Genomic DNA, 144,179 nt, shown 5'->3' with positions numbered 1-144,179 from the left:
TACTATTTTCATTTATCCTACACCAGCTTTTGACCAATTTACTGACTTTCTCTTGCAGTAACGTAGTGTATAACACGTAAGAGTAATTTGGAAAAAATACAAACATGTCCTTTAAATAATAATTTTAATAAATCTTTTTTATTGAATAATCGGATCAGTTATTTTCTGTGGAAACCTGCACGGAGAATCTCTTAATCACAGCCATTAATTATAAAAATTTACTATTAACGAACTTCAATTAGTGCAGATACAAAAAATAATTTAGATAAACTGTATAAAGAAGGCGTGGATGATATACACTGAAAATTACTCTTTCCTTGAAATAATTAAAATATTACATCCATTTTGCCAGAAATTCAAATAAATCACGATATAACTCTAGTATATATGAGTTATTTACATAAACAACAAAAATATTTCATGATAACCATGAATCGGTTCATACAGTACCATTAATTTAATATTTTAAATTACCTTTTATTTAAATCAAACTGAATTACTCAGGTAGTATCCAGTTAAAAACCAGGGTAAGGGTTAATCTTCTATATTATCCAGAAGGGAGCTCTCACCCGAAATTCTAAAGCAAGGTTTTTTTGTTTAAGAAGTATCCCTAAAAAATCTTTCAATAAAGTTTAGAATGTCTGAGAAGTCCCCGTTCCCATGAAAAAATATACGTTGTGGACTTAGCACATATTTTAAGTTTTTATATATATTTGCACTTACGAATAATTTATTCGGTGGATCTGTGTGCATACCATCGTGCTAAATGCAAAGCGCTATGCGTCTCCATTTTCTACTTGACATGTTGCAAAGCATCTCCGGAGTTATCGTTTGAAAGGGTTCCTTCACACTTTTACTCCATTAACTATCTTTCCAACATTTGCAAATAACAATAATCATCCCGGTCTGTATCACGACCGTGTAATGGATACCTTTACAAATTACACACAATATGAGTCATCTTAGCAGATAAAACCACGTTTCTAGCTGATGAACTATGATAAATTGCACATCCATCAAAAAATAACACTGTACGGGACATCCTATTTGGAAATCGTGTAAAGAAAGTACAACCGGCTACTACGTGCTGTTCCATGTTTTAACCCGATAATTAATTCACAAAAGTTGATCGAATGGTTGCTTTCATATTCAAGACCTTTTTAACGTGATCATATTTGACCGCAGTAGATTAAATTCAACCGCTTGTTTACGAATAGATTTTTTGGAGACTGCTTAATTGAATTGGTGAAGGCGACACATGTTTCGCATAATTTTTCGACCTGTCTTTAACACTGCCGGAAGGAAGAGCACATTTCTCTCGGTCAAGCACTGTAGCTTTCACGAATTGTATTCATTATTTGTGACATTGTTTGCCCGGTGCGTTACCGTTGGTGCAATCAAACACATATCACCAACCACTCCTCAATAAAGTAACTGTGTTTGTTTACATGTTCGCGACTGAAACATGATAACGAATGCATGCTCTTTGTGAACTTGAGAGCAAGAATTCTAACCGTAGTTACTGAATACCTTGAAGCAGTTAACATTAGCATGTTAGTTACAGGAAGTGGTACGGAAACTCCTTGGAAGTTTTGTTGAAGGCAGTGAGTAAATCAAAAGCGGAAAAATTTGTTTTTGTTATTCGTGCAAGAACGGGAAGGAATTACAAATTAGAGAAAAGTGGTTTTTTTGTAGTTAAAAATTTTATTTGCTTCAGTGCTTTAACACAATTGAAATAAATATTTAACATGATAACAGCAAAAATTTCGTTATTCTAAGAAACGCAAAGATAAAATTGAAATACGAAAAGCATAGCAATTTAAATTAGTTAAAAATTTAATGATATATAATTACAGTACATATAAAGCACTCGCTACAAAAACTTACGTCCGTCACTCACTTATTTACAAAAATGATGAAATCTTTAAAGAGTTTCATTGAAAAAACTACTGATAAATCGTTTTCAAAGTAATCTAAAAACTTTTTTTTAAACATTACTACAGTTTTATTCCGTAAATTGTTTTCGCCAATGTAATTTTTAACATAGTTACATTTTTATTAAATTTCTGATATCTAAAACAGTCAAGGTTACCAGATTTTGTTAAATAAAACACCAAAATTCGGATAATTCTATAAATCTTGTTTCCCAGATCATTTCTTAGTCACTTAGTCAACCAATCAAAATATCCCCATACCTAAAATAAAAACACGATCTTTTCTCAAAATTCAATAAATACAATATTAAAATAATTATTCGGATCGCCGAAATAATGAACAAGTTTTTAATAAACACCGGAACAAACAAATAAATATACAGTAATTCAGGTTTAAATTAAAAAAAAAAAATGTATCACATCAAAATCACGGGTAAACAAATATTAAAAAAGAATATTAAAATAACAAACAGTTATTGTTTTTATTTTTCAAGATAAAATTATAAGTTTGTCTAATATATTTTTTAATTTATATTAAAAAAAATTTGAAAAGCCTATTTTTGAAATATCCGTTAGGAGAATGTTGTACTAATTTCTAATAGAAGTTCTCCAGAACTTCTGGAACAAAGCTTCATTTTTAAAGAATTTACAATTTTAGATAATTCCCATTTTCGGATCACCACATTTAATTAGTATTTTAAAATACTACTTTTGTATCAAAGTTTTACCCATTTGGGCAAAGGGCTAGTGTATCTGTGACTGATGCAGCTGCTACAAATTAAATTATAGACAGGGTTAATTGTTTTTATTATTTAAAGACGACTTGAGATTAAATTGATTTGCCAAAAGCAAATTAATATCTAGTAATGTAGTCCAGACACATCTGGACTACATTATTAATACGGTTTCTGCATTACACATTGAAAAATATGTAATATTTGTTTCAAATGAAACGTTATCACTAAACGCATATATTGATAACAATTGTTAGAAATAGTGAAATCAAACATTAGTGGAGGAGGCAGTTTTTTAAATACTTCAACAATCGTGAATTTAAGAACGGAAATGTTCAATAGTATTTAAACAGATTATAGCCTAACATTAATAATTTCATTTACGTGTTAACATATAACGTTAAATAGTAAATCGAATATTAATCGAATACATGCGGATATAATACGTTAATCGTTTGCCCTTTTCGCGATCATTTTTCTATAGTTAAGGGAATAAGGAACGAGGCGGATGTAACGCTAGTAAAACGCTAAATGTTTTCTGTGCAAAGTTAACATCTATATAAATCATTCCTAATGTTTTCCATAATATTATTATATTTTGCCATCTTTCACTTTTGCCATTTATTCTTAGGCTGTGCTATATCGTAAAAATGAAACGGTCTTTTAAAATCCCGCCCTAAAACAATAAATTTATCCGAATACATTCGTATGATGTTTTTCTGCGTTTTTATGATTTACAGCGTTTTGTTGAAACGGGTCCATAATGATCAACGAATGGCAGAAATTATTTAACCCCCAATGACAACAGAGGTCGCGTATGCGGTAATAATATCGTTCTTTTGTAGTCACTGAGCATCGCCTATATTTTCTGAAACAATTATTTTTGTTTCCGGAAAAAATTTATTTAGAGAAAAAAATAGAGGTAGAGAGTGAGAGAAATTGCTTGTCTAATCTTTATTTTTATCATCACTTCTTTGATAATGCAGATTTGTCTTCTGAATATGCTACCTTTGATATAACAAAACTATAATAAAAAAATAAAGATGAAATTAAACACCAGAATACAAAAAGATTTCTTTATATGCAATTCTTCACATACAAGGATAACTTGTAAGCCGGTGTTAAAAATAATATGTTATAATTTTCCTAAAACAGTATACTAAAATACAAATTATAATTAGAGTACAATTTAATCTGCACTATTCAAAAATTGTTGTGTGCTAATTTTGAATTTATTTGAATTTTTTAATAAATCTTATTTTAAATAATTTATTAGATTGAATTTAATTTTATATTACTTTATTTTATTTTGATTTATTTATTTTTTATTTTACAAAGGCTTGGATTCAACAAGATCACGCATACAGCCAGGCAGTCCGTGAAGATTACTACTAGAAGTTTCCGGAGATGGAGTCATTTCTAAGGGTTTGTGGCCACCTCGTATTCATTAAAGAAAAGCGATTAATCCTTTTATTATGACTGAGTATTTTTTCTTTTATGAATATCTGTAAAATATTTAATATTTAACAACCATGAAGATAACGAACGGGTCGATGGTCCGGGGGGTGGAATCCCCTAGGTAGACGGTTGGGTAAGCGAAGCGAGACCTGACCGGATAATATTTAAATATAAAATGAAGATAAAAAAACAATACGAATTTAGCGATAACGTTTTTGGTTGAAGAACACACTTAAATACAACTAAAAGCACGAACTTTATTGTATGGTTGTATTCCAAAGGCCCGCATTCTAATCCGGATTATTCTCTAAGCCTCCCCCTAATAAAAACAGAGAGAACCTCAATGTGATCAGCTAGCGTTGGTACTGGCACTTGATGGACTGTATGTATGAACATACCTGTATACCTATAGTTAGCATATTTTTTTTGGACTCCAGTTAAAAATATGAACGACCAAAAAAAAAAAAAAATGAGTACAATGAGATATTCATATTTGATTTTTACTTTAATATTAAAAACAAATGTAGTTTTTGAACGGGATGACAAAATGACTAGCATATTAATAATATAAAATGGTCAGTTTCAAATTAACAAATCTTTTTCCCAACGCCTTCCCAAAGCAAATTCCGGCTTCTTTTTATATTTGTGTGATGTATCCGGAAGCAATTAAATTAAGAACCCTGTAAGACATCATATTATGAAGTGTAGTATATAATGTTAGTAATGTTAGAACGTACAAATTAAATTACTGAGACAGCACTAACGTTTACTTCGGACAGACCAGGAGTATATTCACTCACAGGTACAATTCAGACACACACACACACACACACACACACACACACACACACACACACAGGCGAGCGAGCATGCTCTAACGAACAAGAATCAAAGTTTGCATATCGTTTCATATAAAAAGGACAGACATAAAACGTGCATGTTTCAGACATATCACGTAATGACGAAGATTCCCAGAAGGGAAATCTTGATCTTGATCAATAAGAAATTTACATACTACATCTGACAAAAAATAAAAAAATAAACGAACAAACATAACATTGATCGAACATATTATTTTTATAACTAGTTAAATAATTTTCTAAGCTTACTGAAAAGGGCGAGCGAGCGCGTGCGCATACACACCGACTCTACCAAGAGCACAAAAAAGGATGTTCTTGATTACTCAGAACTACTGTTTTCAGTTTAATACGGTTGCTTCAAAAAGGTTTTCACAATTTAAATAGTACATCAAAATTTGAGATAAATTACACATTTGGTTGTCTCATTTCATAGAAAACTCACACAACATTCACTTTGGTTCGATATGGCTTCAATTTATAATGTGACCTACATCCCTCCTTAAGTCGAATTCATTCCAGAATGTAGCCAGCAAGTCGGGTGTTACCTTTGCAACTGCGGCGTTAATTCAATTCTTAGTTCAACAAAATTATCAGAAAAATGTAGTGCATAAACCTGATCTTTAATGAAATACCACAAGAAAAAAAATCAAAAATTACATTGTCTAAAAATGTATCGTTGTCTACAATTCTATCCATCATTTCCAGACAAAACTGCAGCTTAGCAAATTTTTCGACTTCTGTAATGTATTGAATCGTGGTTAGTTTGTATGACTTTACGTGCAATCGTTTACGTAATACGCATCAAATAGTATTTTATGTGGAATACCAGTCGAGTCGATTTCTTAGGTCTGTGTGCAAACCTTTCGCTGAGTTGTTCCACAGCAGCTTCAGGGACGCGTGGGTGTCATGGTGATTTTGTATGCTTAACAGAACAACCTGTCTCGACGAAGGTTTGGCGACAAGAATAAATTGTACGCCTACTGGGAGGCTCCCTACCGTACTCTACGCAAATTACGTTGAACTGCAATTGCTTTCTACAAATCGTGAAACCAAAAAACACAGCGAGCACGTTCCGCACCACTAAATTTATCCACTTTAACAACATTAGTGACAGCGCTGGTGGCCGATTTCGGTAATACATGAGTCAAAACCTGATTCATTTTGTTATGAAATGATATCTCAACCGAATTTGTAAGTTATTTAAATAAATTTTTATATTCTTTTAAATTTGTGAAGTCCTTTTTGAATCATCCGGTATTGAGAACTATGAAGAAAGTTTCACTTTTTGCTGCTCTCAAGATAACAAGGGATCTTAGTGTTAAAAACCATATAATATATTAATCTATATCAGTTCTGGAATTATTTTTAATTTATTTCACTGGAATACTTTCCTCTTTTACAGAAAACGCTGAACGTCGGGAAATTTTTTCGGTTTATTCTACTTGAATCCAAATGATGTTTAGCAAAATTTCTGTAAAAATTTCTTCTTCGTCGAAGAATTTCTGTTATTTGATCTGTTATGACCTGTTTAACCGTATGTATTCTCAATGTTTTAATCATAGGTGGATTTAAATGTAATTTTACGATCCGAACTTGATGTCAAGATACATAGAAATGATATATATCTGTGGAGAAATTTGGGGATAGATTATTTTTTAGTACAAGAGTTTTTTCTGTTAATAATGAAGGGAGGAGGTATTTAAAGTTAAAACGCTAGTATTATCAAGGCTCAAGAGCTAAAGATTCTTGATAACAAAATGTACTCTAGTTAGAAAAGCTTGTTGGTAAACATTATGATATTTTTTTGTCTATTTTGGTAAAAGACAACGATCTACGGATGGATGCTTGTTGACTCTGGTTTTTGCATAGAAATTGCATTTTAAAATTCTGCTTTAAAGTAGTGTAATCATTTTTTCTTACCTTTTTTCTGTTCTTCCTATCCTAAAAGACAAATCTTACAGTACTATTTTGTAAGATTATCTTAACACTGTGTACTATTAATTCTGTTACGTATTTTTATTCTAAATTGTAGAACACAATTTGAGTGTCGTACCAAAGTTTCTAATAAACATTTTTTACATCTTTTTCAGTACTTTTTAATTTGCGAACGACGGATACTACGAATTGGCCGCTGTCCTAGGAAAAGCAAAAAAAGCATTCCTTTATAAATAGATTTTTAAACAAAATAGGGTAAACCAAAAGAAATGACTTAAATTAGAATAAAGGTGCATTTGTCTCATTATAAATATAGGAAAACTTTGCTCATTATAAATATAGGAGATCAGTAAGTCGGCTGTAACCTAGAAGTTCCTGGAAACTGCTAAAAACTTAGTTATAAAAAAAAGAATTAATTTTATTATTAGAAATGATGTTTTTTAAAAAGTACGTAATAAACGAAAATTGTTGGGAACTTACTTTGTCAACGACGAAGAAGAAACTTCAGTGTTGAACAATGATAGGGGACCGATATCCAATAGATTGTTTGAAGTTTAATTAATTGTAAAAGTTTTCAATCATAAGAGATTAAAATGTTATCCGCTCCTTTAAAATTTTACTCATAGCCGTCGGATATGTTTTGATTAGTTTAAAGTTCACACCGTCTTTATCTTTCTTAAAATAATTTTATCTACTCAAACTACAAAAGAGGCGAGAACTCATTTATTGTGGGCAGTCTAGATTAAGATTTAAATGATATGGAATTTTTTACGACATTTAATTTTTCTACTGGGACAAAACGACAACAGTTACCGTATTTTTTTTCATAAGTATTTTTATTTATCAGTTAATATTGCTTATTCCTCCTCTATGAATCATGAGACCTTGCCGTTGGTGAGGGGGCTTGAGTGCTCAGGGATACAGAGTAGCTGGACCGAAGGTGCAACCATATCGGAGAGGTATCTGTTGAGAGCCAGACTAAGGAATGATTCCTGAAAGAGGGCAGCAGCTCTTTCAGTAGTTGTTAGGGGCGTGAGTCACAATGACTTAAACGGCCGTATCAACATCACTCAGTCCTCTGAGTACTGCGCAGCTGAAAGCAATGGAAAACTACAGCTGCTTTTTTTCCATGAAAATGTGGCTCTCTGCATTTTCACATAGCAATAATGGAGGCGCCTTCCTTGGTAAAATATTCCGGAGGTAAAATAGTCCCCCGTTCGGATCTCCGGGTGGGGACTACTAAGGAAGGGGTCACCAGAAAATTAAAAAATAACATTCTACGAGTCGGAGCGTGGAATGTTAGAAGCTTAAAAAAGGTTGGTAGGCTAGAAAATTTAAAAAGGGAAATGGGTAGGACAAATGTGGATATAGTAGGAATTAGTGAGGCTCGGTGGGAAGAGGAAGGCGACTTTTGGTCGGGTGATTTTAGAGTAATTAACTCAGCGTCAAATAATGGGCAGGCAGGAGTAGGTTTCGTGATGAACAAGAAGATAGGGAGGAGAGTGGAGTATTTCAAAACGCATAGCGATAGAATCATTGTAATAAGGATAAAATCAAAACCTAAACCGACAACGATTGTTAACGTCTATATGCCTACAAGCGCCCATGATGATTATGAGGTAGAGTGTGTATACGAAGAGATTGATGAAGCAATTAAACACGTAAAAGGAGATGAAAATTTAATAATAGTTGGAGATTGAATGCAAGCATTGGAAAAGGCAAGGAAGGAAATATAGTGGATGAATACGGGCTGGGCAAAAGGAATGAAAGAGGGGACCGACTTATGGAGTTTTGCACGAAGTATAATTTAGTAATTGCCAACACCCAATTTAAAAATCATAATAGAAGAATATACACTTGGAAAAAGCCAGGCGATACTGCAAGGTATCAGATAGATTATATCATGGTTAAGCAAAGATTTAGAAATCAACTCGTTGACTGCAAAACTTACCCTGGAGCAGACATTGATAGCGACCATAATTTGGTGATAATGAAATGTAGATTGGGGTTTAAAAACCTGAAGAAAAGTTGTCAGATGAATCGGTGGAATTTAGAGAAGCTTGAGGAAGAGGAGGTAAAGAAGATTTTTGAGGAGGACATCGTAAGAGGTCTGAGTAAAAAAGATAAGGTAGAAAATGTAGAAGAAGAATGGGAGAATGTTAAAAAGGAAATTCTTAAATCAGCAGAAGCAAACTTAGGCGGAATAAAGAGAACTGGTAGAAAACCTTGGGTTTCAGACAATATATTGCAGCTGATGGATGAACGTAGAAAATATAAGAATGCTAAAGATGATGAAAGTAAAAGGAACTATCGGAAAATAAGAAATGCTATAAACAGGAAGTGCAAACTGGCGAAAGAAGAGTGGATTAAAGAAAAGTGTTCAGAAGTGGAAAGAGAAATGAACATTGGTAAAATAGACGGAGCATACAGGAAAGTTAAGGAAAATTTTGGGGTACATAAATTAAAATCTAATAATGTGTTAAACAAAGATGGTACACCGATATATAATACGAAAGGTAAAGTCGATAGATGGGTGGAATATATTGAAGAGTTATACGGAGGAAATGAATTAGAAAATGGTGTTATAGAGGAAGAAGAGGAAGGTGAGGAGGATGAAATGAGAGAAACAATACTGAGATCTGAATTTAAGAGAGCATTTGAATGGCAGAAAGGCTCCTGGAATAGACGGAATACCTGTAGAATTACTGCGCAGTGCAGGTGAGGAAGCGATTGATAGATTATACAAACTGGTGTGTAATATTTATGAAAAAGGGGAATTTCCGTCAGATTTCAAAAAAAGTGTTATTGTTATGATACCAAAGAAAGCAGGGGCAAATAAATGTGAAGAATACAGAACAATTCGCTTAACTAGCCATGCATCAAAAATGTTAACTAGAATTCTGTACAGAAGAATTGAGAGGAGAGTGGAAGAACTGTTAGGAAAAGACCAATTTGGTTTCAGGAAAAGTATAGGGACAAGGGAAGCAATCGTAGGCCTCAGATTAATAGTAGAAGGAAGATTAAAGAAAAACAAACCAACATACTTGGTGTTTATAGACCTAGAAAAGGCTTTCGATAACGTAGACTGGAATAAAATGTTCAGCATTTTAAAAAAATTAGGGTTCAAATACAGAGATAGGAGAACAGTTGCTAACATTTACAGGAACCAAACAGCAATGATAAAAATTGAAGAACATAAGAAAGAAGCCCTAATAAGAAAGGGAGTCCGACAAGGATGTTCCCTATCTCCGTCACTTTTTAATCTTTACATGGAACTAGCAGTTAATGATGTTAAAGAACAATTTAGATTCGGAGTAACAGTACAAGGTGAAAAGATAAATATGCTACGATTTGCTGATGACATAGTAATTCTAGCCGAGTAAAAAGGATTTAGAAGAAACAATGAACGGCATAGATGAAGTCCTACGCAAGAACTATCGCATGAAAATAAACAAAAACAAAACAAAAGTAATGAAATGTAGTAGAAATAACAAAGATGGATCACTGAATGTGAAAATAGGAGGAGAAAAGATTATGGAGGTAGAAGAATTTTTTTATTTGGGAAGTAGAATTACTAAAGATGGACGAAGCAGGAGCGATATAAAATGCTGAATATCACAAGCTAAACGAGCCTTCAGTAAGAAATATAATTTGTTTACATCAAAAATTAATTTAAATGTCAGGAAAAGATTTTTGAAAGTGTATGTTTGGAGTGTCGCTTTATATGGAAGTGAAACTTGGACAATCGGAGTATCTGAGAAGAAAATATTAGAAGCTTTTGAAATGCGGTGCTATAGGAGAATGTTAAAAATCAGATGGGTGGATAAAGTGACAAATGAAGACGTATTGCGGCAAATAGATGAAGAAAGAAGCATTTGGAAAAAATATAGTTAAAAGAAGAGACAGACTTATAGGCCACATACTAAGGCATCCTGGAATAGTCGCTTTAATATTGGAAAGACAGGTAGAAGGGAAAAATTGTGTAGGCAGGCCACGTTTGGTGTATGTAAAACAAATTGTTGGGGATGTAGGATGTAGAGGGTATACTGAAATGAAACGACTAGCACTAGATAGGGAATCTTGGAGAGCTGCATCAAACCAGTCAAATGACTGAAGACAAAAAAAAAATTGCTTATTATTTATTTCCTTCATTATATTTAGTTTAGTCTTTATATATCTTATTAAATATACATTTTCCGCAGTGTATTTATGATGATCATTTAACGACTGAAATTACACTTTGGATTTAAGTTTTAAGTAATATTTTTTGTAAACGGTTTTCTGAGCGTAACTTTGTTTTACAATTTAATAAATATTAAATTACAATCTGATAGTTTATAAACTGATTTGATTAAATCTTCTTTTCTCAATAGTTCATAATTTGTCTGCATCTTCTGCACTCAGTACTGGTATTGTTATACGAGCTTTATTTCTAATAACACTATTTTCAATATCCTGTATATTCTTTAATGTTTTTCTTTTGAGATTAATAGAAAAACAAACAACTGAAAACAATCTGCTTACAAGGATTAAAAACCAATCTTCATAAATGAACTTTATCTTATTTATAGTATCGAGCTGTTTTTAAATCGACTATAGTACATTATAATTTATGGTGAAAGTTATAAAAAAAATTAATCTAAACCAGAATTAGCTATCGCTATAAATCAGCGAAGGTGTAATTTCTGAGATTGAAGCTCTGAGCTCCGGGTGTTACCGTGAAGTTAGATGTCGTATCGCGATGATACAAAGAGCATACAAAAGGAGCGAATCCACTTATCCAAACCACACTATGCCAAAACACATTGAAAAAGGGAATCGTTTAAAAAATGAAAAAATTAAAAGCGATGAAGATCCTTCGAAATCTCAACTAAAAACCAGTGTCACATAAAATCATAAGATAACATTCAGCGGTAACCTCTAAGGAAACCTGATGTAATGCGATAGCTAGCTCAGATTCAGATAAAGTTTTTTACAGCTTTCTGCATTAATTAAAGTCTGGAATAACCGATTTAAAAATGTTGTACTATTTTTCATTTCTGAATATGACGGTTACCAACATTTAAAAGTCGGTTCAATAAGTTCAGTCGTTCAGAAAAATCTTTATATAATCTTAACGAATGAAAATTTTCGACTGTTTACTTGCTTTCAACGACGGCATCCCTAGGTGGATTTGATTCTCGTACAAAGGTGCGAGAAAAGTGTTGTTGGAAGTATAACACTTCTATTCAACAGTTACTCCATTAAATGGATTCAACTGTACTTTAAAATATATTTTGTATATGATGCTGTTTGTCTTTCGGGCAAAAACCGTATTATTTTTAACAAAGCACAAGAAACTAGAAAGGAACGCGGTTTTACACATGTAAAAAGTCAACTAACAAAATACAAAATGTATTCTAAAATAATTTTACAATGTAGGGTAGAGGAAAGAGTGGGTTAGGCCGTAGAGGTTGTAAGCCGCATAACAAGTAGGTTAGGTTAGCGATGTAGCGTTGTTATCTAACGTCCCTATGCCCCCTACGAAGGCGACTTCTCTGGTTACTATCGCGCTCTCTTTTCTTCTATCTCTTTCTAGCTTCCACTGTAGTTAATTTGTATTCCTCACTCGGTTTATTGTAATAACTAATTAGATAGGAGGCATACACATAGCACAACATGAAAAATTCATAATCCTGTCATAATGTTTTTTTTTGTTATTTTTTTATATTTTCATATGCCAGTTTATAATTTAGGTATGAAAACATTATCTGTATCGTTACAGGAACGGAATAATTATTTAATTAAACTTTCAGTTCTTTGAACAGTTCGTTACGTGTCACGCGCAGATAATGCATAAGAAATAAATAAATAAAATATAATAAAAATTCATAAACGGTGTATTAAATCAGATACATTACGTAATCATATTAATTCTGTAACAAACTATTTAATTTACTGTAAATATTTTTAATAATAAGCAATCTGATAATAATAATGTGATAAAATTTTCCATGTACCGATATGAAAAATCTAAATACACAAACTGTATGAAAACAGGGTACGTAAATCTATCTTAAGTAAAATTTTATTTTTTGTATAGAATATTAAACTAAAATTTAGGCATCAAGAGATTTTTTATAAAGTGGCTTTAATAATGTTTCGGCTTAGCGCAGACGTTTAAAGTATTTTGCCTCTAAACCTAGTTTTTCTTTATAAAGGTCAATAGGTCCAGCAATAACCGTTCTAATTAAGGTTCTAATACTAACCTTTTCCTTCTTTCTATCTCCCAGCTACCCACCGTTCATTGTACAGCGTTGCCGGAGGTTTTCCCGAAAGCCATTTCCCGAATGATTATTTTTCCGGATAGATATTCTCACGATGATCTTTTTCCCGAAGATAAATTCTCGAATGTGCTTTATCCCAAATAAACATTTTTCCTCATATACTAGAATATACTGTTTCCCGAATCATTCAAATTATACAAATAATTGTGTTCGATCTAATTTCTACGGTTACCATTCAGATTTGTACTGACACTACTGTTTATTTACAATGAATTTGCAAATAAACAGTATATAAAATTTCTAGTATCTTTTGTAACTACATTTTTTCGCTTTTTCAAGTAAATTTATAGTATTTATAATGGTTCAAGCTCAAATAACAGTGGCTCAACCAAGAGTTGTGGGTGAAGTAGAATTAGTTATCGACGGATACGTCTACTTGCGGTGAAAAAGGAACAAGTACAACACAAACTGAGATTGTAAGCGTTTGCGAATGGAAAAATGTACCGCTCGTGCTATCACTAATATGAATGGAGTCGTTTTAAAAACCCCTTATCAATCACCATACCAGCATCCACCCAGTCAGGACGAAGATGAGGCTGAAGTTACGAGATACGCATTGAAACGTCGAGCTGAGAAGCATCCAGAACAGTATCTGCGCAGATCTTTGAATTTAGCTGCAATGTCTAGTGGAGTTTTGAGACAGTTACCAGGGCGAGAGAATTAAAAAAATCTTTAAGAAGAGTTCGATGACGGGTAATGTCAAGTAATCCCACTTCCATAGACGACTTACAAAAGGTCCCTTTTAGGAAAACATTAACTGGCTATAAATTACATCTCTGTACGAAGTAAAGGAAGTATTGCAACAACGAAAAAATTTCAGTTTTCAGATTTCAACAAAATATCCATTTTTACCATCCCTGAATCCATTTTGACTAGTTTCAGCGTGACGTCTGTACGTACGTATGTATCTCGTATAACTCAAAAACGATTAGCCATAAAATGTTGAAATTTTGTACTTAGGATTGTTGTAACATCTAGTTGTGTACCTCCCCTTTCGATTGCAATAGACTGGGCCAAAAATGTGTATAAAGTCGGACCTCTAAATAAAGCGGGGTTTCAAATTTGAAACATTTGGATTTTGGACTTTTTAAGCCCTCGTTGAGAGCTTTTCAGCGATATGTGGTACTTATTTTCATTGGTTCCAGAGTTACAGCCAAATAAAATTTTAATTAATGAAATATTTGGATCTTACAAGGGGAAGGCATATCGGTTCGAATCCGACTTCATTTCCTTTTTTTTTTAATTTAAATATATTGATTTAATAATAATTATAAACTTCTGATTGTAAAAAAAAAAATTAACAATAAATAATAATCCAACAAATAACATTAAAAAAAAATATGAAAAAAATCAAGTTATTGTAAAATAAAATTTTATGCACTTTTCATTTTAATTCAAACATACTTACAATCAGAGGTTAATAATTATTAATAAATCAATATATTTAAATTAAACAAATATATCTACATGAAGTCGGTTTCGAACCGGTGTGTGCATGGTTACGGATCTGACACGTTCTCACTTACACCACATAGCTACTTGAGCGACGTGAAACAAAATTAATACACAAACTAATACAAAATGCTAAAGAAATTTAAACATTAAACATGATCTTAGTATGTTAGAATAATTTTATTTCCAGTACCTATCTTGTTTTACATTTGACACATTCTCAAAGCGATTATCCGTAGAATACTGAAATCATGTATTTAGGACTGTTGTAACATCTAGTTGTGCACCTCCCTGTTTGACTGCTATCGACATTTAGAATAATTGAATGTTATGTTGGAAATAACTATGTAGGTTATATCCGATTATTTAATAATTGAAAATTATAATTTAGAATCGTATTCAATTAAGTGTAATAGAATTAATAAATAATACTCCGAACTTCGGGAAATAATGCGCATACAAAGGGAACTGCAATTGCAGCTTCAAAAGATATTTATGTTTATGAAGAAGTAAAAAGTGACGACATGAATAAAAGAAAGATTTTAAGAGAATTACAAGATAGATGTGATTCAGGGCTATTGAATAAAAATAATTTTTTGTTTACAAAAAACAATGACTATGATTCAGTGTCTTTAAAGCCTATACCCATACTATATACTGAAGGTGGAACAAACACTGCTCATTATTCTGCAATTTTACCTAAAAGTTTGAATGTCATTCTTTTGAAACCAAAGTATAGACGAGATGTGAGACCTACTGAAAATTCACAAACTGTAGTAACAAGTATTATAAATTCAGAATAAATATACGAAGACCAAAAACCGAACACCATTCTCGCTTTAAACCCAATAAAAACATGTTAAAAATAAAAACAATTTAGTAACCATTTCAAGTTTTGTTTCTTTTTTCATTAAATTTAATGAAAAAAAAAAAAAATATATATATATATACAACATAATTTATAATGATGATGAAAATATGATATGCGTGAATAGGTAACACTTAGGTCGCTCTCCATTTCTCCTGTATAAATACATAATTTTTTTTATTTATGCATTTACTTTTAGTCTACTTGATAATAATATATCGGTATAAAATTTAGTAACCTTGTCCTTTTACATTTTTGTTTTCATTTTGTTGATGGTTACATCATAATAATTTTAAAATAATTTTAAAAAACACTGCATTTGATAGATATAAGACTTACATTTTACATTTGTTTAAAGAGTAATAAAGGTCTTTTACTCTATCCTAATATTTCAGGTAAGATATATGAATTAATAACTGTATAAATATATTATGTTAATAAAAACCAATGTTTTAGCAGTTGTGCCATTTTATTAAAGAACTGGAGGATCGTATATCGCTTTCAAATGAAATTAGTTTAAATGAAGTGCAGAAAAAATATATGTAATTTAATAGGCGTACAAGGAAGTCATGTTTTGCCCACATCAGATTTTTTTTTAATTTACGATTCGAAAGAGCATGGAGACGGTGATCATGGAAGAGTTCTGGTCTTCACAACACACTGAAATTTGGAGTTACTTGCTAAAAATGAAGTGAGGTATGCCGACGGAATATTCAAGATAAATGTTTCAAATAAGTAATACTATTCCTCTATAAGAAAAATCCATTGACTTACGTATGTTTATCGTGTTTAATCCTCGGTGGTAAGTTTTATTGTAACTTATAAATATTACAGGTAGCATCTGCAAGTTTTATTCAAGTGTTCCACTATATTGGGTTCACTCACAAGAAATCGAAGATCACCAGAAGGTCAACCAGAAGTCGTATCACTTCCATTAGTTTACTCTCTCTTGACCTTAAAAGTAATAATCAGCCGTACTTCACGCTATCGTATCTGTAGCTGATTTACTGATTTTTATAAACAATTTTTATAAATATTAGGTTTTTCCATGTAAATATCACGAAATTTCATTTACAATTGAGCTTATTTTTTAAAAATATATTCTTTTATTTTCGGGAATAATACCTTCGGGAAAAGGGTACTCGGAATTTTTTTTATTTGGCAATTTGATCGTTTCAGAAATGTCATTCGGGAAAACATCCGGAAATCATTGTAGAGTTCAAATCAATAGTACTCCTACCCCTTCCTTCTTCCTGTTCAGCCTCCGGGAATTACCGTTCAGGTATTACTTCAGAGGATGAATGAGGATGATATGTATGAGTGTAAGTGAACTGTAGTCTTGTACATTTTCAGATGGACCATTTATGACCATTTATGATTAGTTAATTGAAACCCGACCACCAAAGAACCACCGGTATCCACGATCTAGTACTCAAATCCGTATAAAAGTAATTCCCTTTACTAGGACTTGAACAATGGAACTCTCGACTTCCAAATCAGCTGATTTGCGAAGGCGCGTTCACCACTAGACCAACCCGGTGGGTTAGTACTTCTAACCAAAAAATGTATAAAATTACGGATAGGTGGTTTTTTGAGGAATAATCGACGCAGCTATCTCCAGGCCCCGAATGAATAAAATTTTACCAAATTATTCGAGGAGTTCTAGTATATCCATTAATTGTACTCGATCCCATCAAACTAAGAGTTAAGAAAATCTCAGCAAAGAAAATAAAATAAATCGGTAAATTTAAAATAAAGAGGAATCTTTGTTATTAGAATCATCTTAAACGAAGACCTTGGTCGGTCGACCGTATTTTGAGGCATCAAGGGTAAGTTAATTTAGCGTTATCGGTACAAGGAAAGCAGTAATAAATATGAATGAAAATAATACGTCTGAACCCCAATAACTTCATTGATTCGAGGTAAATTTTCCATTTTAGCAATACTAATTTTGGGAATTGACAATAAATCGCACTTTAGCGATATACCATAGGAAATCTGAAAAAGTTTAACGAATCTCTTAAAGAATTCTTTAAAGAGATCGAGTGCAAAAATATACATTGGCTTCACGTAAATTTTGTAAAGACCAATATTTTTGATTTTGTATGTAGTAATTCATTAAATTTTATAAAAAAATAACAAACGACTTTCTTGTAGACCAGTTTACAAGCAATTTATCTATGTACATTTTTTAAAGATTTTTATTTTATTTACGGATTAAAAAATAAGAATTAAATTTTTTAGGATTTCGTTGCAGGAATCGGTAGTTTTTGTCGTGATGTCAAGTTATCAAGGAGAACATTTACCATGATAAATTTAAAGTGATTTGTGAGTAGAAGATTAAGTGATAAACTTCATATAAATTTGAGATCTGTACAGGATCCGGTTGCCAATATAGTTCATTAGAAGAATTCAGCGGTTTCATTTAAACAACGAAATATCTGAAATGTAATGTAAATATAATAAAACCAACTAGAAGAAATTTATGTCGCAAACTGAAAAAAAAAATTATCAAATTGTCGATAACTTTTGCGGTAATACTAAATGCGCCCTTGATAAAATTAAGAGAAAGCGTAGACTATTAATTATGCCACTCGATACTGTGTAAGCGACAGCTCTGGAATTGTTTTTTAAGAGAATGAAGTGCAGTAGACCTACTTAAACCTATTAAAAATATACCGTCATCCCTAAATGGGATAGTGCTCTCACCAAAATCATCCAAGCACAATTTCCACCGGAGCTGGTAACTTGCTAAACAAGAAGGTACGGTTCGTTCAGAGTTGTAAGTGGTAGAAATTAACAAACAAATCTCCGTTTCATGTCGTAACTTTACATTGTTCTCAGTTATTGTACATTGTTTGACAAACTGCAAAGTTTGGAAAAATTCGTCGCAATTTAACGGTTGACGAAGATGTTTGGTTAAGACAACATCTTGCTGAAAAAAGGTAAGAGAATTCTTTTTTGTAATTCATGGCATAAATACACAAATATTAATACACTGAAGTAATTTTGATTTATTTCCAGTTTTTTTTTTTTAAGTACTTATTAAACTTACCTATCTCTTTACGTAACAAAAAGATCATCGACGTAAATGTCTCTCGAATAAGCCTTCTGTCAAATTTTTTTATTATATAATTACCAAGTATTTCAGTTTTTCACTTATTCATTTTAAGTGAAGTTTTCAGTAAAGTTTCGCAATAAGCTAAAATACAGGAAATTTTAACATTATTTAAGCCTTGTAGTTTAAAAAAGTTCATAGATATAAAATGTAATGTAAAATGTTAAAATACCGTATATACTCATATAATACTTTCATTGTACATTAAATTTGTATTAAATTATATTTTATAATCATTATATAATATGCTATGTAATACAATGAAGGGCGTCCCGCGCTTTTATTATTCGTGATATAAAATGTAAAGGAATTTTGTTAATAAATCCATTCCATATACATTTTTATAATTAAATGTAGCTGAGAAACGTAATAAATAAATGTTCACGTAAAAGTATATTCCCTACCTTTAATGTAAAACAGATTTATGGATCATCACTTTCAACGTAAAATGTTATTTGAATTTAATCAGAGTTTATTATAAACATTTATTCTTGATTTAATACGAAAGCGAAATTATTTTTATTTTTTTACTGCATCTTTAAATATATTTGTATTGGAAAATTTTTCCAAACAGTTTAGTCAATTTACTGATTTCCAAATAGTGAAATTTCGATACTTTTTTAATTTTTTCATTAGTTAAATAAAAGCGTATTTTTAATTTGTTTTATATCATATTTTTTATTCTAAACAAGACTAAAAAAAAATGACTGTCACAATTAGACTGCGAGTAATTATTAAACTTCTCGGACACAATCTCAGGGAAATTAATTAATTTATCACTTTTAAACATATTATATAAATGATTACGTAATTCTACACAATCGTAGATGGATTCTTTCAAAGTACTTATAATGATGCAGAAAAATGAATAATCAACTGGAACACATTTGTGCATTAATCTATGAGCAGTGATTCACTGATACTAGTTTACAGCTGTCCATATATTCTCGTAACCCATCTTCACATTATAGGCTATTTATTTTCTTGCGTAGCAGAAAGCGTAGCTTATTGGCACTCTGCGTCGACGTCTTTCGTACTCATGCGCGGTTGTTTGAATTTCCGTTATTTGTAAACAACAAATTTTCTACGAAAATAAATTTTTTTCATAGAATTTTTTGTTATCACAATGCATTGTTAACGACAAAAAGCATGCGTGCAAAGTTTTAGTTTTCTACCTCATATGGAATTTTAGTTTTTCTAACAAAATTCTGACCATCCGACGTGTGATGTAGTGTACAGTGCAAGTTAAATAAAAGCGTATGAAAAACTCTGCTATGAGTAATTACCGGTATTAGAAGATTAAACTCTTTTCTATGACGTGGCTCAAACTTATCCGAAGCTGTCCTTTGCTTTTTTTCTTACATAGGCTATTCTTATTTCATACGAAAACATTTTTATCGATCATTCTGTAGTAATTTTATGATGAGTTTTTATTATCACAGCGACCAATAGTAGTTCTGCTGTAGATGAAAAGTTTCATCTACAGCAGAACTACAGAATGAGTGAACAAAAGATACTGCATTCATTTACTGTTGCAGAAAAGTTACATACTATTGCTTACGCAAATGAGCACCGCTACAGGCAGAAAATATCGTGTAGCAGAGTCCTGCATTCGTGAGCGATGAAAAAATGAAAATTAATCTTTACAGCCATTAAAAAAATACCGCAATTTGGCAGAAAAATGGAAAATATCTGGAAATAGAAGAAAAACTTGCAGCGCATTTACGAAATGTATGTCGGTTTGGATACGTGATTTCTACACAAATGTGTCAGATGAAAGCTCTGGAAATTCTCGATGAGTTAATTATTGGTAGAGATGAACGGTATTCTTATCCGGGTACGCCAATTTCTTTGCTGAAATAATTTTTCTATTCGATGAAGGATGACAATAGCACAGCGGTTACCAGAAGCATACGAAGATAATCTAACAAGATGTCACAACTTAACAAAAAAGAAATAATTATCCTAGATGAAATTAAAAATGCAGACCAAACACCGAGGAGTTTCAAAATTCCTTCAACGATTGAACGTGTAGTAAAGAACGTTCATATACAAACTGCCGGTTACAAAAAACAACGTTGCTCGGTGATGCTGACAATAATTTCGAACTCGAAAAAATTACCCCCATATTTTTTCGAAGAAAACATTTACAGAAAGGTAAAAAATTTCCACCCATTACTGTCGTACGAGCAAAAGAAAAGGATGAATGAATAATAAATTAGTTCCTGACTGGTTTAAATGCGTCTAGTAGCGTCGATCAGCCGCTTTGTTTTGAAAAACTAAATATTGTAATGGACAATTTTAAGAATCATATGACTGATGAGATGTAAATGGAAGACTGGCCTTTGGATACTGTGATCAGTTTATTATTTCTGATGGAATGAAATCAGGTTTTCAACTTCTATATATCTGCGTAAACCAACCATTTAAAACCAAACTCCATAAAAAATGCACAAACTGAATGGGCAACACGAGACTATATCATCAGGTGAAATTAAGAAACCGTCTTTGATACAGACTTCCGAGTAGATTATTGTTGAAATACCAGATGATTACATTAAAATATCATTCAAGAAATGTATTTTTAACCTTCTCAAAGTAAAAGAGAACAATTATTTGTGGTTAACTGTTTACGATGATAATTGAAATTCTACGAATGATGGGAAACTGGAGAACTGAAGACAGTAATTAAGGTAAATTACCTTCTATAATTTCTATTCTTTTAATGAAATATTTACAATATAAACTGATTAACTGATATCAAAATAAGAAATACTCTTTTACATTCAATCTTCTAAGGTGATTTTGTTAATAAAATGCCAAAAAGTAAAATTATTTATTTTACTTATTTCAATTTTCCAAACCTGGATGCGCGTCGTACGTGGGTGTTTAAGGTATACTGATATTTTACTTTAATAGTTGAACTGTTTTATAACAAGATAATCCTTTTATAAATAAATTATCTCACATTACTCATAAAATAATAATGTTAAACGATGTTATTATAAAACTGAAATTGATCGCTCAGAAAATATGACTTCATAAATATTAATTAGCCCTAAATTGTGTACGTAATTGACTCATAACGAAGACTAAATTCTACCCTCGTATACAATATTTCGACATTTATGAAATACAAACGTCGCGTTTTATCAAATTATATTAGGCCTTAATCATCTATGTATTAAAAACCAAAATTATTTCAAAATGAAATGTAACGAGAAATTCCGTTGAATTTAATTTCTGGTCATCGGAATGAAAATAAAATAATTGAATAAAATTCTTTTACACAGTAAAGCTAGTTTAATTGAAAATTAAACCCTTTTTATTCAAAGTTTAATTTAGTTGTTTCCTGAATAACCGCTGATGAACAATGACTTTTAATTATTTACAAAAACCAAATAATTAAATAATACCTTTTATTGTGTTACTTTTAAAACTTAATATATACTGTACAAAAAGAAAACCTATCCTACTTTTCTTTTTAATGATTAAATTTGAAAACAAGGAAAATTAAAATAAATGTAATGGTAAATAATTATATATATTTAAAATAAACTCAGTTACTTACGGTTTTAAATAAACTGCTTCTTGTAAAGTGTCATCCAAAAACAAAATTAATAAATATTTCGTAATAATAAATAGATATATAGCAATTTATTGAAAATAATATGTTAATTCATTTTTTCGTTTTGGTCAAACATTGACCACGTTTAATAGTTTTTATAACATCGTTCCCCTTAACTTCTTGCCAGTAGTTTTTAAGTCTCTCACTAGATTTTACATCAATTTTTCTGTTATTACTCTTTTTTTCTTGTTTTGGGGTTTCTTTTCAGTAGAAAATTCTCCTTTTTTGAAATTTCTTTTAATTTTTTCTCAATTAACTCGCGATTTTGTAAGTTCGAAATTTTTAATCCTGCTTTCATTAAGTCTTTCTTAATTTTAAATACACTTTTATTAGTTTTTCTTTTTAGATTAAAGTAGAAGATTTTATTGAGAATTTTATTATCAATTACCTTTAAAATATGGCCAATAACAGCATGAGATGTGCTTATGACATTATTTCTTTAAATTTCTGATGTTTCATTTTGGAAGCGGAGTTTACGTATATTCCTTTAAAGGACCATTTGGTTCTAAATATTTTAATAACAAAAAATAAATACTTTTTTATTTAATAAAATAATTTAGAATTTACTTTTAAAAGTTTTTCCTATGTGTACACAAAAAAATTCGTTTTAAGGAACCACGTTTGCTGCGCGATACAATAAAACAATTCGTTGCTATTTGAAATGTTTCTTAATAAAAAATATTGGGACGAATCTGATATAAAATTTACGAAAACGTTTTCTCTTTAATCGGTAAACTCTGTTGTAAAAATACCTGTTTCATGTTTAAACAAATTTAAAAGCTTGCCCAACCTGGTTAAGTAATTAATAAAAAATATATTGTAAATGTAAATTCAATTCACATTGAAAATTCAATGAGAATATTGAAATACATAAATAAAGTAAAATATTATCTGTTACAAAATAACAAAAACGTACAAAAATGAATAAATGAAATAATACTTTTCATAATGTTATAATATTTAATTAGATATTTAGATAATATATAAATATTATCGAAACATGTAAAGTATAAAAACTATATCGCATTATAAAATAAACATTATTATCAAAAAACATGTTTTTATTTGTTAAGTTTTAATATTAAAATAACATTTAACCGTTTTACTGCTAGACTTATAACGAACGAATTATAAAAATATGTTTTAATTTGTTAGAACTCAATTCTTAGTTTATTTTAAAAACTGACGACGACGTAGCGTGGGAAACTAGTTATTTAATATTTTTTTAAACATTTTTTAAAAATTTAGTGTTTCTACATTATGAATGCAATTTAAAAAAATATATATATATGATAGGTAACAAAAAAAAAATGTTTAGGCGTCCAGATATATGGCAAGATTCACTCCCGAATCAGTACTGTATTTCTCAAGAATAACAACCCTCATACGCCGCGATTTCTAGGAAGTTTGACGTATGAAATAAATTTCCCATTGCCTTCTTCACCGAACACAGTATATCCTTTGGCATGATAATGGCAACAGCATCGAAACGCAGGAGGTATTCCGTTCTAAAGCCAACTTTATTTACAGTTGGAAACGGCTATATAAACTTGGAGAAGTCCATTCTGAATAGAGCCACTAGTATGTCACATATTTTACAAGCGTTTTTCAAGTATAAAAAATCGGGATGGATACTGTGAGTTAATAAATTAATATACCTCTACCTGAAAAGAAACAATCGATTTTATTGTATTATCATATAGCTTCTGTTACGGAGATAACAGTATCATAGAAAATATTCATTTCAGCCTTATCTGCATTATAACATTTTAAATATACCAAAACCTAACCTACACATCGAATTTTTTTTTTTTTAGAACAACAATGAAATAATTTTATCTTTCTAAATGATTTTTCAGAACGGAAGAATTCATTAATGAATCAATATTACTTTGATTATTCTCTATTTTTTATGAAATTTTTATTTATAATATTTATTGCTAGGTCATTAATAAATTAATTACATTTAAATTATAGAATCAGGATTGAAGCAAGTTTAAGGGAAGCAAAGAATATAATTAATTGATTATTAATTTTATTGCTTTCCTTTCTCATATTATACGAGTATATATTCACTCTAAATATATATATATATTATATATACATCTTAACTAAAATTAAAAAAAAAAGTTTTATTTTCTAAACTTACTATATAAATATATATATGCATATATTTGTGTGTGCGTGCGCGCGCATATGTATATATAATTCATTTTAATTAAATTGTTAGTTTGAACTTATTGAACAAAATACGAGGTCACATAGCAAAATAAAAAAAGTAATAAAAATGATCATTGTTGATTAGCCGATAGTGTATTGTCAACCTATACAATACTTTTAAAAAAAATATTTATAAAGTAAAATAAATTTCAATTTAGTTTTTTTCGTAATTATTTCGTTTTACCTGTGTAAATGATTGAATATAAATAGCTAAAATGTTGTTTTATAAATATTGTATTTCTTGTAAAATTATTTCTAATAACACTGACATACATAATTTTTGTTTCCTATCATGCGATACATGATTTTAATCTGTTTTTTTTATGCTGAAAACAAATATGAACTCGAATCTTTCTATCAACCACCGTTTTTGAAAAGAATTAAAATTTTAATTAAAGGATTTTTTCATTTTTTAACGCATAATTAGCATTTGAAGCTCCTACATCGTATTTTTTTAGCTCATTTTTTATTAACTTTGTTAACATAATTTGTAAGCTATATATAAACAATAATAGACAAAGAATTAAATCATATCATAGTCACATATTATGACACCATATCTAATACTGAAGAGTGAGCCTTCATGGACAAGATCAATCATATCTGTGCAGGTCAAAACATGTAGCCGTAAACACAGCTGTGTTGTTTGTATTAAGCGCTAGATTTAGGAATGAATTAATTTTGTTCAGTCTTATTGCTGTCTTAAGTATGTTAACAGTGCAGTGTCATAATGCCTCGAAATTATGTAAAGATGTGGATGCCATTTGTTATGTATGTGGTGAGTTTACCGTAAAATCAAACAGAAAAAACAAAACACATTTAATTAAAAAAGCTTATCATTTGTATTTTCAATGTAAAACTGGTGATCAGGATAAGGCGTGGGCTTCTCATATAGTGTGCACTAATTGTTCTGTATATTTAAGAGGATGGCAGAAAGGTATACGGAACGCTTTGCCATTTGGTGTACCTATGGTTTAGCGAGAACTAAAGGATCATGTAGCCGATTGTTGCTTTTGTTTAACAAGTGTGTCTGGAATTTCTAAAAAATCTAAAAATACTGTAAAATATCCTTCATTGCAATCCGCAATCAGGCCTGTACCTCACAGTGAAATTATTCCAGTTCCTGAGTCACCTGTGAATGTGTTTCGAAAGTAGCGATGAAGAATCAGGCAGTACTGAAGAAGACAACAACGATTTTGATTTTGAATTATTTTCCATTAAGCCGCATCTTATATGAGTTTGTTACGGATTTAAATTTATCAAAAAATCAAGCTCAGCTGTTAGGATAAAGACTGCAACATTGGAATTTACTTCAAAAAAAAAAAAAAAAATACAAAAATTTCGGGCTTTCGAAGTCGACAAAAAGAACTTCCTCAGTACGATATTGAAGAAAATAATTTGGTTTATTACACAAATATTGATGAGATTATGTTGCGATTAGGACAAATTCATAAGCCTAAGAACTGGCGCCTTTTCATAGATTCGTCCAAGTATCGTTTTAAAGTGGTTCTACTACACAACGGTAATAAATATCCTTCGATACCAATCGCTTATGGTATTAATTTGAAACAGACATACGATGTGATGAAAGACGTCCTTGAAAAAAGACGTTGTTTTCTTTGAGAATGGCACAGCCAAACTAGGGATAAACATTATGTTACCAAAGAGTGGAAGAAACGAGACAACTTAACTCTAAATGGGAAAAATATTATTCATGAGCCCTTAGTTGAACCCAAAAAAAATATTTTTACCCCCTTTCCATATCAAGCTAGGACTAATGAAAAGTTTTGTAAAACTAATGAAGAAGGATAGTCCCAGAATTTTTGTACATCAGATAGAAATTTCCGTATGTAAGTGAAGGAAAAATTAAAGAAGGAATATTTTTTGATCCTCAAATAAAAATCTCTTATTTGTCAAAGATGATGTTTTAACTCTATGTTAAATAATGTAGAAAGTGCAACTTGGGCTTCATTTAAAGACGTTTGCAAATGTTTTCTCGGCAAACAAAAATCCGACAATTACCAGGATATTGTCAATCAACTTCATACATAATGTGTCTTTGAAAATATATTTCCTCCACACATATATAGATTTTTTCCCGGACAACCTGGGAGACATAAGTGACGTACACGGTGAACGTTTTCAACCATGATATTTCGGTGATGGGAAGCCTCTATAAAGGGAAATGGAATACTAACATATTGGTAGATTACTGTTGGATGTGCCTGAAGCTATTTATAATAGAAAACCATCAGCGAAATCATTGTAACACAGGTATGACCATGCAAAATTATAAATTTTACAGATTTTAAATATATTTTCCTTAATTTTTTTTAATGCGCAATTTATTTAAAACTAGGAGTGATAGGAAAATTATATTTACAGATCTGTAATGTACGTAAAAACGCAATTCAAGAAATGGTATCAACTTAGAAAAACTAATTTTTTTTTGTCTATTAATGTAATTAGCGTTTTTGTTTTTAAAAACAATTTTTATTAAGTTCAAAAAGAATGATACGATTTTCTATGTATTTTTATTCTGCTTTGCTTCAATAAAAAAACGATTTTTAAACGTTTTAATTTACTTTTTACTGGCTGTATTTACATTAAAAGTTTCTAAAAATTAAATTTTCCACAAGTTTTACTACTAAATCTTCCGCATTTATTTGTTATTTAACAAAGATATTAAACCATACACCTTAAAAACTTGTTTTTCGACACCGAATTTTGTATTTTACGTCTGATATCTTAAATACTACTGGAGTAACAATTCGAGGACCTGTTTTATCCTATTTTCTTCCTCAAATTACATAAGAAACCATCAATTCTACTCATTAATTTGGGTCAAAAAATTACAGTTGGACTCCTTTTTATTAGAAGACTGAATACGGACGAAATCTTTCGCTAGCTGTAACTCCAAAACAAAGCGTTTTCAGACCTATTTTTATATGAACATTTTCCATTATTTTCACTAGTAGAACATGTCCTGAAAGTTTCTCCCTTTCTTCGTGGGACACTCTGTATAAATGTAACAGATAGATTAGAATAAACTTCACTTATCACCATTACTGAATTCTTTTCAAGCCTACTCACCACGTAAACACATTTAAATTAATTCATTCTCAACGAATTGTGCTAAAGATTGTTCATAAAACCTAGTCGGTGTTTTAAGAGGTTTTGGAGGTTTCGTAATCCGATTAGTATTCACCAACTTTGGTTACAATACTAAAATACTCGAAACTTAATGAAAAAGGTAAAAAAAAAGTATTCATATGAAAATATGCCATGAAAATAAATGAGAAAGGCAATATTCTATCATTATCGGTAGGTAAATTTTTGCGAAGATTAATCAGGTGGAGAGCTACAATAGTTGATTTTTAGCTCGTCACAACTACTGCAAAAGGATGGTAACAAAAGTAGTATTTCACGGTAAGAGTGTCGACTTCCTTTACAGTCTCTTTCATTTAAAAATTAAATTCTGGTCTACAACGTAACTAGGATATACTCGTATAAATTACATTTCAATAAAGTTTTTGTAATTTGCTTGCCGCTTCTAAAAATAATCGTAAAAATATAATAATAACAAAAATTATTACAATCTCCCTATATGTAATTTGCTAAGTAAAGACAACGGGTTTTACCATTTGTAAGACGCGATCAACATAAACCACTATAAATATGGTATTTCTGGATAGGGAATAACTCCTCGAGTGCGCATCAAACAAAGTTAAGGCTAAAAAGCAAATGAAAAAGTTCAAAAAGGTTAGTTAAAATTCAAATCTGTTCCACTGGACAATGATGCGTCCTATCGCCACCGACGCTCCACCGTCCGGTGGCGGTGATACAACCAGGATCAGTACTAATGTTTTGTACAGTTTTTTACTGTAAAATTTCGATCCTTGTATTTCCTTTTTCTCTGTTTAAAAATAAATTGTTACTGCAATTAACATGAAATATTTCTATTTTTATAAAATTTAAACTGCAAAATTTCCAACGAATCCGCTTGTTTTATTAATATTTCAAAAATCGTTTTCACCAAGTTTGAAATATGACAAAATAATAGTCGTGCCGATGAAGTAAGAGCAGAATTACTCGTCAAAGTTTATAGAGCGTACATATGCATCAGTAGTAATAACTGGGTTCTCTGAGGTACAGTTGGTTTTGCTAATCGTACAATGAAGGGGATAACGCGTTATCCCCTTACGACAGGATATCGTAGGTATCAAGAAATCAATTACCGATCCAGCAATCCATCCCAACTTTCGCGAAAACTTAGCTTTCTAAACTTTGAGGAATAATAAATTACTCTTATTCATAAGTTTGTAGAGCCATTTCAATTTTTTTTTTTTTTTTGGCTGGCGTGTCACGGAGAGATATATTTTCATGATATTAATAAATCATTGAATTATAAAGTACTGTTTAAAAAAAAAAAAACGATTTCATTAACTAGCAGTATACTAATACTAAAGATATATAATAAACAGAAGAATACATACGTGTATGAAAGTAAAAAGTTTATTGCTTCAAATGCTGTGAACACTTACCTGGAAAAAAAATCATAATGATAATTTCATAATAAAAACATACATTCAGATTAATAAACTTTTGTTAATATTATTATTGCTATTATTAATAACTGTGTATGATAAAATAGTTACTTAAACACAAATAATAAACTCATGAAGATGAAATCGCATGCACATGCACACTCGTCCCCCATGTAATCATATTGCAGGTAGTCAACTAGCATAAGTTAATTAACTTACAGGACATTATTTTTTTTTTAAATGTTATTTTTATTTTTTATAACTGCTGAAGAGCATAAGTTATTTTTTTTATCATGTATTTTTTGTTATTTACACTTTCTTAGGTTTTATGGTTTCTTTAATTACATTTTTATTTTTTATTATTACAAGGTATATTTACAATTATAGATTATAATAACTTTTGTTAATCGTTTAAAATATTATGATTTTTAAAAATGTTTTAATTGTTTAAATTTATACAGATTACAAAATAATTAAATTATTTTAATTTCGAGTAAGGTAACACGTAAGAGGATTAATAGTTTATTACGTGGTTGAGCGAAGCAGATGCTTATACAAAATAGATGCTACGAAAAACGTTTTGGTAAATTGGAATTTCTTAATTATTTGTCTACGGCAGTGATTCTCAACCTCTTTAGCTCCACGATCCACAAAAAGTAGAAAAAGATTGATAATGAATATTTCGCCCCCCCCCCCCAACCAGATCCCAATGAAACCGAGTTAAAACTGTATACATGCGTTGATGGCGACGGGAATGAACATGCGTATATGAGGTGTACAACCGCGACCGATTTACAGTTTCCAACTTGATGTGTACGCGCTCCTTGTAATTTGGTCTAAACTTTAAGATTCGCTGTGAGAGCGTCATGTTCGAAAGTAAAAAAAGATTTAATTAACCGAGTATATCCCGGAAGAGAAAAATGATTTTTGGAAGAGATAGGTACTGAAACGATTTAGTGAAAACGTTGTTGCAGCTGCTACGTTACCGGTTGAGATTCACGACCACCATCTCATCGAATAGTCTGCCGATAAAAGGTTACAACTACAATTCGCATCTGAACATTTTTTGGTTTACTCGTCGAAATGATTATGGAAATTTAGTCACAGAAGCGTTGAAAATATTAATCCCTTTTGCCAGGTCTTACTTCTGTGAAAAGGGTGTTTCGTCTATGGTTGCGCTATACACTAAATATAGGAATTGTCTTTTATCACTTGAAAACAATTTGCTTTTGTGTGTTTCCAACAAAGATCCACGTATGGAGAAACTATTAAATGAAAAACAAACGCAACCATCTCATTCATTTCTTTACACGTGTACTTATAAATATAAGTAAAATTATTATAATAAATGATTTTTTCTCAAAAAATGATCTTTAATATTGTTTACGTTTAAATTGGAGGCTAATTTCGCGACCCACCCTTTCATATCACCGCGACCCTCATGTTGAGAAACACTGGTCAACGGTTACGTATAACATTCTGTATTGCAAACGTTACATCATAAGTAAAATTTTAAAAGTTTTACTTTGTTACTATTAAAATATATAATTTGTGTGCTACACCCACAATGCGTAAATTGCGTGCATCAGAAGCATTATGTTAATGGCTTACATGCGCTCGACATGTAAAACACATACACAAACACAATACTCACACGCACGCGCGCACACATACATACAAATTTTGTATATAAATAAATGAATGCTCAGGTCTTTGCTCGCTAGTTTGTCACTGCAAACATTCGCTTTAAACTGTAAACACTGGATCAATTTGAATAATATTTTTATCATCGTATTTATTAAACTTCGAGGAACGTCTTAGATGTAAATTCATCCAGGTATAATTCCATTATTGGGTGTGCTGTAATGCTGAAATCTAGGGCATTTCATACTTTACTCAGTTTTTTCTTGTAATAATATTCGACTACATATTTGATTAAATTATATTTTTAAGAAATCGGTAAGTAGTAGTAAAAATTAATATCAAAATCTATAAAATAGACTGGTTTACAAAGAAAATAGGGTTAACTCTTTTGAGATATCAGTGATTAAATGGAAAATGTTATTCTTTGACAATTTTTCTGTGTGAGAAACATCAATTTTTGTAACAAGGGCTTATTTAATTACTACATTTTTAAGAAAAAATGACTTGCTACGAATGTATTTTGTTCACTATTATCAATCATCTTGAATTATCGTAAGTGGAATTTACACGGGTTCGTGCATTAAAGTAAAAAAATGTTTCAACGAAACTTACAGAGCAGTGAAAAATATTTAACAGGCGTTGTAATTTACGCAATTGAAATCTTAACAAACATTTACCTTTTAATTTAAATTCATTATCACGGAAACAAATTTTTCTCACCACCGATTTCCGATTCTCTTTTAATAGAAAAACAAATTTGGAATTTACTCATTGAGGATTAACTTTACAAAAAAAGGAGAAATATTCTTCGTGGTGAAATACATTTTTTACAATTTACGCGTAGAGGATGAATCAATCGTAAATGAAAAATACAATCTTATTTTTTAAATTCTAACAAAACGTTTAAATAAAATAGCAGCAGTTGGACCATTCATAAAATAAAACTTCAATTTGCTAATAAACATATTTATGTATTAAAAGCAAACATAAAATTTAAACGTAAATTTTAACAGTACTATGTAATTTAAAAGACAAAGTTATGTCAAACAGAAAAATATTACAGAATATTCAGAGCTTATTTGAATTTAGCCGGATTGTGGTTTTGATGTAAGAGTCGTGAAGTGGGAGGGAGACCTTATCGAATTCGAACAGCTTCTGCAAAGAGAATATAGGTCACCTACCCGTCTTAATTCGTAACAATTCGGCCTGTAAACAATTCGGCAATATTTCTTTATAAACCTGCATATTTTTCCCTATAATGGTAAAGGGCGAACAGGAAAAATCGGGAGAACATTAAGGGATAAAATCACGTTTAAAAAAAACCAGCTACTTGTTTTTACGTACAGACGTTAATTCGCATTATTATTATTACTAAGGAAATAAATATTTCAAACCGAATTAATAATACAAACATTAAAATCGCTGTTAACCTTTAACAGAAAATAAAAATTAGTTAAAGAGCAAAATATTAGGTATGTTAGATTAATCGTAACACAAATTAAGTTTAAAATAAATAAAAGTAAATCAAAATAAGGTAAAAGAAATGAAGAAAAAATATCGCGCCATATAAAAAGATAATAATAATATAACTATGTCAACAGAAACTAATCATAACCTCGAAAACATTCACTACACCAAATAAATTATTAAAATGGGTTTGGAAAAGTATGTAGAAGAAAAGTATGCCCTAGCGGACAAGAGCGAATAACTATTTAATCTGTTAATTAACAAATTAAGGAAAAGTTTTATTTTTTCGCCAATAGCGGCTTTATTTTTTATTGTATGTAAAAATAAAAAAAAAAAAAACAATATAGCTGAGGAAATTTTGCATAAAAACGTCCCGCGTACTTTTTTCTACTAAGGGCGCTTGAAAAGCAACAAAATCGCTCCTATTATATAGAGTAGCTTGGAAACAGGGTACATTCTTGTATACAGTACGACTAAGCGGATAAATTAATAATCTATCCATAATTTCTTAATTTTTCTATAGAAAAAAGTATTCGGGAGGTTCTTTTAAACAAAATTGTCTTAGTTTTTTACTGGTGGTTTTTACTTTTTCATAAGATTAAAAATAAGCAAAATACTGTCGAAAAATAAGATATTTTTTCAAAATACCATGTTTTTCCACAAACGGCAAAAAATTTGTAAAATTTTGCAAAATCAATCAAATCTTAGGTTAAATATTAATAAATTACTTACATAAATCTTCGAAGCTGCGTAAAAATATCTGTTTTCATTAATTTTTTATAACAATTTGTTTATAACGTCATTTTCATGTTTACGAAGTATACTAACATTTACTTCCTTAAACTTATTGAAAAATTAAAGCTTTTGTAAAAATCATTTTTGCCGTCTTAAATAACACACGTTTTAACTTCCAAATAACAAAATACGTTTATATTTGAAGAAACAGAATTAATAATTATCGGTTTTGAGCGCGTTAGCCGAGGTACCAAAACACGCCTTTTCTAAAAAATGCAATTTTCAAATGTTGATAAATAAACAATTAAATAAGGTATACAAATATCCCTTATGAAACGAGTAGGTAGTAAGCGCAAGAACAGAATGTTGTATTGACCTTCTCATTTTTGCAATTTGTTTATTGTTGTGGGCGTTTTAATAAGTACTTGCAAATTTTAACAGTATATCTGCATTAAGGCAAATCAGAAATTAAACATTCTTCAAAAATTGACTAATTTATAACTTTGGGTCTTATGAATCCGTATTTTTTTGAAGTTTTTAATTATTTTAAGTAGGAACAGAGTTATGGAAGTTCATTTATTACGTGTCCTCGAGTTACGCTACCTTTGTACGATAGCTATAGGGTGATTTTGGTGCTTATTGTAAAATTCGCTAACGCCCGTAATTTTGCTCGTAGAAAAAAATTACACGGGAGGATTTTTATGCAAAATTCCTCAGCTATCTATTAGTTGTTTTTGTTTTTACATGCAATTATAAATAAAGCCGCTATTGACGAAAAACTAAAAAACTATTTCCTTCATTTGTTAAAAATAAATTAAACAGTTAATCGCTCAAGTCCTCTAGGGCACACTTTTATTCTACATATTTTTCCAAACCCATTTCAATAATTTATTTGCTGTAGTAAATTGTTTCGAGGATGTAATCTCATCTGACTCTGCCAATAATTTATTAGAAACAGAGGCTACTAACCAGAAGAGGTTATTAGGTGCTCGATGGTCGTTGTAACAATTTAAAATCGGGTAAACTTCGAAATATGGGTTAACGCTTAAAGAAAAAAAAAAGTATAATCTATTTTTTTATGTGCTTCGAAGTTAAATGTTTCCTTACTTCTTATTAAAATAAATTTCATTTTTTTGTATATACAAACAACTTACAGGCAAACTGAAAAAAATTTCAAATTTATAAAAAAAAGAACTAAAGATTTTCTCAATAAGGTTTCTTTACGAAAACATAATTTTGTGTAAAAAAAAAAATTATATAATTACAGTTATCAGAAATTATTATTAACAAAAAATACTTTTTTACGTCTTTTAAAATATTTCAATTGCTAAAACTGGTTTCATTATAACTGCCTTCTGCAATTTTATCAGTTAATTTTATAAAATAAACTACAACTTCCCACAATATCCCTACACAAAAATGAACTTGTATTCATATAAGCTTTTATATTCAACAAGTGTTTTAGACAATTAAAAACATAACACTGGCTGAATGAAGTACCAAAAATAAATAAAAAAATGGATTGGCCATTTTTCATTAACTTTATAATTTATATATTTGAATTGCTGTGCCGCATAAAATCTAGGATATAGCAAATGAGCAGTGGTTTTCACCGCAAAAGTTCAAGCAAGGCTGCGCTCAATTTTAACCACGTTTCTACGTTGTTAAATGTTAACATCGAAAAGGATGTTTGAAACATAGCCTCCGAAAACAAAACTTTCCATAACATCTAGTATATTAATTTTAAGCTTTGTAGTAGACCTTTTCCATATAAAATAGATTAAAATCGGACAACTGAACACACATTCAGACGCACTACTGATATTTTAAAATGCGGAATAAATATTTTCAAAACCACTACGTTAAAAAAAAAAATAAAAGAATAAATTTCACAATGATAAAAATATAAAAACTCAGATTTTATTATTATTATTTCTTGTCATTGTTTCAATCAGATCATGTCAAATAATAATCATATAAAATTCAATTTATGTATAAAGTAGATTTTCTTTTTTGTTAAATGACAAACAATAAAAGAAAACTAGAAAAATGTAATAAAAAAAAAATTATATGAGGCATACAATGAGAAATCATTATCTAAATTCGATGTTGTTTTTAACGATAAAAGAATATCAGATTTAAAATGTTAAACATCGTTGAACGTAAATAAAATCTGAATCATTTTATATTCACTCTTTTTCTCTCTATACACACACACACACACACACACACACACACACACACACACACACACACACACACACACACACACACACACACACACACACACACACACACAGAGAGAGAGAGAGAGAGAGAGAGAGAGAGAGAGAGAGAGAGAGAGAGAGAGAGAGAGAGAGAGAGAGAGAGAGAGAGAGAGAGAGAGAGTGAGAGTGAGAGAGAGTCTGAGTGAGATGACGACTAAGTACTGCAGAAAATAAGAAAAATCTTTCCTAAGGTAAGAAACAACTAGTTTCTCCCACATTAAGAATTCAGTTAAAGGTATAATTTACCCGTTCACAAACTTTACCGATGATACTTACTGGTTTTCTTTTATCGACTGTACGTAATACGGGTAATATATTCTTTTATTTCTCGATAGTTTAAAAGCGATAAACAAGTACAAAAATAGGGTACATACTAATTATTAAGTTTATGCTGACGAGCGTTCGTATCGATATTTTTCAAGCAATTACTAACCGACTTCTCGTTTTTTTAATTTGACTCTTCATCACTCTTACTCTCTCCCTTAGTCTCTTTTCTGTCTATTCTTTTAATCCCACTCTACCCTTGACCTCTCTCAATGGTAATCATATCTTTCTATCTTACTAGCCTTACCGCGACATTTTTAATTCTTTATACCGCAACAATCTTAAAAAATACTTAATTCTTTATTTTATGCTTTAATCATAAGTAATATTAAAAATACCTTAACATTATCTAATTTTTAAAATCGTTTTAGAAAATTAAAAATCCAAACTTAATCTTATTTTTAATTCATATTTTAAATAAAATTTATCTCTAGATTTTTATTGCATAATGTGATCAGATTTAGTTGTATATTTTTCACCGACTATCGTAATTATATAAAAAATACAAATTAAACGAAGTATTTGCCGTAACCACGTAATCGTGAAGGGTTGACATGGGTTACGCCACAAAATCTGCCATGGGTTAATGCTTAAATTCTGTCCCGTTTAACGGAAGTGTATTTCGTAATAATTGATTATCCTCCTTCCAGCCTCCATAAATTCTTTGAAAAATTATGTACCTTTACATAATTTTTTATTTCATTATAATAATAATAATTATTTTTTTAAAACTTTACTCAGTTATATTATAATAAAACATAATCTATATAGATATATATATATATACTTTTTATTGTTATGCATGAGGAGGGAGATCTGAGTAATCATAAAAAAATTAACTTTAATAAACGGTAACTTCAGTAAGAAATATAATTTGTTTACATCAGAAATTAATTTAAACGTCAGGAAAAGATTTTTGAAAGTGTATGTTTGGAGCGTCGCTTTATATGGAAGTGAAACTTGGACGATCGGAGTATCTGAGAAGAAAATATTAGAAGCTTTTGAAATGCGGTGCTATAGGAGAATGTTAAAAATCAGATAGGTGGATGAAGTGACAAATGAAGAGATGTTGCGGCAAATTGATGAAGAAAGAAGCATTTGGAAAAATATAGTTAAAAGAAGAGACAGACTTATAGGCCACATACTAAGGCATCCTGGAATAGTCGCTTTAATATTGGAAGGACAGGTAGAAGGGGAAAATTGTGTAGGCAGGCCACGTTTGGAGTATGTAAAACAAATTGTTAGGGATGTAGGATGTAGAGGGTATACTAAAATGAAATGACTAGCACTAGATAGGGAATCTTGGAGAGTTGCATCAAACCAGTCAAATGACTGAAGACAAAAAAAAACGGCAACTGAAGTTATAATGAATAAACAAAACGCTCAAGAAGCGTACATAACAAAATGAAAATCTAAATATAAATGAGTATTTCGAGCGCTAAACTATCATCTTTCAATAGATACACGGGAATTAGAAAACATAGAAATAAAACGATAGAAACTTATCATTTTTAATTCAATATATTTTAACAAATTAAAAAAACATTATTGTTTTTTAACTAATTCATTAAGTGTTAAGCCTACATATCCGTTAACACTTTTATTGAATACAAGGTATGGTGATAATTTATTATTGTACATCCACTTCTAACAGCTGATACCGCATTCGGTATTTTCTCGTCAAAATTTATGGATCTCCAACTCTAATCATCTACAAAAGAAAAAGTAATTAACCTCACACTAGGTAGCCCTTTTTGCCCCTCTCAAATCGTGTCATTCTATCCTGCTAGCGTTATGACATGGTTGTTGCTAACTGTTAAAAATTATGTTAATTCTTTATGTAGTGCGTTAATTGTAACGCGTTAATTCTACTTTTGTCATACGTTACACTGGTATCTTATTACTCTTGCTACTAACGGCTTATTAAGCTTTGATTATGCGTATTAATTAATTAAAAACACTGTATAATAATAACAATTGTAATGTTTTTATATATTATTACCAAAATTAGTTCGTATAGTTTTCTAATCCTACTTACCAGTTTTAATCAATTTTTTTTTATACAACGGATTAATTACTTTTATTTCTTAATCGCCTGAAAATACTAGATTTAAAATAGATAGATTAATCTAACTCTTAGTGCGTAATACTGGAGCGTCACGCGCACACACACAGAGAGAGAGAGAGAGATGAAGAGCGAGGGGGAGACAGTTATTACTTCCTTCTACGAAGTATAGGAAGTGTTGCGATCGCGAAAAATTTCGGTTTTCAGATCAACGGAAGTATATATTTTGATCATCCCTTAATCAATTTTTTGACTAGTTCGGCGTGACGTCTGTACGTACGTATGTGCGTATCTCGCATATCTCAAAAACGATTAGACGTAGTATGTTGACATTTTGGATTTAGGACTGTTGTAACATCTAGTTTTGCACCTTCCCGTTTGATTGCAATCGACTGAACCAAAAAGTCCACCAAAAAAATTGGATTTGGACTTTTTCTTAACTGCAGTAATACGCCCTCATTGAGAACTTTTTTCAACGATATCATAATTGGTACTTATTTTCATTGGTTCCAGAGTTATACTTAAATTAAATTTTAATTAATGAAATATTTAGAAGAAATGAAATTTCTCTATAGTTATTCATATTTTCTTTTGAGTCTTTTTTATGTAGATGATGGATTAAAGCAGATTGCCAATTTTCTGGTATGACTTAATCTTTTCAAATTTTTTCAAAAAATTTAGATATACCAGTTATAAATTTATCATTTATATACTTCAATAATTCTACAGTAACTCCATCCTTGTTTGCAGTTATTATCTTTCTTAGTTTAATGATTTATGTATATTTAATTTCTTCCTTGGTTGGAGGTTTAAGATTTGGATTCTCGCGGATTTTTAATGAAAGCTAATTTTTATTTAAGAGTTTGACAATTTAAAAGGTTATCACATATAATTCATTATTATTAGTTTTATTCTTACTAAAACATATGTTTTGCTTATAACGAGGTATTTCATATGTATTTTTTTATAAGTTAAGTCAATAATAATGCTAAAATTATTATTTTTTTCATAAAACGTAACTTGGATTACATCGTTTAGTATGAAATTAAAAAATAATATTCGAGTAAAATTTTATTAAAATCTTTTAGACTTACTCATGTTACCTTGATATACAAAGAACGATCGAAATAAAATATCGGTAATTAAAAGTAATTGCGTTTTAACTAAAGCATGTTAATTGTTATAGCCGAAATATAAGCTGCTATAAAACAACCTTTCGCTGTTATTTACAAAATTTTCTACAATGTTCTAAAGTTTTTAAAAATAATCGAAAACGTCCAATATCTTTTATCACCTCATCTTTTATCATTATATGAGGGTATTTTATATAATGTCCTCATATTTATATATCTTTTTCTTTTTCAATTTGGCAATATTATGAAATATCGCGATATTTCGTAATATTGCAATTATCTGTAATTGCTCACAAATTAGAAGCAATTCTAATCAGTACTTAACATAAAGTCAGTCGTGTGTATTTGCTTTTCAGCTTTTAAGACAAGGGATATAATCTTAATTCAATCACAATAATCAAACTCTAAAACTAATTGTTGAAGGATTTCAAAAAAAAGAAATATTTTACTAGAAATAATAATATTTGGTCTGCGAAAAGGATACAGATGTTGAAGTTAACTGAATGGTACGTATCATAGCTAACCATTTATTCAGACGCCAGAGTAACAAAACTGATAATTACTTTTATTGCATGAATAAGATTTGACGGTTTGTTAAATGTTAAATATTAAACAACTGCGAGAAGGTATTGTTTTAACTTGACATTTTGACATTTCGTCTGTTTGTTTGTGACGCGGTGATGGCTAACCCTATTTTTCAACTTCTATTGAATTTTACAATTGCCTTCCTATTAGATGAAAAAATATGTGTGTAATAATGTTTATAAAATTCTTGTTTCAAAATGACAGCCAAAAAATAACAGTTGGTACAGTTTTATTCCTTACCCTTTTAAAAATAATGGTTTAAAGAGTTTAAAGTTTACCTGTACAAAAAAAATTAAATTTTACAGAAATCTTTACGTGATATTTCTGTAAGTCTAATGGTCAGCCATTTTTCTCAGAAAATATGTAACAATTAAAGGTATACGCATTGAACACAAATCTATTTCAAAGAAATTTAATTTATATTAAATATAACGTTAAATACTTTACTGTGTCAGTTGTTTGGCTATAAATCTAAGAGTGTCCGCGAGGAGCGGTGGAGCAAAGTTTCCTTCGCCAAGTGACCGCTGCCGACCGATAAACACGAGGCTTCTCCTTCATTCACTTCGCAACCTTAGCTACTGCGTACCCTTCCTGGAGCACTAAGGACACTGTTCTATGCTTGCATTTCAACTGACAAGGCAGCGTTGTTTCTAGGTTCGATCAACGTGTTGTGGTGTTGATATGCTTGCATATGTCCACTGCCAATCCTTCCGGCGCTCGCATTTTCACATACCTACGTGTAACATGTTCTCCTTTTAAATATATTTCATTTTGTTAAACTCAATACAAAATTTAAAAAATCGTACTGTTCAAAGAAGAATAACTGCAAGTTATTAGACACCACGTACAAGAAAAATTATCGCAATAAATATAATTTTGTTTTGCGTTAACAATTACATTTTTATACAGAAAATTATTTTTATTTCGTTTACTGGTCATACATAAATTTCAATTCATATTATTTTATAGAAATAGAACTGTTTTAAATGGTAATAATTTTTTTTATTTTAAAAACATAATAAATATAATATTACTAAAGTATCATTTCTAAACGGGAGGTCATTTCTAAAAATAACAATAAATATTGCATATCAAAACATATCGCACACAAAACATTTTTTAGTGAACTATTTATCACGTAAAGATATTGCTTTTGGACCGAAATAATCAAATTTCAGTTTTCCAAACTGCCAGTTTATCAGAATACTGCCACGCAAAACCGGTCGACAAGTAGCAGAGTAATTAACCGGCCTAATGACGTTAGTCTCAACAATTGCGGTATTTGGGTTTTTACTAATTTATTCTATTTTTTAAAAGACGATTTTTAATTTTGATTGCACACGGTAACGATATGATCAGCTATTAACAAAAATATGTCAAGCTCAAACAAGAAATCAGACGGGTGGAACCTTAAGTCGGTTAATCTACTAATCACGGTTATGAAGATATTTTATACTGAAAAGGAATAAATATATGCGTTGTACATAACGTAATTTATAAAATACATATATACTTGTATTTAAATGCAAACCGAATTAAAAATCGGACACGATTTTAAAATCGGAAACAAACGAAGAAAAAATAGAGGTCTGTTGTTCGTTTTACTCCGCTTCGTATCACTTGATAAATTATAAGATTTTAATGAGTAACTTCCAAATAATTGTTTAAGTAAAATTCAGTAATAATTAAATAAACTATATATGTACGCGAAATAGACTACCTTTTATAAAATCAATTTTGCTTAATTTCATTTTATGTTCGTTTCATTTAATAACCTTAAAATTTTTAAATGATCTCTCATTCATTTTAGTAAAAATAAAAAATAATAATTTTAAAAGCTTTGTCTAACTCCTAAAAAAAAGTAATTATTAAAAAAAATTAATTTGACAAACAATTTAGACATTAAAACCTGAAAAGTGGACAACTTGTACTCCATCCAAAAATTTGGTACGCAATTAATATCTTTAAAATGATACAATGCTACTTTTTCTATGGAGATTGTAAGGAATCGTTGTAGTCATTTCTTTATGTTGTGGATATTGATTCACAACAGAAAGAAATAATATATATATATTTAATTACTACCTTTTCTTTTTCCTGTTTAGCCTCCGGTAATTACCTTTCAGATAATACTTCAGAGGATGAAAGAGGGTGATATGTACGAGTGTAAATGAAGAGTAGTCTTGTACAGTCTCCGTTCGACCATTCATGAGATGTGATGTTAATTGAAACCCAGCCGTCAAAGAACACCGGTATCTTCAATCTGGCATTAAAATCCGTGTAAAAATAACTGACTCTACTAGGACGTGAACGCTGGAACTCTCGACTTCCGAATCAGCTGACTTGGGAAGACGCGTTCACCACCAGACCAACCCGGTGAGTTTTATATATTTACTACCTTCTTTTTTTTTAACCTTGTTAAACACCCCCAACATCCCCGGCCTCTGCCGTTAGGCTACGCGCAGCAATGTCGGAGTGTCGTGGCAGTCGACTGCCCCCCTGTCTTGCCTTATCCTTGGCTTCCCAACGGGGTCCTCCCAGTTTTATCGAGATACAGCAGCCCTCCCTTCTGGACGACCACTACACCCCTCCGCTGAGAGGCTACCCTTCCCGTCTCTAGACTAGGTTGCCGGCTACGCCTTGCGCGCAGCTGGCAAACCGCCGCGTCCCCCCTCTCATACCTGAGGGTCCCAAATGCCATCATCGGAAGTACCCTGATCCGTCCACTCTTGCGTGTGTACGGACCAAAGCATCCTAGGCATCCAGGCTGCCTCCCTGGCCCTAAACGGCAACCACGATGCGCCCCCTCTTTTTGAACATTCCGGCGACCCCGTAGGCTGCTTCGTCCGTACCAATCGCGGCCAGCTTGCAGTCACGCAGGCCGTATTCATCTTGGTATATGAGCAAAACACAGAACACTTTGAGAGCACGATAAGGATCCAGAATAACACAACATTATCTGAAGAATAGCAACAACTAACACAGTTACGGCGGGAAAGTAGTGTCACCATGTTGAAACTGCTACTTAGTACGATGAAATAGTACACCATGGAAATAATCAACACAGCGCAGACATCCCTAGCCCTGTTCTCGCGATGCTAGTCTTCTACATCCACTGGTACAGAGAGGATCGCAGAATACCACAAAAACTTAATACTTATCATAATGAACAACTTGAAAATTAATGACCTATGGCTACACATACAAACATATATACACAACCTCACAAGGGACATTGCCGCCCGCTTCTAGAAGTCCTCGCCCCTCTCTCTTCCAGCCTGCTCCTTTACTTTCAGGATGCTAGCCACCGTTCTCCTGACGGCTTCCCATTCTCTGTCCCCCTTAAGCATGTAGGCCACCGTTGACTCCGGGGTGAGGCCCTCCGTCCTGTTCCGACGCCGCACCTCAGCCCACCTTTCACAGACGTAAAAGGTGTGCTCTGGCGTGTCCTCTTTACCACAATAGAGGCACCTCGGTGTACGCCTCTTCTTAAAGCCGTGAAGATAAGTCCCGAAATCCCCGTACCCAGACAGAAACTGCGTGAGGAAGTACTCCACTTCGCCATGTTTCCGCCTGACCCACGGACCCAAGTCCGTGGGTCAGCCTCCTGGTCCATTCCCCGGTTGCAGCCGTTCTCCATGCCTCCTGCCAGCTGGCCGTTCAATTGCAGTTTAGCTTCCGCGTTTGGTGTTCCTTCGTACGTGGAGACCAGCTGGGACCAATGGGGGGGGGGGGCACTCCTGCTATCACCGCCGCCACACACCCTGATACGGTGCGGTACGCCGACGTTATCCTCAGCGCTGCCCTTATGTGAAGGGAGGCTAGCATCCTGACGTTCCTCTTCTTCTTTGTGAGGGCTTCCTTCCACGCCAGGACTGCATATAGTAAGACGGAGGATACAACCGAGAGGATCAGCCGTCGCTTGGTCGCTCTTAGGCCGCTCTTGTTGATCATCAGCTTCGCCAAGCTGTCATGGACCTGCTCGGCCCTCTTTACTACGTTCTTGATATGGGTGTTGAATAGCCCAGATCTGTCAATCCACACGCCCAGGTATTTAGCACTCCCAGACGTGTGGACCCTGACATCGTCCACCATGAACGACATCCCCCTCAAGCGACGTCTTCCAGTGATCTGGACGGCCGCCGTCTTATGCGGTGCCAGCCGTAGCCCTCTCTCTCCAAGCCACCTGCTGACGACTGTCACCGCCCTGTTAGCCTTGTCCTCAGTTTCCTCTTCCGTCCGTCCCGAAACCATCAGTGCAAGATCATCCGCGTACGTGACCGCCTGGCAATCTTCAGGGAGTTCTTCCCGCAGGAGGCCGTCGTACGCGATGTTCCACAGTAGAGGATCGAGCACCGACCCCTGCGGTACACCTCCATACATGTTGAAACACTCCTCTCCGCTCTCTGTACGTACCCGCAGAGGCCTGTCATGTAGGTAGTTGTTCACCACCGCGAGCAAGTAATCGCTGATACCTCGTTCCCGCAGAATCCCCATGATCACCCTCCATGATACACTGTTGAAGGCGTTCTTGATGTCCAGAAGGATGATCAGGGGGATCCTCCTGCGACGCCATGTGCCTGCCGCCTGGTCTCTGGCCCAATCCAACATTCGTTTAATAGGGTCGACGGTTGACCTTCCCCTGACGAAGCCATACTGATCTGGGGAAAGGCCCCCGCCCACCACAATCTCCGACCGCAACCTCTCAGCGATCAGTTTCTCGTACAGCTTACCCACTGTATTTATAAGGCAGATCGGCCTAAACTTCTTTATTTCCTACCAGTCCGTAAGTTGACTTGATTCTTCATTGCATGTTTAGAATTATTACAGATGAAAGTTTTTGTGTAATACCACAAATATCGTTATAATGATGCAAAAGTACAATTAATGCATTAATCTACGTATAGTTAGCGGCCGGGGAAGTTATTTTCTTAATTGTATTAAAAAAGTATTACTATTTGGGTTGCTAAAATATCGCTATTTGGGTCGCTATCAATAAATTATTTATTACACATAAATTTTCCTATTACCATTTTGCACTTACCAGACTTATGAATTTGACAAAAACAGACGGATTTAATAATTTTCTAAACCCCAAACCTTTTTTTTATTTCTGATTGATAATAACTGGTTGAATTATTTATAAAAAAGTAAAAATAAAAAATCGATGAAAAAAAAGCATCGGTTGGAACTCTTTTTGGGTGGTGATTGATTTAGTTATTTTTCTGTCGACTAATTAATCGGAATTAAACACTCACGTACAAGATATTACTTATAAATTCAAAATTATATGAAGACGTTTCTTAAAAACTGCTGCACAGGTATCATTTTTACGTATTATGATCCACTTAAAACAAAACTGCATCGGTTCTATTTGAACCGTATATTATAAATTATTTCTTCTCATTTCTAAATACAATCCAGAAATTTTTTGTATATTATGTTCGACCTTACCCAACTAAAAGGAAAAAAGGATTTGTATTGATTATACTTCCAATAATTTCGTGAAATAGATTATATAAAATTAAATATATAAGATGAAAGATGATATGTTCTGTTCTAGATATTTGGGTTGTATTAATATCATACAAAACCATCCTCAGGTATGTGGATAACTTCTCGGTAACTGCCAGCAAATACTGTACTGAAAGTTATATCTGCAGATGATAGCTGCAGAAATACTATAACTGTGACTATAACAATAACTTAGAGTAGAAATACTGATTTTGCAAATGCAGTAATACTATACTATCATTGAAACAAGTTAAACAAAACAAGAGTCTGGTATCAAAATTTGCTATAAATTCAGCAATTTTATTTAATTATAAATATACATTTTATCTCACTTTTGTTATTCCCGCTTTTTTTAAGAAATCTAATTTAATTTTAATCAGTTAAAAAGTATTTTATTTACAAAGAAGATATCATAAACTGATGAAAATAATTATACAGTGATAACTCTACTAGTTTTTAATTAATACTGCAACGACAATAACAAATTTTATAATCACGTACTTCATTACTGCCAATTCGTAAAAAAGAAATCGTCTTTTTGTTCTGTTTTTAATAGTTCAACAGTACGGTTCATGAAAATTATTGTAGAAAGTTATTAATAATAAAAAGCGCTAATCAAATATTTTACAATTAACGATTTAATTAACCAAATAATATCTAAAATCATAACATTAAAAACGCTTGACATAGTCTTGCGTATTTTTTAGCGAACGTGATGAAATTTTTCGTTTTCAAGAGTTCCATCAATTTAAGAAATAATCAGTATTTTCGTTTCCAAAATAAAATGAAATGATTCAAACGCAGACTTTCTCATAAAAATAAGGCATTAAAGGAATCGTTATTCTTTGTTTATTTTCGAAGACAATATCCCCTTTAACGGGCAACTTTAAATGTAATAAACATGAGATAATTTGCCTTTAAGAAAAGACCTATATGAAAAATTTGGATAAAATTGGGACACATTTTCATTTATTAATAGCTGTAATAAGTTTTAGCACCGTTATACGTTTTAGGGAATTACACACGTTTATATTTAGAAAACCTTAAGAACCAGCTTACAGTCAATTTTTTAAAGATTATCTCATGGATGTGGTATGTGGTTTTTAAACGCATGTTTCATTTTTTCTTCTCTGTATTTTCGTTTCATAACTGTTATTCTCTAATCAGTATTTAAATAAAATTAAATAAAACAGAACTAATAAATAGTTGAGTTTTTAATTAGTTTTTATTAAATAGTTTAAATATGATAAAAAACAAAATAAAAGAAATTGAATACAATCAGCCTATTGAAATATAGACAAGGGATGTTTTTAAAGTAAGATCCGCTTTAAAATGAAATTTTAAAAAAACTGAAAAATATAAACAAACTTTATTAGTTACGCATAAAAACTATATTTATTTACTATTTTTCTTCGTAGCTGCCTTCAACTTCAACACGTTATCACAGCGCTTTACTAGCTTCTTCAATCTCTCTTCTAGAAAGTCCTCTTCCAGCGATTTAAACCACGGAGTAATAACATTTTTCAGTTTGTCGTCATCGTCAAAATTTATAATGCACGCCACTGTTTAAGTCGAAGGAAAATAAAAATATTGCTTGGGAACAAAATCAGTAATATAGGATGGATGACTGAAGATTTTCCAACGAAATTTTTCCATTCCCTCAGTGTCTTATTTGCCGTGTGTGGCCGGGTGTTGGCATGCAAAAACCCGCTGGATAGCATTCCATGTCAAACGACATGGGTTCATGTAGTTTCGGGGTTAACAGTAGTACCGCGATTATCTAATTCCACAAGTAAGACACCCTTTTTATCCAAAAAAAACCATAAGCTTCTTTACCGTACGTTTTTAATTGAACTTCTTCTTCAAAATAGGAGCCGATGAAAGCCACCATCGCATTGACTGCTGCTTTGTATCGATGTCCCAATCAGAAATCGATGTTTCATCTCCGTTAACAACAAAACGATCCATCACCTACATTTTTGTAACGCCGCAAAAATTAATGCGCTTCAGTAGGACGTTCTTTCTTGTGTATATCGGCACACAATTCTTCGGCACCCATTTTGTACTTAATTTTTTATAGCCAAATTTTTCCTTCAAAACCTAAAAAAAACTCAAATTAAACATCGTAAAACATCAGAAAATACCAAAGACGAATTATGATACGGTAAAGTACAGGTTTTCTCGATTTTCCAGTTAACTTTCTCAATAATCTCATCCTTTATCACCAACGGCCGGCCGCTACGTTCTTCATAACGAATGTTCGTTCGCCTTTCTAGAAATGAACATCACCTGTCTAACTTTAGCGTTACTCATAATATTAGGCCATAAACCTCACATATTTGCGTGTAAATTTTATCTTGAGAATTATTTTTTACTATCAAAAATCGGATAGCTCCTCGTACTTCACACTTGGCGGTATCAAAAATTTTAGCACTCATTACATATGGACGAATACAAACGACATCAAAAATGAATAAACTATAACTGTTAACAGCTGACTACTGATTGAAATAACTGATCTACTTAAGCGCCATATATTTACATCGCGCATGTAGACGGCAAATTCGAAACACAATATGTAAAAAAATATAAACATATGTAGGCGACATATATACATATATATATTTTTTTCGAATACTTATAGTTTCGTCACGAAGGAGACCATTGTGGTTGAGCTGTTATTGACAGATATTTCCGATAATTTAATATGCAATGTTTATTTATTTATCTTTGAAACATTTAATATCCTTTGTCTGCCGATAAGTTGTCGGATAACTTTTTAGTTAAATTTTTTTTATATACATATAATTATGGATATCAAATGAATCCAAAATCAAATTAGCTTAACAACTTAGATTAGGAATATTTTGAATGAAGACATCCGATTTCAGTTGATTTTATCGTCGAAGTATTTCAACAATTATAAAATAATTCTGAATACATCGTTGAAGTTTTCTATGGCGTAGAATTTATGCAATAAAATATACCCAAATTCTAATATTTGAGATCGCCAAATAATCGTTAAATTTTCTTAACAAAGAAGTTAAAAAAATTTTTTATTTGATTTCACAAAACTGTTTAAAAAATCACAACAGCTGTCAAGGTACACAGTACTTCTCTTGTAACACCTAGGAAAGGTATTGTGTTCGGAAACAGCTGTTGTGATTTTTTAAATAATTTTGTGAAAATCAAATAACATATTTTGTTTATTTTCTTTTGTTATCATGGATTTTCATCAAATAACGACTTCATCCATTGATGTTAAGTGTAATTATATTGATGTTTTGTAAAGCTTCTTAAAAATATTTCGACCGTTATCGATAAATTATCTTTGCTAATTTATCTTTATAGAAATAAAATCTGTAAGTTCTAACTGTTGAACATTACTCTAATAACTCTTTTGTTAATATTCAGCGGCGAAAGTGTGTAAGTAACTTCTTTACGTAATAAAAAAAATATAGATATTAGTTAACTTCAGAGTTAGAAAACAGAAGAGTGCTGGAAAAAAGAGTCAAAATATTAAACTTGTTCCTTGTGTTTCGATTGAAAGATGAAGAATGCTTCAAGCATACTTTTACGTCGTGCAAGTTTTCTGGTCGATACAATGAAAGTTTCTCCGTCATAGAATACAAGAATTATTATCTAGCAGTCAAACTATTCCATTCAGCTTAAAAACGGAAGCTCTTTCAAAGAAAATTAATATAAAGAAATTTAATAACATCCCTCTAATACTAACAACTGCATTAAAACCGTAAGTATTAAATTATATACAAATATATATGTAATCTTTTATATATATATATATTAAAGATTAACTTTTATAAAAGAAAATATAAACTACAAACTAGCAAACAAACAAACATAGAAATTATTTCATACAAACGCGTATACACACGCAAATATACACATACACCATCACAGGGGATACACAGTATGTATAATTTTTTTTCTTAAAGACGCTTATTTCTAAATTACAACAACGTATATATATATATATATATATATATATATATATATATATATATACGATAATGTATTTGTTAAAATCCAAAACTAAGCGTCTTCAAGAAAAAAATTTAAACATACTGTACAACAATATATACTTTACACAATTGTATACATATATATACATACACGATAATGTATTTGTTGTAATCCAGAAACAAGCGTCTTTAAGAAAAAAAATTAACATACTGTGTATTCTCTGTGAATAGACAGAGAAATACAATACATATATATATATATATATATATATAAAGGACAGCTTTAAATCAAATTAAGACAAATAAAGGACAACTTTTAATCATATTTCTATATATATCTCTTATATATAAAGAGAATCTCCTGACTGATTCACCGACTCATAATCAACGTACAACCAAAAAAATTATAGGTAGAGACTTGAAATTTTCAGGGTCCCTTTGTATCTTTCAGTATACGTGCACTAAGAAAGGATTTTGCGAAATTTTTATTTTAAGGGGTTCAAATCGATAAAAAACTAAATTTTGTGTTAACAGCGCTATCTGTTGGACGTAAAAGCAACATACGCTATACTAAATATTTTCCAAAAATAAAATAAACTGAAAAACTACTGGATCGATTTACGCGCGGGGAAGAAGGGAGAAAGGGATAAATCGGAAAAGGGAAATAGGGAAAAATTTACAAAGGTAAAAGGGAAGAAAGGGGAAATGGAAGAAGGAGAAAATGGAAAAAAAGAAATAAGGGGAAAACGGGAAAAGGAAATGGAAAGATAAAAAAATAGGAAGGAGGAAGGGGGAAAGGGTAGGTGGTGGTGAGGAAGGGGATAAAATAAATTTAATTAAAATTAAAAATTAAAACTAATAAAAATAATATTATATTAAATTTAAAATAATTCAATTAAATGGAGTTAAAAAATTAGAATATGTAAAGAAAATAATTGAAAATGTCAGATGCAAAAAAATTGGTTGAGATTAAAAGCGTAGGTAAAGCATGAAAATGAAGTAATTCATTACATCTGTCAAATAAGTAATATTAATACATTGTGGCGGCGCGCAGAGCGACAGAATGAGTGTGTGAGTGCTCCAGAAGAATGCCGTTAAATTTTACAGCTGTATTTCTCTGTTTAAAATAATGAATAAAGTTCATAATAAACATGTGTCCGGAAAAGGCTTTGTTTTTAAATTAGGAATAACAAAAAATTTTACCATGATTTCTGCTTAGCGGCAAAATGAACCTATACCGAAATTCTATATATATATATATATATATATATATATATATATATATATGAAAGAAATAACAGAATTACTAACAAAGAAAAATAACAATTTTCTCCCTGAAATGAATTTGGTGATTTCATATATTTGCATTGAGGATCTGGACGAACTGTTTATAAATAAGCTGACATTTAAACACGCCACCCAATTAGGGATTGTCCCTTAAGGAAGCAGAACCTTTTTCCTCAGGTAGAACAAATTTTTACAGAAAGAACAATTCTTGCGATATAAATTATAGGTGATAAACGCCAAATAGTTTATTAATTATATACCACTCTTATCTGAGATAAAAACTTTCTTACGTGCCTATAAATTGAAATTTTTGCTTGGAGGGTTTTTAGAGACAAAACTGTTTGTTTCGAACTGTAATTTTCCACCAGGTAAATTTTTTATCAATTATCTCTTTTTCTTTTAATTTAAGCTTGGATATTTTTGTTTTCTAGAATATTCTAGAAAATATGGAATACTCCATAAATCAGAATATTCTGGAAAACATGAAAATATTCAAGCTGAAATTGAAAGGACAAGACCTATTTAATGAACGAATAAACACTCAATCTGGTGTAATGTTTAAAAAATTTAAGTTGTTAAAATAGTCAGAATGATTAGTTTCAAGAACTTTTATAACCGTTAGGACAAAGCAGAAAAGACAATCACGGTAGGGATGTGGAGTGGGAAGAGCTTAATATCGCTATTAATTCGACGATCCCAACTCAGGAAGACTCTGTTAAAAGTAATTTTGAGAATGATGGTACTTCGATACGCGTCAACTACGAATGTTAGAGTGATAATCCTACGAAGGGCAGAAAATAACACTCTAATCACAATGGATACTTAAATCCAGGGGAAAAGGGTAAGATATAAAAGGGCAGATTTCAAGCAAAAATAATCAATATATATATATATATATATATATCATTGATATACACAAAAATTAGAAAAGTTTTCTCTTAAAATATATTTATCGTTTGTAATGAGAGTTTTATAACCCTTCAAAACAGTGAAAATACTAAAGGAGATAATATATATAGTATAAGATGCTTTTGAAATTTAATACAAGAAAATATCATCGACAATTGACGATAAAATAAGTTTACAGAAAATGTTCACTAAGAAAGATTTATTATAGTTCACTGAGGTATATATAAATTACGCATCGTCTGGCTTGGACCAGACACCTAATACATAGGGTGGAGTCGTGGATCCGGAGGGGACATGGCGAGGTGGATTTCTACCTCGCTCAGTTCCTTTCCAGACATGGAGCATTTACAGCAAATCTACATCGGTTCCACAGGAGGGGATCTACCCAATGCTTCTACTGCAGTGACACCGATATCGTGGAGCACAGATTTTTTTAGTTGTTATAGGTGGATACATGTCAGGATGCGATTCAATCTGGAGGGGTTGACTCCAGATAACAGTATTAGTTACATGCTTAAAGATTCTACGGAGCGGAATACAGTGGCAAAGTTTGTAGCGGAGGTATTAAAAAGTAAGAAATCTGAATTTAGACAGTGAAAATCACCATCGGTAGGCAAGGATGAAAGGACAGTCCCCTGCGGAGCCGTCGTTCGTCCGCGGTTGCGGAGATGGGACGGTGATGATGCACGGGGACTCTGGATCCCCAAGCCTGCAAACACCCCCTAGAGCTGAGGTGCATAATTTTTAACTACGGTCCCGGTCCTGGAAAGGGAAGTACAGTGAGTAAGAGTTTTTAGTCGGTACGGTGCGGAAATACGCAGGCTCTTAACATCGTCTAGCCGATGACGTGCGATTCCGACACTGTCTGGGCCTTCCCAAGCGTGCGTAAATGGTAATTTTTTTATCTGTTTAAGTACAAAAAAAAAAACTGAAAAAATACTTGGAAAACATCAAAACCAAAACGCCAAGTGAAGTTGTAATATGGTCTATAGAAGACCGCAATTTCCGTAGAAGAGAATTTTGCATGTTTCCCATTAAAATCTGAGTATTACATTCATTTGAAAAACTAAAAATGAGCAATAGCTTTTTCTGTTTTTACTTTTTAATAATACTTCTTAAAACTTTTGCCAACTAATATTTATATTATTTCTTTGTTTATTTATTATTTACTTTGTTTTAATTTGCTAATATATAAATAGTCTTTGTCAGTAACTAGTAACGATGATTGTTTTATGATCTAAATGACCATCTAGTTTTAGATTTTAAGAAAACAAATTCAGTAACCGGTTTTAAGCGCTTTTCTTTCCAATTTATTAACTTCAGAACAAATTCGGTTCATCCTAGAATTTTTTACCCGATACTAAAGAAATTATAGAATTTCATAACACCTGGTGAAACTGGTCAGAAATGATCGAATAGTTGTATATAAGGATGGGAATTTTTACAGTAAAATAGTAAAACCAACAGTGAAAATAGTAATACCAACAGATTTTGGTGTGTGGAATGTGAATACGAAACGAAATACCCCACAATAAAATGCTTTCCCCTCTCGAGTTTCTTCTGTATTCCAAAATATGAGAGGTGCAGGTACACTTACAGAAAAAATATTTAAAAAAAGTCTTACCAACGTAAAATAATAATGTATGCAATAATGTATTGCTTAAATTGACTAATAAAAGACTTAAATTAATTTGCATTACCTTAAATTAAGAAATTATTAAAAAACAAACAAAAAAAAAACAAGGAATATATCCTATATTTTATTTATTCTTTTTATATAGTATTTTATATTTTTCTATTTATATGTCACAAACTGCACACCTGTTAAAAGTTTTTTTTTTGTTTTTGAGTTTTATGTAAATGTCAGGGCCATTTTAGTCCTGTAAGTGTTAGATGTGTGCATTTTGTTTAAATTGTTATCATGTTAGGTTTATTATTGCGTATTATTAAAACGTAAGGACCGTATAAACCCTAAGTCTAATTATTCTGCTGATGATATTCTTTTTTTTTAAATTTGATGAGTGTTAGTGGTCTTGGAAGTCGATGACATTTAAAGCAAGAGAAGAATAATTTCACGGGGACAGTAAAGATGAAACGTTATTAGTATCAATTGTAAAATTACAGGTAAAAAAGTAAAATTTTTATGAAAAATGTACTATCATAAAAACACTTTTATATTTTCTTAATTTTAGATGAAAGAAATATTTTTAATTAATCATTCTGAAGTCTAATAAATATATACAAATGGTTCTTATATACACTGTATAATATTTTTACACGTTTTTCAGAAGCGGTATTTTACAAAGTTATAGATTGCGGTTAAAAAAAGAAGCAATTAAACTTTTGGGTACGAGTTGATTAGCATTTAAGGGGGAGTTATGAAGTAATACAATCAACAGGTTTTTTATCAAAGCGGAAAAGTGTACATTTATAATCAAGAATTCCGTACAGTACTTTAAAGAATCTATTTCAAAGGAATTAGTTATTTTTCAACAGAATTCTTTTTTATTAAGTAGTCCATTATGTATAAAAGCAAAATTATTTATTTCAAAGATGAAATTATTTTGCAGACGAGTAATCATTATATTCTATCGTTCAAAAATAAATAACATTTTCAAAAAAAATATATAAATATTTTCGAGTACCATATTGCATAAACCTTTTTCCCGTTTTGATTTTTGTGTAAAAAATAAGCTTCGCTCGTTGTTAGATTTATCCGTAAAGGAAAACGGAAAGAGTATACTAAGCATTTTTGAGATTCAGTTTATCGAACTATTCTGTAAATCTGTTCAGTTGCAACGGACGAACAATTTAGAAACAGCTTTCAGTAATCGACTTCACATCTCAAGAAACATATCAAATATTATATAGTCTATTAATTTTGTTTCCCATCTTAAATCGACCATATTTAACGTCAACAACAGTGCGTTTACATTACATCATAATGTATTTAATCATCTAACGATATTATTGAAATAACAGTTAATAATCACGGTTACTATACTGGAATAACAGGTTTGATTTATTCATTGGAATTTAAATTTTCATATTTAATAAATAATCAAATAATTATAATCTAATAGAAAACATATACCTGACAATGTTCTGTAGAGTACTGTTAATACTAATAAAAATACAGTTGTAATCATTATCTTTGAGTAATATAAAAAAGGACTACATTGAAAAAATTGGAAAACAAGAAAGATAGCGCTCAAAAACCGTTTAAAAATTTTTTCATTTAAATCTGAAATTATAGATGCCCATTTTGATTGTTAAACAATCATTATTAATTGGTATTGTGGAAATACTGTAAAAAGGTATATAAATAAATAATTAAATAAAAATGAATTAGAATAAATATCTATTAAGAACTAAAAAAATATTAAACACTATAAATCGAGTATTTCTATTATGTTTTCAGAATAAATTAATAAATTATAGAACCAAATTATATTGTTTAGGAGATCTCAGTCAAAAACGTAAAGTTAACTTAAAACTCAGATTTTCTCTTTATAAATATCTTTGTTGGCGTCAGAAATGTTTTATTAGGTTTCGCATTTTCATAATTTATTTATTTTTAAAATTATAATTTATAATTCGTTTATTTACTTTTAATGCAATGTTTCCTCAGCAGCCACTGAAAATGATTATTGAAAAAAGGAATTAATAGAGAGAAGAGCATATTATACGATATCCAGGGTTATTTAGGTCAATAATAGAGATATAAAACAAATGCTAAATAATTAGGATGAAAGGTAAATTATCTATATTAATCCTAATGCAGTTTTTACTGTTCTGATCCAGAAAGGGAAAGTGGTAAACATAATAATTTCTTTAACGAAAATGAGTTCTTGTATTCTTTGATGATTCGATAAAAAAATTGGTTTCAAAAAATTTTAATCTTTAAATCAGGAGCTCCTGTTGTATTCTAAAAGACTAAATGTTTATTTATTGATGGCAATTTAGTTTTATTTCGAAAATAAAATACTTAACCACACTCAATATAAAAAAATGGATGAAACTTAAAAAAAATTGGAGATTTGCAAATTAAAAAAAATCGTTATTTTATATTCTACATAAACCTATAGTTGAAGTCTCTTATATTCAACTCATTGTAACCGTTAATTAAAAACAGTAAGACATTAAATTTATGAAACAATAAATTTAAAAGGAAAAAATACCAAGTGATAAGCGTTTCTTTATAGTTATTTCCGGATAGTTTTTCAGTGGTGATATCGTAGAAGTCATATAATTAGAAAACTACTAAGAATATCTGATATAAAAATAAAAAAAAACAAAAAATAAATTACTGTTGTATTAGGCAAATTAAATCGTCTGATGGAAAAAAAATCTTTGATATAAAAAATGCTAGTAAATGTGTATGTTATAAAACAATAACATTTAATACCTATTTATCAACAAAAAAAAAAAAATTGTTTGAAGGTTATAGTTTGGGGTATCAAATAAAAATACTTTATAATACAATTTAATCCCTCCAAACGTAGAATTTCGAAGCAATTTTTACGCATTCGGAATGTATTTAAATGTTAAAAAACCGAAAATAATAATAAAACTAATTAAAATAAATTAGTTAATAAGAAAATGTTTCAAAGAATAAAGTTATGATTAAAATGTACAAAAAAAAAATTAAAAAAAGTTATGAATAAAACATAGAATGAAGTTTAGAAAATTAAAGAAAAACAATACAGAAAAAGGAAATGGGGGTACAATACGTAAGTTGAAAGTTTGCTCCTCGCCAATTGCTGTGTCTAGTGTACTAGGCATTGTATTGAAGTAGTCTGTTGTGTTTACATTTTGTTTACAAATGTGTCATGTTATCAGTAATCGGATGATGTCATCTGATTAGACAGTACAACAAACCCCGCTCGCCCACCCGTTAAAGCCAGCCGACAGTTCGGTTGGCAAAGACATGGTTAAAAGTTCAGCACACTTAGTGTATAAACAATTTAAAAGAATAATTCGAAGTTGAAATTAAAAAAAAAATCATTAAAGAGAATTTATTCATCGATGAGGTATGAACCCATCAGCTTAAATATAGCTTATCTTTTTTTTTTATGAAAAAATGTATGATGCATAAAGAATCTTGATTAGTAAAAGTCTAAAAACTACTGGTAAAGTAGACCGGTTAAAAAATATTTAAAAAGGAGAATGATTAATGATTAAAAATTGACTTAGTTTGAAAGGCAATGGTATTGCTAAAAAGGAACAGATAATATAAAAATACTTTATAATTTACAAATTAGGGTAGAAAGTAAAATAACTTTAATGATTATGAAATTAGAAGACTGTATAGGCGCTTTAAAAATAAAATTAAAAGAAAGAACAAAACAGTGAGGAAAATTGATAAATGCAGGTATAGTGCAGTTATAAAAAAAAGAATGATTCCTGGAAAGATGGATGTCAAGTAAACAAAAAGAAACACAGTTTGAAAAAATGAAGTCGAAATGTATTAAAAATATATTTCTGAAAAACCATTGCTAGGGAGATTTAACAGTCAACAAGAATATACATATATAGAGAAACTACTCAGAGGAGAAATGATCGCTTGAGGTTTCAGAGAAAGAAAAAGACCGATGACACAGGAAACTACAGTTTGAAAGCAGAATTGGATACAATTCTTAATGACTTAAAGAAAAGTAAAACAGTAAGGATGATATATCATTAGAATTATTGCCATATTTAGAAGAATCAAAACCGGATCGACTATCAATATTCGAATATAAAATTTATGTGTTCACAGATGTGGATACTACTTAATTTGTACACCGACTAGCAGTGTCCAGAGATTAGGAAACAAGAATTATTTTTGCTATACAAAAAAATGAGATGTAGAGAGCGCAAGAACCCATCTCCCACTGAATGTACGTGTAAGGTGTGCCAGGTAATGTAAGTGTAAGAGTATCAGTTTAATGTGATGGGTTTGTTAATGCATATTGAAAAAATTAGAACGAATCTAAATAAATTAAGGAAAGTATCGCCAAACAAACTTGCAATCACGCTTTACAAGAATCATGTAATAACAGAGCGTGAGGGTGAAAATTTTGTTATACTATTTGTGTATAGTAATTTTTTTTTAAATTTATTAAAAAACACACACACACACACACACATATATATATATATATATTATACCCATTATATAACCTATGACACTCCCGGTAACGTAAGGATATCAACGCGGGGTCTTATATCTAAATCGGTTCAGCCGTTGAGATCTACGGTGGAAAAAACATACATACATATATCCTAAATACATTACTCCTTTTTGGACAATCGTGTAAACAGCAAGCTCTGACTCAGAAAGAAGTGATACAAGAGTAATTCCGTTCCGTTAAAAGCAATACAGGAGATGAGGATAAATTTGAGTATGGAAAACTGCCCCTAGAGAAAAATAGAAGTTATAAAATTCGCCGATGATATCAATTTTTCACCAGAAACCAAGAACGAGTTAGAAGAAATACTGACGTTATGGATTTACCTCCAGGAGAAAAGTTTAGTTTTAAAATAAATAAAAGTAAAACAAAGACGATGAAATGTAATAAAAAGGAGAATAATGAAGAAATAAATACTAATGAAATAAAATCTAATATATTAAAGACTGCAGAGTTTTATAATCTAGGTAGTAAATTATAAAGGATGAAGTAAGAGCGAACAAACGCAGATCGGTAAATCTCAGGAGAGCTCTTGTGTAAAATAAATTTTGTCGATATCAAATACGGATCTAAGAATTAAAAGAATAAATTTAAAAATATGTGGTTGCTAGCAGTTTATGGTAGTAGAACATCTACAGTAGGAAAAATAGAATAAAGCCCATTGAGATATGATTGCACAAGGGGGGTGTTGTAAATAAACAGGTCGATAAAGTACGACATAAAGAGGACTTAATATGTACAGGTGAGGTGATTAATTTTAGGCAAACATCGTGTAAAGAGACAGAAGTGTCGGAGGCCATTTATTCTGACATTAAGGTTTAGTTAATAGGTTGTAGTTATTAGGTTCAGTAAGTAATAGAGCGATATGTATAGAAGTGAAAACTGGAGGAAGAGAAAGTTTAAAATATATAAAGCAGGTATCTGAGGGTGCAAGAGTAAGGAATGGAGAACATCAATCGAGTCAAATGACTAAAAAAATACAGCCGAATTTAAATTAAAACATTAAAATTGCTTTTTTAAAAAAATACTATTATTTTAATACTTTATTTTTCTTTTGTTCATATTGTGCGTTATTGCAATATGCATAAAAGTTACACAGTGCTAATACTTTAGTGTCCGGAGTAACCATTAGAAAAAGATTCAAGTTAATGAAAAAAAAAAAAATTTATCGTTAATCAAGCTAGTATTTGCTGGTTAAGGTGTTAAATACTCCCTTTGTTTAATTTTTCTTATTCAAGATAGTAATTATATTGGGGGTTTGTTTTTAAATTCAACCCAAGCAAAATACATTTTAGAAATTTAATACAATAATTCCGAATGAAGAGGTTGACAGCACTACGTAATTTTTGTTGTTTTATAATCCGCTTATACAATTTTGTATTTTTGAACATTTAGCTATTTTTGATTATCTATTTAGCTATATTTGATTATCAGGAAACTAGAGTTTGAAAGCAGAATTGGATACAATTCTTAATGACTTAAAGAAAAGTAAAAGAGTAAGGATCATATATCATCAGAATTATTGTCATATTTAGAAGAATCAAAAGAGGATCGACTATCAGTATTCGAATATAACATTTATATGTTCACAGATGTGGATACTATTTAATTTATACACCGACTAGCAGTGTCCGGAGATTAGGATACAAAAAATGAGACGCAGAAAGTGAAAGAATTTATCTCCCACTGAATGTACACAGATCTAAGGTGTACCAGATAAAGAGTATCAGTTTCATCTGTAGGGTTTGTTAATGCATATTGAAAAATAGAACGAATCCAAATAAATTAAGGAAAGTATCGGCAAACAAACTTGCAATCACGCTTTACAAGAATCATGTAATAACAGAGCATGAGGGTGACAATTTTGTATGTAGAATTTGTGTATAGTAAATTTTTTTTAATCTATTTAAACATTACATATATATAATATCCATATTTATATAACCTATGACACTCACGGTAACGTAAGGATTTCAACGCGGGGTCATATATCTAAATCGGTTTTTAAAATATTAAAAATTATTTTTTAAAAAATACTATTATTTTAATACTTTTTTCATTTGTTCTGATTGTGTGTTATTCCAATATGCATAAAAGTTACACAGTACTAATAATTTAGTCTGCGGCGTAACTATTAAAAAAAAGACTCAAGTTAATGAAAAAAAAAACTATCGTTAATCAAGCTAGTATTTGCTGGTTAAGGTGTTGAATATTCCCTTTTTTAATTTTTCTAATTTATCTTTATTGTGGAAAATTATTTAACAACTAAATCTTTTGTTTTATGCCAAGTAGCTTTTCAATTGCAGTTGCAGAGTAAGAATGTACCAAATAAATCTTCAATTAATCGTTTGGTAAAGAAATAAAGAGGGACTGGTTTTGTTTGCAATCAGAGACATAGCCGGAAACGTTCAGTGTTTAATGACGAAACATTGGAAGATGTTAGGGTAAGCTTTTAAACTTGCTCAACAAATCATTACGAAAACTTGCGCAAAAAAGCAATATCTCTGTATAGAGCCTTTAAAGCTACCCGGCTACTTAATTTAAAGCCATACCGAATTCAGGTGTCACATGAATTACACCCAGTTGATTATGCTTCTAGGCTCCACTACTGTTAATGGTTTAATCAGTTGTTCAGGGGAGCATGAAAGTGTTGGATAATATATTTTTTAAAGCTGAGGCTTGGTTTCACTTGAATGGTTACGATAACAGTCGGAGTGATTGCTACTGGAGCTCCAACAATTCTCGCATCATCCGTTCACCATCTCTACACCCGCAGAAAATTGTTGTATGGTGTGCAGTTTCCAGGTAAAGAATAATTGGCCCATATTCTTTGAAAACGCTCTTAATGCAGACCTCTACCAAGAAATTGTAATGCAATTTATTGCAAATTGAGAATTAACTGAGAGAGATTCGTGGTTTGAACAAGACGGGGACACAAGTCGTATGACAAGAGCAACGTGGACCTTTTGAGAAATTTCTTTGGTGAAAGACTAATATTTATGGTAATATATGGCCCGACTGGTTTATGGCCAGCTAGGTCACTTGATATTTCTTCTTCAGATTTTTTCGTCGGTTATATCTAAACGGTTGTGTATTCAAAAATAATTCACACATCATTGAAGAACTGTAAGCCAACATAACTCAAGAATTACAAGAAATTGAAAGAGGTCCACTTTAAAAGGTTGAACGGAATATGAAGAAGAGGGTAAAGGTTTGTATTGATGAAAATGGTGGACACTTTTAACATTTGTTATTAAAAAAAATCTATTCTCAATATTGTTTTGTACAAATAACTGTGATATTTATAACTAATCGCATTAATATGCACATTATTTTTCTTTAAATTTGGTTGCTTTTCTTGGATTGTATTTTAAAATTACACTCTGTATGACAAACAAATCACTGTAAAACTTATTTTATTATCATATAATTATTACTAATATAAATTAAAAGAAAACTTAACTTACTGTAGGAAAAAAAATTACATTAATACGACACATGTTCCAGGATATATTCAAATTCCCAGCACATATATAACATAAATTGTAGTAATGAAAATAGGATAATCCATTACAAGTAAAATATGTCATGAATACGAGTATGTACACGATGCAGGCTCAGAGGCCTATACTCACGTGATAATATACATTTCCCACCTCCTGTTATTTCTACGCCATTTGAGAATTGTAATATGTTACTTCTACCTAATAAAAATATTCATGAGTTTATCCCTGAGAGAGAAACATATATTTTCTACTCTAGTATAAAATTACAAACGACTGAAAAAATATAATTTACTTGTAATTACACAAACATTTACAACAGTATCGAGTATGTAGTTAAAGCCACACTAGAATTTAATTATTTTTATCTCGATAATTCAGTCGGTATCCAATCAGTTTACTAAAAATGTATAAATCAACATGAACTCGATGAAATAATTTCAACAGGACAAAGTATATGTAAAAATTGTTTGAATTGGGATATAATTTGTATATAACCGATAAATATTTACTCTTTTTATAAAATTGTGAAAATTATTAAGAAAAAGAATAATTTTAATTTAAATCCTTTCAACCATGTGCTTCAATAATAATTTAAATTCTAATACATGCAATCCACATAATAAAAAAAAAGTTAATACAAATATTCTGATATATGTAGTTAAAATATTAAAGTACGTAATATAAATTAAAAAAAAGCTAAAAGAATTTAAACCTTCTTTTTTCAAAAATTAGTTTTTAGAATTCTCATGATTATTCTGAAGTAATAGTTTCGATAAAATCAATCCTCTTTAATATATAGAGCGACAAAATTTCTCTTATCTCATAACTTCCCTACGTCTTGCTTCATCGGGCCCAAGAATTAATTTCAAAAATAGAATACGAAACGGGGAAAACGCAAAATGGATAACTATACAATCTGTGTTTGTATTCAATAATTGGTTGAATAAAAAAAAAAAGAATTTAATCATAAAGAACAAAGAATTTGATTAAAATCCTTAGAATAAAACCCAGAGAAAAAAGGAAATCTACATAAGTAAATTGAAGAAACAAAAAATATTACACTTGCACAGGAGCACTGTCAAATCATTCCACCTATAAAACGAATATCCCGATTTCCAAAAAAGCTATGAATAAAATATCCAGACTTAAAAAAAAATGAATCAACAAATCAAAAAACAAAGAATCAAAGAACCAAAAGTGTAAAATCCAGTCGTCTCAAAGTAGTAAACGCAGTAACTTTCCTTAAATCATTTTCTACACAAGCACCAAAACCTGCCAAATCCAGAGTAACTAAACAAACAGCAGGTAAAAAAAAGATTATAACAGAAAAACGTAGCAGGAAAAATACGGTTATTTAATGATTTTAAGTGGATCCCGTAATTTCAAAATTTAGATTGGCGAAAGACATATGGACGTACAAATGAACATTCAAAAGTGTTCAAGATGTTTTTGCATTTGATATCTTAAAACTCAAAAAAGACCGGTGATAAGATGGAAACTTTACCAATACATTCCTTTTACTATGCAGTCGAGAGAGAAAAAGTAATAGTTAAGTGTGTAATAAAATGTTAAAAATAAAAAATAGCGTAAGAAGTAAAAGATAAAAAATAAATAAAATTCATTCAGAATAAAATAACAATTTTTAAGTCGCTGAGTAATTTTTATAAAACATTCGTTTATTATATTATTTAATTGATTACATTATTTAATACTACTTAATAACTCATAAGCAGAGAAGTATTCGTTTTATTCTGATTAGGAAATCTTTAAAAAAAAAAAAATGGGCAACAGAAGTATAGTAAGGCCCAATCGATAGATCGAAGTAGTAACCTATTCTGTAAAACAATATAGTTCAGTAGTCTGATTTGTAGAATAAAATATTAATATTTGCAAGAATGAAAATAATCTTTGTCTACTTTGTTTTGTGGTTTCGATAACCCATCATTTAATCAGTTCGTAAAAACAGTTAGTGCCGAGGCGTGAAACTCGGTATGTGTTGTGAAAACAGACAGCTAAGTAGAAATGGATTCAGTATTTTTCCCTCTGCAATAACATTAGATGTTTTATTTCCAAAAAGGTTTTGGAAATAAGCCTCTTGGTTTTTTTGCAGTTTTGCGGTAACCAGATGACACCTTAATATAATGTACTAGAAATAAATTTGTCATTCATAGCTTAGTTATGACAACCTTAACTGTTGTAAATTAATCAAACTTTTAAAATAAAACTGATATTGTGTTTTAAATTAATCCTTAAGTTGTTAGAGGATTATTTCTTTAGCTTCAGGAGTATAATTACGCAACCGACTATTAAACATTACTCTGGAAATTTTGGAAATAACAAATGTAAAGTAAGATAATCAGTAATTTCTGTGATAAAAATAGAAGTATAATATAAAGAGAATGATATAATGTATGAAGTATAAGGAATGTGTAGATAATATACTACTGGATGTACCATAAAAGCTGTGCTTAGCACAGCTGGAGAATGCTTGTAAAATGGCGTTGGTGAGACGTTGCTTGAGATGATTTATGTTTTGTATCTTTTCCTGATACAACATGGCCTTCATAAAAAATAAATGTTTATTTTTCCTATTTGTGGAAACTTATGGGACACTGGGTTTTTTCGTCCTTTATATATATATATATATATATATATATATATATATATATATATATATATGTAATGTATATAATTTTAACACGACTCAAAAATAACATAAATTAAAAAAACGGTGGGAATATTTTTTACATGATTATAACACGTGAAGTATTAAAATACCAAGTGCCACGCTTCCCGCCGGCTGAGGTATTTAGGTAAAAACAGGTAAGAAGGCTTTACAAAGTAAACCTCAATTGGTAGATAAAAAGTTATAATTTCATTAAATAATGATATTATAAATTTAATTAAATTAACTTTTTATTTTTGTCCCAGAAATAATTTCCAAAAGAATCCTCATTACATAAAGTTTAAAGAAGTTTTATATATCTCTACATACGTCATATCAGTTGTGAAAATGGAAAAAAGTGGCGGTTAAGATTCTGTAAGTGGAGTCTACCTTTTTTTTTCTTTTGAATGAGCTTTATCTTAAAAATATTTTATAATTCTGAGGATTATTCTAAAATATTTATGGAGTAAGCTATTAGTATTTAAACAAATGTCTAACTGAGGAAAAACAAACAAATCCTAAATACTTAGCAAATAAGGAAATCAATAATTAAACTATGGACAATCTCCGCTTTTTCCCGCCCATTAAATGAAACGAGTCGCTAAATATTGATACAGATAAATAAATAAAGCAAGGCCTAAAACATAAAAGCTCTTACAAGAACGATAAAAGCCTATTTGTTTTAAGCACGCCACCGGTTACGACTAGTCGTAAGGAAACACAAGAGCTGCTGTTAGAATTTCGGAGTAAGTTAATTTGTATCTCGATCTATAATCTTGTAATATATTACACCATAAGAATTTAATTTATTTAACGTTATATACTATAATAATCTCCATTCTTGAAGTTTAATTTTCTCTAATATTTTGTCAAGTTTTACATTGTTATTAAAACAATAGAGATCTATAAATTGTTCACTTTTTTATTAACTATTCGTTTAACGGAATGAAACCAAATAAATTCTTAAAAATTTATACAAAGTAAGATGAAAGGGAAATAGAAGATGGAAGGAAAAATGAAGTACGTAAAATTTGATTAGGTTACGAGAACTCAGAAGTATAAATGCATCGTTAAATATAATTTTAAAGAATTCTGGGATGGGATAGGAAAAAAAATATTGGACAGGAAACCGTATGAGCTTTCATCTCTCGTAAAATACTTTTTAGCTTTCCATCAAAAGTAAAAATTAATCTCTTGACCTAATTTTTAAAAACATTGTTTTGTATATTATCATACAAGGATTAATCTACAATCTAAATTACATTTATGTTTTGGAGAGAAAATTTATTAACAAAAGTGTATTTAATAATAAATTTATTTATTTAAATTTGTATATTTTATTCTAATTATTTTTTCATTCACAGTAAAAATAAACATGGTTTCTGCGGAAACACGTTTAATAAGGGAACAATAATAATTAACTTAAAAGATTAAATTCCGTATTTCTCCCTTCCGATGTAACTACAGAAAAATTAGATCTTACTTCCATTTTTTAATTAGAATTTTTTTTATTAAATTCTTTTTTAATTTCGTTAATTTACACTGAAAACACACTTTTCCGATGAATCCGAGTAAAGTGACTTTCACTCGTCTTCTGCAATAATTGTAATGACAACAGGATTTTTTACAGACGTAATAAAACGAAAAAAGCCTCTCTCCAAAAATATTCATTAATGAACATCGTATACTTTGAATTAAATTATTCACAGTGGAGAAGGCTTTAGAATGAAATGTACTGATAATTAAATATTTTGCTACTATGTTAAAGTACACACGATCCTTTCACCACTTTCATGATAGGGTTTTTAATTTTTAATAAATACTTAGTTTAGTTTGTAAACCTCTACCACCAAGACTTAAGTGAGGAGGTACCGATTAATTTCCCAGATTTGCTGAAAACTTCCCTACCTACTTTTCTGATAACCTCGACGAACATTTTTAAAAACAGTTTTTAGATTTTTATGGAATACGACTGAGAAGTAGTTATTGAAAATTAGTTTTAGTGATTTAAAATCAGTTGTAAGTATATACATTTTTTTTAATCATTTAGAGAAAACACTAAAAGATGTTTCTACGAGAGTTTGAAATAAGCTATTTTGCTGGGGATTGCAGAATTCCGATTGTTAAACACATGGTAAAATTCTACATCAACGATTAACAGAATAAATATACAACTTTGTGTACCCCCGACCAATATTTATATTAATTATATTTTTATATTATAAAATTATAAATGTATTTTTATGATATGCTTTCTCCCTACTGCGTCAATGTCTTATTACGCATTGTTTCACAACAGTAACGGGTAAATTCATTTGCTGTTTTACGATATTTGTTGATCTTTCTTATGACTGTGACAAAAACAAAGCACGTTAAATACAAGAGACATCGATCAGAGTTTCTTTCTCTGAGAGTAAAGATGATCACTGCACGGTTAATCTCTATTATGAGCAGAGTACTGTTATCACTTGTAGGGCTGAATATTTCGATAATATCGTCTTGCTAAAATGCAGTAGTATATTTTGCTCGATGAAGAATGCAACGAAGAACTGCTTCATGTTCACTACTCACTCGGGAAAGCGGTATCTTCTTATTTTTAAGATCCTATGTTGTTTTAAGAAGTGAACTTGGCGCATATCAGGTCGTCTACGTCTACAACCATTACGTTTACGGTACTAACATTAAATCATATCAACTTATCTACACGTAATATCAGACATACTGTGAGTTTAATCGGACTAAAATAGATTACACAATTGCTTATTAAATGTTTCCTCTAATAAATTTAAGGTTTTTCAGAAAGATTTTTATTTCGCTTTTATTTTCGTCGTAATTTTTTTAAAATTAATTTTGATTGTGTTTTCATCCCATTTTTGCATTCACGTGGTTACTGCTTAGCTTAAAAATAAAATATAAGTCTAAGAGTACTAAAGAAATTTATTAATTATTTTTTTTTTAAACTAACGTCATATTTCAAGGAAATGATTAATAAAACATAATGCAACGTATATTTTTATTTCTATGGATTACTTCATAAATAAACTGTAATGTTCCAGCACATCATTCTTTTTCTAAAGATGCTTTAGATCGTTGAGAATTTTGTTTACTTTTTGATTGATGTTATTTACTTTATGTGACGCTGATATAAGAATGCGGAGTCGATGTAAGTGACACTTGTGTCACTCTTATCGACACAGGAATTAAAACGAACGCTTCTTGTTCCAACGTAAAAGAGGTGGAGTTGTTATATATTATAAAACTTTTCTTTCTGTCTTTTAATACACACAACGTACATTGACAATTTAAAAAAAAAAAGAAGATAAATGAATAAATACAGAACAGGTATTAACATGAATTTTTTTTAAAGGTTATAATTAAAACAGTTTAACTTGAAATTATATTACCTAACAATAATATCATCGTTCTACATACTATTTTCTGATGCAGTTAGATTTACTCTTCTCATGGCTACAGCTATACAAGTTCCTTTAATATAAGTTCAAAAGGTCGAAAATAAAATAAAAAAAGGTGTAGAAAATGTGTTGAAAACATCAAAATTTAAAAAAATATAGATAAAATTATCTACATGAAAGACTACTTGGGGTAATATGTGATCTCGCAAATCCGGCGATTTCGGCCCGGGGGTAGTCGGGGAGTTGCGGCTCGTCCGTTGGAATCGGACCGAGCTTCCTCTAAGCGGCAGTTGGGTCCCGACTACAGCGTGGCAGTGTTGCGTCGGCTTCGGTCATCTTCCGCCGGTGCAACCGAGGAGGTTCTCCCCTACCGGTGCTCGTCAGGCTCCGTATTCACTGCTAAACCTCCTGATGCTAGTGAGCTTCGTGCTAAATCGGCCAGGGAGCTTGAGGCCCGGCAAAGTGGGGCGGAATGGTAGCGTCCGCGCCCAGCGGCTCCCTCGGCGGACCGACCAGGCCTGCTGCTCTGGCGGGATTGTTGGCAACCGCCAGGCGGTCCCACGTTGGACCGGCCAGAGAACTTCTCTTCCATTTTCTTCGTCTTCTTTCTCCTGGTGGAGGTCGGTGATGGAACGCTTTCTCTGTGCTGATAACGGTTGTTAGGCGTCTGCGAGTGGTGAGGCCACAGCGCCGCTGTAGTGGGAGAGTTGTGAGGTCACCTCAATTCCCACCCGAAGGAAAAGAAAACCCGCCTTGTGACATTGCCAGTTGCCACACCATCCCGTCCGTTCCTAGCCATCACTGACTTAATCGAGTTGCGCGGTCATCTCAATTCCCCCCGGAGGGGAGAAGATCCCGCCACGTAGTGTGTCAGGTCGCTACACCACCCCCTCCGTTCCTTGCCAGTAATGGCTTTAAAGGAGGACATCTTCTTGCCCTCAAACTGATGACATTCCACAGTGTTCAGCCCGGCCACGGTGAGATGCCACCGATGCAGATGCCCCGAGGGACATCTACACTGGTAATTCGCCACGAGAGATAGTAATGAGTTCTGCCTTCCGAAGAAGACAGCTGACATCTAGCGCTACCACGTTGCCCTCAGGAAATAAGCAAAAGCCTACTCACGGAGAAGAAGACCCCGCGCCTACCACAATCAGCCTAAAATATGCTACGCCCCTAGTGCATAGATGCATCAAGAATGCAGTTGCGCGGTCAGCTGGCTTGGTGTGGAGGAACGTGTGTGCAAGTGCGTAAGTGGAATGTAAGTCCCCCCGATAGCTAACGGCAAGCTTCGCTTTCGCCGTCGGTAAGCAAAGCATGTGGCCACTATATATATATATATATATATGTCTTCTAAATGGAGTGAAACGTTTCAGTCTGTAAAGTCAGAAGTAATAAAAATTCATGTTTCAAAGAAGGGTTATGAATTATTAAATACTCTACAAATTTTTCTATTTCCTTCCCAGACGGATCTCCTCAACAAGAATGAGAATGAATTTCCGCAAATCCAGCAAAAAAGATAGAAATTTCGCACATGGTTTGTCCTTCACTGAAGAGAGTATAACAACGCATTTAAAAACTTTACTACAGTAGAAATGATTAAAAATCCTCGTTGAAAGAAACAAAATTTATTATTATTTAAAATCGTTGGGGTTAGATCATACAGTTAGCAATTTATACGAACTATTTAGCTTTAAATGTTTATCTGCTAACTGCCATAACCATACATATAGTTGTAGGAGACCTGTCATGGACGTAAGTTATTCTTTTAAGTTTTTATAATCACTATAAAACATAACAAGACCAGCATATTATACGTACGAGGGGAAATGAAGAGTAAACTGTCTGTTATCTCGTCAACTATTTACTAAGCTATACATACTGTTGCACCGGTCATAATAAGCCCAGGGAAGTGCAGTTGACATTAAGCTCCACATTTTTGTTCTACTTTCAGTAAGGTGTGTAATTGAATTATCATGAGATAATCATTCTCAGTACAAGGAACTTTGACAGGTCCTCTTGCTTCTCAGATATTTTTTATCCGTAGAATTCATATGAATGACTTAACACAACGAATAAATGCAAAAGCTATAAATCTTTTACATCTTAAAAACCATTCTTCTATTTATAATTAATATATACTTCATAAACCAACAAGTTAAAGAAATAAATTTAACAAAAATATACAAATATATTTAGAAAAGACTATTTAATTCGTTGAATAACGGTTTATTTTATGAACGGAAGGAAACATTGTAATGTTATATTATATATTAAGTTTTTAATTCATAATTCTTCTTCAAGATTTTTATTAGCGAATCACCTCTCTTTTTGAATTAATTTATATAATATTATCGACTAAAAAAAATCCCATAATTGTTCGTTGCGTATCGACAAATTTTGTCATCCAATGTGTATTACAGCAAATATAATACGAAAAAATTGATAAAGATGTATAATAAAGTAATATATGATGTACTACTTCTACTAATAAACCAAATCAAATTGAGTAAAAATTGAGCTTTTATTTTATCAAAGTTTGGTGTTAAAAAATATAAATTGTACTAGAATTCACCACAAAATAAATCTGGAGAATCGACATACCTATGCGGTTTAACTTTGCTAAATACAAGAATGTTTGAATCGTGTTAGTTTTTATTTTATGAAAGAGAGATGCTCTATTCACAAATATATATATATATATATATATATATATATATATATATATATATTAAAGGTAAAAATTGCAAGAACGATTGACGGAAAATGAAAAATCCGAATGACGTGACTCAATTGAGATAAAAAAAACTCATCTGGATAATATTTCATCGTTCTAGTAAAAAAAGCATACGTTACGAACCTATTCGACTTTCTTTTATCTTTTATATTCGTCTTTTTCTTCATAAATGACAAAATGTAGCAGTTTGTAAAACAAGAATTTGCATCTTATTATCATCGATAAATAAATGAATAATTGGAAAGTCAGTCACTACATCAAATATCTACATATCATAAGGAAAAATACGTGTATCACCCTATCTAGTTTCTCCTTTTTTTAATGTGAAAAATTTAGTAAAGATTGAAAAAATTATTAAAATTTCCTGGAATTTACACCGCCCTTAACATTTAATCCCGATCCACGAGCTTAAATGGTTCAAATTAATATTATATTTACAATCTCTAATTACAAAAAAAGAACGGAATTGTTTAAATTGATTTTTCAAAGCGATAAATTTGGCGTAATGATCGCTACATCTGCTGGGTAAACCCAGGCTTTCTAATTCATTTTAGAGTACAAAATTACATTATCTTAGAATTAAGTATTTTCGTAAAATTTAATACGTGAAATTAATGCTCGTCTTCAAATGTAAGTGAATGTTCGAGACTGAAACAATATACTGTAATTAAGAAGTTCATATTTTGCTGAGCTTATTACTCAGCAGTATCGATAACAAAATAATTAATATTCATATCGAATATTTCTGTAACTTATTTCTAGTGTATATAAAATCATCTTTGCAATTATGTTTAATTTTCTATCGGTGGTTTGTCAATATTACTTTATAAAAAGTACTACTTCTATTTTGTTTGTTTTGTCGATGTCGTTTGCGACATCGTGTATTTATTATCAGGGATTAACGAGGACGGTGTCGTTTGCGTCCTCGTTAATCCCTGATTATAAATACATAAAAATATTACAGAAGCAATATTTTTTAACATATTTTCTTTTAATATTCAAAATATTTAACAAATTTCTCATTTTAAATATCTATGAATGATAATAAATTTAAGAGTCGGTATAACTTTTAAAGAGCTGGAGTTTAAAATGTTAAAATCAATATTACATCATGCTTTTATAATAATAAAAAAGTTTGTATCGAAGTAAATGCATTAAAGTTCCTCTGACAAACCCAAAAAAAAGAAGAAAACAAGCCTGAAAGCAAAACATTTTTGATGAACGAGTAATTCTCTATTCATCTAATCTCCAAACACATTATTTCTCTTCGTCGTGGTAGTGTGTTTATTCGCGCGCGTGCACACGCACAAATCTAACTACTTTAATGTTTAGTACTTTTTAAACCCCGGAAAAATATGTTGACTTAGTTATTCAACCTAATAAATAATTTTCAGTTTTACGCAGAGAGAAAGTTTAAAAAATTTATCGCTAACTTCCTAAAATATTCAATCATGCAAAATACCATTATCTACTTTCTTATCTTGCCTTATGCATCTATACACTTACACGTGCGCCCGCGCACGCTCGCAAAGAAAGAAGGACAGAAAGAGTACGATGTTAGATTTTTACTTAGATATGAAGTTGGCATTTTGATACCCAAACTGTCTGTAATATTGTGTCACTAAACAAACGAGTTTCAAGTAAACGGTAAAACTATTAAATTACCTAATCATTAAATGTTAATATTCAAAATATATTTAAAATAGATTTACTTTAAATGCTACCGCTTAAAATAATTTCAACATAAACTTTTTATGTAGGTTTCTTTATGCTATCCCCTTGAAACAAGTGAGCATAATTTTGTTTTATAATTCTAATCGAATAAATATTAATAACCCTTATTTATTTATTATTAAAATAATAATAATAATAACGGGACAATGCTATTGCTCAGGAGATTCCTGTGGAGTACGGGACAGGCGGTCCCTCGAGCTGGCCGCTGTTGTGCTTCCCTTCCGCTGCTTCCCAAGCACAAGCTTCCGCTTGCTTCCTGCTTGAAGAGGGGTCGTGAGGCATTTTGCCGAGGTGGAACGAAGTGCTGACGGGGAGTGCTTATCCTCCTTCAAAGTAGTAGAAACCGGTTTGGAGGTGAGCTGATGTGAGCTTGCTCTGCCGAAGTCTTGTGCCGCTCAACGTGAGTCAGTCACTTCGGCCCACGGCAGGGATTGTCGATATAGCGAGTCAGACAGTACCTGTCTCCCCGGCCTTAAATCTGGGGAAGCGGCTGACTAGGGGAACCCGGGCAGGATCAGTGATCCTGGGCATGTTCAACCGCTCTATTACATCATGACTGGTGCAACCTTTTTATTGAAACATTAATTTTCATAATTTTTATGACAAGAGGATCCACATAAAAACCCTGGTCCTGGAGAGCCTTTGCCTTTGCAAGCGAAGCGAAGGAAGAGTGTGGAGTTCGGCGGTATTGAAAAGAAGGATCGAACTAAGTTTCGGCGAATAGAGCAAACTAAAAGTGATAGACCGAAAAGATCAGTCCTTTTATAATTGTTCGAGGGATCGGGGACCTGTGAAGAAGACATCAAAGACTGCTATGGGACTGTTTGTTGAAACCTTCAACGACCTACAATTGTCACGGATACTCAAGGCAACGAAGATTGGAATCATAGACACTGAAGTTGCACCGCACGGTGCAAGTTGAAGCTAAACACTTCAAATGGTGCGGGTGGGTGCAAGGACTTGCTGAACGACTCAGAAGGGGAAATCGTCGAGGAACTTAAACGAGCAAAGTGTTTTTGCATGTCGACGATTGAACACGCGACGAAAGGAAGTTGCACCTTCCATGTCGCATGTTCTGACGTTCAATAAGGTTAAGTGTACTGTAAAAATAAAGGCTGGATTTCATGGACCAGATGTTCGATCATCCGAACTCCATTGGGTGTTTTCGATGTCAAAAAACGGACATTCAGCGGCATATCTACGAGAAAACAAATCAGTACTTGTGATCCATTACATCCGGATGACCCGTGAAGGGATCCGATTTGTGTCAAATGCCACGGGTATCGCACTGTGATATCATGAAATTGTTCGAAATATAAGGAAGAAGTAGCAATACAGGAAGTAAAGCCCATTGAAAAGGTAAGCTACTTCGAATCTAGGAAAAGTGTGCTTAGTAGACAGCCAAATATTACATCTTATGATGTACATTATGGTGCTTATGATGAGTGCGCTTTTATAGCAACGACTTTTTTTTGGAAATGTTATTTCAATCACTCCGCAAATTGGTGGCTTCAGACCGGGTCAGAACCCTGCTGGTTACCCGTCCGCGGAGCGGTTCTACCTGGCAAGATATGCGATTACTCAACTAGTACCGGTTGATAGTACCAAGGTAGGATTGACTACACGCCCATAGCCTATACTGGACCACGGCCTCGGTCCATTTAAAAAAAAAAAAATCTTTCTTCCTGGCAGGTGGAACCTGTGAGGAGCGAGGAACTTTGATTCACACGTTCTTGGCGCGGCTATGCAGAGTCGTGCTGAACTTTTATCGTCATCTGGGAAAGCGGGTAGATGAATAGGAATCATTTCCTCAGTACAAAAGATAGCAGTAGTATACTACTACTGGGGATACTACTACTAAAGTAACGCAGTACACTACTGCTACTGAGCTACCTTCGCTTATAATAATATTACTAGTAATAGTCATAAGACTGTTATTAGTTGTATTACTGCTACTCGACGTACGAGTAGCAATAGTATATTTGTGGCCTACCAAGGTACTGCAGTAATTAGCTTTGTTAGTAGGGGTTGGAGCGTACCGTCGTATTTAACGTAGACAGGCATTTTGGTCATGCAATATGAGATAATAAGGTAAAACAGTGTTTTACCTACTATCGATCTGCACGGGAAACCCGAAAGAGTGCTCAATTCTAACGTTTTGTGAAACGGGTACAATTAGTACAGTAAGATATAATGGAGGTTCGTCTTTGGTAATAAAGTGTACGGTTTTTCTAGAATTATAAATTATTTATAAAATATTATATTATATTTATAATATTATTTATTGTAAAATTATTTTTGCATTCACATTCATACTACACCAATTCAATGAAAGAAAAAAAATTATATTACACTGAACCTAACTTTAATAAATCTATAACATTTCTATGCATACATATCAAAATTTTAAATACAGATTTAAAAATTGTAAAAAATAGCGATGAAACCTCCTACTAACAACTGGGTGTACCCTGAAGTTTTAATAAAGATTAGAGGATTGTGGAACGGTAGAATACTTATACAGGACTCAAAAGTTTCAGTACAGGTGATTATCCTTATGAAATCTCTTTTTTTTAGAAGAACCTCACTAGTTAAGCCTATATTTTAACGGTTGCCTACTAAGAGTTTGCTGTAGCATATATTTGACTATGTCTACGCAGAAATGTTGACTACGTTTGCCACGTTTTTGCCGCGCCACTGTATTTTTTCCACGTTTTGCGATTTATTTGGGGGTTAAATCAATCCATTTTACACCATTAGAACCTTTTCTTATACTTGTTCTTTCGACGCAAGTGGTTTTATGAGAATTTTATTTGGAAGATTACTAGACCCATGCTAACGTTATGGAAATCCGATTGAGTTATTGAGTCTTTGATGTTTTAGTGGCTTTGTAAGACAGTTTTGCGTAGATAAGATATCTACTTGGGAATTTGTTTCATATCTGACGGCTGAATGAAATAACCATCTTGGGGTTAAATTTGCTTATTGGGTAAATATACGACTCCTAACTCCTCCTTAGAGTCATGTAAATACATACAACGTAAATCAAACGAGTCAAGTGGGTGATTAAAAAAAAATACATCAATTAATCAATACGATTACTATTTTTAATATTACGATTTTATATTGATAAACAACTAATAATATTAATTTTTTTTTAATATATAGATCTTTATATAATTTTTGTTAATCAATTATTACATATCGTTAAAAATTTCTAATGAAAATCCAAATGTAAATGTACGTATAACAACAGTCATTAATTTTGTTTTTTATTTCTGTTTGTGTCTTTTTTCATAGAATAGTATATTTTCTGACATAAAACACACAGGAAATTTTTACCTCTGTATCATTGTAATCTAACCATTTTATTATAGTACTGTTTTAAAATGTAATTTTATTCTTGCGCAATCTTTATTCCCACGTATTTTCAAATTAATAATTATCGTATTGTATATTGTTAAGGATGGACAAAAAAGGGAAAATTAGTACAAAAAAAGGGAAGTAGCCATGTTATAAAAATGAGATGCTCTTTTAATGGCGGGAAGGGCGTATCTGACTGTGAGAGTCTGTTTTTGATCAGAGCAGCTGTCGGGTGTTTGTATCCAAGCCTTTATTTCATCCGAATATGAAAGAAAGGCTGTTCTTATTTGTTTTCTATAAAATTTAATATACCACTATTACACAGCACGTTTTCAAATATTTTATATTGACAAAATGAAATATAATAAATAGCTTACAAAACTATTAAGATAGTAAAAACAATTTTGTTAAATATTATATAAAGAAAGATTTAAGGAATTATCAATTTCAAAATGCTATTAAATACAATTAAGAGTTTATTTTGTTTTACATTTTTTCTTAGTTCAGCTTTACGCTTTAAAAAAATTTGCAGTATCATTGTCGTTTTAATTAACTGAAAATATATTTTTATTTTAATTTTAGGCCTTAAACAGGGGCATATATATCCTATAATCTGGGTTTCTGAATCATCCATAAATCTTTAAATTTTATGCTTTATTATTACTACATTTTATCTTGGTCTAACGTTCACCGTTTTAATTTGGTACTACATTACACCATTCGTTATAGGAAATCTTTTTGTAAGTTCAGTGCATCTAATTTTGCCCTAATATTTACATAATGCAAAGTTTATTTCAAATACGATAGTTTTGTTTTTAACATTTTCATTAATCCTGAAAATTTTCAGAACCTTTTCTCAGTTAGCTGTATCGTACCTGACATGTAAGGATGTTCGTCAGCGCTGCCCCAATTACGATATATGCAAGGTCGTAGAGGCCAGCCCGTGTTGTCATGTAAGGAGGTACAAGCGTCGACCACTACAGCTCACCCATAACATGTGCAAGCATGACCTTAGTTAAACCTAAATATCTACAATGACCGATTAATATTTTTAAATATAAATTTTTTTATATTATTTTTTTATAAACATAAAAGACTCGAACAAGGTGTAAAAATAAGTTAATTTATTTTATTGCATATTTCCTTTAAGAGCAAATCAATATTTTTTAAGAAGATAATTTTTTTACAGAAAGTATAAATTAACAAAAATAAATTTTTCTAAATTTTATGTATATTAAATATTATGATTTATTTACTGCTTAAAAAAGTTAATATTGGAACAAAAAACTGTCCAAGGTGCAAAAAAATACGATAGCGAAGTTTCAGCTTTCTAGTCCAAGGAGTTAACGAATTAAAAAAAAAACGCTTACTTCAAATCCCGAAAAAATTAATAAAATGCAGTAGTTCAAAGTGTCATTCTTACGTTAACTGATTATTATCTGGGCGAATACTTATTATTCAGCACCACAACCCTTGGTGAACTACCTATCAATATCTTTTTACAAACTCCACCCTCCAAATTCTTTTTATTTATGAATATACATTATCTATCATTGAACATTTTAAGATTTTTTTACATTTTAAGATTTCATTATATATCCGCTTGTAACACCATTTTGCTAAAATCGTATCAAAATTTCTTCATCCAGCTCGTTTCTGTTTATTTTTATCTTATTTTTTTTATAAATATAGTATCGGACAGATTTCGAAAGAGTTTTTTTTCTAACAGGGTAAGGTTGTTGATCATGCAAACGATTACAAACCTGTTGAACCAGGGATTTTGTTATAAACATTTGCTTTTTTAGCAAATAATATCTATTTCAAGCCTTGCACAACCTCAACCTATAACTGAAATAACTGGGATTGATTTGAAATATGACACGATATCTTTGGTATTTATTGATAGTCCGTAATAACTTGAAGGTAAAATATCAGCAGGTTTTAGCCTGTAGACGCTTTATGAGATATTGAACAATAACTAGGTCGTAATTTTATGCAATTTACTGGAACCGACCCGTTATTTTAATAACAGAGGAAAAACAACATATCAAGGTAAAAGCTTAATTCACTGGAAAATTTGTCTATAAATGAGTGAAAGAAACAATAAATGAAGAATAAATATTAGCAAGCTGGTTCGGAAATAATGTTACGCAGTACTATCAAGCACTAAAATCAAACAACTGTGTTGACTGTCTGCTGTGAAACATAATAATATCCTGTTAATGTAACTGAAATTAAATAGATTTATTTACTTATTTAAACTACCTTGCATTAAAAAAAAAAAAAAAAAAAAAAAACCATTAAGTTCCGATTATAATCCAAGATAAGCGATATTATATTCTTGAAAGATCTTCTGAATATTTATTAATTTCCAGGTAAGTATAAAATCATGACCATATCATTAAAGTTAAACCCTCAATTTGTCACCATGATCTACCAACAAATTAACTATTTTCTGTGTGTACGAATCAAAGCGTCTCAAGTGTATACTATTCTCCATCGGTAAGTTCTCTATCCTTATTCCTCATTTAAAAATTAATACAGAACTTTTTAAGTGTAAGATCGATCGTACAATTCTTGAAACACAACACATAAGTGTAGTCTTGTACAGTCTCAGTTCGACCATTCCCGAGATATTTGTTAATTGAAACCCAACCAACAAAGAACACCGGTATCCACGATCTAGCATTCAAATCCGTGTAAAAATAGGACTTGAACGCTGGAACTCTCGACTTCCAAATCAGCTGATTTGGGAAGACGCGTTCACCACTAGCCCAACCCGGTGGGTTATATGTTTACTACCTTTTTTCCCTACTCCCTCGGGCCGGTTATCCAATTAAGTATACGCAGCCCGAGAAAGTGTCCTCTTACTCAAAGGAGGCCTCCCCACCCACCGGCTGTATGTCCGGCACGGTAGGTCAGCCCCCCGGTCGGATCTTTTCTTGCAAAGAACAATTAGTGCATTAATCTACGTATAGTTAGCGGCCGGGGAAGTTATTTTCTTAATTGCATTAAAAAAGTATTAGTATTTGGGTCGCCATCAATAAATTATTTATTACACCTAAATTTTCCTATTACCATTTTGCACTTATCAGATTTATGAATTTGACAAAAACAGACGGATTTAATAAACTTCTAAAACCGAAACCTTTTTTTTATTTCTGATTGATAATAACTGGTTGAATTATTTATAAAAAAGTAAAAATAAAAACTCTATCAAAAAACATTAGTTGGAACTCTTTTTGGGTGGTGATTGATTTAGTTATTTTTCTGTCGACTAATTAATCGGTATTAAACACTCACGTACATGATATTACTTATAAATTCAAAATTAAATGAAAAATGGGATATAAAAATAAAATAAAATATAAAATCAGACATGAACCCACCGGGTTCATGTGGTCCATACCGGTACCACAGGGGCCATGGTTCAAGAGCTGGTGACTCGATTCATAACCTGCTATTTTCCACCATAGCTGACGGTCCGGTCCTCTGCCACTCGAATCAATGTGCCTAACGTTTCTCCTGTCACCTCTTCAATTTGTTCCAGCCTTCTTTTCGGCGGTATACCGCGTGATCTGCAGTCCTCGACCTTTCTCTATACGAATAGCTTCTAAAGATTTTCACCAGGCCTACGGATTATATGGACAAAAAACGGAGGATGGGCTGAAAGCATATCGTGGACAATCTCCTCTGTATATCTAGTTCGTTTATAATCAAGTTGTTCGTCCTCTTTTCCGTCCATGCGACGCGGATATTTCTTTTGTAGACCCACGTTTCGAATACATCAATTCTCTTCCGGTCTTCCACCTTGATGGCCCAGGTGTCAATGCCGTACATGATTACAGGAAAGACTAATACCTGAAGCAGTCTAGTCTCAACTTTGTAATCTTCGTGATTGCCCTATCCTTCCAAATAGCGATCAACTTCGTAAGAGCCTCTTTCGCCAAGATAATTGTTCTTCGTATTTCTACCGACGAGCTCTCATCTATATCTATTGTGAATACTACATATACGAAACGGTCCACCTTTTCGAAATCATACAGCGCAGCACCGAATGGAAGATCGTTAGCCCCGTCTACAATCATAAGTTTTGTTATTCCGATGTTTAATTTCAGTCCTAGTGTCTTGCTTTCTTTCTGAACACGGTCGAGGATCTCCTTTATTTCAACTTCAGAACCTGCGAACAGGGTCGTTTCGTCAGCAAACATTAAGTTGATTATACGCCGGCCTCCTGTTAGTATACCGCCGTGCCAGTGGCTCTTCAGCATGATATATACTCCGTAGATGTTGAATAAAATCGTAGAAGGAATACATCCCTGTCGCACTCCTCTCGACGGGTAAAAGAGCTCTGTTGTGTCATTTTTCACTCTAATTACCGAGTTTTCCTTCACTGATAGCTTCCAAATGAAGGTAACAAGATTTTTAGGAACGCCAATCTCCTTCAATGCTCCCTACAGATCTTTCCACCTGACCGAGTCGAAAGCCTTGGCGTAATCTAGGCTTTATATTACAAGAGGAGTGTTGAATTATCTGGCTTTCTCTATCAGCTGCCTAATATTTAAAACTCTTATTACTAATTAATAATAAATAAATATATATATGTATATTTAAATCGTATCTATATTAAATTAAATACGTATACACTTTCATTTTGACATTAGTACATTCTGAACAAACTGGAAAATTTAAATGCAAAATTATTCAATCCTTTTCCGCATATTTGTTCAACATCGTTAAATCTACAGTTATAACATTTATAATATAATTAAAAGGTTAATAGGAACTTTACAAATAACTTCAGCTTATATAATATAATTAATAATTATATTTTAATTATTGTTCTATTTTCAGTAGACTTGTTAGTCCTTGATATATATGGGCTTCATTAAAACGAATTTAATGAAGAATATCTGAATTATACTCTAAAGAAAAGATCTAAAGAATGATCCTATAATGGGTAGGGTTTTATGCTGGTGGGGGGGTTGATTTCCTTCCATCTTGCGTGTATTAATAGAAGAATGGTATCGTTGAGTTACAGAATTTTTCTAAGTATCTCGGAAAGGAAAGGAAAGGAAAATAAGAATTTTTTAAAACAACTTAATTCAAGGAACCCTTAACACAAAAGGCTGAATTTTTATTGATAAGAAAATTGAATATTTCTAAAAGGGAAATTTTTTATACAGAAAATGTATACTAAATTTTCAATATAGTAATTTAATTTAATGTAAAATTTAAATGTAAAATTCTACTAAATATAAATGTGCGGGCACATTTTTTGCTCCCCATTAACTGTAAAACTTCAAAAGAGCTGTTATTAAGCGTAATATACTACGTTATCCATATTACATGAATAAATTTAGTAAAGAACAAAATTAATCTTGTATCCATTTTATGGATGTACCATTTTGTGAAAATACTCTAAAACCAGGCTTTGTCTTTTGTTGCACAATGTATGATCAATTATTATCAGTGATGTCTTCAATGGAATGTTGATTATGTTTAGTAGACAAATCTAACTTTAATAGAGGATGTGATATAGTTTATGTAAAATTACTGTAACAATAATTCAACAAAGCGCTGTAACATATACTGCAGTTGTGTAACTTATTCGTACAAAACAACTATAATTATAATCTTGTTGAACTGAATACAGGTATATACTTAGATAATACAAAGTTGGAATATATACATTCACTGACTCATCAATCGAGACATCAAACGTTATTAATTAATTACATAATTATATATAATTAGATCATTATACGTTACTTGACGCGTCCACAAATATAAACATACAAGCACGCACGCAAGCACGTACTCATGAGCTGTATTTCTCTCACACGCCTATGTATACAGGTCTCAAGCGTCTCTCACAAATACAGGTCGTAGTTTGTGTGTTAACAAAATTATCTCTTCCTCTATCTAACGGCATATCCTGTTCTAACCATATCTCTAATTAACTATACCGACAAATAAAAAAATACCGCATACATCGTATTATTTTAATTAATAAATTATTAATTAATACATATATATATATATATATATATATATATATATATATATATATATATATATAAAACCTTACATATCTAACAGAAAATTTTTTACATTAGGCTTCAAAAACGAACTCTAATTTTCTCCTTGCACCGGCGACTTTTTGTTTCCGATATGTTTCTATATCGTGTTATGTGTTGAATTTTAAATTAAATTAATTGTTGTGAACATCGTACGTAAAACAAAGATCGTGAAGTAACAATTTACATACAGCTGACTTACACATAGGTTTATCAGGCCAATATATTTATTTTAGAAACCAACATAAATTGATGTGCGATGCATAAACGAGAAAATAATATCTTTAAAATCAGCTATTACAGAAGTTATAATCGCAAAATTTCATTGCCGAACAGTTTAAAATATAGATGTGCGGATTTGCTAAGCCGTAATTGACTGCACGATACTGACCGATCCCACTAGCTCCATTTCTCATACAGCTTATGTAATCGCAAACGTTTCTTTTAGTAGATATAGACGATCGTAGAACTGATTTAAGCTTAAAAAACATATAAAGCGTGAAATGTGGAAAACTTCTTCTTAACAACTGAATGCTAAACGCACACTAATGCTATTTGATGATTTAACGATGCTGCAGATGGTTGAGCGGTCCTGGGGCTTGTTATGACTAAGATTGATGACTTCATAGTAACTGAAGAATGTATAGTTTTTATAACTCTTACACATTTATATAAGCTTATAAAATTGAAGAGTATGTAAAACTGTACAGTCAATAAATTGACTACTTAGAGATGATTAAATTTTACTATTTTTCTTTTATTTATTGATTTTTTTTTTTAAATTGCCTAATAATTTATTTTGAAAGCAATATAATTTTATTGTTTATTTCAACTAGATAAGTGTAATTTTTCAGTCTTGATAAACTGGAGTAAAATAAAAATCTAATTTGGAGGGAAGGTACTCCGAAATGGTATATTTTGATGTTTAATCATTCAGGACACATTTTTTTTTTTTAATTAAATTTTCTACAATTTTAAATTATTAAAATTTTCACATACACTTCAAGAACATTTTGAATTTAAAAGAGGAACTTTAATTCTTTGCTGAAGAATAAAATTTTGTGATTTACTCCATTAAAAAGTATTTTAGATAAGATTTAGTAAGATACAAACTAAGAAATAAGATCAATTTGAAATAAATTTGGTGAAATGTTTTTGAATTTAAAACTATTTTTAATTTTTTAACCTTCAATACCAGTATAATACATTTTATCAAATATTCTAAACAATAAAAATTGAAAAAAATCACTTTACTTCCCTACAATTTTTTTTCGAAATAGAATCTACGTCTTCCACTTACTAGTACACAGATTCCGTGTAATGTTCATCACATATAATGTAATGTTGTAATATAAAGGAAAAAAATGAATATTTATCAACAAAAAAGACAGCTGCTTTTAATTTTCTAGTTTTACGAGGTAATTTTTTTATCTAGATCGGTAGATACCTAACACGTATTTTAACATGAACGATGATACAATCGGTGAGAAAATTACAGATTTTTGTATAGAATCTAAACTGAGATCAGTTGATTTAGAAGCTAACGATCTAACAACTAACCGCTTTACTAATGACAGCCAGTTAAATAGACACAAATAAGAATACTGTTTAGGAATTTTTTAATGTAATACACAAATAATTCAATAGAAAATAAATGTTTATGGTTGTATGGGATAATCAGTATATAGGTTACAAAAAAAAACCTTTACGTATCTTTTTGTTAACTTGTTTATAAGTATTTTTGTTAAGTGGTTTAAGGTTCACAATTAAAATCGCTTACCTTGGATTATTTTGTTTGCGGTCGACAAACAACTGAGCGTGTAATATAAAATTACCATTTAACTTAATTTAATTATTTAGAAACTTATATTACAAATAATTTTTAATTATAGTATATTTGTTAGATGACATTGTTAAAATAAATGATGGTACCTCCATGACATATACCTCCAACTTACTGTTTTATTTAAGTAGGCTAACATCTAATTGTCGCAACAATAAATATGCTACACTAAAATTTAGCTGTATTTTTTTTTGTAGGGATATTTCGCGACTATATGATATTGTTTAGACTTGATATATAATTAATTAAAAAAAATATTTATTTCATTAAAAAATGAAATCTGTTTACAAGAACAAAATAAATAAATTAAAAAAAAATATATATATTAAGAGATTATGTATCTTTCAAAAAAGATCTTTCATTTTTTGTTCATTAAGAGCCATATCAGTATTGGTTCTAGGCTGCTTAATACGTATTAGAAGTAACTCCTGAACAAGACAGCCGTTTTAAAGCATGAGAAGTATCTTATATCAGACTTAAAAGGTTAATGAACCGCAACAGGTTTCCCGGTATGTTCTTCATATAGTCAAATATACTCTTACACATAACATGTTGAGTCCACCAGAATACAGATGCATTCAGTATTAACAGCGATACCTTCAGACTATATACAACAAGGACCGGATGTAGACATCACTTTTCGAAGAAAACAAATTTATACGTGCCTTTTGACCCAAAATCCTTTACAAGCTTTACAGTCATAATAAAAATCAGGAGAGATAAAGAAAAGCAAAAAATTAATATAACCTTTCATTTGTTAAACAATCTATTTTTTACACTACCTCAACTCGCAGGGAAATAAATGTTGCTTAAACAATTGGAAAGACGCCCAGATTACGATTAGTAACGAAAATTTAGTTTTTCTTTCAATTTTTGCCCAAAAAATAGGATTTATTTATTTTTTCTCTTTATTCAGTATTACACATGAACGGTACATTGTACATAACGAAATTTGGAGATGAACTAACTTAAACCAGACGAAACAAGGGTTAACACCAACGTGGACTGCCCTCTAATGAAGAGAAATAACTTTTCAGCGTTATTAAATAAGAAAAAACAAAAAAAGGAATAAAAAAAATTAAACTTGTCCTTTTTTTATAAAAGGTTTTATAATTTACACCCTGCGGGTGCATTTTAGTAAAACTAAAATGACAAAAATGAAGTTTGAAATAATTTTCTAGAAAGATCTCTTTTTCATTTTGAATGGAAAACAAAAGTTCCGACCTCGTATCCGTACAATTTTTTTTACGGTTTCATATCCGAGTAAGCGTTTTAACAAAAATATTAATCGATTTTTTGTTAAATGAGTAGAAATAACAAATAACCTTAAAAAATATCTCAAAAATATGTTTTTGAAATTTCAAACCTTTCCATTCCCTTACTTACGAACACTATGTTTTTTATTTACTTGCTGTAGATGAATCTTTTAAAATTTCAGGGGAGTATGAATTAAAAAAAAAAAAATGATATAATTTTAACATGAAATATTTTTTCATGTTCAAAAGAGGATTACATTTTTAGTAACAAGTAAAGCTCTGTCACCCAGAAAAATACTGAGAAATTCAGCTTGTAAGTTAAAAATAAAATTCTCTGAATTATAAGAAACTTTTTTTTTTTTTTTTTCATTAACTAGATCATTTACTCATAGAAACATATTTTTTTGGTATATACAATAAAAAACATAAACCGAAAATCTAAATTTACAAAGTGGAATAAACATGAAATTATTATTTCGGACTAATTATGGGCAGTAATCATTAACATAATTTTTCACCGTGAATTTACAGTTAAAATCGCTTACCTAGTTCAGAATTTAATACAATGTTATACTGTACATTTAAATCAATTAATTAAAAAGAAATAAATAATATATGAGAATAATAAGTGCAGTTCTAATGACCGACTAAACATTCGTTACTAATTAATATTTAAACTGTAAAGGATTTTTTTCTTTTACTTCTGTAATTTTTAGACAGAAGACAACGGGATGAATTGTACCATGAACTTCTTTATTTCTTGTGTTATTTTTTTCCTTTAAAAGCAAAATATTTCTACAGGCTGGAAAAAGGGGTGAGACTCAAAAAAAAAAAGTCTACTTAAATCTTTTAATAAAAATAAACTTATACAAGAAATATTTTATGTAATTTTAACGTATATTTTGGAACTTATTTTATGTTAGACAGTTGATGGATGAAATATTTTATTATAAAGAACAAAGAAAATGAAACGAAATGATAAAAAAATGGCTTTTTATTGAATGCGAATGTCAAAACGTAGTAAAAACATATAACTTGTTTTATACGTTTTCTTCAATAAAGTATGTGTTAAGAAAAATGTTACTCCTCGAAACTTGGATAACAGTTTTTGATTATCTTTTATCAATACTACGTACATTTAATATAAGTTTATTTGAATTTTTATGATCCGTAGAAACGAAGCAGTAAAACGGAAAGAGAACAAAAATACAAAATTATTACGTAATTTTTAGTTTCAGATTATCAGATTTTAAGAAAAACTGATGGATTTTATCATTAATCTCAGTTGTAATCTGTAACGTGCTTGTATAGGGCCACATTAAATCGTGTGGTCAGCTTTACAAGTATATTCATGAAGCAATGAATAGGAATTATATATAAGTATATTCATGAAGCAATGTATATATATACTTATTTACTTCTAAATAAGTTTTACTATTTTAGATTTACTTTATATTAATAAACCTTCTTAAACTTTTAAACAGATATTAAATAAAAAAATTAAAAAAATTGCAAGGGGTTTTTATTGAGGGGATAATATACTTCGTAGGAGTTTGGACTTCCGTGTGTCTTTAGTCTTTAGCCAATCAATAAAAAATATCATCTTAAATACCATAAAAATAGTAAAATTCGAAATCAGAAAGAAGTATTTTCATAAAACACTCTTTACCTCTTAATTTTTTTTTTTGTTTCTATGAATTAAGGAAAATGGCAAAACATCTAATATATTTATAATTCCCGTTTAAATAACGGGATAGGAACTGTTTATAGCCGTTATCAGCGGAGAGGTAATGTACCACCACCAAAGAAAAAAATAATTTTTGTTACGTTTTGAATGCTAATAATTAATAACTGGAAATCTTTCAAAACTTTTTCTAAAAAAGAATCTTATTAAGGTAGTAAAACTTTTCATAGATTAACAGAGGATAAATTCCTAAAAGATGGAACTGCTTTATATGTATTTTTAAATTCTATTTTTGGATGATATTTCATAAGTTTTTTATTTTTTAATTTTTTATTGCTACACTAAAAATTTTAAAAATATATTATTATTATTATTATTACTTTTTTTTATGAAGACGTTATCTTAGTTTAAGTAATACTACTTTTCTGGCATCATAGATCTAGAGCTCTGTTACAAAAAGGAAAGTATGGTAATCAGTCAAAAAATGGGGATGGGATTTTTTCATTTCTCGAAGTTTCATGACCGAGGGACCTCAAAAACAAAAAGGTGGAGTGGAGGTATTATTCGTACGAACGTACAAGTGTTGGCATGTTTGAAGCTTAATAACGTTTTACTGGATAAACAGATTTTGATAAAATTTTATATACAGACTTTTGTATATGGAGCAATTTGGTGGCAAATTATTGGGGATCTCCAGAGGGAGTGAGGGTAGATAGTTTTTGGGGTCAATTTTATCAAAGTTTTGCAAACATAACCCCATTTTTTAAAAATGGTAAAATAAGCAACAAAAATTCCCTCTTTCCAAAAACCGAAAAACGTTATCTTTTATTTATTCCATGTATTTTAACCAATCTTTTTTTATATCGTTCTAGGCATAGTAGTAGTGACCCAACAAAATTATTTAAAGGTAATATTGTGGGTGGGAGAGCCGATCAAAATTAAAAAATATCGATTTTTTGATTTTTTAAAACTTTCTTTTTGATTTATTTTCATGTATCATTATTTTCCGCTATATAAGAATAAGTAACCAATGCCAGGAAAATATTATAACTTTGCTTTAACTTTTTTAAAATTTTTATTAATGTATAATCTGAGTAAAGAGTCCAACATTTATTCCATTTGATATAGTTTTTTAACAAGATTTTTATGATTCCTATTATTTAAAAAATAAGATTTAACGCTTCGTTAATCGTCTTAAGACAAGTTGAAATTGCATTAATTTATTAGTACAATTAACATTGTAACTTTTATTTGGTTTGAAAACATCTTGAAACGCTTTTTTATTGTTACTAAATAATTACACAGAAAATAAGAAAACCTGAAGTGGCAATTGAGGTAAAAGCAAAGTTTTTAGCTTTTTAATATATATATATATATTTTTTTTTGTAAATAACTATTATTACTCTTAATTAATTACCCTTGATATAAATACAAATATCTCAAACTAATATTATAATATAATGTTAATATTTCAATTAAACTACTTATATATACTCGTATAATTATTTTTTTACTAATTACTATTAGTTTAACTAAATCCAATTTACATGTTCTTCTCGTTTCAGTTATTATTACACTGCATGTAGATTATCTTAATTTGAATGCAAAATTGCATTAAAGTCTGTATCTAATAACAAAATTTAATTTCCTAATAGATAATCCACATAATACGGGAAATAATTACTTGCACGTGTTAATTGTATTCCTTTATTTATTATTAATCAATCATAATAATAATAAAAAAAACACTATAATGATACACCATAACAACTCCGCTTCATAATACGACTAATAATACGAAACATATTTCTTATCCGATTTAGATTAAAATAAAAATGAGTGTAATTCTTTCAAAATTAACGTAGTAGGAATTCTAAAAAATTAACCGCTTTACCCAACACATATATTATCGGACCGATCCACACACAGAAAGTTAAATGATTCAGAGATTAAAAATATACTTCTAGAAGAAAATACTACCCTTTTAACAAATGGAGACAGGAGAGATAAAAGAATAAAAAAATATTACGACAAACGGATGATAACCCACGGGGAAACTATAATTCCTTCATAGTTAGTGAACTGTGGGTACCTTAACTGCGTTAAGGGCTGAGAAAAAAATATAATTTTAGATCTTTTCTACCGATCTTTGGTAGTTCTTTCATTTTCACAACAGCTTCGGAATGATTTAAAAATTGAAAATCTTGAGTGGTTTATTTACGAGATATGTCTCTTCTATCAGATATATTTTGAGAGATATTGAAATAATGTGATTCGTTACTTTGGGGTAGACCTGAACCACTTTATATAAGCACTATACCTACCGTGGAACAATCTATTAACAAAAACGGGTATAGAAAGGCACCTGCTGACCACTACGCCTTTAGAAAAAGGCATTTTCGGTAGTGTATCGTTGATAGAGACCGGTACATTAAAACCAACAACCCGAACATTCTTGAAACTTATGATGAAACGAAAACAAAAAAATAAAAAATAATAATTTGATGCGGGAATTTCACAGTACAGCAATTTGTGAAACAGTCCCACACGACGATTTTCGGTAATTCAAAAGAAACTTCAAAAAAGATCCATAACATGTATATTTATAATGATGAAATACCTGATGAGGTTGGTCGCACGGTTATGTTTTAATGATTTAATTAACTTGGAACGTTCAAACGATTTGGATGGCAACTTATTGTTAATGATGGATCACCGCGACAAATGATCTCAATCTATGTTTGTACAATTCATGTTTCACACCATGTTTGTACCGACCCTAAACATTCTATCAATATTAGAAAGTAAATCAAACTTGTCGTTCGTTTTCGTATTTTAAAATTATACATATCCCAGAGTTTGACAGTGAGAAAAATTAATCGAGAGTTGAATTTCTCCAATCGCAATGGATGGTACCGTTGGTAATGAATAGGCTGAAACAATCATGTTGAAAGACTAATAATTTTTAAAAACTGAATCGCGCTCCGTATTGTAAAAACTAAAAAAAATATTACAAAACGTGTAAATTTTCAACTGGTCTTGAGCAAAAATCATATAAGTAAATAACTGTATCGCCATTAGTAACATATGGGTTTATTTATGGATATGACGTGATTAGTGTTTTTCATAAAGATAATTATTTAAAAAAAAAACCTTTATTCGTGGGTTTTTCAATTTGGGATATCAACAAACTCATATTTATATAATGGGCATTTTATATCTAAATAAATGAGACGTCTTAAATAATTTGCAATTGAATTTAATTTTTTTTTTAATTGGGATCATTTTCACTTGATCTGAATAAACACGTAAAGAAAACAAAATTATTTAACATAGCGTGTAACAAATTCATTATCGTGACAATTAGCCCACTATACATGTTTTTCATATCATTGTACACGATTAATAATGAATTGAGTACTAAATTAATAAACTCTACATTGTTTTCTGTAATCCTGTCGTTAAATCGTTTCGTTAAATAGACAACATTGAAACTACTACGCATTACTACAAACGAGTCGCCATGTTTTGTTGTATTTATTGACCGGATATATTTTGTTTAGTTCCATTCTGTATATTATTTTTACAGTTTGTGATCTGTTTAAACCATCCAACTTTGAAAACATTGAAATGATTCTTAGATATCAGAATGGAAACATTTTTTAAATTTGTATGTTAGGAAAGCCAATCGCAAACGTTGCAATTTTGAGCCAGCAGTTGGAAATGGATCGTGCAAACGTCATTTCAAGCAAAATAGCCGCGGTTTTCAAACGGATAGACATAACAATTTCTAGTTTTTGATAGTTGCGTTTTATGAAATATATTTTTAAATTTCATCGATTACTGTTTTAAAAGTTGTTATAGGCAAGACGTATAAAATTTCCAAATTACAAAAAAAACGTATGGAGAATGGAACGAAACGGTCTGCACTTATTGATTGTTCAATCATACGAGATGAATCGATAAAATTCGTTGTCGATTTAGGAACACATATCTGGGCCACAGAGAGTATAAAGTATTAGCCTATTGTTTGGCGATTTATCAAAACTGCAATAAAATGTGTTCCGTTGACCAGTAACGGTTCTGTGTCCTAAAGCTACAGTTTTACAAAAATAATCGTACAAAATTCTGTAACATATCCCTTTAAATTCTTATTGTTGCAAACATAAAAACATTTAATAACAATCACTAATATGCGCACTTTATTACAACAGATGTTTCATTTATCGTAAAGAAATTTCCCGATTTTTAATCCCCACCAAGAGAAATCTCACTACAAAAACCTTCCTATTTAGATTTGCAGAAACAAAGATTACATCATTCAATAACTGATATTGATATTAATAAATTATCATTCTTTTATTTTTTCTTATTATTTGCTGAGCGAAGCCAACGGAGGGCTATAAAAATATGCTATCTATGCTAAATTAGTTAGACAAACATCATAGAGAAAAAGAATTTAGTAAAATGAATATTTCTTCAGATAATTAATCCAACAATGTATGCAACTAGAAATTATATTTATATAATTGCGCCAAGACTTATTTTTTTAATAACCAGTGTGAAATTTTGTCTTGAATCAAATACTAGATGAAAAGTTTATCAGCCACAACGAGCGAAGGCTAACAAAAAATAAATAAATAAAAAAGATCAACATGTATGAAAAAATAAATTTCTCTGTTATCTTCGTATCTATTGTATTTACTCTAGGCCTAGTTTAGAAATTTAAGATCTTATTACTGCCATACATAAACGATTTTAGTAGTTACCTCTAGCGATCGTAAAGAAAAATATATTTTCAATAGAAATAGATACTGATGTTCACAAACATTTATTAAGGAGCACAAATAAGAGACCGAAATATTATTGCTTCAATTACAGCTTGAATATGTCAGCAATGATAAATTTTTAAAAATATGTTAAACAATAATTTTTAATATGTACAGAAGTTTAGTTTAATTTTATGAAAAATCAAGAACGTGTTAATAAGGAGCAATCGGTATTATAAGATCGTGGTTGATTTTTCCCAGCGTGTACTTTAAATGTTTACTTATTAATAAAATGATAGTATTCTAAATATTATTCTAAATAAAATGATAGTACATTAATTTGTATTCCTGTGTATTTGTGATACAAATAACAAATTGAATTATATTTTTATTAATAACACATAATTTTAAGAGGATGACCTTTACTTATGTTTTCCACAGGTTTCATTTATACGTATAATTGGTCAATGTCATTTTTATTCTTACATGTAATTTTAATTTTGTTTTTTTATATTATTTGTAATGATATATAGAAAAAAACGGATCAATTTTATTACGAATTTATATGAATAATATCGATTATCACTTATCGGACGTATATTTAAATCAAATATGAAACAGCAGCTCATAAAATTCTAACCATAAATTCAAACGTTTTACTTTGCAGAATAAGACACATTAGAAAGTACCCAAAAGTTAGGTAAAATAGAAGTTTTAAGCTCGAGTGATTTCTGCCCGAATGGTACATTCGTTTTTATTCAGGTGATGTTTCTCTAAACAAATTAAAAACTTTCTTATTTAAGCCGTGAAAAATTCATGGACACTGAGTAAAGGTAAAATAGGTAAAAGAAGACTTTTGTAGTTTAATCTTCATATATCAGCCGGATTAAAATCCAAAAGCACATATGTGTAAATTGTTTTAAGAGATTACAGTTGTCCCTCTTAAAACAGTAAGTAATTTGCGTTAACAAAAATATAAACCACGCTCTGAATTAAATTTGCGATTTACGTAAACAATTTAAAAATAAAAACTTGTACACTGAAAACTTAGATTTTGCGCAAAGGTGCACAATCTAGGTAAAGTCAAAGATTTCAAAGAAGACTGACAAAGTAAAAATAATTAATATAGTACCAAAGGCTTCACGCATTATATCACTTAGATTAGCATTATGCAAAGAGTGTCTCCTTTACCAATATAAACATTTAAAATATTGGATTATGAGTGGATAAGTTGCATCATAAAAATGTCCTTTTCCCACAAAGAATTATGTTTGCATAATTTACTTATAACACAGTTACTGCGTTTGAAAAGTTTAACTGAGAATGTTCAAATAACAACTGAATAACAGAAGTCGATTGCTACAATTTTTTTTTTTTATAAGTATTATTCATTATAAAACTACACTTGTTCCCTAGATATTTAAGCGCGTGCACACACACACACACACACACAAACACACATACGTTCTCACTGATTAATTAGACTAATTATCAATGAAACGGCAGAATCCTGGGTAAAGTTATCAACTTTAAGCTAATGATAATTTTAACAATAGTAATTAATTACACTTACGCATCAAAGACTCACTCATCGTACAAAGAAACGGAAAATTTTGAACAATTAATAGTTAAAATCAGCTTCTTAAACTTCTTAAATGAACACAAAAACTAACTCGACGTCTGAATTCTGTAACTACTACGATAACAGTGGTGGACTGAGTACCTGTTGAAGTATTCGTTATTTTCCGCGTACGTTCGGTAACCCTCGTGTCCAAACTACTCTTTCGTCGCAGTCATTTACTGGATTACCACTGATCTCTATATAACTGGATAGCGGATCCTTATGGCGTAAAATACTATTATGTGTTCAATATTGAAACACTACAGCGCCGCAGAATGAGATTCTGGGAACTAAATAAAACTATTGTACACTTGCGCGACTATAATCGTGATGTAAGGATGTTTATTTTACTCGTCAGATAAACAAACGAACGGTCATTTTCGCAACACTATCAAAAATTTACGGAAATTTATTTTAAAGTAAATAAATAATTTATTTTTAAGTAAATAAAAAACTAATATTTATAAAGAGCTACTAATAATATTAACAATTCTCAAGCCAATTTGAACAACCAAAATATAATAAAAGATGTTCAATTTTTCAAACCAATTCTCGCAACATATTTTGAACAAATTTCAGAAAATAACCTTAAAGTTTTCTGAATAGTGTATATATTATATATATATAAATAATATTTTTTATTATTTATGAAAAACAACTTATTATGAATTCACAATAATTAGCAAGTTTTGTAATTCTTACATTGTTATGAACTAAAATCTTACGTTGTATTTCCTTAGAGAAAGATACATTGTTCATTTTTGTATTTTCTTTTACAAACCACACACTCCCGCATGATTTTTACTTCAAATTTATTTTCAATTTACATGTATTCTCAATCACAATCGGTTGATTCGTGGTTTTATCCCTATTCTTACACTTACCTTTGCCTGCGCAAGCGCCGTTTCATTCTGTTTAGTTCTACTACACTTTTAGTGGCGCTAGTTTATGCTTCAAATTTTACCAATTCCAACGTATGGGACCCCCCTATCCAGTTACATAGAGATCAGTGTGGACTACAGACATATTATAATGATGATTGAAAACATAAATATCGCAATAATTCAATTTTTGTCTCTTCATTGGCCAGAGCATTCATTTGCTAATGATAACTTTGCGTTTTATATAATACTGAAACAAATTAATAAATAATTTACGATTTAGATCTGCTTATCTACGCATCTAGAATAAATGTTTAACGAAACTATTTTTAAAATGGTTTTTTAGTGTCAATTTATTTTAACTCTTAAAAATATTTTACAGGGGACTTTACAAAAATATATAGTTATTATCCGCCCTCACTCCTTCCGTGTTGATGAAAAATGGTTGATGTGTTCAGAAAATAAAAAATGGAAAATCGTAAAGTTTTTAAATACCTTTATAGAAAATATTTATTCGCTGAATTTATAAATGTGAGCTTAACCCCTCCTTAGATGAATAACTTTATTGTAATTTACATGCTTAGAATGTTATCAACATTCTTAACGGACAAAATTTTAATAAATAAATATGTAGGATTTAAATTTGTTAATTATCTATAATAATTTACGTTAAGAAAACAATTTTAGTAATTTTAAATCATATAAAGTCCACATTTTTGTATCATATTGATGAGATTTAAAAAAATACAAGTGAAAAGTAATGTTTTAGCATTTGCCTACAGCAATCTCCAAAAGGAAGTTGATGAAAGATTTGTCATAGAAATTAATTCGGTACAATTTTAAACATTAAATAATTTCCAAAATCTATTTTCGAATTTTATTTTATTTCACTTTACTTTATATCTTTACAAATTTGCTTCACTGTATTTCATGTATTAATTAGTTTGATTCACACCAGCTCTTAATTCTGTTCTGTTAATATTGTATTTTATGATGCAGAGTTGATAAAAGATTTTCACACGGGATTTTTTTTTTACTTTTAGACAAATACTGATGTAGTTCGTAGTTTTTTAAATTCTCGGTTAATCTTCCCATCCCTGATATGATGTATAATTGTGCATCGATTTGAATAAAATAGTCGATTAATTGTTTTATAGAGAGTCATAAAAACAATTTTATCTGATCCGCATAAAATTCTGCGGATCAATAACGAGTTACTGAAAGTTAATCCACGGACCAAATATTCCATTCCATAAAGAAGCGCAGAGGTAAGGCTAATACAAATACCTCATTTCATAGCCTAAGGTACAGTGAAAAGGGAAGTACGCTGAACACCACGCCCGACCGCCTACAACTAACTATCCCAATTAGCAAAGATGATGCACTCAATATAGTCGGTAGGTTGAGGTTCATTAAATTAGAAATTCCAATTCATTAACTAACAAATTTTAAACGATCTAAAGTAGATTCCATCAACCCCTGGATTACAAAGTCGGTCCTTTTTCAAAGAGTTCCATCTTGACTCCTCCCCCCCAACCAAAAACATTAATAACCTTTAACATAAATATATCCCGGCTTCATCAATTATTTACATCGATGTACGTACGGTACATTCATGAGTAATTCAATATGTGTTATTTTTTTTATTACAAAACAACATCAATCTCCATCTTAGACTGTTAGTACCTTTGACTTTTATCCGAGGTTTCTACGTTTTAAATTCTACTGAAGTTTAAAATGTTCATAATCTAAAAATATTTCTCCCATACACAAGCTTGAAGCGTGGGATTACATCGAGTGAAGGTTTAAATTTTTTACTTTATGAAAACATACAAAAAATTATTTTAGGAAAATGGTATACCAATAGATTTACGGCGTATGAATTTTACTTTGTTTTGTTTTAAGATATTCTTGTTTGTTTGTTAGTAGTTCATTTTATGATTATTTTTCCTTTTACTTTGATATTATAGCAAGTAAGTATTGCATACTGTTGGTAAAGTTGTTATTATTTATTACTGCTTTTATCGGCAACTTTAATCTTTAAAATAGGCGCGTAGTATATTCTCGTAATGTTTAGATAAAACATCTTTTTTGATAATCTAAAGGAGCTTGAATTTTTCGTTCTGAAAATCTAAAAATTAAGTTATAAAATTAAATTCAAAAACTTTTAACTATTTAATTTGTAAAGAATATTTTTAACTTATGTGTGATATATTGTAAAGTGAACAAAAATTGCCATTATATTTAAGTAGCTTGAGATCAAACATTTATATAAGGGATTTAACAACAGAAGTTATTTATAAATAAATAAAAATTAATGTAGGTCGATTTGAAAAAATTGATCGCACTTCTTTTTAATAAAATTATTTTTATTTGATTTTATGTAAAACAAACTACGTTGTAATATTTTTATAAAATCAATTAGTCCATATTATTGTAAATAATTTTTCCACTAAAATTCTACCGATAAGTTGTTTATTCATTCCCAAAGCGAAAGAAAGTTTTCAAACTTTGTAAACTTCAAAGTAGACTTCTTAAATCGACTTAGAATTAAGTCCATGGGAAAATAACAGAAATGAAAAAAGTATAAAACTACACGAAACAAAGAAAAGTAGTTTTATCAAACCGATAACTCAAAGTAAACAAACTGAAAGTTACTGAAATTATTTTTTTATATAGTCTATTTCGAATTATATGACCTGTGAGAGAGGAAATTCAATTTTTAATGTTCGTTTATATATTATTATGAAAGAAAAATAAACAAGAAAGAAATAAGTATGTCTACGCATACTGTAGATATTTATGTCTATAGCACTCTATCACGATACATAATTTTACAATTTACTTTTTAAAATTTTTCTAATTTTTTATACCTGGGTTTTTTTAAAATATGATGCTATTTATTTATATTTTTACCATTATTTTTCATGGAATTTTTTTTTTTACCTAAATCAGACTCAATTGGGAACAGCCTTTGAATAGATATGTAACTTAAAAATAAATTTTAAGTAATTTCGGTTTTGAAAAATTTCCTTCTATTATAACAATTTACGTAAGACGAGTTAAAAAAAATGATAACATTAAAATAATTTTGCTAATGGATCGAAAAATAAAATTTATGGTAAAACCTAGATTTTTTTAGGCGATGACAAATATTTTTGTTATCCAATCTGAAATATAACTTCCTGTTTTGAGGCTCCCTCAAAAAGTAGGGACAGATTTTAAAGATACAAAAACGGGTTGTTAATCAACGAGTTCCGCCTATAAATATTAATTATCCGTTTTGCCTGATATTTAGTAAATTAAAATGCATTTTAACTTAGATAAGTTTGTACTATATTAATGAATGTTCAACGTTTACGCCGTAAATTGATACAGCACCTCGTCTTACAACAAAAGATTTTACTGTGCTTCTGTTAAAATTTTTAATAAATTACAGTCCCACCTAAGACATTTTCCACCAATTTATTTAAAATAAAATTTGAAATAATTCTTCTATTGATCCAATATTATTCAGTCGATGAGTTAATCAACAATATTAATTAAAAAGAAAAAGGCTGCATTTACTGAATCTCCATTTATCAAGTGCATGAAGATGAACTCAAATAATTTTCATTAACGTCTTCTGAATCGTAATTTATTATTTTTTTATCTTTAATTATTTTGATATTATAAATTTAATTTTTTAACATCTTCTCATATTTCATCTACTTTTACTTAAATTATTCATTTTTTAAATTATAAATATGGACTTTAACACTTGAAATATATATATATATATATATATATTTCAAGGAAGAGGATTTTTGTAAGTTCAGGATAAACAACGATCAATCGGAACAAAAATTTTACCCATGTTTCTTGGCATAATTGAGAAGTTTTTTAGATATATTTCATCTCGAAAAAATATAATGTGTAGTAGTGGAGATTTGCCGGTTGAAGCACAAACTTTAATGAAATGAATTAATGACTATGAACTGTAAGTCTCTATAACTGCATGAGCTGGATTTGAACTGATGATTCAAATCAATTGAATGAATAATTTTACAAAAATAATAGAATTAAATTTACGTTAAATAAAATGATATTAAAATTAAAAAATTTCTGTTTGCGAAATCTAAAATTTTGCAAACATGTTTGGGCAAGCCCAACAATAATGGACTTGCCGTGGAGGCTGCGTGTGAGGCTTTTCAAAATTCTAACGGGGTATTTGTTAGGCTAACTTTTGTATGGATCAGGTACACTTGATCAAACAGATCACGGTTATTTGGCAAAGTATATACACAATATATAAAGTTTGTCTGTTTGTTATCGCATCACGCGAGAGTCGACCGACCGACTAAATACTTTAAAATTTGGAGGATACATTTGTATTATGTCAGGGAAGGTTTGAAGCCATGTCCGAGCTCCTAGCTCCCTTGGAGATTAATATATTAAAAATATTCATTATTTCTTTGCCTCCAAGGAGGATGAAATTGTGGATTAAAGCTATTCTTTAAGGAAAAAATAGATTAATTATTTTACTTCGTTATTATATTTCTGCCGCCATGGCAAAGAAATAAGTTATGAATTTTTCGGCTCGCAAAGGTATGTGTACTTTAGTTACCATAGTTACTATTATTATTACCTTTTATTTCTTTTTCGGGTTTCTATAAACCCTGAATACTATAATTATTATTTATCAGTATTGTTCTCACAACTATGAGGATAAAGTACAGCGCGGGGGTCAAGGGGGTGGAGCCCTCTGGGTAGATTGGAATGGTGGCCGAAGGAAACTCTGCGGATATCCAGGGCACCGGTCCCTCTGGGAAATTTTGAATAGCAAGGAAAGCGAGCGCTGCGGCCATGGGGTAGGCCCCTTGTTCCCAAGGAGTCCCTGAGTTGGCTCAAGGATTCGCCTGGGCTGACCTGAGCCTCAAGGATCCAGGTTCTGGCTAAACGGGCCGGCTAGTTAATTATATAAGGAATTATTTAATTTGTTTTGCTATTTTGATAAGATTTTAAACTCTTTCTTTCGATCTGTACAGGCAGGATGGGGAAGTCTATTTTTTTTTTCCATGGAGTAGCATACGTATCCCCTTCCTACATGATCAGAACAATATATTTTTACGCATTGATCAGAGTAAAATACTTATTTACTTATGTTTTCATAAATAACGTATTTCATATGTAATGTGAAAACATTTATTGTTTTCAGATTTAAAAAAATAAATTTACTTAAATAATATTATGTAAAAAGACTTATATATTTTAAATTAAATTAATTAATTTTATCTTTAAACATGTAGTTTTTGTAATATTTTATGAAAAAATATTTGAAGAATATCTTGTGTATTTTTACCAAAAAATACAGATTTATCATAATCTATAAAAGTATTAAGGTTTTGTGACTCAATTACAGTAACGTAAAAAAAATACTTACAATGATTCTAAAAATTACGATCAAATAGTTATGAATGAAGTATCATTGAAAACAGTTAATAAAGCATCATAATTACTGATTTTTGGGAAGTCTCTACAATAACAGATCCATAAAACTTCGTAAAAATGACAATATCACTGTAGTATAAATGTAAATCATACGAGAAAGATCAGTAAAGAATTGCGTATTACCTGAAAACAGTATGGAGTTAGCTGAAGAATTTCCCATAAAAATCGATGAGGAGATTTTGCAAACCCCACCCCAAATAGTTGTTCATTAAAGGTGAATAAGGATTGAAAAAAAAAAGTTCTTTTATAGAACAGAAAAATAAAATGCAGGAAGAGTCAAGTAAGCCCATTAAAGAGTTTAAAAAGCACCAGAACTGAATGAGTTCTTGAAATATTTCTCCACGGTTAGTACAGTAATAAATAAAAAAATAATAATTTTGGTGGCTTCCATATCTCTTCTTATAGATTTTCACAACCATCCTCTGAAAAATTGAATTTTGAGAAGCTGGAATAGCTTAAACAGGGAGAACGTAAAGCAGATCAGTTAAATTCTAACATGTTGAACAAAAGAAAAAAAGACGTGTGTGTGTGTCATATGTACATTTGTGTATTTCTATAAATCAATTATTATATATATATATACTATATTTTTATATAATTAAAGAAAATAAAAATTAATAGATAAAAGAAATATAATCAATTCAGTTACCAATAAACACTTTGTTAAAGATAATCATATACTAAGTTTTTGTACTGCGTACTGTTTTAAATGTTCTTTACTATAGCTCAAAAATCAATTCGAAATAAGCTTCTGGTTTCAAAATCATACCAAAAATTATATCATACCAAAAATAATCTAACTCTGATAGTTAATTTTTTTTTTTTTTTTTTTTTTTTGTTAAACAGTAAACTTGAAAAATTTTAGAATTATAAAGGTCAACGTGGCTATGTTAAACAGATGAAAGACGAACTCAAAAAGTTCAGCATTATAGAAAATGACTGACTAGATCGAAAAGAATACAGAAAACAAATTTTTGGATTAAAGGTTATTGTAGGTGAAAAGAAGAAACTCAACAGAGAAGAATGGACTGAAGAAAGAAGAGTTAAAAAGTCCGAAAGAATGAAGAACTTCTGAAAGAAAAAGAAAAAACTACATGAAATTATATTTGCGTGGTCCTTGAAGGCCTATCCGCGGAGACAGAAAAAACCTCAAAAACAAGTTTATGTGTTAATTAAAATTTAAACGCTTAAGTTATTTGAATCTGACATTTTCATATTTTTTCGTCATGTGCTCTGTTCAAATTTAGTACCCCTAATATTTAAAAGTTTTAACTGTACTTTGGCATTCCAGTCTGGTAGCGTAAGCCAATAAAATATGTTCCATAACAAATTTTTTATTTCTAAAAGTCTTACATTAAATATCTAGATTTATGCAGGATTCTTAAGATTTCAACCCCTTCGTAAAATCGATCCGTCTGTAAATATACGACTTTCATTTATAAGACTGCGACAAAATCTCAACCGGAAACTTTTTGGCTGAAAGTTCATGTGATATTCAACAAGTGATGTGATAACACATATTACGTTCTGCTCGAGTGATTCTGATATTCATAGTCGGGCACGGTTTTATCAGTGACATTAATTCAAATTACGATTATTTCTTCTGTTTTGTGTTTTGTTGATCTAATAAACGCTACAGGAATAATTTATTTGTTAACAAGGTGGCTGGTGGTCGTGTTGCGGTTGAATAAATCATAAATTATGACTTCAATTACCCACCCTCTCGTTCTAAGGTACAGATCTTTTATGTACTCCCTCGTTCTATTATTTAGCTTTGTACAGTTCTCCTTCAATTTCAATTTCACGCACAAATCACATGAATTTCAGTTTAGATTGCATTTATTTCATTCCATATTACCATATGATATTCAGTTATGTATTGTTTTAATTTATATCTACTTCCCGCTATCCTTTAACACATTTAAATCGGTGTACCATGATAACTGTTTGCTAGATTATAATTTCGTTTTCTTTAAAAAACATTTAATATAAGAAAAGTATTTACTTTCATCATCAGGCAGTCGAATAGTTCTACCGAATTATCAATTCCACTTTTTTCTGTTCTGTAGCACTAGTCTTTTAATTTAAAAAAGGCTATTTAAAATAAATTTTCCTTTGGACTCCTACGGCGATCAGCCATCAACAATAAAAAAAAATTTGTTCTATTTTGGAATTCTTTAAAAAAAAATGAATTCTTATAAATAAAATAAAAATGATTTTTTCAGTATGATATTTATACTCATTTTCTGAATATCTAAACTATTTCTATTTTGTAATTCATATCATATCTATATCATCTAGATTTTATTCCAGTTATATAATAAATTACAAGGTTAATTTAATCAGTAATAACTGAAAAATTTGTAAAATAAAATTATATTTTTTTTAAAGAAGCGCTTTCGCGAACTCGTACACCTTCAACTTAGTCCAATATAAAATCAGCCTCATTAATAATACTACTTTAACTACGTAATACTTAATGTCTTAGCCATTACCACGGCAGAAATGATCGTAATTTTCTTTAATATTTATTTCTTATCATTTAAAACAGTTCTACCAATTTAATGAATTATCATTGCAGTAAGATTAACGATTCATTGCGTTAAATTCTAAATTTGTACTGTAATATATAATTCTTTATTATTATTATTAAAATTGAATTCCAAAATTAGTAATACTATGTTTATATTTCATCATACCTTAAGGTACATTGGAAATTCTTCATTAATTTATTGTTTTATTAATATTGTTTTCATATTTTATATTATAATTAAAATAACTTTTTTTTGATGGACTGATGGTTATTATATAAATTTGACTGAAATCATTACATTTAAATTTATAAACAATAGATAAATTATACTTTAGTAGTTTACTATTATTTTGCAGTATGGATTTTGCGAGTGTTTTTGTTGCGTATGCTCCTCTCTATCTTCATTTATTTCTTATATAAATAATGTTATTGGGAATTTTAATATATTTTGTATTATTTGTTTCATGGTTTATATTTATGTTTAATTTACATCAGCTTATCTTTTGTTAACACATACGTTATATATGTATATCAGATGTGAATACATATATATTGTCGCGTGTTCGCGGCTCGATTGAGAGACTAACAATTAAAAAATATTTATATAATTACGATTTATTAGTTTAAACACATAAATAAAAAATCAGACAAATTAATAATAATAATAAACACCTAACAATAAAAAGAATGATAATAAATAATAACAATAATAAACGTCAATAATAATGATTAAATTTTATTCAAAATAGTATTTGAAATTAGGAGAGGATTTACTTACAAGTAGTTAAATCATAAAAACCAGAATTCAGCCCAATTGACAAAAGACATTATAATGACTGCTAACATTAGCACCTTTAACTAGTATTGTATTAACTACAGATGAGACAAGTCAAAAGTTCATTAATTACTTTTTCTTTTTGAGATAAAACTACCCTAACGATTTACACACGAGTTTAATACTTTATCCCTTTAACTAATTGTCTATCAGCAACTAATCGAACAACTTCCTGCAGTCAACCACTGTCCACACTGGAATACTTCTGACGTCACTTTACACGTTGTTACTGAACGCCGTTTTACAATCACGTCGAACACACTTGCAGCACTACGATTATACTAGCTAAATACTCGCTTCTTACTGACTAAGAGAACGGAACGCAAAGATAGCGGGAGAATTTGTTTCTCCCTACTAATCGCAGAACTTGGAAAAATTTCCCTTACTGCTGTGTATTTCATTTATCGGACGGGTTATTATTTATTTAGTGGCGGTTATAATTATTTCGTTTTATTTGTGGGTGGAATTATTATCTGCGATCCGATTCTTTAGACCGGGGAGAATTTGTTAACCAAGGCTGACCGTGGGAGACAAGGCGCGTATGAGCTTCATTCTCTCGGCGTCCTCCTCAGTCCGTTCCCTGAAGTCCTTTCGGTGCTAACGCCTTCCGACCTAGCAGAAATACTCCTTTTGGGGGCCCTAATATTAGTGGGATACAATGCGGTCCCCTTTCCGGCGGGAGTCGAATGTGCTGGCTGACTGACTTAAACTCGCCAGTCACGGAGCATTTATATTGATATCTTTTTGACCAGCAGAACCAAACCCAAATTCCTTGACTGTTGAAGCGTGAGAATTATCGTCTGTGCCTTTACATTTTCCCATAAATTCTAACCCCGGTCCGGTAACACTTTTTCGTTGAACATCTGTTGGAGTTGTGCCGTGGGCATTATTACCATCATCGATTGTCTCAAGGATCTGCTAGACTTAGAAAAAGGATCCCTTCTGAATTCCTTTCATTAGTATTTTCTACTACTTTCTTTACTTTCTTCTTAATTGGCAGGGATTCGTTACTCAGGTCCGTTATACTGGTCTTGTTACAATATATATACTTACGTGTGTGTGTGTGTGCGCGCGCGTATGTCATATTCATACTTTTCAAATTCCTAGGAATATTTTCATCCATTTTTATATTACACTTTTTCAAGATACTTAATGGCTATAATCCCTTTAGAGAAATAAAAAAAAATATAACAAATGTTTGAAATTGGCACTTTTTAGGTTTAGTAAAATATTTGGATATTATTTTCAATAAAAATTACAAATTTGATTGACATATTGATAATAAAATTAGTAATGTTATACTTATTTTTTTTTTATTAATTCAGAATTCTCTTATTTAAAAATTTAACTTATTTAAAAGTTACATTTTGAATCACTATTATGTATAAGCTGATTTTTTATTATGCAACGGAATTATTTATTTTGGCCATTTTTTTTTATTTTGTACAATGTTATCTTGCTATGTTTATGAACTCTGCGTTGAAAATTTTAATGTTAATCACTGGAACAGATTGTACATCAAAAATTTTGCTATTATTTGTATGGGGATCTAAAATATTTTTTTAAATGATACCACGGGTTGCTTAATCTTCTATTATTATAGTTAGACATAAATATCCAATGTTTTACTTATTTTGGTTTTAAAAAGATTAAATTTAACACATGTCTTTGGCTCAATAGTGTGCATTAAGGTTTATATAATATTAATGGCTTTATGTAACCCTATTTTTACTTTATTCATTTTTTTATAAATTATATTTATTACACAAATAATGAAGACTGTTTACCTTCGGAGATTTATCTTCTTCTAATACGTTTTCCGAAATCCTGCTCTTGACTCAAGCTTTGTTTTTAAGAGTAACCTTGTTCTATTTATTATATACAGAATGATTGCAAATTGCGCGGCAAACTCTCGGGAAATGATTCTATAGCCAAAAGTAAAAAAACAAAATTCTATAAGTCAGAAAAATATTTATTAGCGAGTTTCGGCTCGCGAAACATTTAGCTTAGCTTTCTGCTCCCTCTGTGAAATTAAACCGTACTAAATTTCTTGGAATACAAATTGAGGCGTAAATTTGGTTATTCCTTGTAGTTTTTGATCTAAAAAATTGAATAAAATTGGTCTCAGACCTATATCAGATCTAGGTTTTAAGAAAAAGGGGTAAAACACGAAAAGGTTTTATCGGAAACCAGAAAATACACTTTTTTAGGTTTGGAATAAAATAACTTTGTTTATTTCCGAACAAACAAAAAAAATTTCTAGTTGATTTGTACAAAATTTAATCCTGAGAATAATTAAAATAAATACTTACAGAATCTAAGTGAAATTCATTTAAAGAATTAAGTTTCACCTGTAGTTTATTTTTTTTTTTAACTACATGCTGACACTGTGAAACAAAATATTTTAGCAGGAAAGTTGAACTGGATCAATGTATATTTTTTTATTTTACTTTCTAAGAAATAAACTTTATGCATTATGATCATAATTACTTTTTATATATATGAAAATAAGTAATGTAAAAATAAATTAGATTTTTCAACTTTATAACTGGGGGAAGGTTTTGCTTTAAACCGTATGAAAATGCGCTATAAAAGAAATCGTTATTCGGTTTATTACATTTCTCATATAATGTTATATAGGTGTTACAGATGATTATGAGAAGTAAAAAAGCTTCATCTGATATTGTTAAACAGAAATACAAAAATATTCTAAATCTTTTTAATATTGCTTATTTGATTGTTTGGAGATATTTATTACTATTGCTTATTTGATAGTTTAGTTTATTAATTAACGTTTATAAAATCTGAACATAATTAATTTTTTTTTTTTTTTTGTATAGTGTTCGAGTTGAAGGCAAATTTATTGCAATAATGATTGCATAAAAAACTACGAATTTAAAAATTAAACATCTAACCACTTTTTAATATCGTACTATGCAAGCCAATTAGCTCTATTAAGTATTGTAATTGCCATAATTGTAGTAGTGTCATAATTAATTACAGTAATCGTCATAATTTAAGTACTGTAGTGTTAACTGCCATAATTATAATGGTTTTAGGCGACTTGATATGAGTCAGAAGTCACTCCAAAAAAATTTCACAGCCATCTCTAAGAATAACAAGCGTCCTGTGGTAGATTAATTTAGAAAAATAAGGAGTGAAGCAGTTTCCTATTGCCTTCCTCCCCGAGCCGAATTTACTGTAGTATGTCACGTTCATGGAAATGATTACGATTTTCAGCCCTTCATTCTTTTCAAGGTCGAGCTGTCTGTACAGTAATCATCTTTATTTTCAGAGAAAGTAACTTTGATTACTCCTATTTGTATCTAAAATCTTTACGTGGAGTCACAAACATAAGAAAGACCGAAAATGATTTCTTAAAGCAACAGATTAACGTAATAAACGGTGCGTTGTTTAAAAACGCAGCAGTGTTTAACACACCGCTTCGACTTGATACAACAATTTCAGGAATTAGTAAATTGCATTTAAAAAAATATTATCTCAAAAGCTTATTTTAAGATTTCAAGGTCAGTTTAATTAAAATAGGGGAGCATAATACCAACTTAATAGTTATGTCTGAGATGTTAAAAAATGGAAATACAAAATTTTTAGTAACGTAGATAATTTAGTGACTTAAAAATATTTAAATTTAATTGAATAAACATATACATGATAAATTTATACTGATATTTTTCTACTAAATTAACACCCAGGCTGATCTTATATTCAATACGAATACGTTTCTATTTATGGTGACAAGGTTGGGGTGTGGTTTGGTTGTGTTCATTAATGACGGTTGTGGAAGGGAATATTCCCCATCAAAAGCTTACGCACTTAACCTAATTTTTTATAGTGACTTTATAAACTGTGTAGAATATAATTCAGCGTTTGCTTTTGTGTTTCCAAAAAAAAATTCAAATGTGTTATTAGTACTTGAAATTGTCCTTAAAATAATTCGCATTTTAAGAAGAGGCTTGATATAGACTCCTTTTATGATTTAATTAATTATTATTTTTTAATGAAAGGTATACTTTATTTATCGTTAATGTGTCATTTTTTCAGGTGTAACTGACAGTTTATTGTATCAAATTGTAATATTTAGCTTGGGCTATTAATTTTAGTTTCGTATCCATTTATTAACTTTTTTTTATTAAAAAGACATCTTTAATAATATTATTTCATAAAGAAAAAAGCGAAATCGTTACTTTAATAAATGTTGCTTTCAACAGATTCATATATCTTATGACTTCGTAATTTTTTTATGAATACATTAAGTGATTTGGTTGTCAGTTTCATTTTATCAAAGATTTCTTTTTTTAATAAAATTAGAGTACGAATATTTATTATATTATATATTCAAATGCACAATTATTTTTTTTTTTTTTAGTTTGCACCATTATCTGGCTTAATATAAACTAATGTTTATATTACTATTCTAAGAATTAAATATGGAGCTTTTGTTTAAATTTTAAATTATATTCAGTAATTTCTTTAAAAAATTGTGAGAGATCTTTGAATTTAAAAGTATAATTTAAAATTGATGCAGGTTTTCAATTAATAAAAAATCTGAAAATTTAAAATGAAAAAAATATAAAAACTACGCACACAATAGAAAAGCACATATGTGTAATCTCTTAATTAAAAGATAACTTCGATTTTAAAAGGTGAATAGTAAAAAAATCTAATTATTAAGATAAAGCTTTACTAAACAAAGAGAATCGCAATTTAAAGATTAAAATTTATATCAACTGCAAATCCAGACAAAAAATATTTTGTCACGCTACTTTAAGATCTGGAATAATGAATAAACAAAAAAATTTTTGTTGGCAGTTAAGTTTATTTACTACTAAATAAAAGAATAAATTAAAGTAAAATGTATATAATAACCACAATAAAAATAGTAGCCTGTATTTAAAAAAATAAATTCTTTAACTTTTAGAAATTCTAGGCGATTAAAAAAAAACATAAAAAAACAAACTAATGTTTCATTTGATTTCATAAAACCAACATTTAAAAAAAAAATTAAAATCTAATTTTTTATTGAGATTTTTTGGGTTCATTTCATTTTTCAATATTTATTTTTCCTCAAAATTTTGTCTGAAATACATAAAGATCTATATAAAAAAAAAGGAAAAGCCAGTCTGTAAGGAAACAGAGTAGTGGTTTGTAAGAAACGACTATTTAAAGACAAAAAACCAATGATTTAAAATAAAAAATAGAAAAAGAAATGAAAAAAGAAAACAACATAAACATATTGTTGACGATCTTAAATTAAAATTTTCTTAAGTGAAGGATTGATTGATTTTTTAGCACTAAATATTTAACTAATTTTTTCAGAAAAATACTTTGAACCTCAAAATAAAATCGGGTCACAGTGTTAGAATTCCAAGAAATACGATAAAAATCTTACAATACGAGTTTTTCTTTAAAAAAATCTTAGCATTCGATAAAATCTTTAATCGTTCATATAGAAAAATTAATTTTTTTATTTAAAAAATATGCTGTTCAAATTATGTAAAAATAATTATCACGAAACCGTAATGAAAGGTTTTTCTATAAAATAATAAAAAGTGAATTATCGAAACCGTTTAATTTAGTGAAGAATTAGTCTAAACATTAGTAAAAAAAAAAAAACTAGAATTTTGACACTCTTCATTTTTTAAAAACTGGTTAACTGGTTATTGTTAAGACTCACACTCTTTTTCTTCTTATTAATTTATGAATACATAAACTGTCTCGTTCTTCTTACTCTTTTTTAAAAGTAAATAGATTTATATATTCAGCTAGCCTGTTTTATCAGCTGATATTTTATATTAGTAATTCATTATTATTAATGCACTGTTCAGTCTAAATTTAGATCTCATTCTGTCTTGTACACTTTCATTAACAATGTAATCTACTTCTTAATAAAACTCAAACTAAAACGTTAAAAATGTAATGATAATTTTAACTTATTAAAATTAATATTTAATCATCAACTGAACAGTCTTTTATTTATTACAAAATATGAACCAGCAAAGTTAATATATAGAGTAATTACTTAACTGACGTATTACACCGAAACGGTTAGTTATTCGAACAGTTATAAAAATAAACATACACGGTATTAATAAAATACGGGAACCCATAAATGACTTTTCAACCGTTAACGATAGAAAAGTTAAATTTATCAAATCTTCCTTCCTCAAAACAATCTACTTTATCATAATGAGACCATCACTCACTCCAAGCACCCAGAGGTTTCCTACGGAGCGCAACTTAATACATTTCAAACGGAATGAATACGTTTTTGAGAAATCATTCTTAAGGGCATGAAAATCAAACATTTTGACGTAAAAATCATTGGGTTTCAACCCTAATAGAAATGGTGGGCGTTTAATATTTTTCAGTTTTAAAAAACTGGAAAATGTTCGTACCTTATTTGAAGTAGTAGAATTAAATTTTTTCACTGTAGAGCAGTTTTTTAGACGTACTATACATTTTACTTTTGCTTTGAAAACAATTAAATGGCCAGTATTCTGGTTAGGGTTGTTTTAGCATGATGTTTTTACGTCAAGTATCTTTTTTCAATTCCCTTAAAAGGATCTGTTTCAAACCCATCCTTTCTATTAAACATTTTGAGTTTTTTTCCTATGAAAGCCCGAGGTTTCGTGGTGTAATACCGAAAAGTAGATCTTTTTGAGGTCGAAGCACTTGTTAAATTTAATTTTCTTTAACTTTTCAACAATTAAATAAAGTTATTTACCATACTTTTTACAGTCCTATATTGAATGATTAAAAAATTGTGTAAATTAAATAAATCCTAATTTAAAAACAAAAAACTGAAAATAATAAATTTATTTTACTTTTCGTAAAAACATGCTAATAGCTTAAAATGAGGGAAAATTGAAGATTTTTTTAATATAAACCTGTTCTCTCACTCTCTCCCTTTCTCTTTGTATAACCTATATGAAAGAAAAATTATTTATTTCTTTTAATTTTTTAAATATAATATAGTTTTAAAATCTAAATACCATATTCTTGAATTCCATACATTAATAGCTTGACTAAGTAAATAATAAAATATTTGTAAAGAAGATAAACTGCATTCCATACAACCTGGTACAGAGGAGTCTAAAATATGTCAGGTAGCAGCAATCTGGAAAAATAAATGGAACGTGAAATTGGGCTTAAATTTAAAAGGGAAAGCCTTATATAATATCAACTGGTTTCAGTACATAACAATAAGGTTTTTTAGGTAGATAATTGTAAATATTGTACACTTTTTTATCTTACGAATTCAATTTCTTTAAAAATAGTAACAATTATATTTATATATTTTAATAAAAAGAAATTTACCCTCCTCTTTTTTTTTGAGTAAATATTACAATCTACTTGCATCTAATCGCAAAGAATCCGAAAAGAAACCACTCAACTTTTAACAAAACTATTAACATTTTTTGAAATCTTATCATTATTAATTTTATTCAGCATGGCCCGTTGGTATTAATATATAAATTATTTATATAATAGTTTTCACTTATCAACAATCTTGAACAGTAATGTTCGAGCGCTTTCGGATTATCAATCCATCCTCAGGAACAATGATGTGTTATACATTATAATTATTTACTTCACATATCATTCATTTTACTAAATTGAATTTTATAAAAATATAAATATAACGATTGATAGTCAAAAGGTAAAATAAAGTTAACGTTAGCCTTCATGTCAGTAAGACATAATATAATTATTGATACGTCAAGTAAATAATTATAATGTATAATATATCATTGTTCCTGAGGATGGATTAATAATCTGAAAGCGCTCGAACATTACTATTAAAGATTATTGGTAAGTGGGAAGTATTATATTAATAACTTATCATTAATACAGTACCTTGACAAGTTTTATTGTGAAACAAGAGCTAAAATACACTGAACAACAACTTTATTGCAGCGAACGAACAAACTGGCGATTGCTTAAGATATTTTCTCAAATGGACGAGTGGCTACATTCTTATGGGTTAAAAAAAAATAAACATACAAATTTTACCGTAATGTTAAAGAAAAAACAAAAATTAAATTAATTTCAGATACTGTACAGTTTACATATTTTTCCCCAAGAGAAACGACTGCGTTCGGATTGAAGTCTACCACCTGGGAATATAGATCGTTGTACTCAAGTAATGTACATATATGCTTTTTTTCTAATTAAAAAGTTTGAAATTTTCAATAATGTTACTTTAGAATTTTAAACATCCCCTATCGCGTAAATTCAGAAAATAATACATTATTACCAGCGACAGATAGATTACGCCAGTATTAATTTATTACTGTTGAATATCTTCTTCGGTCTTTTTAATAACTATGAAGCATGCAATGAAACTTAAATAGAAATTTGACCAGTCAGAGTTGCTTTTTTTGAAAATTATATTTTCCCAAGCTGGATCGAGTAAGATGTTACAATCAATATCATCTGCGTTTCGATCGGGTTGGTATTCCGAGTCGATTCGGCTTCGCGAAAAAACGTAACGGGAAACCCACTTCAATCTATTTTTCTCTAATAAACCTGGAATGAAATGATTCTTATACCTTCAAAAAGGTATACTGTTTAAATATCACCTTACGTGCAATCGTTAGCTAATGACACATATCAATTATATTACTTTGAGAAAGTTCAATCGCTTTGACTGTGGCGATATTGAGTTTAGTAGGTCATTTCATATATAACTGATAATTTTATAGTGGTGTTGCTATAATATTCAACAAATCAGTGTTTATATTTATAGACGTAAAACCCCATTTGTTATAGTTATAAAACTTATTAGAAATTACTAAAGTAGGAAATTAAGAAAAGAAACATTAGTACTGTTTAACAAAGTCACAGTTACACCGACTCCATATCACCACTATACCGGTTAGAAGCTTACTACTGCCAAGTTAATAATAAAAAATTGTACAAAAAGCAGTCTTGAGAATGTTATAGTCTAACAGAAATATAAAATTGGGTTAACATTTCAATAAACAAACAAAAACTAATTTATAATTTATTGGTTATTTAAGTTTGTATTGTTTAAAAAACAAATTACTTCTTTTTTGTTTTTAGAAGTGTAACTTAAATAAGAGATTGTAACATGCTTATTATAATATAAATAAAATTAAGATTTTTAAACTTCTTTAGCAAAATATTACATTTTAGTAATTTTCGTTCAAAACTTTACGTCTGTGAAATAATATAACCTTTTTTTGTATAGTGCCTGCACTTTAAATTACTTCTTTTTCTTTCTACCGTTCATGATTTTATTAAATGAAACAAATAATTTTAAATTCTTTCTGAGAAATATACAGTGCAGTTTTTTTTTTACTGAAAATTTAGTGTTGTGTAAACAGAATCTGTCAATTTTCATCAGTTAACTATTTAAAGGTATAAATTCAGGCTTAATTCGTGGACACTGTCCACCAATCAAACTGTCGTTTGAAGGTAATTGAAAGCTATGATTTTCTAAAAAAAAAAAATTACCGTGCAATTTTTCTGTGTTCGATTACGTAACCGATAAATCGTTTAATTGATTTGCAGGAACATAACTTGATTTAAACCTTAGTCAAAAAATTGGCTTCTGTAATAACGAAACGAACAACCCGATGTATAACAAATTTTTACAAAATTGTTTAAATGTTTAAAATTATGATTATTCTTTTGAGATATCCGTAAATGAAGGTAATGCAATAGTCTATACGGTTTCAGATTCTGGTAATTTATAAATCTTCATAATTGATTGCAGGAACTTTTTCTCTTTGATGATGAAAAATAGTTAGGCCTTATTAACGACAAATAAGTGAGTTAAACGTAAAAAAAATTAGGATTCGACAGAAAGAGATAAGGAACATTAACTCCAGAAGAAATTCTACATCAGCTCTACAAAGCGTAAGAAATAGAATAGTAAATAATAAAATAGTTACCGTTATAATAAAGTGTTTAAAATAAAATTAAAGCGTTAGGTAAAATAAAATAGTTTATTATAATAAATAATAGTTTTAGTCACCGTAAAAACTATCGACATGGCTCCACGTAAACACACAAGTACCAAGTTTGCAATAACACTAAGTTCTTCTAACTCTTTCCAAAGACGAGGAAAAACGTACTCAACACTACGTAGAAGAGATTTATAAGGATAACAGTAAAGGTTTAGGCAGCAATAAAGGGACCATACATTCACCGGTACGAACCCTCAATTTACCCAGGAAAGGGACAAAATATAACTTATCAAAGATTTTGGGTTGATCGGCTTAAATCTACGAAGAAAAATATTTTTTCTTCCTACGCAAACTAAAGGACCATCAGAGAAAACTGGCTCAAGTATCATAAAGGAATACTTAAGGATACTTGCACGTCTTTGGATTTAGAACTCAAGGAGAAGTGTCTGAATGATTTAAAATCAATTCATCCAGAACACAACTGAAGGTAAACGAGCTACTCCTTACAAATTAATTTCTATTTCAATAATTCAATAAATGGCTAAAACCGCTTCTTAGTGTCAATAAATATCAATATTCATGTTAAAAAAAATAAATAAATAAAATAAAGAATTTTAAAAAATTAAAGATTTTTTTGTTGTTGAAAATTAGCTTAGGGATCGAGTCGTTATTTCATCTATTTTGCTTAGTTTTTATTTTTCAATTATTTTTATATTTTTTTAGCACTTGTTTTTTAAATTTAATTTTTCATAAAGAAATATCTTTTATTTTTACGATAAAAATAAATTTGAACAGTTTAAGAAATATTAATTAAAATTCTAAAACTATAATTTCATTTTCATAGATAATTAAGAAATAGTGTACAAATAGTAGATTAACTAAATGAAAAAAATAAAAATAAAAGATAATAAAGAAATAATATTAATCCTTAAAAAAATAATCAAAAAAGCTTTGGTAGGAAATGTTTCTTCGATTGATTTAAAGTATTATACCCACATTTGTAAAGATAAATTTTTATATTAAAAAATTCTGCCATCCGATAAATAAATCAATTATTAATAATAATAGTAATAATATATTGAACAGATCACTCAAAGAATGAAAATATTGTACTCTACGGATAAAAGCGAAACTTCTCCAGCATTTTCCTGGATGAATCACGAAATCCTTGATCAGATATCATACCATACACAATTATAAAATTAAAAAAAGGAATAAAAGTCCATATTAATTATTTATATTACAAAATGAAACAGAGGAGTGTAATCATTTTTGAATAAACATTACACATTTAATTTAACACCAGACTCTATTATTTTTGTTGTAAAATGTGTGTGAACTAATGCCATTTAGTGTCATTAATGGCACTGGCCAGCGAGCGGGTAGATTTTGCTGTACAGATGTAGGTTCACGATGAACGGATGCGCTCTTTATGAGTGATGAGTTGTATTTTCTCCTAAACGGATGAGTCAACTAGCAATTCTTCAATTATTGGACACTGGAAATTCCAAGACAACTGCATGAACGACCTCTCCAATCAACCCTTGGTGACAGTGAAGTGGCCGATATCCAAGCGTAACGTCCCTTTTTTTTTTTGAGGTGGGTGTAGCGACAACAATGGATTACAGTCGTTGTACGCACATGATAAAAACTTTTTTCTACCGTAACTGCGGATGTTGAAATTCGAACAAGATATGTGGTTTCAATAAGATGGGGCTACAGCCCGTACCGCCAGATATTCCATGAACATCCTACGGGAATTGTTTCCTAGTCATTTGATTTCCAGGTTCGGAGATGTGGCTTGGCCTTCTCGATGTCCCAAACGACCTCTTCCTGTGGGGCATTTAGAGAACCGAATTTACGTCGACAAATCCCGTTTATTAGACAAACTAAAGAAAGCCATTCGTAAGGAGTTTCTGTAGTCAAGAGACATTGGACGCGTATGGGACAGCTTCACCACTAGACTTGAAAACTACATTATGGAAGATAGACATCATCTTCCAGATATGATTTTTTGTAAGTAACACAAATGGTATTCCTTCCCACACCCATTAGAATTAACACGTATTAGTTTAGTCATCTTTATCTGTGCAATGTTGATTCAAAAATGTTTGCACCACCTTGCATCACTCTGTTATAATCACATAAAAGAATGTTAAAGTAAATGCATGACGATGCTAAATATAAAAAATAATTATTAAATAAATCATAATTCAGAAGGTGTTAGAAAAATTATTTGGTCACGTATTTATGTACAGATGATGAACGGGATGTAAAAGGTAAAAGGATGTAAAAGGGCTTTTTAAATTTTTTGTATTAGTTGTAGATTTTAGCGCTAGTGTGGACTGTACATTTGATGATGAAATGAAGCAACGCTATGTTCTTCTTGAATCGTTATATTTAATTTGTTGTGGCCCTTGAAATTTTGATTGAATTACAATAGTTACATTAAACTTAAGAATGTATGACACTAATTATAATTGGATAATCTTTCATAATTTCGGGTAATGTATCGGCCCCTGTTTCATTATAATAATGCTGTACATAGTACTGCTGCAGAGGTATCTGATTGCCAAACGAGCATGGAATTGAAGAATAATCTATGGCCGAGCCGGTGGCTGTACCGCCATACCAATTGGTAACCTCATCGCACGGATTGTGCAGATGGAGCTCTGTGGGTACCATAGGGTTGTCGGAAGCGTATGTATACTTACAATTTACGCCCTGATACTTGTTGCAAAGTCCGTATGCGGCACCAACTAACATAAATTGTTCGCTGTTAGCGTTGCTTAACTGCGTACTATTTGTAATGAACGGTAGACGAAAGCCTACCGGTTTAACACTGCACTGCACACGTTTCACTTCGGACGTTATAGGCAGGTTGTTGAATTCGGCCGGAGACAGGTACCACGGTATGATGTCCACAGGAATGTAGGCGAGCGGTGTGGTCACGTACCCGACGCTCTTGTAGGTAGGCGCTACGGCGGGCTGTTTAGCGGCCGCCGCCCGGCCCTCCGTCCATTGCGTCTTGCCGGAGAGATGTTTAAACTGGTAGCCGCACGTCCACATGAAGCGGTGATGATTGAACCGCAGACGGCCGGTCTTGAAGTTGGAGACCGGCATGTGGATGAAGTCTGTACCTCCGGTCGCAGAGTTGCGGGCCGTGGCGGCAGCGCCATCCATTTTAGCTACCTTTGCAGGAGGTTCGTCAGCCATAGCTGTATCCGCTGTACGACTGCCTGACATTCGTGGATATAATACGCCGATAACGGATTCCACTCCGTATTTGATTGAAAGACCAGCGGCGCCCACAAGGCTGTGCCAATTCCCAGTCCTAGCGAAATCGCCAGCAAAATCCCCGATCGCAGATCTATCAGCTGCACGTATATGATGATGTTCTGTGGCCGATTCGTATCTACGGTCGTGTTCAAGCGCGATCTGATCATCGATGTCCACCGGGGGCCCGTTATCGATTGGGTTGCCAGGGCCGAGGTAATTGTGACCGGGGAAATTCATACAACAGACTGGTCGACGGTCCACAAGTGCGGTCTTATATACCGCACACAGCTCGTCCCTCCCCACCGCCGCATGATCGCGTACTGGATACTTGTCCGGATCTGGGAACCAGATCCCGCCTCACACCTTACAGACGAACAGCATGTCTGAATGTATCGGAGGTTCCGGAGCACCCTTGGACTGAAATGAAAACACGACCGCAATGTGCAGGAATCTTACGTAGAATATAACTAACACTAATTGTCCATCCAGACGAAATGAATAATGCGAACGCACTTGGCGGGATTCTAACGTAGATTAGTCATATTAGATTAACTCGCCGGCCAGCACTAGTAGATGCTAGAGTGCAGCACCAACCGGCTCAACATGGAACGGAACAATTAGTATTACGTAAAAGTCTATCTACAAATTTATATTATTTTTATAAAAGAAAAGTTTTTAATTTTGTTTTAAATAATTCTGCGGGAAAATCTTTTAACCGGCTCGGTAATTTATTAAAAATTACGACGAAAGGATAATAAAGCCCTTATTATAAGCCGAACTACTATGTCAAGTTGTAGAAAAAAGTTTTATTTTCCGATTTCTAGAGCCGAAACCTTTTTGGAAATTTTTTAAAAATTTAAGGGAAACATAATAAATATGGTTCTTTTTCATAAACCAAAATATTATTTTCAATTACATGAAAAAAATTTGTTGTCTGATTTGATGAAGTTGAATTTTTCTTTTAGAATAAGACTGAAATGAACACAAAGATAAGTTTTCTAAATATCGGTCTACATGAATCATAATTATGGGCGCCAAACAATGATCTGACCATTCATTTTTGTATTTTATAACTCGTTTAGAAAAACACTTGCCGTTGATGGACAAAATGAGCTGGAATTTTTAGATATTAAGGCTACTTTTAAGTTCATTTTATCCTTTATATTTAAATGATCTAGAACGATAGATATTAGGTTGATTTATTTATTATTCTATAAACGTTATATAAATACACGTGTTTTAGTGTGTCGTTACGATACCTGATCTGATAATTTTCCTCTTGCCAGCTATGTCTAGTATAATAGTCATCGTATTGTACTGGTGTGTTGTGTTTGCATTTTATATACAAATATGTCATTAGTTTGCGATCGGTTGATGTCATTTGGCTAGATAGTACAACAAATCCCGCTCTCTCGTTCCGCCTAAGCCAGCCGACATTTCCGTTGCCAAATACAGGGGCAAACCCTCAGCTCAATGTAGTTTATTTGTTAATTGAGAAGTATTATTTTTATGTTTTTGCAATACTTATTTCCATTTATTTTCATAGTGTGTGAGAAAAATGCCAAGAAGAAAGGAAAGCTCCCAATTCTTCACAGAAGACCGGGTTAATATTTTTAATTTATAAATGTATACCTTCATCTTAAATAACATAAGTAATATAAATATTTTAAAGCTGGATTTATTTTACAACTTTTTTAAATGAAATTTAAAATAAAAAATCACACAAAATTTTGTTTCTCACAACTTTTTAATAATTGCGAAATAAATTATATCGTTCTTGTTCGTTTTTGATAGCGCAAGTTTTAATGAAATCTAATTCAGCTCTACGACTTTTATTATTTCAGGAATCTACTTCTGTTATCTGTAATTGATTTTAATAACTGATAACTGTTGGTGATTATACAATTATAATACTATACGGTATATAACTGATTCAGTGATAATAATCTTAGGAATATCTTTTACTACAATATTTTTCAATTTCAATAAACATTTCCACCCGTAATATATTTATATGTTTCTGCTATTTATATGTAACAATAATAACGGTAACATGGAAATGAACAGTTATTATTTATAGGTAATTTAATTAACTTGCAATCTATACTGTAAGATGAGGAAATGTGTTAACGCTTGTGGTCTTTTGATTCTTGCCGAGCAGATATGACATGCTGCCGCGCTTCTGCTACTACTGATTAGATTAGACTGAGCGGAAGTGACGCTTCGGGATAAGATAGCAGTTGCGGAGCGCTCTGTGTGAATTATTAATTTATTTTACAACCCATCCCTCTCTACAGTACACAGTATCAGTTACAGAACACAGATACAAATATTCCTTCTAAGAGAAAACAAACATCTTTGCGTATACATTGTATGCAATCATCAAACAGTTTTCCAGTACGAATGTGGTCTTTACAAAGCATTCGTCACAGTATATTCTGTTATAATTATTTTAATTTACTTGTTAATGGAATTAATTCGGTAATTAAAGCGATTAGGTAGTGAGATGAATTTATAAATTATAATTGCGAAGCTTTATCTTTACACGTAATGTTAACGTTATAGGTATTTTCCAAGGTCGTATAGGAATAGTATGAGAAATATGAAAGATGCGGTCTGAATTCGGAAACTGAAACTATAATTCATCATAAAGGTTAGAGGATCAGCTGTTTTCCTTAAAAGTAATTCTATTTAATATCGCATCCAACTGGGGCGTAGAAAAATTTACACGTATCTTCAACTCTGAACAAAGTATGATTTTTTAGGAATCGATTCTAAACTCCGAGACGTCGGAAGAATTGTAGTAATAATTATAATGCTTTATTTTCAGTCTTTCGTTTTAAAATACATTAATTACAATATATAAATTCACAATCGTCTACTAGAAAGTTGGAGTATTAAGATAAAATAATACTATCAATGAAACAAGAACACTACTTAGTAATCTTAGTAGCATAATAAACAGAGGTAAAATAAGTTAATATCAAAGAAGAGCTCGAGTGAATTAATAAAGTTGCATTTATAACGATAATTCCCATCGATTAGAAAGAGATGGGCTACTGTAGATGCTGTTGGTGAAAGTTTGCCTAATTTTGAAAATAATTAATAATACTAAGTGTATTATTATTAATATACTTGTTGTTATTAATACACTGGTGTACACATGGGTATATCTCTCTCGTCCCCTTCGTACTTCAACTATGTAGAGCTTGAATTCCGGTAGTACATGAAGATAATAGACCGCAAAAATTTACTAAAATTTTACCCAAAATTTAAATAGTTTTGATTTTTGACCTCGCAAAAATCTAATGAAACACGATTTTATCCAATTTTGATAAAATAAAATTAAAAAAATAATAAAAACGTCGATAATTATTACGATAAGGGATATTACTATTACATATATAAGACAACTTCTAATTTAAATATTTTAAGGTAATGAAAATTAGTTATCTTTTGCTGAAAATTATTTGGAAAATATCGTAATTATCAAAAATGAATAAGAACGTCTTTTTTCACTTTACACGGATAAAAGATATATCTTTTTCACGCTATAAAAAAGAAAACACAAGTTAGAACGATTTAAAAAAATTAACATACAGAAAAAATTGAAATGAAAATTTATGGGCAAGATGAGTTTGCGGCTGAGAACAGCTTGTGATGAGATGGCGAAAAAGGGAGGGATTATGCTGGAAAAACAGTTGTGGAAGACGGTAATAGAAGAATTGGCTATTCTCAATTGACAACGAGAAGGAAGAAACATAAAGACATGGAATGCCCTGTAAAGACATGTAGCCCCTGTTAGGTGCTATATTAGTTAGAGCTAGTTTTAAGAAAAACAGCTTATCCACTAACCTTTATGATAAATAGCATGAATCATAGCTCATGTCAAATCTTGAACTGAACCCAAGGACGTTTAATTATTATATCATTACATTTATTCTATTAAATCATAATTTATTAGTCATTTAAAATCAATCTACGTGATTTATAATTCTATGAATTTTAAAATGGTATTCTGCAGCTATTAATAGTTTTACGTGTAATAAGTATTACAGAAAGATTTAAAAATAATGCATAAAACTATTCAAATCAAAGTAAAGTAATAAAATTACAAGAAAAAGAGTAAGAATAAAATTGTAATAATACAGTTAGTACTCAGTGTTTCTGAAAATAACAATAAATATTGTTTAATAAATAATTAATTACAAAAATGATAGCAATAGTTTCTTTATCATGACAATATTATTCTATAGTTGTCAGATTCATATAAGTTTACTTCATCGAACCACAGGTGTGCTACCTAGCTTTGTCACGTAGAAATACATTCCGTCATCATCCCTTTCTTTCTAGTTCATGCAAATTCTTTGCACAATTCATCTGTATTCTACTATAACAAAGAGTAAACACAGCAATATTTCTTTTTTATGGCAGCCTATACTTCCATGAAAATTTACCGTTTACAAGAGAAATATAGTTAACATGATATATAAGTATGTAATAAGTAAACTAATGTAAAGTTAGGTTTACATGTGTACACATGTTGCCTGAATCTTGTCGTCAAGATGGATGATCGATTTTTTAAACGAAAGCTCCCTCTCCCACATGTGAATTAAATACTCTCGCATCTCTCTCAATATATATGTCAGCTATGAAAAAAAAAGTGATTTACGTTAGTAAAAAGCATAATATTAGTAATCAAAATATCATAAGTTATTCCAATAATCAAATTAACTTCTAATCATATTACAACTTTTACGTTACTTAAAACTTTCAGAGCGGTATTTCACGAGAGTTTAATCTTTATCGAAAAGTTGTTAAAATATTTCATTATTTAAAAACTTCACTAATAATTGAAAATTTAGGGCATAAATTGTTTATCTATTCAAACATTGTGTTCAAATAATGTAATAAACAAGTCGATTGATGTGGTAGCATGTTAATATCACAGGATTTGATCACATTTGCTTTAGGGATAAGTAATATTGGAAATATACTGCAGATTAATAATACTCTCATATACATGATGGATATTCTAGTTCATAACTTTCATTATCTATATAAAGCAATAATAAAACCACAAAAGATTTTCCGGGAAGTAGTTACCAAACGATTATTTTCATTTTTCTGTTCTTAATCAATATTAAATTAATAAAAATTGTCCGGGATAATAAATCAAGATCAAAATCAACATTAAAAATAAATTGTAACGATTTAAATTTTTTTTAAAGTTTACTGCAAATTAAAAAATACATAATACATTATAATATATGAGTATCAACTTTATTATATATGTATATATATAATATATAGTGTATTGTATTTCATATACAATAATAAAGAAGAAATAGTATAAAGAAAAAATTTCTGTTGCTTTCTTATTTGTAAGAAACATTCTTCGGTTAATTTTTACGTTACTTTAATTTTTTGCACGGCACATTAGTAAAAAAATATTGACAGGAACTATGTTTCCCAGGCAACCATTATACAACGTTTATAACTTCCGTTACTTTATTGTATAAGTTTCTGCTTTTGGCATTAGTCATTTGACTGTTTTTATTAGCTACCTTCAAAAAAAAAAAATAAGAAGAAATTCTAAATTTAACCCGTATGTACATATTTGTACTTTACATACGTTCAAGCGTTATTGTATCTTCACTAAATGAATCGATTTCGACTTTTTTTTATTTTTGTGGAGGAAGTTTCTCGGTCATGCCTTTGTAAAGTCTTTCTGAGTAGCTTAAATGGAAGATTTTTTTTAAACAAAAAATTAGATAATCTGCTTAAACGAAGGAAATATATTTTTTATTTGGCTGTTAATTTTATTACACTGGAATGGATTATTGGTTTATATGGTTTATAAATAATAATGGTTTATATGCCGATATTATTCTGATGTTCAAATTATGTTTTTACTCGAAAATTCAAGAAAATTAATAAGTAGAAAAACTTTTCGGTACTCCAGAGTGCCTTACCTCACACTCAATAATGGTCCCTTTATATAGACTTTTTTTTTATGAAGAGCAGTAAAATAATAATACACATCCCCGCATTTCAGATATCCTTAGCTTACGCAGTCTGCGTATGTTTCTGTTTATGAAAATAAATATATGAATTTAAATAAATAAATAAGCATTGAAATAAAATAAATTTAATAAAACCGATGAAAAAATTGCACTGGAAACTCAAAAAAATAAATAAACATTTTGAATTCGTTTCTAAATTTTGAATTATTCAAATCGCCGTGCCGTATTAGGAGTTACTAACTTTTGATTTTGGAGTCGACTTTTAAAATTCAATAATTTAAAAGAAAAAAAGAAAAAAAATCATTTCTTACTTTCTAGTGTAGATCTTTTTCAGTTTTTGTTTTGTCAAAAAGTTTATTTTATGCTGTTCTTCATTCCTTTCCTACACCAGTCTAGTGTTACATTCTAACCTTTTTTCCCTTCTCAGTTATACTTTAAACTTATTTATTTGGTATTTTTTGTTCAGCTAACAAGTCGAAAGATAAATTACCTGAGTTATTAATATAATCGGGTGCTTTAATAAGTGATATACCAGCTTAGTTCCTGGTTAAAATTTACCTCAAGATTAATTTTTGTATATTCGATAAGAAAAATTCGAACTTTCTTAACGTACTAATATTCAACATTCTTTTATTGCAGTAGATTCCAGTTCAATTTTTCTGGCTTTCTTATTACTCATTATTTCTTCCATAAAGTTTTACAATCAACACAAATATTTTTACCAACTTCCTCATTATTCCTAAAATCTATGTGTGGTATTAACAGATTTCAGAGCTTCCCTTACTTGAGTAATTTCCATTTATCTTCCTTAAACAGTTTATCGTTAGTAATTTTATAAAGTGAATAGAAAATTTTTTAAAATTTTTTACTTATTGAATTCCATATATCTAACTTATTATCTTCGGTTGTCACATACATCAACTTTTCCCCTAATTTTGTTATAAATGAAGTCTACAACTTTTTTTTAATTTGTCAGCCTTAATTACAAACGATAAGTTTATAAAGCCACAATACTGACCTTTTAGGAAGACAGCAACAACTTACATAGTTAAAAAAATTATTTCAATTTACATTTAAAATTACAGAATACGTTAAATTTTTACAGCATTTTAAGTAATAAAACAACCGAAAATTTTGCTAAACGGCTGATATCATCTGTAGTAGTTTATCGCTGTCAGTCGATTGCAATAATCAACGTCGTCAATTTAGATTAAATAACACAAATATTTCGAAAACTTTTGGTTGCATTGTAACGGGTTTCAGATAACATTGTGTTCGGCTTTCACAGTATTTTAGGAAATAAATAAATAAAAATCCCATCTGTCTCAAGTCGACTAAATGGAATATTTTAACTTTTTCTACGATAACACAATTAACAATTACATCAGTTAGGAATGTCAGAAGAGATATATGCGGCCGATGGTATTCTACGTCATCGAAACGTCCGTTAAAATTTAGCTATTAATTGATGGAAATATTTTATGAAATGTATAAAATTTTATTGCAATCCATCCGTTTCCATAATAAATAATGGATTTGATTGATTTTAAAAGCCCTATAATGAATAAATAGAGAAAAATCAAAACCGCACATTTTTGTGCGCATTGTTCGTCAGACGGATGAATTCTTTTTATTTAATCCTATAACACGATCGGAAAGTTACCGTTAAATTCATATTGGTGAACTAACTTTTATCATTTTCTTCATTGTACGATCAATTTTAGTGCATATTTTAATCATTTCAACTGATAAATTGAGTTACGAAGGTTAGTAGAGAAAACTGATCGACTTGGACATCTTACATAATAGTCATTCATTAAAATTTTGTTTTTCATTGACAGAAACTTTAATAAAATATGATACTTTATAAGTATCCATCAGTTTCCATGAAAAAAAAATTAATTAATAATTAAATAGTTTTTTATAAAATTTTAAGAAATAAAGCGAGAAAAGGTGAACCGTTGATATATAAAAATTTCACCTTCATTGCCAATGGATAGAATCAGTTCTTTATTCTACACTGATACTATCAATAGAATTACCTGTAGCGTATTATTCCTTGTACAGTGTTCAAAACAGAACAATTAAAAACTTTAAATATACCCTGAATTACCTGTTTTATTATCTTTAGCTAGGAAATTTGAAAATAAAAATTTAGAATAATTAGAAATCATTTATAACCGATATTGTTAAATTAAATATAATCTAGTCTATTTTTCTTAAATAAATTACATTAGATGTTGGAAATGTTTTAAAGATTTCATTAGATTTTAGAATTTCTTTGGCGTAAACAGATGAATTGCTTTAAGAATTATTTTGAAAAATAAGGTGAAAAGAGGATGAATCTTTGCTCAGTTAACACGTAAATTTAAATCTAAAATTATGTATAAAACCGAGATATTACTAAAAAAAATTACACAAATTTTTAATATATATTATTAATATATATAATATTGATATCGTTACAAAAACAATATTTTATTTGTCAAAAAATATTGTTTTTGTAACGATTTCAATATCTAATTTAGGTGTCAAAAAAGACGAACCAAATTTTGACGTTTCTATGTTAAATAAAATACTAATTTCTATATTTTAAAAACTAAAAAACTAATCTTGTTCACTCATTTATAAACCAAATAAGGATGACAAAAGGGATCGTTACAAGTACAACCGTACACCATGTTATGTTGATAAATAACATAAAAAATACTAGTTGTTTTTTAATTTATTAATTATAAAATATACAAATAAAAAAAAAAAATTGCAATAAATTTTTAACTTAATTTACTGGAGTGTATAATTTGTAACTGTTGAAAATGTTGATAGGATTGTTTTTATGTAGGTATATGTTTAGGAATTTTAGTTAAAAGTGATTGCTTGATGGGGTGGTTTCTTTTCCCCAGTCGGTGTATATCAGTCAGTTTACGGGTCGCAGGTGTTCAATAAAAAAACACTATCACAGGCCTACGAGAAGAATATATATTAAATAGGGTTGACTGTATACATAGTACAGCATTTACGTTACCTATCAGTCTCACTTGTGTAATATTTTACACAACAGATTTATAGTAAATCGTTTAAAGTGTTATCAGTATCCTAAAACTGTAAGTACTCAACAGCGTAGATAATAATTTCTTTTGTATGTTTTTACTAATAAATTTTACAAAATTTAATAGTATTTTAGATAATTTCAATATCTATCAATTCATTAGTAATTTTTATACGAAGCAAATATCTTGTAGTCTAGTCAATAAAATAAAATAAAAATATATCGGATAATGATAATATTTACATAGTATTTTATAAGGTATTAAAAACAAACACTTTTATTCACATATAGCAACCTTTATAATATAAAATACTCTGCGAGAGCAGTTTAATTTATAAGGGAAGGGACAGTTAAATCGTGTATTGTCATATTTCAGGTAAGACAAAGGAAATCTCGCTTCTCTTTAATTTACACATATGCAATTATAATAACTAATATTCAGGACCCTGTTATAAAACCATTTAATGTTATATTTAAATGTTCATTTTACCGGTTAAGATAACGTTCTACTTAAGGATTTTCGGTCTGAAAATTGACAAGTACAACTGGAAAAAGTTTGTGTTGAGATTTTACTCTAATGAAATTTTCATATTTCATCGTCCCTTGGTGTAAAGAAAAGTAAAAATAAAACATGTCATCAAGAAGAGAAAATGCAGAGCGGTAAAAGTTCATAAGTGTACTCTACGTTGTTCTAAAACAATGAATACGTTTAAAAAATATATATATTTCACTATTTTCAGTAGAAGAATAAATCACGAAGTTCGTTAGAACTTCACCGATAAGAGTCCGCAGAACTGGACGGCACGGCGATGTCAACGAACTATGCTTACACTTTTAAACACGATCTAACCTAAAAGTGAAATGAAAATGGGGGAAAAATTAAAAAATAAGCATGAAAACTTTGATTAACCGCGGCACTTTTTCCTCAAAAAGGTGGGTTTACGAATCGCGCTGCTAGGTAGCACTAGGTAGTAGTACTTGATAGTACTAGGTAGCGTACATACTTGAAATAATAAAATTTAAAAGCAAATATACTACAGCTTGTTTTATATTAATAGTAAATGCTCTTATGTGAATGAAAGTAATGAAAAAGAAACAATTTTTTAATTAATTCCCATCACTTCATAAAATAAAAAAAGGATTAGTTTATAAGAGATTATAGCTGCTAATAAAACCCCAAAAACACGATCAATAGGAAAGTAGTGCAAAAATGGAAACAAAGATTTGTTACATAAGCCAGAAATAAATTCGATTGGTAAAATTTTTATTCTACAATTAGAACTAATTGATGGAGAAATAAAGAAAAGTTCATCTAATAATAATATTAAAAGCGTGTCCACGCATACGATAAAAATCGAGATTTGGACTTCCAAAGTAACAAGTGCAATGTTACTTCGCGGATCTTCGATTTGTGAATGTCATTATACTAGTTTTATTAAAAAAGGAAAATATGGTATGAAGTGAATGATATAACTATCAACAAAAGATCGCTCGAAAATCGATAGGAATCTCACTCTATTCGGTTTACACGTCCTTACAAAGTTTTATCAAAATCGGTCAAATATTGCGCCCTCTAGAAAGAAAAAACCTGGCAAAACACCAAAAATATCAGTTTTCTGCCAATAATTCTAGTTCCAGTCACCTGATTCGCTCAAAAATCGATAGGAATCTCACTCTATTCGGTTTACACGTTTTTACAAAGTTTTATCAAAATGAGTCAAATATTGCACCCGCTAGATACAAAAAACCTGGCAAAACACCAAAAATATCAGTTTTCTGCCAATAATTCTAGTTCCAGTCACCTGATTCGCTCAAAAATCGATAGGAATCTCACTCTATTCGGTTTACACGTTTTTACAAAGTTTTATCAAAATGAGTCAAATATTGCACCCGCTAGATACAAAAAACCTGGCAAAACACCCAAAATATCAGTTTTTTGCCTATAATTCTAGTTTCAGTCAACCGATTCGCTCGAAAATCGATAGGAATCTCACTCTATTCGGCTAGAAATTGGCCGAGAAATTCAAAAAATTTATTTTTTGTTTTTTCTAGAAGACAATAAATATTAATAATAAATCCATAAGATAACAATCAGTAATTCTTAAAAAAAAAATCAAAAAGAAACAATAATCTAACAAAACGCAGTGATAGCAAAAAAAAAAAATTACAATGGAATTGTAAACCATACGGTAAGAGTCTCGCAGATATGATTTCTTCTAATTAAAAAGAAATGTAGTGTTTCTTATCTTTTTTGCTATCAATATCATTATGTTAAAAACAGTTTCATTTATATTACAGAAAGTTTTGTTTTTTGAGCGGAAAAAATGATATCTGCGAGACTCTTACCGTACGGTTTACAATTTTATTACAATTTTTTTGGATTGTTATTACTGCTAACACTTAAGAATATTTTACCTACCAGTTACAGCTTTTAAAAAGGGTAAGAATTAGGGTTTAATTAATATTTGGCTTCGTAACTTAGGAACTAATTAACCAAAAAACATGAAATTTAGTAAATTTTATATTGTTTAAGAATGGAATCTATTAAATTTTTCCGCCAAAGAGATCTGATGGTTTTAGAAGAAACTTTATCTCTACGAAGCAGGATTTAATGAAAATTTCAATCGTAAGGGTTTGTAGTTTAACAACAGGAAAAAATATATCCCAAACGTCAAGGTTGGAGTTTTATAAATGAATATTTTTACTCGCTTGTAGGAATATATAAATCGACTAATTCAAACGGTAACGGAATGATCTGACACAACCTTTACCGAAGATTGAGACCGCCTCTTGCTCCCTTTTATCTTTTACGCTGAAAATATTTATTTATTTTCTATAGGACTTGTATATTTTAATTATTATTTTTTTTTTATTAATAATAAATCATTTCTTCAGTTTAAAACTCTGAATCCGAAACAGCTTTTTAATTATTTTTTTTTAAATGAGGCGTTATCAAAACGGGAATACCCTTATCACACGAGTTGTAGGTAGATTTTATATTTTCAGTAAAGATTATTCTACTGCGAAATTCTGATAGCAGGAATACAATATTAAAAAATATATATATATAAATAATACACTCAGATAATATTGATGGAATTTTAATAATATGTTAGATTAATTATTTATTTAAAGTATACACTATTTTCAGTTGAATAGTATTTTCAAATAAATTATAATTGTTTTCGTTAAGTAATGAACGGTAGCAGAAAAGATGAGAATATCGTGCCTCTTAGAGTTGTAACATCGAGAGCATGGGCAACCTTTGCACATTTCTGTGGGAGCGCGTATGAATATTTGCGGTAGTAAACGGTGATATCCGTTAAGGCCCTATACTAACCAGACCTCATCCTTCTAAATTCCTGAAATACCACAGATAATACCCCTCTAAGTACTCACCCTCATTTGAGACCCGTGGCATGCCTCCATTTTATCACCGAGCGATCAAGTCGAAGTAGAACTCGTTAAAAAGTTGCTGCTCTTCTGCCGGATGTTGGAATCGAATGCCTTTTCGGTCGCTTACTTTAGCGGTAGCTCCTTTGTCTTTAGAGTTCCTCGTTTAAACCTATCGCTGTTTGCATCTTATTTGAGGCTTCTGTTACTTTCAATCGTAGAACTTTCATCTGGATTCTCAACGGTAAACACTGATTAATTAAAGTCGATTTTCATTCCCAGCTCGTAAATTACTAACAGAAATAGATTTTATTGGCATTTCGGTTACTACGTGTGACAGTTAAAAAAAAAATTGACTTAAATGTTAATCGATACACTTTAAATAAACTTCTCTTAAGTCTGAACTAATAAACTGCATATTTTATATAATTATTCAACGTAGAAAAAACAATTTAAAAATGTACACGAAATTTTTTTTTTTAAAAGGGATAAATATAATTAAAAAAATAAAAATATGAAGAAATGTCATAATAGCGCAAATCAGAATATCTGAATTACATTAGATGGATAATGATGGAAAAAAATTAATAAAAAAAACCGTGAATAATATCAATTTGGAAAGAAGAGAGCGTGTTTTCAGAAAGAAACGTGAATTCAAAAATTTAAGGGGATAAAAACGAATTAAAACTGGGACAATCTTGGATACGCCACTAAAAAATAAATATCTCATCATTAACGTCATAGGAAATCTCATGGCCAACTAAACCGTGTAAATCAGGAATATACTTTTCCATTTGCCTCTGTTGAACGACGACTCTTTCCAGCAGTCTACTCCTATCGCATCAAATTCTATCAGTATCTGGTCGATCCATTTTGTTCTCAATTTACCTTTCGGTCGTCTAGGAAGACCTTATTGTTAGCTTTTGGTCGACCAATTCTTATACATGTCTCTCCAACTGCAAACGATTCAATCTCAAGTATCCGAGACTCTATCGGGAACTCCATTTTTTACCTTTAGATAGGTAGATTTAATAAGAAAGCTACCTATTGTAAGGGTACCGTGATTCGACTTCCGGAAAATTTTGACATATCTTTGCGTTTCACATACCCCAGACCCCAAAAACACCGTCAGCTCAAAAGTTTATATATATATTTCACTTTCTTGTGGACACGGTAATTGCCGTAATTTTGCGCCAATCACTTTTAAATTGTTCCTTAAAAACTAACTCACTCATTCCAAAATCTCGGTCGAGTTTGTTAACGTTCAAAATCAGACCATGGGGGTGAAAATAGGGGGCTTTATAGAAAAAAATCACTATATTTTCTTACTAAGTAAAATATCAAATTCGTTTAAAGGTCCTACTAGTTTTTGGATTAGGACCTAAAACCTACCTAAGTAAATTTATTTATATCACCAGCCATTGGCTGGTAATATAAATAACCAAAGGGTTATTTATTTTTTCAACCCAAAGGGTTGAAAAAATGGGGTTTCAAAGACAAAAAAAGAATCATACCTCTCTTAACAGGAACATTATTCAATCGGTTTAAATTGATCGTTAGTTCTCTAAACATTACCTAAAACTTTGTCTGTAACAATTTTTGATATGACCAACCCTTCAAACGGCAAGGGATGACCAAAATATTGCTGGAATTGTAAGAAAATGGGGCTTGTTGTATGCTAAATGTGTAAAACGTTTTTTACACGCAACCATTGTCGAATCGAGTAAATTTGAAGTTTTTCTTAAATTTAAGGTGGTCTTTGTTATCCCCTACTTAGCACCGGTGAAATCTATCTCCGCCTTCCGGCGTGCCGAAAGGGATTTTTCTTATTCTTTATTCGCTCTTTTCATTGTCTTTCTTAAGTTCACATTTACGTCTGAGTACCCTTTTCTTATATCTCCATCATTTTTCATTCTCGTATGTTCTCAATATTTCACACTAATAATGTACATTTTTGTGGGAGTACAGTTCAGGCTGGTTCTAACAGTTGTACGGAGTTTTAATCTAATAGTTATGGATAGCAATTAGCTCATTAGAACTTACATAATTGATATCAGCGCCTTTTAGCCCCTCGGAAGTACCGACCCCAAATATTTAAACTCTAAAATTCTTGGAAATGTATTCAATCTTGTTATCAGGTATTTTGACAACATTAGGGTAATTTTGTGTGCAGTCTCTGGAGATGATTAGATAGTTTTCCAGAAAGTTGCACTTTTGAGATCAAAACGTTTTCTACCCGATCAATCCCAAAAATTTGAATTAAAAAAAAAAACTAATAAACAATGTTTATTAGTAAATGTTTCCAAGTATGCATTACGGATCTGCAATAAACAATTGAACCAAATGTATAATAAGCAACCTGAAAAATATATAAATACAAATTATGAAATAAAATTACATAAAATTCAAATATAAGAAAAGAATAGATGAAATTGAGAATTGACAAATTTTAATAGTTCGGAAGTATGATTATGACGGTAGCAACGGAAAAGACACAAAAAATGAAATTACTTTAAAAAAAGGTGAGATTAATGGGAATCATATAGACAACTTGGATGGTTAAAACAGCATTAGACAGTTCAAACATTTATACAGCGGAAAAAACAGGGGTGGAAAAAGTAGACAACAATTATGATTAAAGCAATCTCTTACAGGGTTGCAATGGTATATAATTCACGACATCAAAATTTGAACAATAAAGCAAATATATCGTGTCACATAGAAAAATGTGAACGCGTTATCAGCTTGTTTCTCCCCAATAAAGCTTATTTAAGTTTTTCATTATAATAACGAATTTCACTTTTCAATGATATTGCCGTAAATATTTTCGCTCGATCTGGTATATTAATTTTAAGGAATCTGTCACATGATACTGAGCTAACACCGTACCACGAAGATTTGTAATGGATTTAAAGCGTTCTAATTGTCAGCTAAATTTCAAGTAAGGAGTTCTTCAAACGCCTTATCTAACCAAATTTCGAGATACTGTGTTAGATGGCAATATCTTGGGAGGTTTTCATATAGGTTAACTATATTGACGTATTATTGATAAATACTAGTATATATTTGTGTCTTACATGAAAAATGTAAAGGAAAAAGATTCTTCTATAATTTTTATATTCAATTCCAAATAATAGAATTTTACCGAACATCTGTAGAGATCTGATACGAACGGATTGTAAAAAACTCGAGATGTATTTATCCGATTATAATCGTTATAATTAGTGTTGCCTTCTGTATGGTAGATTGTATCTTCATTCTGAACTATCGTCTCTAAAAGGTCACTCAATAAACACGGTCTCTGATTCCAAAAATAGGGATCGAGGCTAAAAAGAGTTTATTGGATGTTATTTAAAGTGCGGTACGTGTTGCATAGATTTCATCTGTCTTATATTTTCCCTCAGGCAGCTAATTGTAGATGAACTTTCTGTCACTCTTCATGTACCTATGATCCGCGTAATAAGTAGTATAGATTTGTATATTCGTGTATATACCGGGTATGGTATGCAAAAAAAATTTTATAATTATTGCCATATTAAAAGAAATAATATTACCTAATATTCCAAAATATCTTTTTAAGACTACCCTTAAAATTCGATTGAAAAATGTTCATTTTACATCATAATATTATTTTCCCGATCCATGTTAAAATATTATTGAATAAATAAAGCGGAGTTTTCGGTATCCTGAAAACTTCAGTTAAAATATTTTTCAATTAACGATGGTGGTGGTGGTGATGACGGTACTGGTGATATAAACTATAAAAACTTAATTTATTGATGCTATATATTGAGGTACTGTCAATTCACGTTTTTTTTTATCCTTGTAGTCAGATGATTGAGTAATTTCTTTTTTTATTACTGGAGTAACACCTACAATTTCAGAGATAATCTTTGCAAATAATTATTTTGTTTTTTGAAGTAACTATTTATTTAATTATGTTAGCGAGTAAAAAATTACCCAAAAATAATATTTCTTAATATAATAGCCTGATTAGCAACCAAATATTATAGCATTTTTCAAAATCTTATTAATAATTAATAACGACTTACAGCCTGCAAAAGGAGGTATAACAAACTTTACACTTTCCTGCTTTTTTGTTTACAGTTGTATTTTTTCAGTTTTCTTTATAACGCTTATTTTAATTCTTTTCTTACATTTTTTCTTTGTATAAAATAAAAAGCAACCAGGAGAGGGAATAATAATAGTATTTGATTTTAGTAACAACCCTATTTTTCTTGTGTTTTTTGTTACATTTTATTACTGCTATGAAATTATTGTAGAGATGATAAACAAATAACTAACTCTCTTTCTTTTTATATTTCGATTCATAAAATAAAAGAAAGATTTTTAGTTGCGAAATGAGATATTCTTTTTCAGGAATCATCATCCACCAACGACTTTTATGTCGAGTTAGCTGACATAATACATACAGTTTTATTTGGTACGTCTTATAATTGTAAATATTACGTTTGTCATTCTGTAGTCTTTTATAATACTCTAATTTTAAGAAAATTCTTTGAAAAATATTATTTTTTTATAAGATATAATTATTATTAATACAGTATACAAGTGCCATTCAGCAAGGTCTTCGCTTCACAGAACATTATTGCGAAGAGAGAGTGCTAATTTGTTCCGATTCTCTAAGTGCACTTGTTGCAATTCGGAAGAAAAACATTAAGGTTGTCTTAATTTCAAACATCCTGTCCATTTTATACGTTTTAAATCAACGAGGACAGCGATGCATATTTGTATGGACTCCAGGGCATGCTGGTATTACAGGTAATGAGAGCGCAGACGAAGCTGCCAGAAAGGCAACAGTCTGCGATGATTTGGATGCATTTCCTGTAAGAGTGGCAGATGTTAAAAATTGTCTAACTAACATAGTAAAAAACAAGTGGAATACTGAATGGAGGAGTTTAAATACAAAATTAAACTCGGTAAAAACTTCTCCATATAAATGGAAAAGCGACGTGAAGTTGACTCGCCGAGAACAAGTAGCTGTGACCAGACTTAGAATCGGCCACACGCGATTAACAAATTCATATTTGTTCACCGACGATGAGAGACCGATGTGCGGTGTTTGCAATAAATCACTTACGATTAAGCATCTAATAGAAGAGTGTACAATATATGAGGACCTCAGAAAGAGGTTCCGTATAAGAAATGATATTACTGCTGATTTAGTTAATGGAAAAGAAAGAATAGTTGCATATTTACACGCCAGTGGTCTTCTTAAAAGTCTATAAAAATGGAAATTTTAAAGCTGTGTTAAAGAGTCTCTAAGAGGTAGTTTCATTCATATATGGAGTCTCGAAGCGTGGTACGTATAGTGACGGGAGGTAGCCCTCTTGCCTAGGCCACCCTGGCTCGTCTGCATTCAAGAGCAGTGAGTCGAGGTGTGTCCAATGATGGCATGGGGGACCCTCAAGGGTGGACTGAGGACGCGAGGCTATGGGTGGGCGCAATGCATGCCTGTAGCCTGTTTAGATGGAGAGTCAACTGCCACGACATCCTGGCGCGACTGATATTCTGCTTAACGGCGGTTCTAGTCGCCCCGAGGGTGCTAAAATTAACAAATAATCGAGACAGGTAGAGGAAGTATTGATAACTTGTATTTTTAATTTGATGGTTTTTTGAGAACCTTATCTCAAATTTTAATTTCGGGGCCCTTTACACCCCGTAAGTGTGTTTGTTATTTGTGTCTTAATGTTTTTGAGAAGTTTGTGCTTTTAAATAAAATCTAAGGGCCCTTTACACCCTTACATATGACGATCCTGATGGTGATACTAATTTCTTTCTAAGAACGTGACGAGGGCTAATGACCTTAGTAGTCGATGCCCGTAAAAATTCAAGAAAAAAAATACAGTACACCGATGTACACCAAATATGAATTTTGATTAATCTTATTTGTCTCCTAATAATATGCCTTTATTAGTGGAATTGTTTAAATTATAAATAACCCGTTGTAAATGATAAAATTAAAACCTTGAAATTGAATTTCCATTAAAAAAATCACATTTATTAAAAATTCAATACGTTATTTTTATAAATACTCCCTACAATAAGTTTTTTTTTTTTTTTTAAATGCGATTCTAAGAAATTCTATTTTACTTCTAACAAAAGGCTTTAATAGCAGACGCAATAGTAACAATATTTTGTTAGCGTTACTTTTAAAATAAATTTTAGGTTATTCTATATTGCACATATTTTTGTCCAGTATCCCATTATCTATGTATAGATTAATAATGAAAAGCTAACAATAGACGCTTTTGAAACATAATGTTATAAAAGAAATTGAACGATCATTGAACTGATGAAGTTCGAAATTAAAAGGTTTAAAGATGAAGCGAGAACAAAGAATTTTTTATTATAGAATTTTGGGAAACAGAAAGAAAAAATTGGTCGGATTTATCGTGGTAGCTTAATTTTTTATATTTTAAGATATCCCGGTTTATTTAGATAGGTATTACATAATAAGAATTCTTATCCGGTTGACAAGAAGAGATAAAGGATTAATGCCGATTTCGTGTAATATTTCCGACATTAAAATGTAATCGATCTGTTAAACCGTAAAAAGTAGCAGATTATAAGATGCCCAGTCAAAGTCCGGAATCGAACCCGAGACTACCAGTCGGTTAGTTCACAGAATTTCATATCAAAATGGCCATTATGTACAGTATTTATTCAAATGTACTCATTTATTTATTTATTTTATTTACCTAGTTAATCGACATGAAACGATGAATAAAGTACCATTAAAAATCCTCTGATTTTCAAAAATCTTTCTTATTATATAAGAGAATCGGTGTTTCAATCCCGAGCCACAGAATAAAACAATAACAGTACACCTACTCATAATAAATTAAAATAAACATTGTTCTGTATTTCTTATTTTATTCTCACTTCAGAAGATGCATTGCCAAAAATCTTTACTAATCCATTTTTTCTTTTTTTCCTTCCGCCTCTCTACCGGGGAGGATCTGCATCCAAGGAACTAATTCTCGCCCTGGGAGAGTATTTCTCTGAGTCAATTATTAATCCACTTGTAGAACTTATACCACACCCACCCGGCTTTGCGTGGTGCGAAGTAATGAGACATCAAATAAAGTAAATTATGAGGAAAATAAGATAATTCATATTAAACGTTTTCAGGTACGTAAAGCCGAATGATAAGGTTGATGAACGATTTGAAGCCAGATATTGAAACAGTCGATAAAAGATTCTACTATTAAAATATCGCACGATGCTGCACAAAACGATGGAATGGCGGATAAAAACAAGATACCCTTCAATTCGTTTAAACCGATGTAAACATTGATTTTTTACAGTTAAATAAATACTAATACTAACTCTTGAATATTAAATAGAATCTTAACCGATTTTTTGAAGTTTTTCAACTATAATTATATTCCATTATTTATTGTTCCGGGTGTTCAGGATTTACAAAGCGGTGCCGTTCACGTTCCTCTCAAACCATAGGGACTCTATTATACTACGGTCGTGCTAAGTAATTTTACACAGATTGCAGTAGACGGTATTAGAGAATTCATGTACTTATGAACTAAGCGTAGTGAGTATGCCTCAAACGGTTTATTAATCGACCTAAAACCATTATCCTGACGGCTTGTGTGTGAGATGTTTCGTATGTAGCATTTGACAATCGGTCATATTTTTAAAAATAAATTTAGTTTACTTTCAAACATATTATATTCCTTACCTCATCTCAACATATATTAAACATTCCTAGCTCGATTAATAAAGTTTATTTTGTATGTATTTATATTAGCTAAACATCTCTAAAATCATTTTCACCTTTGTTGTCCTTCATTGGTTTTGTATTAAATAAAAAGAAACAAATAATCGCCAATTTTTATTTGTACTCTTTTCATTTTAGTTTAACTTAGATTACAACTTAGTTTAAAATCGTTTAGAAAATAAAGTGTGATCGTAATTAATTTATAATTATTATGATTTTTCAAACTGCAGAAAAACTATAAAAGATCTGTTTAAAAACTACGATAAAGTAAAAATTTAACCAAATATAGACTCGAATTTACAGATTGTTTATATATATGTTAAGCTGTCGTTTATTTTGTAAAGATCTGTGGTCCGCAGTAATTTCCGTTTCGATAAAATTTACGTTTATATCGGAGATAATTATTTAATGTAGAATATCGTTCGCGTTAAAATATAAGTTATAAAGATACCCTTATGCGGTATTCAACTTGGAAAGATAGAGACAATAAGTTATATAAAAAAAATTACGTGTTGTTTTAAAAAGTCCATCGATACGTGAGGTAATATAGTTATTGTAAAGTAAAAAACTTATATATAATTATTATAAAAAGTACTTCAACGAAACATATCCGCGAAGGATTAAGCGAGTTGTAGAAAGAAATTAATCGTATAATTATTAGCGATCGCTATTTCAGTAATCAAAATCAGATGAATAGAATTCAATCAGACATAATGTTACAGGCTAAAATACAATTATATTCTACATGTATTTAATTGACTTTCGTTACAATACCGATGAATAATTATGTTAACTACTATGTCATCTGTGAAATTTACTTCATTATATTTGAATGCGTTGCACTAATTATACCCTATTGGCAAAAGGATTGTAGATGTGGAAGGACGATCTGATTTGCATGTGCGTTTATTCGTACGAAACGTTAACTTCAATTATTATATGATATGTAGATGAGAGAGACGTAAACTCTAAATTAATTCGATTCAAGAAATAAAGTTAGTCTGTTGTCGATAATTACAACTACAATAAATATTATTAAGAATTACGAACTATTATAATAAAAGATTATAGAAAAAAGAAAAAGCATCGGTAAAGAGACAAAACATTGAAACTGGAAAATTATATACACATCTGTTTCCGAATTTCACAACACAACATCACATGCCAATCAATAAAGCTTGGAGAGTTACTAAATCGTACGGATATAATAAATTGAGATAATCCAGTTCCATCTAAGAGAAGAAAACATCGATTCGACATCAATTAAAATAAATCGACAAAGATATTGTATTTTTTTTTTATCACAGAAAAAAATTCAGTCTCCTCGGCTTCCATGCCTTTCATGTGACCAAGCCGGTCTAAATTTTAAATATCAATCGTAAATTTCCTCTAAGCCTTACCTCATTACATAGCTTCATTGAAATACCGACAAAATAACGGTCGACCTATAACTGCTGACCTCGTTAGGATCTTTTCCATCTTATAAGAATACCTAGAATTCAGCCACCTTCTAACAATTCGAAAAACAGCTTAGTCAAAATATCAATAAATAATTTGTCGAATATGACCTCGATGGCCTAATCCACTGTGAACACCATGTACGGGTCAACGAGTAGCCGGTTATTTCTCGGTGCCATTACGGGATCGAGAAATAACCGACTGGCTATCTGTACTCATAGGATTCAGATCTCTCTTCCCGACATACAAAGAAATACCTTTATTGAAGGTAAGCAAGGGATTTCATAGAATTTATTAAATCTTGTAGCCGATATTATACTGCCAAGCTCTGGAAAATTGCTATTTGAAGAGGACATTCGAGGTATAGGAATATTGTTCAGTACCTGCACTATTTATACTGCAAAAATTAATCGATTTTTTCATTACTGTAATATATACACTGTCCGTAGTATTACTTTTTGCCGGCATCGAATTTCGCACGATAATTTACGATTTTGATAATTGTGGGCGGGGGGGTATCCCGAATCTTATGCAGAGCGCAGGAAATCTATTTTTTCAAAGTTGTACAGTTTTCAAACCTGTTCGAATGATTGAAAAGTTTGATTCCAACAAATCTAGAGTAATGAGATATTTATGTAATAAAAATGATGTGCGACGTAATCGGAATAGACTTTAATTGTAGCAGAATTATAATACACAATACTAAAAATGTAAAGGGATAAATAAATAATATAATTAGTAGTTTTTTTTTACAAGGTTATCATTTCTGATAATTTTCTCAGCGGAAAATGATTCACAATCTTCTATTGAGGAAATTTTCAGTGAATAAGATGAATCAAATTATTTAATTTTAAATATTCTGATGTCTGGGCATCAAGTTATATAATACAGATACCCAGGGGTAAACAAAATTAACGTTAAATACTAACGAATTAATAATCTATTTCACCATTATTATATTATGATGAATAGGCTTGGAATTAATTCATAAATTTAAATAATGTGAAATTATCGCCAAGAAAGGTATTAAGTTTAGTGTTAGTTGCACAGACTGTAAAGACAATGATAATGATAACACAGTATGAAAGAGATCAATTTTGATTATTCAAATATCTAGGAATTTCAATTTCTAAACCCTATAAGGTAGGGATCCATTAATTAAGAAAGATTTTTGTATAGATTATGGGCATAGACTTCACACTTTCATGCTTTCAAGTTATCAATAATTATGCTAGGTGAAAAAAATAAAAATAAATATATATATACTCACGAATATATATTTTATTTTATTTTTAATTAATAAAATTTAATCTATTTAATAAGTGACATGATGCAAAAATTACTGGATTTTTGAAAAGCGTAAATACGAAACCACCAAATCCATAATTTTACTAAAGAATGTTAGTTAAAAAAACCTGATAAAAAACAAAACTGAAATCACTATTTATTTATTTTTTTTTTAGAAATTTGTTATTTAATTTATATATAAATTGATAATAATAATTACATATATATTGTTTTTATAATTAAAAACTAAACATTTTTTAACGTGTGGCATAATAATTAAATTGCATTTCAGCACTTATAAAATTGAAATTGATTTAAAATTACAGTCAGTAATATTGATGAAGTTTCTAAGCTTGATAGAAGCACGTAACTGAAGTTTAAGATTATATATTATACAAGATCGTAACGGATTCTATACGATTCTGTTCACCGAAATAACGCTAAACAAGGCCTGTAATCAATCTTCTTATATTATGTTCGACATTCTCAAACCCTTTCGTATGCATGTATGTGCGTACAGGCGGGTGGGCTCACGCCTATGTGGTCGGTGCTAGCCTATGTACATACACTATGTGTGTGTGTGTACGTGTACACTTGCACTCTGCACTCGATTCACTCGATTCTGTAACAAAATTTGCCTTACGGCTTTGTATCCGTTCAATATTTCACTTCACATTTAATAGAATTCATACTTAGTACGCTTTATCTTTAATGCTTTTTTGATTTTTCAAATATTTTAAGTTAAAAAGAATGTACAGCTATTGTAGTAAAAAAAAATATACAAAAACAAGCGAAAAAACCGGTCCTCAATTAAATTTGAAGACTTTTTGTACGTAGTAAGTGATGAAAATGCCTAATCATAGAAACTACTAAATTATTATTTTTTAAATATAGTCATGTATGTAACTTTATATTTGAACTATAAGATTGAACAAAAAATGAATTTTAAATATAGTATGGTTTACAATCTTCCATTGAAAAAATTACTTTTAGAGAATAAGAACAAACAAATTATTTAATTTTAATATCCTAATGTCCGGCATCAGATTGTAGTAAAGGTACCCAGAGTTAACAAAATTATTGAATTAGAGGCTTGGAATTAATTCATACATTTAAATAATGTGAAATTATCGTCAAGAAGTGTATTGAATTAAATGATATTTGCACAAAAGGCAAAAATACAATGGTAATGATAACATAGTATGAAAGAGATCAATTTGGATTATTCAAATATCTAGAAATTTAAATTTCTAAACCGTATAAGCTAGAATAATGAAAGAAGATTTTGATATAAAAATAAAACTACTAATAATAAGGTCGAAAAAAACTTTCAAGGAAAGTTGGCTCGTTACTTTATATTTTAAGTGAGATTGAACCAGGGATGAGTCTTTCAAAGGGTAAAGATAGTATTGACTGATAAACCCCCGATTTTAGTTACATATTTTTAATAAATTCCAATTCAACAGCAAAATAAGGAATTTTATTTACTTTCTCCCTTACCATACATAAAAGAAATCGTCTAACTTCTACAGTGAATACGTAAGAATTTCTGATTTTATTTAATTGATGATTTTATACCGTTTTATTTATCGAATCTTTATCTCAAAAAGCTTTTTTATATAATCAATTAATTTCAATATGTACGCCCTTTGTCGCTCGGTAAACGTTCAGTCGATATACAGTTTCTATCTATACACGATATAACATATCTTCTATTATGATTTTGATTGCGTTTTTAATTTTTTTCTTTTAACGATTCAGATATCATAATTTTTGTTAGTAAAACAATGTTTTTAATGTATCAAAAAAAAAAAAAAAAATCCAAGGGTTGGACCTCATTGAAGCCATGGTATAGAACCTTCTCGGCCTATCCAACCAGCTATTTGCAAATTTTTCATTCAAAGCCAGGCTAACAAAATATAAAAGTGTAGGAGTGCAAAACTTGGTTGAAAATAAATTTGATAAACATGTTCGAGTACATCCGATTGAAAAAAGCTTTAATCATTTAAAATATAAAGATAATCATTTTCTCCACTAACAGTCTTTTTAGCCAAGAAACAAGAACCTAGTAACACGACTTTTCATTAAACCACGCCAAAAATTATCTTTTTTATGTCGCGTGTTTCTCAAAATTGCATATCGGTTTTCAAATCCCTATATTTGACACATATCTATCGACTCACCCACTGAGGTGAGAAGTAGCTTCATCTTTAAAAATTATATAATTTAAAAATAATTAGTTTTTACTAATTTTGTCTAAAATTTCAACAGCGAATAGGATGTGTTTTAATGTAACAGATGGTTTTATTTCTTGCAGTTGCTGAATTTTTATTCGTACAACTACAACTTTTTAGAAAGAACTTTATCAACAATTATTTTTGGAATTAGTAACTGAAGGCTTCAACGAACGATGGATTTATTAGAACCTCTGATCGCAGATTGTCTAATTCGTTCAACACTTTCTTCTGATACTGTTAGCTTTCCGGGCGATTTTTCTGTCTGAAAACAGATACTGTTTCTTTTGAACCAATTGCACCTACATCATATATATTGCTTTCATTTGGTGATTCGTTTATATGTTTGTATGTATGTATGTATGTATGTATATATATATATATATATATATATATATATATATATATATATATATATATATATATATATATACATATATAAGTTGAAATACATGTTGATCTAAACTTGCTGACTTCAGGTAAGCGTGCCACAAAACACTGTTTTTTCTTAAACAGAAAAAATTGTAAATAAAGGAATACACATTAGTGACTTAACAGACAAGATGAAATGGTTAAAATATCTGTTACACAAACTTTACGGATAGAGGCTTTCAACATAATTTCTTAAAATATCCCCGATGCTTTGTTCTGACCTACAAAAATCCAACCATTGTTTTATCAAGATCCTAAATTAAAATAGTTAATTAGAAAACGATTTATAGCTCCTACAATTTAAACTGTTATTCTTTTTGTGTAGTAAAATAGATTTTGGAGGGGTCACGATTGCTGAGAAATGAAAAAAAATAATCTTTTAATCTTTTGTACTATTTTTTTTTTTTTTTTAAGATTGAAAATGGTTTTTAAACTAGAAAAAATATGTGGTTGTTTCAGATTAACGAAATTTTTAGTATTTAATTGACTTAACTTAAAAATATTAACTTTAAGTGTTCTCTTACACAAAACAAATCATTCCTTCTTTTTTCATCAAACAGAACTGTTATAACCATAATATATACAGAAATATTTACATATATATTATTTCTTAAAAATTGCACGTAATAAATATTTACAAAAAGTTGTGTTAAAAAAAACTATAAATAAATAAATAGAGCTACAATAAATCGAACTAAAGAAAACAAAGTATGGAAATAAAGGTCTAAATATCGTTATGGAGTATTTAATTAAATAAAATAATGGGTGACCAATCAACTCTCAGACAGTTTTAATTTGTTTAAATATATTTTTTATGTTATAGAAATAACAGGAATTTAAGGATGTGTAAGTTCTCACTAGGTCTTACATCGATAAGAAAATTTTGTCCTTCAAAGAAAATCTTTAAATGCACCTGGTGGGCTCTTTAATATAGGATAATTATTATTCAGAGCTTTTTATTATAAAACAATTACTATTCAAAGGTGAAACACGATTTTTAAACATGAAAATAAAACACATCTTTATAACTAATTATAGAGGAAAATTTAATTACTGATAATCATATCGATAGGATTTGCTAAAGGACTTTGCTCATCTTTGTACGAATATTGTGGTAAAATAAAATTAAAAAAAATTATTTCTGTTATTTCTTTAAATTTCAAGTACAGCATTTTGTCGGGCAAAGTTTATATATATATATATATATATATATATATAAATGTTAAGTGTGTCATATGTTAAAGAACTGATCTTCTTAAACCTTCAAAAGATTTTTATGAAGGAAATGTAATAATTTTTTTTTGCTAAATAAAATTTCTGTGATTTATTTAGCTATTTCTTACTGAACGTAATTTAATCAACCTTCAAAGTGTTACTACATAAATAATATTAATGTAAAATGATATACAATATTTTTAAGCTGAATTTTTCATCCGATAATGTAATTATCTGGACGAATTCAGGACTTATACAAACCATCAGTATCTTCAATGAAGATACTGATAAAAAAAAATTCAAATCATTCCAGCGATTCTTAAGTTTTAAGCTTTCGGTACATCCATACATAAAAATAAGTACCCATTCTAATTTAATTATAAAGACAGCACAGTTCATTAAAAAGTTTGCGTTTTGCTAAACGAGTATTAACTCTTTATAATCTATTTTTACCAAATTTAATCGAAAGAATGGTTACATAAATACGTAAACAATGTTATTTCTAGCGGGACATTATTTTATTTTAATTTAATCACATTAGATAGTTGTTTTTAAGTTAAAAGGGTTTTTTAACCTCCGGGACCACCGTTATGTATTGTTTCAGAGGATGAGATAAATGAGATTTTTTTTTTATTGTCCAGTCATTTGACTGGTTTGATGCAGCTCTCCAAGATTCCCTATCTAGTGCGAGTCGTTTCATTTCAGTATACCCTCTACATCCTACATCACTAACAATTTGTTTTACATATTCCAAACGTGGCCTGCCTATACAATTTTTTCCTTCTACCTGTCCTTCCAAAATTAAAGCGACTATTCCAGGATGCCTTAGTATGTGGCCTATAAGTCTGTCTCTTCTTTTAACTATATTTTTCCAAATGCTTCTTTCTTCATCTATTTGCCGCAATACCTCTTCATTTGTCACTTTATCCACCCATCTGATTTTTAACATTCTCCTATAGCACCGCATTTCAAAAGCTTCTAATCTTTTCTTCTCAGATACTCCGATTGTCCAAGTTTCACTTCCATATAAAGCGACACTCCAAACATAAACTCTCAAAAATCTTTTCCTGACATTTAAATTAATTTTTGATGTAAATAAATTATATTTCTTACTGAAGGCTCGTTTAGCTTGTGCTATTCGGCATTTTATATCGCTCCTGTTTCGTCCATCTTTAATAATTCTACTTCCCAAATAACAAAATTTTTCTACCTCCATAATATTTTCTCCTCCTATTTTCACATTCAGTGGTCCATCTTTGTTATTTCTACTACTTTTCATTGCTTTTGTTTTGTTCTTGTTTATTTTCATGCGATAGTTCTTGCATAGGACTTCATCTATGCCGTTCATTGTTTCTTCTAAATCCTTTTTACTCTCGGCTAGAATTGCTATATCATCAGCAAATCGTAGCATCTTTATCTTTTCACCTAATACTGTTACTCCGAATCTATATTGTTCCTTAACATCATCAACCGCCAGTTCCATGTAAAGATTAAAAATTAACGGAGATAGGGAACATCCTTGTCGGACTCCCTTACTTATTACGGCTTCTTTCTTATGTTCTTCAATTGTTACTGTTGCTGTTTGGTTCCTGTACATGTTAGCAATTGTTCTTTTATCTCTGTATTTGAACCCTAATTTTTTTTAAAATGCTTAACATTTTATTCCAGTCTATGTTTAATCTTCCATCTACTATTAATCTGAGGCCTAAAATTGCTTCCCTTGTCCCTATACTTTTCCTGAAACCAAATTGGTCTTCTCCTAACACTTCTTCCACTCTCCTCTCAATTCTTCTGTATAGAATTCTAATTAAGATTTTTGATGCATGACTAGTTAAATTAATTGTTTGGTATTCTTCACATTTATCTGACCCTGCTTTTTATTGGTATTATGACTATAACACTTTTTTTGAAGTCTGATGGAAATTCCCCATTTTCATAAATATTACACACCAGTTTGTATAATCTATCAATCGCTTCCTCACCTGCACTGCGCAGTAATTCTACAGGTATTCCGTCTATTCCAGGAGCCTTTCTGCCATTTAAATCTTTGTAGCGTGTGAAAAGTTTAGCATTGCCTAACTTATAAGGTTATACACAACGAACTACACGATATTTCTATTAAACACAAATTTTCTTATTATATTACAAAAAAAATCCATTATATAATGAAAGAAATTTAACGAAATTAAAAAATGATTTCGACCTATTATTATTATTTTTTTTAATTATACCCATTTGAAGGAATACAACTAGACATTTAATTGTTTATACAAATTAATAGAAGTGGGTAGAATACATCTTGCGCGGTTAAAAGCATTGTGAATGAGATAAAATCTACCAGCCGAACAGTTGGTCCAGTCAGTTACACAAAGACTCTTCAATGGTCACCGAACCAGCAAATAGACTTCTTCCTTTCAACACTCCACATATCTCATCCAATGGATATATTCTTATGTTTACGATAACATAATGATTGTATCACATAGATTTAAATACTTGGTCGTTTTATTTAATT

Source organism: Lycorma delicatula, chromosome 4, assembly GCF_047948215.1.
Source record: "Lycorma delicatula isolate Av1 chromosome 4, ASM4794821v1, whole genome shotgun sequence".
Classification (NCBI taxonomy): Eukaryota; Metazoa; Arthropoda; class Insecta; order Hemiptera; family Fulgoridae; genus Lycorma; species Lycorma delicatula.
The sequence above is the reverse complement of the archived record's forward strand: the minus strand, read 5'-3'. Positions refer to the sequence as shown.